Source organism: Saccostrea cucullata, unplaced genomic scaffold, assembly GCF_032062105.1.
Source record: "Saccostrea cucullata isolate Sc308-1 unplaced genomic scaffold, CSIRO_AGI_Scuc_v1 ctg1672, whole genome shotgun sequence".
NCBI lineage: Eukaryota > Metazoa > Mollusca > Bivalvia > Ostreida > Ostreidae > Saccostrea > Saccostrea cuccullata.
The window spans coordinates 1-120,411 of record NW_026940393.1 but is presented as its reverse complement, the minus strand read 5'-3'; the positions used below and the strand labels follow the sequence as shown (position 1 = coordinate 120,411).

Here is a 120,411-nt window from a genome sequence, read left to right as displayed (position 1 = left end):
AGAGCAAATTTCTAACCCCATCAAACATAGCCTATTTGGTCAAGGATTTATGTGGAGCGGAGCGGATCAGAAACTCTTGACTCGCATTCGTATGACCTACTTGTTTTTTTAAAAGACGGGTATAAACCAGAAGTCTCTGACGAGACTGACGCTCTACTGGGTTGTACTTATAACAAAGGAAGAGAAAAGTAGCAGTTGGGACTTGAGACTTTAAATCAGCAATAAATAGAAAAATGATTCTTGCCACTCATCAAAATAAAACCGATGCACAGAATTATGTATCTTAGTGTAGTCTACTTGTGTGCCAAGTTATATTGAAATCGAACCAAAACTGTAGGAGGAGTAGCATTTTGAAACAATTTCACAGAAATTTCTATTTTTAGTAACCATGGCAACACCATTCACCGAAATCAAAAACCGATGCACAGAATTATGTATCTTAGTGTAGTCTACTTGTGTGCCAAGTTATATTGAAATCGGACCAAAACTGTAGGAGGAGTAGCATTTTGAAAAATTGTTTACAGACAGACAGACAGACAGACGGACGGACGCATTACTATTGCATAAGCTCTTCTGGTCTCTGTCCAGTAGAGCTAAAAATTGTCAACTGTCGAGCAGAAGAATTCTAACAATATAACTATGACGGGGGTTTTATGAGAATTAAAAACAAACTAGGATTGCTTCTTTAAATTTTAAGAATTAAAGAAATGGTTTATTTTAGTTTTTGTGGGATCGTTTGAATATTAATTAGAAAGAAATCACGTGGTAGCAACCTCATGAATAGACTGCACACTGGCCGATTATTTAAATATGCTGCACGCAGACAAGGACGTTCGTAAATGTGGTAAGTACTGCTTATAATAACTGAATACACTCAATCGTTCGTATAGTATTAATTTTATTTTAACTTTTTCACATATTTTGACAGCTTTCTACACATATCCGTGTTTAATACTGATATGTATTGAAAGCCGATATATATATAACATTGCACATATTAATATAGACTTTAATCGTGTGAACCTGTTTATAGGAGAGAATCTAAAATATTGATACTGATTCTATTCTATCACTTGAAAATTACCTGTATGTATAGTTAGTTAAAAAAAAAACAGATACTATAATTTTCGAAGTAAATATTTCTTCTATGGTTACATTTGTTCTAAGATTACCAATTTACATTCAACACACACATGTTCAATTATAATATTTACATGTATGAATATTTCATTGAAAAATGACCAAATGATTTCTATGTGGTTGGTGGACAAAATTAACATTAGATTTCAACAAATCACTGAAATACCAGGCAAACAAAAAAAGATAAAATAATTTATTTTATTGACATGTTTTATAATAACAGCACCAGTAGATGTGATCACCTATATTAACAATATATATTGTTCATGATGATATTATATGTATTTCACGACAGTCATAATTAATATTCAATAAATATGAGGGACTATTACTATTTTTACGGTTAAAATTATTCTTTTATTTTTTTTATTGTGTAGTTGCAACATATATAACGTTTAAAGAATTGTTTTTTGTCATCCTTTATCCAGTGAATTACCTTCCTGACAATGATTTACCTTTGTTAGGGTTTCTGCCAAAAATTTGAAATGTCTTGATAACTTCCTTTTTCTTAAAAAGGTTAGTTTTATTACATGATTAAATCATGAATATCAATATTAACGCGAAAGCAATCCATCAAGTTCAGAAAAGGAACTGTTCAAAACCCTTCAAACAGCATTTTTTTCTCCTAAGACAATGAGATCAAAAATAAAAATAAACATTTTAAATAACTTTTATGTACAGTATATATAAAAACCAAAAAAAAAAACATTGTTTAGAAGGGCTGGGTAAAGAACTTTAAGAGAACCATTTATAATCAAAATGATGGTGAAAATTTTAATCTGTTCGTTGAACTAAACAGTCTAATATTATACTGTATTTCATGAACATTTCGAATAAGACAGCTGAATTATAATTGATGTAAATATGTATTTAGATGTAGCATGCGTGTAAATGTATTAGGGTACAGAGAAGAAGAAAAAATTATCGTGTGATTTTGTTGTTCTGAGCATGCGCTTTAAGAAGTCTTCTATTCATTTAAAAGCTTGTATTTTTAATAACACAAAGGAAAACATTCGCATAATCGTCTTGCTGTCTCTCATAATTCAATTCTCAAGTTTTTTAAACATTTAGATGAACCCGGTAGATATGACTGTTTGGCTCTTATGGCATTGTTGGTAGATACTACTTATTGTTTGGTTGTACTTTGATTCCCATATTTCATGCAATTTTTTAGAGCATCTAAAATAATGCTTATTTGACTACTAAGTATACTACGTCTGAGTGATCAATGGAAAGGATTCGCTGGTCGACAGGGAATGCTTCCTCTTCCTAGGCAATTGATCTCACCTTCTACTCCTGTTCCCGAATCATTTATATTTACTTTAATTATTATAACTCTTTATTATTTTCATATTTTCACCCTTTACAATGTAGCCCACTTTTTCCCAAGAATTAAAGCGCCTGTTCTTCTATGTGAGATTTTCTATATATATTTATGAAATGTATACTTGTATAAAATTTATTTCTTGCAATAAAAATGCAATCTTTCAAAGGGTAGGTGTCTGTCTAAAGAAATGAATAGATAATTCATGCTGTTCTTTAACACTTGGGTGAATGTTGTCTTTAAATGTGCAAGTAATTTTCTACAGATGAATAGTGCCTGTCCGACAGCCAAATTATTTAAAACCTTTTAACAAAGGGTTTTAAATGTTCTGTATTGAAAAATTCTAGCAAGAAATGACATATCATCTGGTAGAAATACAAGCACATTTGGTGTGTTTTCGGTGTATACCATTTAAATTGACACCTATCTGAGTTGTGATATCTAACTTGGCCATTGTCTCAAAATTCAATATAATGACGTTAAAACTTATTTCCTTCTCAACAAACAAACAAAAAACGAAAACCAAAGCACTCCTTTTATTATTTATTGAGCATATAGCAAATTTATTTTATACACATTGAACTGTAAAGGAGAAAGAAACGCTGTTAGACGCAGTTCGAATTGGCACAGCTAAAAGGCTGTTTAAATAAGCGAATGAACTTGAACAGTTGGTGTAAATACAAAAATCAATACAATCTAACAGGGGTGTACATGTACCAAGATGGGGGGGTTGGGAATTTCCCCGCCCATACAAATGTAATCTGTGGGTCTTTGGATTTCCTCGTAAACTTCCCCAAATATTCTGGAGAAGGACGTTAAACAGTATACAATCAATCAATCAATCAATCAATCCTCCAAGGGAAAAAGACCCCAGTCTAATCTTTAAATATGCCCTTCTGTTTAAATTCGTAGAGATAACCCTGTTACCTGAATGCCATTGCTGTAAATTAAACCATTGTTTATTTGAAAAGCAACTAACCTAAAATGGATTGATTACTTTTGTGTATTTGTACGCCGTGTCTGCAATATTTCAGCCATGTTTTGGTGGAAGAATGAAACACAAAGCATTGCAAAAGGGTTGAAACATGGTGTGACTATGAAAAATGTTTGCAAACTAATACTTCCATGACCATCAAGCACAAAGGAAGATATATCAACTTATACATTACAAGGAACCATTTTAAATGTACAATCGTTACAAACAAACACGTGTCTGTCCATCTGTCTGTTTTCCTATCTTTAACTCTTTCTTTTCCACGTGAAAACTTAAATACGAAATTCTACACACTTGCGCCTATGGTCTACTGAAGATATCCCTTCTGGTTTTTAGATCAATAGATCAAGATCATTAATTCAATAATTTTCTCTTGTTTAACCTTGACGCCTTACAATGTAGCAGTGACATTTTTACCACCATTTCATATTGTATAGGGATGATTCCTATTGATTTTGAGGTCAAAGGTCAAGGTCATTAAAAAAAAATTCGATATGTTTTCAATTCGCACGATATCCCGAGAAGCCTTTGAACTTTGGTGATGTTATTTTATTCCACAATACACTTTGGCTTAAGGATATCCGATCCTCAGCTAGGAAGGATAACTCCAAAAAATTAATATTTATTTGAAATGCATCAAAATGAAACTTGAAAATGATTTTTTTTTTTCATGCAACAATTTTCATTCTATTCATCTTTATAAGATTCAAGGTTTTTGGAAGTCTTCGAAAATGTCTTGTAAAAGTTGACATCTGTAAAATAATAAAAAAGAAAAAATAATACAGTTTTAGAGAAATGATTTTTTTAAATCAAGCCTTATATACCAATGCATATTGGCATGATATGAAATAAGATATTAAGATAATAATAAGATAAAAATGAAGAAGTGATTTATGGTGTCTTGCAATGATAGCAAAAGCTTTTTACACTATGTATTATAGAGTACATGACGGAAATAGAAGACCAAAAATTTCAAATAAGTATAAAAATCATGAAAATTTCTCTGAATACCTATATGCCTGGATACCTATCGTTCTTTAACCTAAAATATACTTTTTGATCAATTTGCAATTAGAAAATGCATTGCTGATATTCCAATTCGCTTTTTCTGCAAAAATATTGGAGATTTGACAATTTTCCTTACATCATATGATTAACTTTAAATAGTAACTTTACGAAATACTGTGGATAAATTTACATAACTTTGTGGATTCAGAGATACCTCTATGAGTATTTTTGATTACTTAACTGCTAATTTTATAAACCTGAGGATAGGACTATTCTAAGGAAGACCTCTTTTGATGTGAAAAAGTTATGGTCAAACGTCATACACTATGTGCTTTTGTGTAAAAATTTCATTTCCCGGCGATATCTGAAGAAACTTTTGAGTTGTTGCAATTAAAGTTTTTTTTACCATAAGTCCCTACACCCCTCCTGCCCCCCCCCCCGACACCCTTCCCGCCGCCCCTTCCAGGTTAGCACATTTGCTTTTTCAGTGGTAGACACAGATTCTCTGAATAAGCTTGTATTAAGATATACCACGTTTTAAAAATATTTAAAGATATGTTTGATTTTAATATTGAAAAAAAATGTAATATCTATCGTTTTTTCTTGACTTTTTTGAAGAGTATGATTAATATTATGCATTCGTTAATATGATATTTGAAACCAGAAAGCATCTTGTGTAAAAAAAAAAATTTCATCTGTTTAAAAAATGGGAAAAATTCTAAAATAACGAAGAGCTGATATCGGTCTTTCAAAGCTGAAAGCCATCACTTAACACGGCAACACCGTTCATCGAAATCAAAAACCGATGCACAGAATTTTGTATCTTAGTGTAGTCTACTTGTGTGCCAATTTATATTGAAATCAAACCAAAACTGTAGGATGAGTAGCATTTTGAAAGAATTTCACAGAAATTTCTATTTTTAGTAACCACGGCAACACCGTTCATTGAAATCAAAAACCGAGACACAGAATTAGGTATCTTAATGTAGTCTGCTTGTGTGCTACATGTAAGTTATATTGAAATCAGACCAATACTGTAGGAGGAGTAGCATTTTTGAAGAATTTCACAGCAATTTTTTATTTTTAGTACCCACGGCAACACCTTTCATTGAAATGAAAAACCGATACACAGAATTTTGTATCTTAGTGTAGTCTTCTTGTGTGCCAAGTTATAATGAAATCAGACTAAAACTGTAGGAAGAGTAGCATTTTGAAAAAAATTGTTTATAGACAGACAGACAGACGGATGGACGCCGGACGCATTAATGTCGCATAAGCTCTTCTGGTCTTTGACCAGTGTATCATTATCTGTTCGTGGATATATGTCATTAAATGTTGAACCACGTGTTGAGTGCTAAATCGAACGAGACAAGCTGGAAACACAATAGGTGGTACATAAAATTATTCGTATTTGATTAACTCGTACTTTAATACATATGTTACATCTCCCTTTCCTTAGCTGAAATTTATACATTAATCAAATCCATAAAACCAATCAAGTCTTTTCATTTCAATAAAGTCAATGGTATGATTTTGAATAATTTAGCACTCATTTCATACATGAACTAAACAATAATTGACTAGATATTTAAGAAAATTGACTAGAAATTGAACATGGAACACATTCTAAAGCTAATATATTTATATGAACCAGGTTTAACACACAGATAAGGGATTATTATCCCCTTAGACACAATCTGCGTGACCTAACAAAATCAAACACAGGAAGAAACAAGACCTTTCAGTTAAAACTGAAAGGCAGCTTTCAGTAACTTTTCAGTGGCCATTCAGCCACTGAATGGCACATACATTTCAGTGACCTTTCAGATGCCTTTCAGTCACATTTCAGATACCTTCAGTCACCATTCAGCGGACACGTTTCCGTCAACTTTCAGTGGCCTTTCCATCAATTTTCAGTGACCTTTCCATCAAATTTCAGTGACCTTTCCGTCGACTTTCAGTGACCTTTCTGTCGTCTTTCAGTGACCATTCCGTCGACTTTCAGTGACCTTTCTGTCGTCTTTCAGTGACCTTTCCGCCACCTTTCAGTGATATTTAAGTCTCAATTTAGCAATTTTTTCACTAGCGTATTATTTTATAAACAGGTATTTTTCCTTAACAAGGAAGCAATATTTTTTAATCAAAATTTATTATACAATCTTAATTGTGTTTTTTTTTTACTTAGCGTCATCAAATTCGAGTACCTTAAAATATGTCTAAGTAATTATTATTTTTAATTACAAGAATAAATAAATCGTTTATACATGCCTTTTGTAGAAAAAAAAATACATGGGAGATTTTAGCTTTCTAAATGATATTGCTTTAATAAAATCATTCTACTTAGTTTCTAGATAGAGAATTTACAACGATCGTAAATCTTTGACACAGGAACAGGTGCCCGTCTCTGATAATTGTCATCATCCCGATAGATGTGTAATTAATTAGTCTGTCCCCAAAATAAAATATGTGAGACTTATTCAAAATGATTTTTAATTTTCTAGTTACATTTGGAAAACAAAAATTCTTCAAGTGATAAAAATGATTATTCGATAACCGATTCAAAATTTAAATAAATGCACAACATTCTAAAGTGCTTATACGTGTATATTTTCATGAAAATATATAGGTTTGATTGATGAGACAGAATTTCTATTATTTAAACCATTTCTGGAATATCGCAAGTATTACTGGTCAATTTCGTTTCTTAATTATGTCATTGTCAAAGCTGCAGGATATCTATTTTTTGAAAGACATTATTTTAAATTCATTTTTTATTACAAAAATAAATAAATCGTTTATACATGCCTCTTGTAGAAAAAAAAAATACATGGGAGATTTTAGCTTTCTAAATGATATTGCTTTAATAAAATCATTCTACTTAGTTTCTAGATAGAGAATTTACAACGATCTTAAATCTTTGACACAGGAACAGGTGCCCGTCTCTGATAATTGTCATTATCCCGATAGGAGATTTGTAATTAATTAGTCTGTCCCCAAAATCCGCGCAACTAACATAGAATATACAAAAGATATACAAGATATATACACATCGCAGCTCATTGACACAACAGGTGAACTGATTTTTCCATCGTTTTCTTTAAATTAATTGATTTTAAAACCTCATTTTTCAACAAGAAGTCGTAGCGTAATTGATAAGGTCGCGGATACATAAGCAGGAGACCAGGGTTCGATTCTGTGCTTGGGAGAATTTTTTTTCTTGTATTAATTTTTTTCCTATTTTTTTTTATTCGAATTAGATACATTTAATGCTATTATACTAGAAAAAAGTGAAATAAAATTTTTAGGTAAAAAAATAAGCCGATTATTCAATAAAAAGATTCAACTGAATGATCACGGAAAGGTCACTGAAATGTATGTGCCATTCAGTCGACTGAATGGTAACTGAATGATCACGGAAAGGTCACGGGAAAGGGTCTTTTCAGTGACCTTTCAGTGACCATTCAGTGGCCATTCAGCCACCATTCAGTCGACTGAATGGTGGATTTTCATCCTGTGAAAACACTTCAGGATCATTCTTGGAGGCGCTTTGGTGTCTTCTCAACTCTACAACTCTACCACTTCTGGTTGTAACAACAGATGGATCAGCTTGAGTTAGCTTGGGTTTGTCACGAGTTGTATTTAGTCCATGAACAGGTCAAATCGGCTTCACAGGAGACTTCGGTAAAAGGTCGGGGTTAGCTGTTCTTTGTTTCTCAGGTTCCTTTATGTGTGACGAGTCAGTGTTCATGGTGTATGGATAAGGCTCTGAGTTAATCTCTAATCTTGGCATAGGAGACAACTCTCTAGCAAAAGTTTCTTTGCTTGTCCTCAAGTGTCGTCTGTTTCGGCGGTATTCTCGCCCATCTTCTGTCCTGATGTTATACGAACGAATGTCTACTTGTCCTTGAACAACAGCTTTCTTCCAAGATTTCTCGTTTCCTTCCGGTCGTACGCGAACTACATCTCCTTCATGTAACGGTGACATTTCTTTGGCTCCTTTGTTGTAATAATGCGTTTCTCTTCCCTTTCTATAACGAAGCTGGTCCTGGACTTTGTCAGCATACCTGGGTTTGAGCATGTTTTCTGACATAGGTAATAAAGTCTTTGTTCTCCTCCCAAAGATCCTCTGTACAGCAGAATATCCACTATCCTGGCAAGGTGTGTTTCTAAGGTCTAATAATGCTAGGTATATAACACATTGTGAATGTGATTTAAGACTGTGATTGTATTGTAGTTTTAATGCGTTTAATGTATTTTAATGGAAATATTTTAATGAAATTTTTCTGACATGTATTTTAATATATTTAACCATTTTTAGCTCACCTCAACGAAGTTGGGGGAGCTTATGTAATAACCTCGGCGTCGGCGTCGGTGTCGGCGTCCACGTCGGCGTCCCAGGTTAAGGTTAAGTTTTTTGGAGCAGTTTTCTTTTTAAGTACTTCTATGTCCTATATTGATTAGACATGCATGGAAGATGGTTCTAGTGTGTTTCATTGTATCAGTCAAAGTTTCAGATGCTGCAATTTCAGCAAAGGAATGACCAGGTTAATGTTTTTGGAGCAGGTTAACATTTTTGGTGCAGTTTTTGGTGTAGGTTTCATTTCCAAGTAACTATAATCCCTATGTTGACCAAACTTGCATGGATGATACATTTAAGGATGGATGCTACTGGGCTTGCTTCGGATGCTGAATCTGACCTACATTTTCCGGTTGATTGAACAGGTTAAAGTTTTTGGTGTAGGTTTCATTTCCAAGTAACTATAAGCTCTATGTTGACCAAACTTGCATGGATGATACATCTAATGATGCATACTACCGGGCTTGCTTCGGATGCTGAATCTGACCTACATTTTCCGGTTGAGTGAACAGATTAAAGTTTTTGATGCAGGTTTCAATTCCAAGTAACTATGAGCCCTGTGTTGACCAAACTTGCATGTATGATACATCTAAGGATGCATGCTACCGGGCTTGCTTCGGATGCTGAATCTGACCTACATTTTCTGGTTGAGTGAACAGGTTAAAGTATTTGGTGCATGTTTCATTTCCAAGTAACTATAAGCCCTATGTTGACCAAACTTGCATGGATGATACATCTAAGGATGCATACTACCGGGCTTGCTTCAAATGCTGAATCTGACCTACATTTTCCGGTTGAGTGAACAGATTAAAGTTTTTGGTGCAGGTTTCATTTCCAAGTAACTATAAGCCCTATGTTGACCAAACTTGCATGGATGATACATCTAAGGATGCACACTACCGGGCTTGCTTCGGATGCTGAATCTGACCTACATTTTCTGGTTGATTGAACAGGTTAAAGTTTTCATCAAAAGATGAAAATTCTCAAATTTGCTTCAGATGCTGGATTTTGATTACATTTTCATGAAGAAGAACTAGTTTAAATTTTTTATGTAAGTCTATTTCAAAGTATCAGATCAAAATTGCTTAAATATTTTCATTTTGTGTGAATTTGCCTTATTTAAAGACAACATTCGTTGAGGTGAGCTCTGTAATCTCTGATTACCTATGTTTAAAAAACTGTAATGTGTTTTATGTATTTTAATGTGAATATTTTTATGAAATTAAAAATTTTAAATTGCTTTGGTTTGCTAAAAAAAAAAGTAAAAATAGACTTTATTGTTTAAATGTTTAGTAATAAAATTTAATAAAGATAGACTTTATTGTCAAAGTGAAATCGCAAAAATTAAAATCGCAAAAAATAAATATACCTATTTCAGGATCGAATCGCAAAAATTTGCACCCGCATTAAAAACCAATTATACAGTATTCACCTCCCTGCCGAAGCTTTTCACCCGAGAGAACTGGGAAATCTTTTAGCAAATCAGACGCCCCGTCTATTAATGTGTACACTGATCTTTTTTGTACCTTTCCTCTTCTAAACGGCTCTAAACAGCGTTACTGTAGCATTTTATCTGCAATATCTTCAGTCTTTCGAAGCAACCCGAATTAGCGGATGTGAGTATTGTCAAATCGTCCTAAAAATTTAAGGGTTTGAAGGTAGTAAAAACAATATTTTAAGAAATATTTCAACGATAAATTTGAAAATGAAAAGGGTTTTTTTCTTACTTGTAAGTATGGGGAAGCTGAAAACTGATAATCAAAGTGGTTTTTCTTTCAATCTTGTCCACAACACAGACAGCATGACTACGTTGGTTAAAGGTTGTACGGTTGGCCGATAGTTGGCGTTGGGCAGAAAATGTTGGGCCAACGTATCTATGTGAATCGCCTCTTTAGTGCCCAACCATGTTGGGATTCTTACATTGGCCCGACGTTAGTCCAGTATCAGCTAATTGTGTTTTTTGATACTTTCTAAGGAAGTTAGGGGTTCAAAGTTGGTCCACCGTTGGTCCAACGATTGTAATGCAACTATGACGAAGTTGAAAATTAAAACTGGTAGTGCTAGCAGTATGTTGGCCCAATGTACGTGTAAACTAGAGTTTGTCTTAAGTTTTTTAGGTCACCTGAGTAAACTCAGGCTTATCCGTTTTCGTCCGTCGTCGTGCGTTGTGCGTCGTGCGTTAACATTTGAACATTTTCAGCTTCTTCTCTGCAACCACTGAACCAATTTCAACCACATTTAGCACAAAGCATCTATGGGTAAAGGGGAACAAAAATTGTGAATTTCATGATCCCTGCCCCCCTGGGGCCTAAGGGGTGGGGCCAAAACTACTTAAATTAATGCAATCTTTAAAAATCTTCTTCTTTACTCCTGGACATCAAGCAGTCAAACTGTTTGCATGATTGTAATCAGCAATGAGTCCTCTACCAAAATTGTGAAATTCATGGCCCCAGGGTCAGGGGTTCTAGTGCTAGGGCGGGGCTAAATAAGTAGGTGGTGAAAATGCAATATTTCTTTGAAAATCTTCTTCTCTGCTCCTGGGTATTAAATAAACCAACTAAGTACATACTTATGATGAGCAAGAGTGCCTCTACCAAAATTGTGAAATTCATTGCCCCAGGGTCAGGGGTTCTGGTGTTAGGGCGGGGCTCTATTGATTATATAGTGAAAATACATGAATTCTTTGAAAATCTTCTTCTCTGCTCCTGGGTATTAAATAAACTAACTAAGTATATAGTTATGATGTGCAAGAGTGCCTCTACCAAAATTGTGAATTTTCTGGCCCCAGGGTCAGGGGTTCTTGTTTTAAGGTGGGGCTCTAATGATTATATAGTGAAATGCTTGTATTCTTCGAACATCTTATCCTTTGCTCCTGGTTAATATAATGATCTTATTACATATTTAAGGCCAGGATTTCTATTATTTTCAGTTTTACAAAACCTCCGCTCAAGGTTTTGAATTTTCAGAAAAAAATAAAACAATTTTTTTCTTTCCGATGTAAAATTTGAGTCGGGATCGAGATTTCAAGTTTACGAACTCGCACTTCCGGTTTTAAGATGAAACGGCGGGTTATTAGCTAGATCTGAGAAGATAACTTGGTTTAGTGTAAAATTCATCGATACTAGTGCCATTCAAAACGTTTCACCCATTCAAAGGACAAATAAAATGCTGACGACTTTGTTGCACAATGACATGCTAGTGAGATAATTATGTATTCGTTTCAAAAGTATCTGTCTGTTAATTATTTTCGTCCCCCAGGCTTTAAACTGCCTGTGGTAGCTATTGCATATTGCCAGCGACATTGTTTAGGTCTCTGTTATAGCTTACAGTCTAAGCATCATTCTTCAGAAAAGGGTTGCTTATTCATCAGATGTAATTAATAAAACTATTGGGAGAAGTTAAGTCCATTTGAGGAAGAAATAAACAATAACCTGAAGAAATAAAACAAAAAATTCAACTATTAAAAGGCAAGAATATACAAATATATACAGGCATGTAGTATCATTTGTATAAGCCAGAAAAATTATTTTACACTTAACTTAATTGAAAAAATGTTCACCCTACTCCCCAATACTCCCTGTCTGTTTTATGATAGGAATTATAATTTTAGGCAACAAGTAAATTTTAGAACAATGTCTATACATTTACCTAACACATTTTTAAAAAATGAAGATATATTGAAAGACTTTTAAAGAATTGATTTTTTAAAATATATTTTGACAAACATCACAAAATTTATATAACTGGCCCAAACTGGCAGATGATGAAATAAGCAATTAAATGTTCTACTTTCCTATTTGTAAGCATTATGTGTCCAGTGGTAAGGAGCCTATTAGAATAGCATAAAAAAAGAATGTACAAATGTTAATAATTGATTTATCAAAAAAAAATTTTATTTCCTTCTCCTTCGGGACTTTTTTATTCTCATTTCATAACTAAACCTAAACATAAAAAAATGCTGGCCTTATAATGAAGAAAGGGGCCTCTTTCAAAATAGATAATTTCAGGGCCGCTGGGTCAGGGGTACCAGGGGGGTACTTTGACTAAAATAAATTAATGCTTTGAAATCTGCCCTTTGATAAGCAATGGTGCCTCCTTCAAAATTTGTGAATTTCATGGCTTTGGATTAAAACACGAACCAAATACAATTGCTGGAAAGTTGTTACATGATACTCAGGTGACCTATAAGGCCCGTGGGCCTCTTGTTTTTTATAGTTAGCGTGAGTACGTTGATCTAACATTGGCACTCCAGCTGAACAGCGATTTGCGTGAGTTGGGAGCGTTACGTTGGCCCGGTGTTTGTAATAGAAAATATCCTTTAAGCTGGTAAGGCCATTGCAGTGGAACCATTTTATGTACGAACTGTCTATGATTTCATGTACGAGTTATTTGAAAGTATGTTTACAAACATGGCTGCAACCAAGCAATATTTCCTCTAAGATAAGCTCGATCCACTACAGAGTAAGTTTCATGATATGTATTAAAATGATAAAGATATATGTTTATTTACTATTTGAACTGGAAGTAGGCAATTTGACCTAATATTAGGTTATTTTTTATGATCGGCATATAATGTAAACAATCAACATCTTCAACATTTTCCCACCACTTTTGTCCATTGTCTATAAGTACTTTGTGTAGAATTTGTGTTTGTATCTCAAAGTAATGCTTTCTTTTTGTTTTGTTTATCGTAGTTTTTATACCTCTTCCGAGAGTGTACATAATAAAAGCAAAGCAAACATTGTAACCATGCCCCACGTTGGTCCTAGGGCGAGTGTTCTCTTCTATGTCGGGGTCCGTGCATTGGCCCTATGCTGACCAAAAAAATATTACGTTTTTATTACTTAAGCGTACTTAATTTAAGATTTATTTTTTAAGAGTTACTAGTAACCACTTATCCTAAATTGGGGATTTTCCTCTACGTTTTGTAGTGCCTGTTTTTTAATTTTAAAATCATATTTAATAAGTTCAAAATTTTAGTGGAATTGTAAGACTTGTTTCTTTCGTATAGAACTAGTGAGAATCCATTATCAAAGAAGACGGAATGGATAAGCCATTAAAAATCATTCTGAAGCATCATTATTATAATAACGAAAGGACTTAATAATTTTTTTTTGATGAGCATAATATAGAAATTAAAAGTTCCTAGGGACAGGATGTGAATGATAGTTAAATATACATAAATCAATATAACCAAGCCAGCTTTATATTAGTAAGGCGAGTTGCTAAAACTGAAATAGTCGCACAGCAATTTAAACAATCCGCAATCCTCGGCTGATTCCGCTACGCTCTATTCAGTGCGCGAGGTACGAGCCACCCGAAAAGATCCGAGTGCAATTTAATCATCAAAATGTGTGGAGAGCTGCCAAGTTTAATTACTCACATCTGGCCGATAAACTCAAAAACGCAGAGGAAGCTAGAGTAAAGGTTGGGATTTTTAAAAGTGTGGTACATACAATGGCTAACGGCTTATTTAAAAAAATTAAAGTATATTTATTAAGGTCTTCCGTCTTCAGCGGAAGACCTTCTTGTTATTCTTAGGTTTCTTTTCCACTATTTTTATTATTATTGTTTTTTTTCTTACCGATTTTGTGCACGCGATTTCTCAGAAACGTCTCGCTCGATTTTCATGAAACTTTCAGGACTGATAGAACATCAAACGAACCTGATATATAATTTTTTGTTTTAATGACGTCACTTCCGGTTTTGAGATTTTCGCGATTTTGTGATTTTCAGAGGGTCACTTTGTCCGGCAGTTTTCTCAAAAAGCACTTAACACAGAAGCATGAAATTTTCAGCGATGATAGAGCAACATGTGCTGATGTGACATACACCTCTCTTTTTCTCTGAAAGTGCAGCACGTCGGCGCTAGCTATGGCTCGAAAAATATCCTATCGGGGATTTAGAATTTTTTCACACCTTTTCTGCAATATCTTTTTACATGTTAATATTTTGTGAAAACATATAGAATAAAAATTGTAGAGAATATCACGATCTTTTGAAAGATATCAACGGAAAGGGGCTGGCCCCTATAATAAAGGGCCAAAAGGGGCTGAAAGTTTTTCTTTTACAACTCAAAAAGTATTGAGAATTTGTAATACGTCAAAGAAGCAAAGTTGTTCAAAATATTAAGCTTTATCCAATGGCGTCGTCAAATTATGTCCGACGACGTTACTTCCGGTCAAACCGGAAGTCATCATAAAATGCATATTTTTGCCGTTCTTGACATGTTTTAGGGTAACATATGTCATTGGAAGCATAAAACTTAATTTTCCGTCCGTCGGCATAACTTCCGGTCAAACCGGAAGTAGCCAAAAATAGTTAATTTTTAAGGTTCTGACACAAAATTGAAATAATGAAGTCAATGAAGACGACTTAACTCATTGCTTTCTTTTGTTGACGTCACTTCCGGTCAGAACACGATGGAAGACCTACTCGTTGCTTTGCAACGAGCTTTGCTCTAGTTATTATTATTATTGTTTTTTTCTTACCGATTTTGTGCACGCGAGTTCTCGAAAACGGCTCAGTCGATTTTCATGAAACTTTTAGGACTGATAGATCATGGAAAAAACTAGATATATATTTTTTTGTTTTGATGACGTCACTTCCGGTTTGAGATTTCCGCGTTTTAGTGATTTTCAGAGAGTCACTTTGTCCGGCAGTTTTCTCAAAAAGCACTTAACATAGAAGCATGAAATTTTCAGTGATGCTAGAGCAACCTTTGGAGAAGTGAATTTCGTATATCACAACCACCGGAAGTACGAAGCGCCGACGCTTGCTATGGCCCGAAAATAGTCCTATCAAGAATTTCAAAATTTTTAACACCTTTTCTACGATAACTTTTTACCTAGAAATATTTTGTTAGGACATGTAGAACAAAATAGGTGTAGAATTTGAAGATCTTTCAAATGAGATCTCGCAAAAAGGGCTGGCCCCTAAAATAAAGGGCCTACAGGGGCCGAAAGTTTTTCCTTTATATCTCAAAATGTATTGAGAATTTGCAATACGTCAAAAAAGCAAAGTTGTTCAAAATGTCAAGTTTTATCTAGTGAAGTCATCATATTACGTCCGGCGTCGTCACTTCCGGCCAAACCGGAAGTAGTCGGAAAACGCGTATTTTTGCCGTTCTTGAGAAGTTTTTGGATAAAATATGTCTCTGGGAGCATAAAAACTAATTTTCCGTCCGTTGTCGTCACTTCCGGTCAAACCGGAAGTAGCCAAAAATAGCTTATTTTTAGGGTTTTGATGCAAAATTTAAATTATAAAGTCACTAGAGACGACTTACCTCATTGCTTTCTTTTGTTCATGTCACTTCCGGTCAAAACTGGACGGAAGACCTACTCGTTGCTTTGCAACGAGCTTTGCTGTAGTTTATTATTACATTTTTAATTCATAGATAGTTCAGTTCTTGTATAAAATGATTCAGTAAGTATGAAAGTATCTTACAATGTATATCATAACGAGAACTAATTTCCAGATCAAACATTTAGTTTATGGTAAGTGTTAATGGTAAGATTTTATTGTATTTGAGCAGGGTTAAATGTATCGTGAAAGATAATCAGAATATCATTATAAAATATTGATAAATATTCAATAACTTAACTTTTTTTAACACCGAAACTTGACTAGACAAAATATATGCTGTGTGCATTTGCAGCAGATGTAGATATTGCAGCAATTATCAAAGACTGGTTCTGCTTTGCTGACAATGAAGATGAACGAAGAAAAATGGAAAAAACAAGTGAATTTGTGGAAAATAAGTACGAACATGATCAAAAAGCGATGTCATCTATTGTTCCTTGATTATACTATGGAACTTCGGCAAATGTTTTTTTATTATAATTTATTGGAGGCTAACAAATAAATTGTATAGTTTATCATTTTATCCTTTGCCTCTGTCAATTTTAGCTAGTTATTTCTTGTCAAGATGGATTAATTTTGAAAGGAAATCATTATTGATATAAGAAAGGTTGGGCCTCCGTTGGCCCTACATTGAAAAAAATCACCGTCCATAAAAACACGGGCCATTGTATAGCAAAGACATGTAAAGAATACTGGATTAAAATTGAGCCATCGATAATATGTTGATTAATGGATGTTGGGCCAACACAGAAAGTACATTGGGCCAGTGTTGGGCCTATGTTGATACAATCACTGATGGTAATGGAGGTTGGGCCATTGTTGGACAAACATTGACCAAATGCAGTTATAAAATATACAAACGTTGTGCCAACGTTGGTCCAACATGTTGGACCAACGTTGGGCGATGAGCGAAATTGCATTGGGCCAACGTTGGACCAACGCAGTCAGCAACTGTGCGTCAACGTTGGCCCAACGTAGTCATGCTATCTGGGAATCTGTAACGGACACACTAACATACACACACGTACGCACAATCGCGATGCTATATTCCCTCCGCAACTAGCTGCGCGAAGGAATAATAATGGGCTAACAGTATGAAAAACGTCAGTCAGCATTTAAGGTCATTGGATCGACCATAGAATGTACAAAATGATGCTTTTAACGATAACGCCTTATCAAAGTCTTGAGAAATCTTAGGAACAGTTTGTAACAGTTTTAAAACACGACAGTAGATCGCTTATTAGCCTGCTTCCCTGTCCCTGATATGCTTCGTATACTCCGCGTTACTGCCTTGGCAACGATGAGACAAGGGACCGGGCTAATCTCTTATTAGATGGTTCCCTTCAAATAAAATGCAGGTCAAACAGCTAAATATTAATAAGATGCGTTACGAGTGAGTACAATAAAAATAAAAAACATAAAATTTCATGATGGAAAAAAGTCTTATTTTACATGCTTTCCGATTTTTTTTATGTAATTGAATACAGATTAAACACGGATCTACATATGTACAATTTCCGAAATCACAGTTATAAAAAATTGATTGAGAACTTTACATACTTTAAAGTTACTGTATTTTTTAAGTGTTTGGTGGGCAATTCGCTACGTCTAGTATCTACACATAGTCCGGAGTGTCAGTGAATACAAGTTTCACGTGCATTTCTTGACCTAAAACCGTAAGCGCGGAGAATCCATGCTTATTACATATTATTAAGTATAAAAAGCCTTGGCTGACGATTAAAAGTTTGATGTGTAGAAGAGGGTACATGTACATGTAATGAGTAAATTGACCCAAACTACGTGCCTGTGATAAAATGTAAACATCTAGTAAACCAGCATGTTTTGTCGTTCTGTCATCGGATTGGGCAATAGCCATATAAGGTAGATTCCTCGGATGTTCTACTAAGATCCGCCTATTATCTTTCAATTATAGAACATTGTCACAAACCAGGCGCAGTTTTGACGCTATGGGGTCTAAAAATTCATAGATAATGCAGTATTCATTATGATTAAAATGTGTCCGAACTATTTTAAACTATTCAAAATCGGTAGTATTTATTCACTCATCTTTGAAAACTATCAAAATCGTTTTAGATTTAATGTAGTTTGTCAATGAAAAGGGGGTCCCTGATAGCAGTTCTGTCACACCATCCTTTAATTTCTACGCTATTTCTTCTTTTGAAGGTTTAATAGGAAGAGGATAAAAAGATAAGAATTATGTGGCCGGAAATGAAAAGGATTCTTTCGTCTTTTGACTGGACAGAGATAGCAAATTTCGATGGGACTTTAAGAGTAATCTTAGCAGTTTTGCTAATCCTGTTATCTGTACTCATTAAAAAGTATATTCTAATTCGTAAGTATGATTTTCATTCTCTACATAAAATAGGACCAGTGAACATTTCTTTGAAATGATTTTGAAAATTCAAAGCTTAGAATTGTAAGCAGATTATCATTTTATATTCAATAAAATCTGAACAGTTATCTCCATCGCGTTATGAATCCAACTTTGGACTATTTTATACATAGACCATCTGGAAGCTTACTTAAAACATCGACACAGATGCTTGTGAGAAGCATGTTTTCCTTTTTTTCTCAATATTGTCCCCGGCATTCATTAAGAGTGGGAGATATTATTTAAGCTCTGTGGGTCTGAATTTCTGTCTACTTCATGAATCCTTCGTGTCATGTAAGGTGCATGGTGAACTTCTACATGTAAGATTTTGTTTAGACTACAGAGCATAAAAGCATTCTCTAACCTGAGTTGTCGTTCCCGCTACGCTCCTACATACACCTCTGTCAACGCTCGTTGTACAAGATTCTTGTACAAAGTTTAAACGTAGGAAATTTGAAGTTTAAAAAGTAATTAATTATCGTAATTCTCGATAAAGATGATAATTCATCATTTATTTTAAATCTATAATCCCTCAAAACGACTTATTATCAAAGTTTTAAGGGAGCTATTTTATTTGCGGAGTAAAAATGAAAATCTAAATTAAAAACACTTTAAAGGTGTAATAAATTAAAATAAATAATGATTTTTGATAAGAAATATGATTAAAAACTATTATTGATACAACTTTTAATCTTTTGCAATTTTTCTAAGAATCTTGTAAAACAAGAGGTGTATGTAGCAGCGTAGCGGGAACGACGACTCGGATAGAGAATGACCCGAAAAGTGTTACTGGTCCACGTGCACAATACGATTCATTTCGTTTTGTGAACGGTACTGACATGTTGCAAAATTTACATTTTGACGGTACACTTTTCGAACGGTATATATCATTTTGTACACGGTTTGTTTCGTTTAGTATACAGAACGGTACACTTCTTGCACGGAACGGTTTGTTTCGTGTTTAGGGTTTAGGGTCTGTAGTAATAGTGATCAAAGTCTACGTTATTTTCTAAATATTATTAAAAAAAAATGCAGGTAAATGTAGAATAGTAAAGATAATCTGTGTTTCCCACTCATGGAAAAAGAGGAGGATGCTTAGATGAGGTGTCCGCTCCCTCCTCTCCCGGATTTTCAGAATTATTAAATGAACGTTCTGAATCATAAAAAATGTAAATATGGATACGTCAAATGTTTTCATTTCATATTCTAAATAAATGTACTATTTAGTAAATGAAGTAAGAAAATATCTATCTGCCAAAAATTAATGAAATGCCTTGAACTCCTTAAAAAAGACGAGAAATGTGATTGTTGAATCGAAGTAGGATAATTTTTATCCCAATCTTTTATATTAAAAACTTGTATTTCGAATGAATACCTGTTTATTCTCTAACAAAATCTCGGTTTTGTTTTACCGTGCGCCGCAAATCCGTATCCTGTTCACATTTAAGTATAATAAAATCTTTATTTTTAGCTCTACTGGTCAGAGACCAGAAGAGCTTATGCGATAGTAATGCGTCCGGCGTCCGTCCGTCTGTCTGTCTGTCTGTCTGTCTGTCCGTCTGTCTGTAAACAATTTTTCAAAACGCTACTCCTCCTACAATTTTAGTCTGATTTCAATATAACTTGGCACACAAGTAGACTACACTAAGATACATAGAATAGTGCATGGGTTTTTAATTTCGATGAACGGTGTTGCCATGGTTGCTAAAAATAGAATTTTCTGTGAAATTCCTTTAAAACGCTACTTCTTCCACAGTTTCGGTCTGATTTCAATATACTTTGGCACACAAGTAGACTACCCTAAGATACATAGAATAGTGCATCGGTTTTTGATTTCGATGAACGGTGTTGCCATGGTTACTAAAAATAGAATTTTCTGTGAAATTCCTTTAAAACGCTACTCCTTCTACAGTTTTGGTCTGATTTCAATATAACTTGGCACACAAGTAGGCTACACTAAGATACATAGAATAGTGCATGGGTTTTTAATTTCGATGAACGGTGTTGCCATGGTTACTATAAATAGAATTTTCTGTGAAATTCCTTAAAAACGCTACTCCTTCTACAGTTCTAGTTTGATTTCAATATAACTTGGCACACAAGTAGACTACACTAAGATACATAGAATAGTGCATCAGTTTTTAATTTCGATGAACGATGTTGCCATGGTTACTAAAAATAGAATTTTCTGTGAAATTCCTTAAAAACGCTACTTCTTCTACAGTTTTGGTCTGATTTCAATATAACTTGGCACACAAGTAAACTACACTTAGATACATAGAATAGTGCATCGGTTTTTAATTTCGATGAACGATGTTGCCATGGTTACTAAAAATAGAATTTTCTGGGAAATTCTTTAAAAACGCTACTCCTTCTACAGTTTTGGTCTGATTTCAGTATAACTTGGCACACAAGTAGACTACCCTAAGATACATAGAATAGTGCATCGGTTTCTGATTTCGATGAACGGTGTTACCATGGTTACTAAAAATAGAATTTTCTGTGAAATTCCTTAAAAACGCTACTCCTTCTACAGTTCTAGTTTGATTTCAAAATAAGTTGGCACACAAGTAGACTACACAAAGATACATAAAATAGTGCAATGGTTTTTGATAAGTACATACCAGTAGAGCTACAGTCTCGACTGAGACTTCTGGTTGTCTACGTACTGTCAAAAAATTATTATGCACTTAAATTTGATAGATAAACATTGACTGAAAATTTCAGCTTAGAGCGCCGATTACTTTTCGAGAAAAACGCTTTTTCCACGATTTTACCGGACAACCCTCGTTAATTAATATAAGGAATAACTGTCGGAATTTTTGGTTTCATGACAATGATCAATCGGTTGGCTTTCGTGATTATTCTGTTCATATATGTGTACGTTCATGCAAATTATCACGCACGCCACTCGACTGATCACATCATGAAACCATAAACAGTAGAGAGTATATCGTTAAATATAATTGACCCTCATTTTGATACTCTTACAAGACAATTCATTGGATTTTTGCTAAAATTTCCTCAGAAAGTAAATCTTACATTTGTATTACCTTAACAAGATCTCTAATGCATGTACCTTGGACCTGTGATCAGAGAGCATATCGGAAATAGTAAATCATGGATTTGATCATTTTTCTGTCGTTTTATGCTTGATTTATAAAATAACATATCTGCGATGTTTAACTATTACATGTATTGACGTCTTTTGACATGTTTGCTGACATTAACGCTATCATAAGATTTGAGAACAGTAGATGTCATTGATTTAAAAGAGAGTGGAAACATAATTCATGCATGTACTAAAATATAGGATTATCATATTTACCTCTTATTAGCCATTTTTGAAGCATTTATCGTTTTGACTTATAGCACCGACAGTAAAGATCACTAAGTCTTGTAAATCTAAAGTCAAGTGTGGTGAGCAAATTTCTCTTGTTGGAAACATTAAGAGCACGTTTTCTCCAATACTTTCGAAAGCCTGGAAAACGCCAAGTAAAAGACATAGCCCAGAGATTCTAAATACTGCAAAACTGATGATAATGCAATCAACTTTTGAGGATTCTGGAAATTACGAACTGAGGGTTTCTATTTTTTTTGGAAGCACATTTCAAAATGAATACCTACTTGTTGGTGGTGAGTAGTTTTCATTGTATTTGCACCTTTGTTCTGCGAAAGGTATAACAGTAAAATTTATAACCCATGTCAAATCTCCTAGATAAACCATTTATAAGGTGTGAAAAGAATGAATTGAGAGTTCTATACGGAGGATCTGCCAAATTAAAAGTATCGATAGATTCCAGGCCACCTACATTAAGCAGACGTTGGTACATTGAAAGGGATAGAAATAGGATACAAGTTGAATTTCCTTCAGAATTTCGTACTTTTAACTGGCAAAGAAAGAAAAAATACACAAACATGGTGAACAAAAACGATGATACCCTGTTGATTGCAGATTGCTGTGTGCTTGATGAAGGGATTTATTATTTTGAAGCTTCAAACGATTTTGGTGTTTCAAAAAGCGCAAACGTTAAGCTTTGTGTAGAAAAGGGTAAGATATTTTATATCTATTTATGCTTGAAAGATGTTAAGTTCAATAAGCAGCCTAGCTGCCCGTGTGGTACAATAGTTATTTTAAAGCGTCTAGAGTTGAGGAGTAAATCCTTATGTTGCTGGTTCGAATCCCCTGTGGGGCTTGGAGATGGGCAACTGATATCACTTCTGATGTTTTGGAGCCCCTACTGTAGATTCCTTATTTTTTGCGAGTACTTATTTTCGCGAGATGGCTCTATGTCGTCAAATCGCGAGAATAATGACTCGCAGTTGGACGCTTGATAAAGAGATTTTAAATTTATTTCAGCACTGTAAAAGTATAAAAGTGAATAATTTTATTTTGCGAGTGATTCCTTTTGAGAAATTACGTGGTAATTAATTCCTCGCTTGTAATTAGGAATCTACAGTATTTTGTATGGTTTTATGAATTTTTGATCTTGAATACTGTTTGTTATCTCCAAATAATTCCCTTGTGGCATTCAGTGTGATTCAGCAATAGTCCAAGTATATGAAAAAATCTGAGGCAAATGGTGGCGTCTCCATATGAGTGAAAAATTGTCGAGAGGGACGTTTAACAACATACAATCAATCAATTTATCGTACAATATCATTAAACTTGATATGATACACTGATAGTCGATCAAAAGAAGTCTTAGTAACCTTTTATCAAATGGAGATATCCTTACTATTCCCCATTTTCAAAAGTGAGTTATCTCCCCTCAAAATCGGAACTCTTCTACACTAGCCTAACTTCCGCGGACTACGCAATACAAAATAGTCATCAACTTACACGCTGTATTTAATAATTTTAAAAGAAGGAAACGGTCTGAATATTTTTTTAGATAATAAATTATTTTATAAAAGGTCTGTTAGCCCCCCCCCCTTTAAAGAAAGCTATACGAATTAACCAGGCACGTAGCATCGTCTTTAAAAGTGGGGGGGAGGTAGCCAAAGAAATATTTTTTCTTACCTGGGTAAGTTGACAAGCAAAGAAAAACCTTGCCCAAAGTTGAAAAAGCTACTTATTTCAGTACCACTTCCTTGGCATACAATACTACATTTCCCTTATATAACTTACCGTAGTATTAACTGTGTGTGTGTGGGGGGGCGGGGGTGTGGGGCAACCTATCTATTAATGTACATTTTCAATAGAAAAAGTAATATTGGGAAAAAAACTGGGGGTGGGGCTAAGCCCCTTGACCCCCCCCCCTTCCCGTGCGTACAGGTACAGAGAATGAATATGTAAATGGGTTGAACAGTTGAATATGAACCATAGTTGTGAAAATTAAAAATTATTAGAATTATTAATTGTGGATTCAATAAAATTACGATACATATATTTTTCACAGATGTACATGTATGTCAGTTACACGGGATTACATGACTCTCTCTCTCTCTCTCTCTGATATTGTTTTTTACACACTTTGCAAAAAAGAATAACTTATAAAAATAAATAAATGTACTTACACTGAAAGGATTTTAAAAAAAATAAATAACACTTGAGAAAAGAATGTTTTCCGTTAATTAACGAGAAATACGCAAGGAAATTATTGTATTAATTTCGTGTTTCTGCTCTCAATTATCTGATCTAAAACAAAATGTGTATTTTACTCGGGAATATACATGTACATATGCTTAGATCCTACACTAAAACTCTGATTAAATGCAGCTCAGACTTTATACGACATATGTAACACGAATTCAGGTCAATACTATTCAATTAGTCTTTCTTCGTTACATGAGGACATGAGATTAAATTATTCATTTAGAATTCCATTCAAAGTTTTAATACTATATAGTAAATCAATTTTTTTACAAATAAAAAAATCTAGAAACACTGTTAATTCAAATGAAATGGGCCTTTAATTGTCACCAAATGTGTTCTTGTAAGTAAAAGTTCTATGTTATGACATACAATCGAGCAAAAACACAGTTTCTTGGTATCGGTCGCGGAAGACGAACTACTGCTGTATATGCAGCAATTTCAGAGGTAAAACTGTAGATGGACATGTCATCAGTCTCCAAAAAATTCCTAGAGATTCAAAGAAAATACAGCTGCAGCAGGCTAGATTAATTCGTAAAAACTTTATAACTAAAAATTTGTTCCGCACATTTTGTAAATAATGATGATCCGTCTGCAGAACATCCACTACCGAAAATTAGCTTATTAGCTTTTTTTAAATAGGCCTATTCGAATATGTATCAGCATTTTATCAGTAATTTGTTTCGTTTTTTTTTTGTGTGTGTGGATTTTTTTTTTTTTTTTGTAAGGGGGGAGTGTCACACAGCACCTTATTATAGTACTACACAGATTAATACAAATCCAAAAAGAGACTATGAGTGGGCAATTTAAAAAAAATACGAATCAGTTAAGATTTCTTTTTATTCACAAACACAATAATATTTTCCATATGACAGAGGCATTACACCATGAACATGTTTACATCAAGAACGTCCGCGGAAGTGACTTTATTTACAGCGCATGCGTATTAAACACAGTAAAGAGTTCCCTTCAGGGGAAATAACTCACCTTTTGAAAATGGGGAATATAGTGTCTGTATATAATATGAATATCATTTTGTAGCTCCACCACACGTTACAATTGAAGATAAATCATGGTCAAGGAAAGGTTTGCATTTTGTCGGAACAGTCATTTCTAATTCGGCAATCAAATCAGTGTCATGGCAAAAAAAGACGTATGGTACCTTTGAGGAAATAGATATCTCCAACGAAAGGTACCAAGGTTCCAACACTCATTCATCTAATCCAACATTAATTGTTACAAACTTGACTGTAGAGGATGATGCAATCTACCGCTTATATGTGAAGAATGAAACAGGAGAAGCCACAAGTGATGAATATCGTTTCGAGGTAAAAAACGGTAAGGAGACTTTTATCTACTGTTCATGCTCCATTTCTAATATTTCATCAATCAATTTCAATCAAAACATTTTACAGCCAATCCAATCCTGACAATATCCGAGGAAGACGATAATAATGATATGTACACAAAATTTCAACTTCATATAAGGTCAAATAAACCTATCAAAACTATTAAATGGTTGAAAATTTCGGATGGAAATGATCAAAAAGTGATTCAGCAGTGGCGAAATACGAAAACAGGTTCCATAGCATCCCGTTTCCCTTGCAAAACAATTCAAGGAGAAGGGTGTTCTCTGGTTTTAAAGGATTTGTCGAAGGACAAGGCACGATATCAAGTCCATGTTTGTACCATTGATTATACAGAAACAAAAAGCAATTTATTTGAAATTGGTAAGTATTCATTGTTTTTAGCTCTACTGGTCAGAGACCAGAAGAGCTTATGCGATAGTAATGCGTCCGGCGTCCGTCTGTCTGTCTGTCCGTCTGTCTGTAAACAATTTTTCAAAACGCTACTCCTCCTACAGATTTTAGTCTGATTTCAATATAACTTGGCAAACAAGTAAACTACACTAAGATACATAGAATAGTGCATCGGTTTTTAATTTTGATGTTCAGTGTTGCCATGGTTACTAAAAATAGAATTTTCTGTGAAATTCCTTAAAAACGCTACTCCTTCTACAGTTTTGGTCTGATTTCAATATAACTTGGCACACAAGTAGACTACACTAAGATACATAGAATAGTGCATCGGTTTTTAATTTCTGTGAACGGTGTTGCCATGGTGACTAAAAATAGAATTTTCTGTGAAATTCCTTAAAAACGCTACCCCTTCTACAGTTTTGGTCTGATTTCAATATGACTTGACACACAAGTAGGCTACACTAAGATACATAGAATAGTGCATCGGTTTTTGATTTCAATGAACAGTGTTGCCATGGTTACTAAATATAGAATTTTCTGTGAAATTCCTTTAAAACACTACTCCTTCTACAGTTTTGGTCTGATTTCAATATAACTTGGCACACAAGTAGACTACACTAAGATACATAGAATAATGCATCGGTTTTTGATTTCGGTGAACGGTGTTACCATGGTTACTAAAAATAGAATTTTCTGTGAAATTCCTATAAAACGCTACTCCTTCTACAGTTTTAGTTTGATATCAAAATAAGTTGGCACACAAGTAGACTACACAAAGATACATAGAATAGTGCATCGGTTTTTGATTTCGATGAACGATGTTGCCATGGTTACTAAAATAGAATTCTCTGTGAAATTTCTTTAAAATGCTACTCCTTCTACAGTTTTGGTCTGATTTCAGTATAACTTGGCACACAAGTAGACTACACTAAGATACATAGAATATTCCATCGGTTTTTGATTGCGATGAACGGTGTTACCATGGTTACTAAAAATAGAATTTTCTGTAAAATTCCTTTAAAACTCTACTCCTTCTACAGTTTTAGTTTGTTTTCAAAATAAGTTGGCACACAAGTAGACTATACAAAGATACATAAAATAGTGCAATGGTTTTTGATAAGTACAAACCAGTAGAGCTACAGTCTCGACAGAGACTTCTGGTTCATCAGTTAAAAATGGAATATACTTGAACTCTATACAAGGTAGTATGAGTCAAAATAGTGACATGTATACGTACATGTACTCTCTGTTTTTGTTCTTCTTCACCCGAACGTCAAACACGGTGAAACTTTGTCATTTTATTCATTAATACATGAAACAAGTCAAAATTTTAGATAAAAGTGTGTGCGTAACATCTGTCCCTAAGCATAACTTCTCAGCGCATAAGCTGATTGGGAACATACACGAAACTTTGATGAATACGAATTAAAATGTTAATTTTATTAAAAGGCAAAACACATTTAAAAAAAAAAAGAAATTTAAGTTTTACTTTCCTTTGGTTTTGTTTTTTCTTAAATTCCAGTTCAAGTGTTTTAAGTAGTTCCTCTTTTGAAATACGCCACAAAAATCGATATAGAACAGTATTATATCTTGTTTGTCGGATTAGTAATCGCGACCGTTTTGGGTTTTTAACAAAGATTTTTCACAGCTAATGCTATTACCATTTAATAAATTCTGCGCATAAACCATGGCGAGGTTTAATCAAAGAATCTCGTCAATCGGAAGGATTGGCGACAGGAAGAGAGAAAAGAAAGACATGTAAGAGAAGTTTAATGATACATTTGAAGAACCTAGCGTGGAATTCGAAGGTGGTGATTTGCCCTGTCTCTAAAAAAAAGGTTTCAAGAGAAACCAAAGGCTCGTGAGCAGAACTGTGTATTTTAGGATTACTGCAGGCGGGTTAAGGAGTTGTCAACTGTGTAAACCAACAACTTAACTTGTCTGGTGTGCGTGTGGTGTGAAAGAAAATTCGGACTGGCACATCTTTAGATTGATTGATTGTATGTTGTTTAACGTCCCTCTCGAGAATTTTTCACTCATATGGAGACGCCACCACTTGCCGCTGGAGGGCTACAAATTTTGTCCTATGCTCGGCACTCAGGGCCAATGAGCAGTGAGGGATCTTTTTCGTGCCGTCACCTACTGCGACACGGGGCCTCGGTTTATACGGTCTCATCCGAAGGTCCGGTCTCCACGTCCCGCAGTGGGATTCGAACCCGCGACTTACTTACTTACCGTTTTACTTTGATTATAATATAATGTGGCATGCAAGTAGACTACACTAAGAACATTAAGAGACCTTATCAAGGATCATTTTTTTGCGCCCGTATCGATAGATCCGGGGCGTATATTGTTTTTGTCCTGTCTGTTTTTCTGTTTGTCTGTTTATCTGTTTGTCTGTTTGTCTGTCTGTCTAGCTGTTGTCAACTTTAACCTTTGCCAAAACTTTTGAACCATAAGAGATAGAGACTTCATATTTGGTATGCATACTCCACTAGTAAAGTTCTTTCAAATGACATCAAGGTCAATGACCTTGTGACCTTGACTGTGACCTATATGCTAAAAATAACTTTTTTCAACTTTTTGCCTTAACTTTTGAACCATAGGAGATAGGGACTTCATATTTAGTATGCATACTCTACTAATAAAGTTCTTTCAAATGACATCAAGGTCATTGACTTGTGACCTTGACTGTGACCTATATGCTAAAAATAGCTTTTTCGACTTTTTGCCATAACTTTTGAACCATAGGAAATAGGGACTTCGTATTTGGTATGCATACTCCACTAATAAAGTCCTTTCAAATGACATCAAGGTCGATGACCTTGTGACCTTGAGTGTTACCTATATCCTAAAAATATCTTTTTCCACTTTTTGCCATAACTTTTGAACCATAGGAGACAGGGACTTCATATTTAGAATGCATGCTTCACTTAAAAATTTCTTTTTCGAACTTTGTTGACGCCGGGCGCATAATGTTTCACAAACACATCTTGTTCTATTTATTGCTGTTGTAAAGTTTCAATTCCCAACTGCTTTCTCCTCCTTTCCTATAAGTACAAACCAGAAGAGCTTCAGTCTCGACAGAGACTTCTGGTTACATATTTTTCATAATACTGTTTACAAGAAATGTGCAATTTTTTTTATGTTGACATATACTTCTGTTTATTTATGTCTCCTTTCTTACATAATATGGCGTCCTGTACATTTTTTGCAAAAACCTTAAACGGATTTTTATGTTGCAAGTTTGGTTGAAATTGGTTACGGAGGTCTAAAATGTAAAAATATTACGGAGAAACAATACGAGGGCCGTTCAAAAATTACGCGGATTTGTTGCACAGAAAAAATATTTAACGACATAATCGGGCAAAATGTCACAAATAATATAAAAGAATCTTTACTTATATGGTCTTCAAAATTTCATATCAAAATGTTGTAAATTGATATCAATTTTGAGTGATTTTTCAGGACATATCATTAAGTCACGGAGCAGCAAAATCTTCGACGTCACTGGCATTATAATAAAAAAAAATATGTTATTGAGCTCTCATTTTCTCAACATTTTCCAAGAGTACCTGTACAGTTTGAGTAACCTTATCTACTCAACATCCAAACACCATTTCTTGTCAAGCTTAAAATCTTTTAAACAAGTAATATTCTTTTTTTGTTTTAAAACCAAAAACTTATATAATATCCTAGTTTACTACAGGTTTTAGAATGCATATTTTGGATCTATGTTGGAGATATCTCGAGCATTACACATAATTTAAGTTTGGTGCGCTGTCAATTGAGGAGACGTCATTTACAAGACGTTTTCACGGGAATTGCATCAGAGAAAAATCAATATATTTCTGTTAGTACTTCAAATATTACTTTAGAAATCTAAATACATAATAATAGAATTATTTAATGTGTAGGCCGATAGCAATCACGTGATATAAAGAATTCGCATATTTGCACGTGCCGTTTTTTTTCCGGAATCCGCAACGCCGTCAAATTAAAGTCCCCATTTACAAATTATTGTCTATGCTACAAGATAACCGACGAAGCAATCGAGAAATGTCCTCGATTTAAAAGACAAAGTTGCCATACATATTTAATCTTTACGGTTCTTGAAATTGAAGCATCTTCATAAGAATCAAAATAGAAGTGAGACTGAAACCGACCATGAACATAATTTTGGTGAAACTACTCCTTGTCCAGTGTTCACTGCAGCACCACGTGGTTACTCCGCTATCTGTGTCTGATGTTGTTTTCAATATAGACATTAAAGACCATGACCGGCCTGCAGATGTGAATTGGTATGACGGAAGAAGTAAAATTTTTGCAGAACAGATTTTTTTGTTTGCTGTGTCCATGTCAGATACATTATGTGAATATTTACGACTAAGTATCATGACTATGGTGCTTGTTTGTTTACGTCGGTCTAATTCAACCACTAGATTTAGCTTGAATTACATACATAATTTTTTTTTACCTTCCTAAAGTAGTTTTGTTTAACCAAAATTTAAAATTATATGACCATACTGTAACTTTAAGAATAGAAAAACAAAACCAGACATTTCTGGTGTCATATCATGATAATTTTCTCATTCTAATTTGCTAACAAAAAATAGGGGCTTGTAAGTATAAAGAAAACATGGACTCTTCGTACACATTTTTTATGCCCCCGTAAACGAAGTTTCGGGGGTATATAGTTTTTGTCGTGTCCGTCCGTCTGTCTGTCTGTCTCTCTGTCTATCTGTTTGTATGTTTGTCCGCAAAAACGTTAACCTTGCCCATAACTTTTGATTTAGTGGAGCTATGACTTGCATATTTCACACGTATATTCCTTGTAACAAGACCTTTCTTTGGGTACCACCAAATTTGACCCTTTGACCTTGGAGTTTAACCCACTTTTACACACAAATTTTAAACTTTTAGTTTGGCCATATCTTTTGAATAGTAGACACTAGGACATTTATACTTCAAATGTGTATTCTTTGTTGAAAGACCCTTCATTGGCTACCAGTAACATTGATCTTTAGACCTTGACCTTGGAGATTTCCATACTTGTGAAAAAAACTTTTAACCTTTGCCATAACTTTTAAACGGTAAGGGCTAGGGCTTTAATACTTCAAATGTAATCCTTGTGAAAAAAGCAAACCTTGACTATAACTTAAAAGGGGTTAGGGCTAGTGCTTTTATACTTTACATATTTAATTCTTGTGACAAGACCTTTCATTTGATAGCAAAGTTGAACGGTTTAAGCAAGGGCTTCCATACTTTACATAGGTATTCTATGTTGAAAGACCTTTCATTGGATACCAGCAACCTAATCCTTTTGACCTTAAACTTGGAGATTTCCATACTTGTGAAAAAACTTTAACCTTGGCCATAACTTTTGCACGGTCAGGGATAAAGATTTTATACTTCACATATATAGTCCTTGTGAGAAGGTCCTTTATTTATAACCAAGAACTTTGACCCTTTGACCCTGACCTTGGAATTTGACCTACTTTTAAAAAGCAAATCTTAACTTTAACTTTAAAAGGGTTAGAGCTAGTGCTTTTTTACTTTACATTTTAATCCTTGTGACAAGACCTTTCATTTGATAGCAAGACATTTGACCTTGACCTTTGACCTACTTTTAAAAAAGATTAACATTAGCCATAACTTCTGAACGGTTAGGGCTAGAGCTTCTATGCTTCACATATGTAATTTTTTGTGACAAGACCGTTCTTTGGATACCAGTGACCTTGACTTTGAAGATAACTTATAATGGAAAAACTTAAACCTTGGCCTACTTTCATATTTCACAATTGTATTTCCAGTGAACATACCCTACTTTTGGTACCAATATATTATATTTACATTTCAGAAAAGTTTAATCTTTGTTATGCTGCCATACCGGGGCATCAGTGTTTCACAAACACATCTTGTTCATCATGTTAATGCCAATATGAATATATTTTATTCTTTTCATCATGATCATCTTCATATTCTTTTAAATATTTAAAAAAGATTTTTGCTTTAAAAAATTAAATATTTATTGTTGATTAACAAATTATCAATTTAAAGATTAAATATTTTAATTTTTGTCAATTAACAAATTATCAAGTACACATATACGGCAGACGCCAAACAAAATGAGGTGGGGATACCAATAAATTGTGTATGCATGACTTTTCTTCAGCCTTTCCCCAAATACCTTTTAGTTTTACCAACAAATCCAAAATATCATAGAGATCGACCTTCCTAAAAAAATTGATTGTTCTTGAGATTTGCCATGTTCGACATAAAAATGGGTCACATCTGCAAAATCTATAAATTATTCTAATAAAAATCAAATTGTAAACAGTTGCATTGAAAAAAAGAAACAACTTTAGGATCAAGTGACAAAAAAAATAGGATCAGTCGGGTAGCAGGAAACTAGGGGGTGTGGGTTGGAGGTGGTAAAAAGGAGGTGTTTTATAATACATGTATTATAAATTTAAATTTATGATTTTCAGTCCCTGTATTTTTAAGTTACGCACCATAATGTGCAAATTATTGTATACATTTAGAAGCATTTTCTCAAGTCAATAATTTCTCAAAGATCATATTAATATTTCAGGAAAGTTCAAGCCAGATCTGCTTCAGCAAACTGAAAATAAAGTGGCATACTTGTGTGACAGGAAACGAGGAATATGTATGGCTGGACTGGGAATCTAACCGGGGACTCCTGTATCACTAGTCAGGTGCTCTATTGACTTAAATGCATGTACCAGTAAATGCTTTTTTATAGACATACAAAATTAAATATTGTTACTTGAATTCAAAACTGAATAACCAAAAAATTATAAAGTGTAAATTGTAAAGATGTCTTCTAACTTGAATGAGATTGTTTCAGCCAATGAACGCACCAGAGAATTGGTAACTATTATAATCTGAAGAAGTCAGTATTGCTAAAAAACATAGAAGTGACATATTTTTTTTAACAATGCTGACAAAATAATTAATAAATTCTACAAAAGTTTTTAAATAGATCAAGCTATCTACTTTATTTTTATTCTATTTTCATCATGTTACAGATCTTATGGGAAAAAAATTGATCCTTGGCTAATCAAGTGTCATCTGCAGTGTTACAAAAGAAAATTGGATTTATATCAATAAGGTAACAAGAAAACATTGATGTAACCATCAATTGTCGCCCGGAAAATATATAAAGTAAACTGGAAATGAGTCTTGATCATCAAACCGCTTGATATGTGTGAAGAGGCATGCGTCTAATTGATGGAGACGATAGTCGCGAATATTTTGAAAACTTATAGTCGGATAAATATCAAACAAAAAACGATACCATTTTAAACTTCAATTCCTCGAGTAAATGTTGGCTGCATAAAATATAAATTGAAGTTAGACACATGCATCACCTATATTCAAAAATGTATTTAATTTTTAATTTTAGAATACATGTATAAATCACGAACTGTGCAGAGTAAGTTTTTATGCGAGAAGTAAAATTCGATGTTCTAAAAAAAAGGGACCTGTCGTTTTTTGTATAGTAAATGCTAAACAACTTTATATATTAAATATGAAAAACATATATATTTTTAAAGATTCACTTTATGGAAGTAAATATATTATGTATCTCGTAATTTATAAAGGGAAAGAACATTCTGATTAACAATCTTTTCAATGTTTAGAAAACTTTTAATTCTGAATAACTACTCCCACCCCAATCCCCATATACCAACACTTAAACTTATATGTATAGAGCAGCCCGGTCCTCCGGGCTGCAATAAGGGACAAAACTGAACTAAAAACAATGGAATAAGATGTAAAAAAAAAAGTATTTTATTTCTTCCACATATATTGGTTATGTTGCTAGTTGTAGAAGCATTGATGTGTCACTGACAGGTACATGTAGTTTTTTTCCCCACAAAAACTTTATCCTTTGGTCTTATCTCTTGAACAGTTAGTGCTGATTCTTTGTATTTCACATGTTTCTTTCTTTACCTTTAACCCCATGATCTTTGCCTTAATGGAGTGTGGCGTACATTTAGAAACTAAGATATTTCATCTTTATTCATATATACCTAGTTTGTTTAATTTAGACAATTCATTAATCCAGATAATTTCCTTGGGAGCAAAAGTGTCCAGATAAATGAGGCAGACTGTATATGCATTTAATTTAAAAAATCCATGACGTTATATAAAAAAGGTATCTCAGAAGTGTCTTATATCCATACAGACATAGTTATACTATGTTTGCAGTGTAAGAAAGAAGTAAAACATGTATTTTCGTTTTTACTGTATTAAACTAATTTGTTCTATTCAGAAAAAGAACTACCAGCAGGAGACAGTAAAGAGGAACGGACATATCACACCATAAGACGTGCTTCAAAATCTGAATATACAGAATGAATTCTGCTCACTGCAACTCCTTTTGAAAGAATACCTTTGTTGTATTGACATAAAAACAACGGTATTGTCGGGATCCTTGAACATGAGGCAACTGGCTGCCTACGATGGCAATTAAAAATGCATATATGTTTACATTGATCTTTGTTAGCTAATAAGACAAAAAGCAAAATAGCAAGTTTATCCTATTACCGTACATGTACTGAATGTATTCACTTTATTTTGTTGAACTACATCATGAGTTTAAAAATTGTACAGTATCATATACAGTTTATGGTGGGATTCCTCTAACTTTTATAAATCTGTTTGCAAAATCTATACTTTAAAGTTAAATTACTACCTCTATTACATATGTTTTTATTGTGAATTATTACACTATTTTTGTATGTATGAAATGATAACCGAATCATTCTTCATTTTCCCGCACTTTTTAACCACGTGATGCTTTTGTGTATTAATATCTGACAACTGATGACAGGGCAGTCTTCATTTAACAGTGTCTGAATATCTCAATAATTTCATCAGTGACCCTATATATTATTAATATCATGCATGAGAATTAGGACAACAAAAGTAAAATGAGACTATAAATAATTTAGAGTTATCATTGAGATTTTTGTAATATTCGATTAAAAATTGGGAAAAAATATAAATATTATAGAGGAAATTCGGACTGTGATAGTTATCACATTTATTAATCTAATCATTTCTTTACATGAAGCGACTTTGGTTCAATGCTATAAAATTTCATTATTTAGTTAGGTTGCTTATTATATTTTGTGAGTGAAAAGAAAAAGGTCACTGTGTAAATCATTGAGGTATTTCCCGAGAAATACTCAAGGGTCACAAGCATGAAAAGTAGGTCATTGACCTAGTTATTTGAAATATAAATTCAATACAAGAATCAAAGGTGTATAATTTGCAATAGGTGGTTTTTCGTTCCCTTAATTTGTTTATTTTTCAAATGATTGAGTTAATTTTTTTTTTTTTTTACATTTTTGCTGCAATAATTCTCCAATTATAAAGCGACCCAAAAATATGCATGTCAGATAAAAAAAGTTATACTTTAAAGTATCTGAAAATGCTCAACAAACTAAATATAAAAATTGCATTTGCCTATGCATTTGTCATCATTGATATTGCTAGATAATTTTTGTTTATTTAATGTGTAGGAAGCAAAAGTCGGAAATAAGTGATGAAGAGCTGTGAATAAGACATTTTACGAATTTTTTTGTTGAAAATTGATCACGAATATGTCTTATGTCATTTCCACACTCTGTAGCTCCACCACTAGTTAGCACACATGTGTTAGCAACGCTCACAAGATTACATATTGTTGTAACTATCATTTCAAATTTGAGAATCGAGTCAATCCGTTGGCAGAAGGCATACGATTGTGAGTTTGAAGATATAGATATAAACATCTTCAAATACTATGGCAGTACAATTACAACCAAAATCCAACCTTAATGTAGACTATGTCACGGCAAAGGATGACGCAATCTAATGTTTATCAGCCAGAAACGCAGCTGGGGAAACGATAAGTAAAGAAAATCGTTTTGTGGTGATAAAGGTTGGGATGTTTCTATGCCCCTGTCATCGAATATTCGAGGAATCTTGTTTAGCCCTGTTTTCCGTTAGCCTATCTGTCTTCGACAGCAGGAATCAAAAACCTTGTCAATAATTTTATGGACTTTATATTTAACATGTGTATTTCTTTCACTTATATGTTTATGTTTATGTATTACCTGTGAAATGGCTTACCCTTGAAAATAATCAATTTTATCTCTGACATTTAATGTTTGACCAGTCTTCTTCTTTTAAAATACTAAAACCTCGAATAGATATGTAAACAATTAAAGCAATTAATGAGCTGCAACTTTGATGTCGGAATTTTTTGTTGCAAAATTGTAATTATCCTTTTCAATGACAGAAAAAAATAACGTTAATAAACTTCTGTTGTTCCTTTGAGATGAAAGAACTATTTACATGTATAAGCTTCAATTGAATAAAAATTACATTATTGTCGTCCCGTACAATACTGATTTCTTATACAAAACTGTATGTTGGATTGTATGTAGAAGTCTTTCTTTGGCTTTATTTTAGTCTAATTCATCATAAAGGTTTAAGTTACATACAAATTTATCACAACACATTTTAACAGGAAAATAAAATTTTCAAAATTGCATCTCATATTGCTTTAAACAATTGGAGCTATTTGTATTTCACATTTCTAATCCTAGTGACAAAGACTTACATTAGCCAACGTTAATTTAGCCTGTAGAACTTCGAAAGAATTTTTTTTTACTTTGGCTATAATTGTTAAACAATTAAAATTGGAGTTTTCAATATGACAAGGCAATTTATTAGGTACGATAATTCTGATCTCTACTTTGAAATCTCAAGTGCATTTAGAAACTTGCACCTTAACCAAAACCTAGCATAAAGGGCCTTCAGTATTGCAATCAAACTCCTCTATGTTTTGTCAATGATTTTTATCATATATGTACTTAAGGTTTATAAACCCTTTGCTCACTCATATCAAATGTTTCTTTAATCTTATGATTTTTCAAAGGAAATGGATATGCTAAGTAAAATACAAACAATTATAGCAATGACTTGCGGGGCAAAGTTAGGCAAAAGCACACTTCAACTTGACAAATGTATAAAGGAATAATAGACATTTATGTCATTAAGAGTTATCTCTATTATCAGAGTATCGATGTACCTTAATGTTATTGTCAATCATTATACTTTTTACAGCTCGTCCTCTCCTGACTATCTGTGGAGAAGAAAATGTCCAATATGGTGAAAACACAAAACTTCAACTCCATATAAGATCAAATAAACCCATTAAGGCTATTACTTGGTTCAAGATTATTGATGGAACCCAGCCAGAAGTTATTCGTCGATGGAAGGAACATACATCACGCAATACAGTTAAGGATGTATGTTCTAAATAAAGACAAAGAAAACGTTTAGTTTTTAAAGCATCCGGCCATTGTCTTCTTTTTAATCAGTCGCAAAGTGTTCGGTTTATTTTATTTCTTTGCTCGTTGTGTTGGAATTTCACTCAAACCAAAATATGAATATAAAATATCTGCTACACTGTAAAATCAGTTACAGTTTTAACAGGTCGAGACCACTACCTTATACGGAAGACAATTTTCAACACGTTACGATTGTTTCGTCATACCCGTTCTCCAATCAAGTGAAGGAGTCCCAAAGCATGATAGCCTACTGCGCGTTTACGATTCATTGGCGATACGCGGTTTTCTCGGTTTACTGCATGATATTTACTTCGTCACCGGAAAACCCGTAGTGCTTCTTCATTACTTTTTTAGTCCAAAATTGAAATACTGTATTATATACAGCAAAACTCGGTCATAACGAAGTCACTGGGACCTATGAAATTACTTCTCTATATCCGTTATTCGTTATAACCGTATATGAAATTCATGAAATTATTTAGCTGGAGATCCAAGATGACTTCGCTATATCCGTAAATTCGAAATATCCGTGTTCGTACTAAACGAGTCTTACTGTAAATACTGTAATACTTAAGTGCAGTATTATATTCCAAAGACATTGCTCACTGCTCACATATAATATTGAGTTGTTTTAGATGATAAATAATAGCTTAGAATACGGTGCAAAAGCTTTCATGTTTGCATGTACATTAAACACTTTTTGATAATATTTAGGGGTTAAATAATAATTGCGCACCTTGAACTGCTGTCTTAAATTTTGGACACGTATATCACGTGAAAAAAACTACGATAGCACCTTCATGTACGTTTCTTCGAACAATTGTTTACGCCTATGTATTTTAAGTTGATATAAGGCTTCATAAAAGCAAATTTTGTTAATATGAGCAGAGCAGAGAAATGAAAGATTATAAATCAATTTAAAGATTTCTTCCATAAATATAAAAAAAATAATTGAAAATAATTTCCCAATGGACAATTCAGACTGGCCTTTATTTTCAACACAGCTGAGTACTTGTAGCCCACAATGCATTGCGACTCATTCATCGGCGGGTAAAGTAAACAGATAGCTCATTTACATGCAAATTTATGCTTACGTCAGAAAATCTAGTAAACTCGACCTGTTTAAGATTTGTTTGAACATCTATATTATATATTGCTCAAATTGGTTATTAATTCGGTAAAATGAGATATTTGGTGATGTAACATTTCGCTGCGAACGAACCTCAATAATCATAATGGATGTTGTATTCTCATGTTTTACCTAGCTCATGTGTTAAGAAAGTTGTGAATCATTGTAGAAATTGAGTATTTCGAATATGAAACATATGGATATAACGAATAGTATTTAAGATCAAAAGTCCATTAAACAATAAAAAATACGAGCAGAGCAAACATGAACCTCCAAAACATCGGCTGCCGACCGATCACATCTACTGTGTGATCCTTGTCATGATAGGGAAATAATGAAAAAATCCGTCGTCAATTCAGGGTGTAAATAATCGCATTTACCAATTAAACAATTCACAATTATAACAATTAGTATGAAAAACTTCAATCGGCATTTGATTCCATGATAATTTGCATTTGCTGACAAGATCATTGTATCGACCATAGAACTTATAGCAATTATCTACTAATTCAATACTAAAGGTGTTTTTCCATCTCCCCCGTCTTTGTTTTTCCACACTCGAATTAAAGGGATCGAAAGCCTGTGATTGAAAGACTGAAGTTTCGAGATTGTAACTCTCCTACGTTAGAGGCGCAAAAAGTATCCATTTCAGAATTGAAGTGGGACAGATTGTTTCTTTATACAAAAGTGCAAAAATAAATGAGCAATATTTATGGCTTTCAAAATTTATATTAAATGTTAAAGAAAGATAATAATCTTAAGCAGTGATTCATTTAATGATTTTATCAAGCTCAACTATGCATATATACAACTCTACCATCAATTATAGGGTGCTTGAAAACGAAAAAGTAGCCGATTTCTTGATTGCACAAACATTTTCTAAAAAGATGGGTTTTTTTTAAAGTAATAATAAGGAAAAGAATCAAGATGCATGTGTACTGTATTTATTAGGGGTCAATTTCTCTTCCCTCGTCTGAAAAGTCTCACATCCACTGATATTTTCTTTTTTGTAACGATTTTTTTTTGCTTTAAAAAAATATGCCATTACATTAATTCGGTTATTCTCGAGTTGTGGAGTGCAATCCGACAATCATATAGTTTAGATAGACCGGTATATCGATGATGCAATCTTTCCGATATATAAATATTTGTCGCATCTGTTTGTTTACGTGGCAACAAAACTCCACTCCTCAACGATAGAGTGCAACAAGTGAGATAATATCGAAACGTGCGTATTTTAAAATTAGTTCTTTATTAATATATTTTTTTTTGGGGGGGGGGGGGTTATGGGTGCATTGGTTAGCTGTATCACTACAACCTTTCCAGAGATAAACTAGGATTTAGTGTGGATTTTAAAAAATGTTTTTGGCCTTTTTTGGTATTAAAATTCATTATTTCTTTAGCAAAATAACACTGACTGAGTTTAATAGTGATTTTACGCAATACTGTTTTTTTTTCTATTTTAGATCCATCGGTATCGACCAACTTCCTTGACGTCATACTGCAATTCCTTGTTAGTTTCTCCTAATAGAGATTATAAGACGTCTATCATGGGTTCACCAGACTTACAAACTACTTTTCTTTGCAAAGCAAGTCAAGAGGAAGTATGTTCATTGGAATTAAATCAAGTGTCAATGAATGATCAGGCAGGATACAAAGTCCATGTTGAAACCTTTAATACGGAATCAGAGAGTAAAGTCTTTTATCTTCAGATATTGAATGGCAAGTGAAAAAACTTTTTTATTTAGGGTCACATAATCATACAGTTGTATATAGTCCATAGAACTTAAATGCGCATTAATATCACATAAAAATTGACGTGAAATCTTAATTAAGGTACATATGTATGGAACTCTTTGGCTCACCTTAATTTCGCCAATATACAAGTAAAATATGAAAAAATCTATTACTTTACTCTCTATATTAATATTCCGTAACATTTAATATTTTTCGAGATCACATGAATAAACAAATTGAAATATATATACATGTATCTGTTTTCGGCGATCGGTGTGCGCCGAGTGTTGCTAAACCGCGGAATGGAAAACGGAACACTTGTGTCAAATAGCCTAAATTCGATATAAAGTAGATATATAAGCAATATTCTTGATTCAAAGGTCACATCTAGCAATAAATTATCCTAAATAAACGATGACATATTCTTAAATCATGCACACCCTCAGAGCTGGCAGGTGTACTTGCACATGCAATGGTTCTATAAAATACCTACTGATAAGACTCAAATCCTGAGTATACATCTGAATGTATCATACACTTTTTTTTTTTTTTTTTTTTTAAAAAAAAAAGCTCATTCATCAAATAAATGTAATATGTTTATTTTCGTAGTTTTCATTGGCTGAAAGTACGTCACGTGATATTCCTCCTTTTGTGATATCGAAAGCACGTCCGTGGAAATTGATATCTCAGACACGACGTTTGGTTGCACAAAAGTTACGTAGTACGTGACGTCATAATATAAGAAGCGTGAATTTAACGATTGTGACGTAATGACAGCCAAAAGTCCGTTCAGTTAGGACTCTGTTAGTGCATTTAATTTGAGTGATTATATAATAAAACTGTTATGGACTTAGTGAACTGTCAATATGTGATTATAAGGACTCATGGCAATTGATATTGACCTCAGACACAGAAAAGGATAGCGATCTCGCAGGCTCGGTCGCTATCACTCTCTGTCTTCGGTCAATATCAATTGCCATGAGTCCTTATAACCACAGAAGTCCATAATTGTATAATATTGTCTTGTAATAGACAGAAGACTATATATGCACATACATGTACATAAAGCCCATCTGTAAAGACAAGAATAACTAGTTTTGACATTCAGATAATGCTAGCAGTGACTCGTAAAAGGGGGCAGTTTACCCTATTCAATTCACGCGTAAAGATATGTTCATTGAAATCCCCACGCTATTTGTAAATGTCAATAATAAGAGTTAAAAAAATTAATTGTTCTGAAAGATGTTGGAGTTTGAACTTATCCCCTTCCCGATTCAAACGACTAATTGTCTTCTTGTTTCGAATGTTTTGATTTTTTTGTTCCGTTCTGCGTTATAGCAACAGCCGGTGTGCGTAATATGCTAACATTTGAACAGTTTAAGCTTCCTTCCTCCGAAATTTGAAAATTAATGGCTGAATTTTCGAACTTAAGCTTTGTTATTATTGGCTTAGAATCATCAAAATTTGTCTGTTTGTGCATCTTGGGTCCGTTAATAATGTCAACTAAAAAGTAGGTCACTTTGACCTATTTGTTAAAAGTTCTGAGGCTATATTTCAATATTTCACGTACTAATTCAATTTTGTCAAATAAAACCTCTTAGGTCCTTTAAGAACATAAAAAAAAAATGGTTAGTTTGATTTACTTTAAAAATTATATGGTTATATCTTAGTACTTTAGGTACAAAGTGCCTTTAAATCGCCATGTCTTTCTCATTTGACGCATCTTGGGTTCTCGAAGTATTTTTCGGACAAGATTGTTGCATTGTATGTTTAACATCCCTCTAGAGAAGTTTCACCCCTATGGGCCCCAACGTGCCGGTGGAGAGCTACAAATGTTTGTCCTATACTCGACACTCAGGGCTGTTGAGAAGGGAGGGGTCTTTTTTCGTGCCAACACCTACTGGAGTCAGTTTATAAAGCATAATCCGAAGGACCGGTCTCCACGTCCTACAGAGGGATTGGAGCACACGACGTAAGGAATCCTTACTTCGCGACTCAAGGGCAGACTTTCTAACAGCTGCGCAACGCGGAAGACTGCATGTTACATTGACCCATATCTAGTTTTTTTTTTCCAAGACAAAATTCTAGATATTTCAATTGATAAAAGACTTTAAAGTATTCAAATTTGTCAGCTGAAGAATTTTTCATCCAAATTCGGGAAAACATCACTTCTGCATCCTCGCGGGCCTCTTTGTAGGCTTTGAATAATTTTAGTGCCGATTTTAGAACAAGCATAAGTTTTTAACTACAAATTTGAACAAGTTAAATGCGTTCTGGTTTTTGCATCAAACAAGGGGCCAGATTCGGCCGTTACCATACATGTATCTTGTCTTAAAATATATACTGTATGTACTCAGATACCCAAAATGCACCAGCTGACGTTTGATGACTAAAGCCCTTCAAATATCGAAAATATATATCAAGCATTTTAAAAAAGAATTGACACAAGTTTTAAAAAGTAGGTCAATGTCATCAACTTTTGAATAAAATTATATGAAGTTTTCAAATGAATTCACTTACAAGATTTAGGTATCGCTTATGTCCATTATATAATTATGTAGTAAGCAATCTATAGAAGTTTTAACAAAACGTAATCTACACCCTTTGCAATAAGGTGATGTCTTGAACGATTACCAAATAAATTTTTAAAAAGGAAAGGTGACATTTGCCTATTCCATACATATAGGTTGATCTTTCGAATAATTCGTGCACAAAGAAAGTAATATACAAGAGGAACTTGACAGGTCAAAAGAAAAAAATGCCCAACTCGAAAATTCTTTTATGTAGATGGAAGAAGGTTTAAAGTTCATTTTTCATCAAATTCAATTCATTAATATCTTAAAAATTACCCATATTTGACTTAACGGCGATAAAATTGGGGGAGGGATTATCTGTCTTTAAATCTTTTTCTATACTAAAAAAAAATATTGGAAAAAGGGGGACAGCCCCTTTCCCCGAGCATGATATTAACATTTTAAAAATTCCACATTCCTTACTTAAGCACGTACAGATAAGTGGAAATTTATTTTTTAATAGCTCCACCACTTGCTACCTTATCTGCGAGTCACATGCAGGGATATATCGAAGCAAATATTAGATCAAACAGTCCAGTGACCTCTTTGACTTGGCAAAGGATGTACGACGGATCATTTCAGGATATAGATATTGCAAATATAAGGTAGGTGCTTCAGCTACTGACGAAAAAAATCCAAAGTTACAAATCCAGGACTTGACCGCAGAGGATGACACGTTGTACCGGCTTATTGTAAAAAACACTTCAGGAGAATGTACAACTAATGAAGTTCACCTAGTACTTAAAGATGGTGAGTTTACTGATTTTCATCGAGACAATAATTATAATTGAAAATACAATTAAATATTGTTTCCTATGTTGGTATATTTCTGCCCTCTTTATACACGTAAGATACATGTATCTACGTACAAGAAAATTGTGAAAATATCTGTAACCAAACTGATATGTGCAATTTTAATTTCTTACGGCAGCATCTGACATGCAATATTAAACATTACTTTGTTGCCATGTTACTTATCTATGTTGACGTGCAAGATAATCATGTAAACATGCGATATATTTGTAACTCCCTTGTTTCCATCACTATTTTGCATGTTGACATTATCAAGTCTTTATACTTACCTAGCATATGTTTAAATAAATAAGTCCCATATGCATGGGTACATGATAAAATTAAAAAAAGTTGCAGGATCATGTTGCATCTTGCACGAAAGTAACTTTTCCTTTTAAAGAAGTGGATAGGCATCGCGTTCATCAACTTCTCTACGAAAGCCTTCATATTTTGATCCTGGAAATCCTGAAAAATGTAGACACGGTGATATACAATTCAATTAACATTTGGTCTGAAATTTGTCTTATTTTACGTAAATGTAACAGATGTATTTTAGCATTAATAAACTGAACTGCCACAAGAAAACCAAGCCTTTCATAACTTTTATCCATATTTACAAGTTTTTGTTCTCGGATTCAAACTATTGCTATTTTACTGCAATCGGCATTCCTTGCTGACTCTGCTACACTAGTACTCCATTCAGTATGCAAGGCACGAGCCAACCGAGGAGCTCCGAGTATCTATCTAGAGCTATTTGCTTAAAATTTAAATTCTGGATGGAAACTTTTGAAAACGGATTAGCAAAACGTAAAGGTTGATTTTCTTGTGACAGTTCAGGACTCGAGATTAACGCCTGTCCGGTAACATTGACAAACAAATGCGGACAAATGAATATTGCTGGACACTTATCCGATTGAACAAGACAGTGCATTTTAATGTAAAGGAGTCTCTAAATACATTTAGAACATAACCTACTTATTCAGCCAATCAAATTCTTCCATTTTTTTGGCGATGATTTGATTCTTCGTGGTGAAGAATTCTTCTTTCTGAAAAATTCAACGGTGTCTGATTGGTTCACTTGACAGTTATATGGGGGTGTTTTCATTGGTCTTTGTTCAGCACACAAAGAGAAATTTTTCAAAACCCACGTGCTGTTTACAATGATATCTAAACTTTCTAGGCCTTGCTACACTTTTTTTCCCACTGTAAACTTTTGTCACCTTTTTGAATATTATTTTTTTTCACATTCCGGTACATACAGGAAATACAACCATCGTCATGTATATCAGTGACGAACCTTGTCTTTGAAGACAGATTTAATCACAATTTTCATCTAATTTATTTTTGATATGAGACAGCGATACCCACTCCTGCTGACTAGGGCCTTGTCATCCTAAGACAATCATTTTTCAAAACTATAGATATTACGATTCTTGTTACATCGGTATTCATTTTTTCAATAACTTTAATATCTTCACCATACCATTTCCCCAGTAAATCAAGCTATTTCATATAATCCCGTGCTAACCTTAATGGGTTGTGAGTCCATTATAAAAACGCGTGTTTGATATTGATTGCGTGCTCGATATGTACAACGAGCGGTCAAGTTGAGCCTTATATATAACACAACCGTGGGAGGGGTTTATATTTAATCCATTTATTTGAATGGCTGAGGTTCTGTTCTAAGTCAGAAAGATCATATGAAAAGAAATCTCCGCCCATTCTTCATGACGAAGACTTCTCTTAATATGATCTTACTATTACGTAATAAAAGAACGACTGTTGAAAGTTAATCGGTAGTTTCAGAAGACGGAAACTACATAAAAGCCGGATTTTGATCCCGATAGGGATCGCTATCAATATTGAGCTCACAATTTTGATCGGCATCAAAGTTCACTAATATTGCATGCTACCAGAAAGGTTTGAGATTTACGAAGTTTGGATTCTGTTTGATGTTGATAAGTTCACTCGTGAACATTTATGTTGTTGTCAGGACGGAAAGCCTAGATTAAATTTTGTTTTATGTGTCTGTTATATCATGATCAATTAATCAAGCAATACCATGTGTAATGGGATATACTTCAGTTTTCAAGTTGGCAGCATTAATTAAACGATCTTTATTGAAATTTTTTAAAGACAAGTAAAGTTGAAGTTCGGACAAGTAAATGTCACTTGTTTGAATGGACAAGCAGGGAAAAAAGTTAATTTAGAGTCCTGCAGTTTTGTGTTGAAATTTTTAATTTACAATGTACGAGGGGTTATCAAAAAGTTCGTGGACTAGCGCCATAAAATTAAAACCGCTTGAGGTACATCAATGAATTTTTAAATATATATAGTTAGCATCATCTTTTCTATCCAAAGAATAAACCATAAATCATGATTTTTATATTTAAAAAAATTAGTAATGTTTTTGCAAGCAGCTATGGTATGTCCAGGCGGCGCAACCTCAAAAACGACGTTTTTTCGACCCATGTGTAACAGAGAAAAACTACTTTGATATGCTTTTTTGACATCCAAAAATCCCGTTATTTCAGGTATGTGTCGGGACATAATTGTTCTATAAAATAGGAAATTTTCACTTCATTCTGGAAATTGTATGAAATTTTATCGTAAATTTTACACGGAATGTCCAAACAAATGAGGCCTTGAAAATGACGTCAAAAGAGGGGAGGGGTTTCCGTTTCCAACATTCTATAAAGTTTTGCCCCTGAAAAAACTGGTATAGACTTAAAATATGTTGAAACTGGCTACAGAGAAATAATATGCATCCAGAGTACTTGTCTTTTATTGTCAAAACAGATTCAGAGAGTAAAGGGGTATACAGTTAATGTCGATTTGCAGTCAAGTTGTGAAAAATCAATCCTGTAAAAAATGACGTTGATCATGTTTGTAGATATTGAACTCCCAAAAGCAAAATATGCGGAACAATCATGCGCGGATCTCTCCCAATATGTTTATCCATCTGGAATATTATACATTCATTGACGGCCACTGTTCATGACATTGTAAAGTCATACAAACAAGGCGGGTTTAAGTCCTTACTCAGCTCCAGGGAATCTCATCAAAAAAAGTGTATGATGTAGAAGAAGAGGACATTGAAAAAGCAATTACGTTATCGGACGACATCAAAAAAATAAACGACGACAGCGCCGGGTGATCATATAATGTCGTTTTTATTTTATAATAATTTGGCAAATAATGAACGTATCAGGCTAAAAGTTTGAACATTTATTTTTTTTGTGTTGTTTTATGTTCCACATAAATTTTGAGAGCCCAGACTACATAGTACTAATTTTATTACCTCAGTTCACGAACTTTTTGACAACCCCTCGTACATGTAACACGTGTGATGTGTAAAATCGGACACATTTCAGACGAAACTTTAGTTGAAGTGTAGGGTGTCATAAGCTCTATATTTTACAAGTTTTCCAGAATCTAAAGTAAGTCGGCCCGCGACAAGAAGTTGATGTACATGTGGGCGATAGCCCGTCCACTTCTCTAAAGAGAATGCGTATGTATGATGTAAGAAACTGGCGTTAGTTAGTGGATTAACTCTTTTCAAAATTGTATTTTCTAATAATTTTGGTAAATTGCAAGTAAACATTATATATGTGCTAAGCATGTTTACACATATATATGTTGCATGCTTATTTTCATTATCTTATGCCACCATAGTTTCTTACGAAAACATCTCTTTTTTATTAGTGGAACCTTTGCTCGTAATTGTTGGACCACACAGGATCGATTTGGGTGAGGACGCAAAATTAAGACTCATCATCAGATCAAATAAACCAATTAAAAAAATTCATTGGATAAAAATACAGGATGAAGACAGAACGGAAATCAAGCTTTGGGAGAATCAGAAACCAGAACTCGACCCTGAATATACATTTCCCTGCAAAACTATCGAGGAAAACGGTTGCTATTTAGAACTGAAGGAAGTAACAATGAAAGATGATGCGAAGTATGAAGCTGTAGTTCAGACTGTTGTTGGCAAAACAACAAGCACGGAATGTAAGCTTATGATATTGAAAGGTACGATTTTAATGCATGCTTGTAAAAATGATTTACATACAAATAAGTAATGTAAACAAACACTTAATTACTATAATTTAGATAAAAAGAAATATAAAAAGTGGTGGGGGATCGCTCTGCAGAACATATGATGCTGAAGTATTCGTAGCCCTTATGAATTTAATAATATTAAATGATAACACTAATAACGTGGGTGTTAAGGTTTGTTAATCGAAATTCTTTGTCTCAGGATTTTACAAAAAATAAGATGAGTTAGATTGATTGATTGAATACTGTTCAACGTCCCTCTCCAGAATATTTCACTTATATGGAGATGTCACCATTGCCGGTGAAGGGCTGCAAATTTAGGCCTATGCTCGACACTTACGGCCTTTGAGCAGGGAGGGATCTTCACCCCTGCCACACTTGCTGTGTCACGGGGCCTCGGTTTATACGGTCTCATCCGAAGGACCGCCCCATTTAGTCGCCTTTTACGACAAGCAAGGGGGTACTGAGGACCTATTCTAACCCGGATCCCCACGGGGTAAGATGAGTTAGAAGATCTTGCTTTTATGTCAGTGAAATGTATAGAGCATGATTCCTTGTTGTTAGATGCTGCAAAATAGTTATTTTACACAGCGATCGTAATTTTAAGTCATTCTAATGAGTTCTTGGTTATGAGTAGTAGAATTAAGAGATTCATAAAAATACATGATAAAAATATTTTTATTATTGGACGATATTCAGAAATATTTAAAATGAAGAACTTTTTTTCAAATGACACAAATGATTAAATCCACTTTTCAACAAAAATAAAGTTAAAAGTTATGATCAATTTTTGAAATACCGATTTCTGCCAACCCTAATTCTGTACTATTTCAAAAAATTCCTGGTGACAGTATTTTCAATTTTGAGTCTGATGGACATACCAAAGTGATTTGAATTTACCTTTCCCCCCAAACTAAGAGGTGTATAATTTATCAGTAACAGATTCTGTAGGTCCAGAGTTCAACCCCGGGCTAGGGCTGAAGTGGGTATCCTTATAAAAGTGAATTTCTCAGTGATTTCCATATTAATATTTCTTCACTTAAGGCAGTTATGATAGTTTAAGAGTTGTTGTAAATTGTGCCTTATAAATAAAAATTAATTTCATTATAACATGTATTGTTAACGATCCTCTAATAAACCAAATGTCCAAAAAACCGTATCTCACTTCTATTCTCAATGACTGTGTAGTGTAGGGCTGCGCTGTAAGAATTCCATCGGCATCGAAGGCAAGTTTTTTGACTTGCCTAGATAGCCGAGCGGTCTAATGCGATGTTCCTGTACTGCTAGGAGACAGTTTCCGTAGGTCTAGAGTTCAACCCCGGGCTGGGGCGGAAATTATAAAATTGAATTTCCCTGTGCTCTCTATAAATATGGAAACGGGTTTCGGGAATTTAAGAATATTAAAGGTTTAACTTTTCAATATATTGAGCATATAAAGCGAACATGCAATGTAATTATTTATTTTTAGCGCCTCCACGTGTTAAAGTATTTACCGATGGATCAAAGAGAACCATTAAAGCAAACATCAAGTCCAATGAGGAGGTTCAATTGTTGACTTGGCAAAGGATGTACCATGGATCATTTCAGGATATTGATATCGTGCACAGAAAATATATTGGTTCAACTTTCGACAAAGAGAATCCAAAGCTAGAGATCCGGGACTTGACTGCAGAGGATGATACGTTGTATCGCCTAATAGTAAAAAATACTGCAGGAGAATGTACAAGTAATGAAGTACATCTGGTACTTAAAGACGGTAATTAACTTACATTCAATTCAACAAGAAACAATCAAACATTAATCGAGTTTGAGTTCCAATTTTCTCACCTACGATTTTATTTATCATTAGCTGTACCTCTTCTCACAATAAATGGGCCATATCAAGTAGATTCCGGGGATAACGTTACGCTGACACTCATCATTAGATCAAATAAACCAATTAAAAAAATTCAATGGCTAAAACTGCAAGATGAAAACAAGACAGAAATGAAGCTTTGGGAGAATCAGAAACCAGAACTCGACCCTGAATATACATTTCCCTGCAAAACTATTGAGGAAAACGGTTGCTATTTAAAACTACAGAAAGTAACAATGAAAGATGATGCGAAGTATGAATCTGTCGTTCAGACTGCTGATGACAAAACAACAAGCACAAAATTTATGCTAAAGATTCTAAAAGGTAAGATTTCATCAACTGTTAAGGTCACCTTGGTTGTTTGGGATATCCATGGATGCAGTGACAAAAATTATGCATTGCGTGATTTTTGCGCTGTGTTATTCTCGCTTTCAGAAATAGAGTTAAATGTTCTATTTAATTATACTTTAAGTTAATTATAAGTATTGATTTCAAAAATGTTTCCACAGCTATTGCAGAAATCATTCTGCCGGAGGATGGAGAAGTGTGTTATGGAGGGAAGGCCAGCATTTCTGTCACTTTTAGAACAAATTCTCCAGTACAGCGCATTGAATGGATGAAAGCTTTTCAGGATAATTTTACCACCATCAATATATTGCGTGATAAATACAATCAATCGGGCTATGATTCAAGTGGTGCAGTTCTGTTAGTACATGATTGTGATGTGCTGGATGACGCATATTACAGAATAACAGTATACAATGGATTTGGAAAATCAACAAGCAGAAACATGCATTTGCGTGTTCTAGACGGTATGGTGTCTATAGATCTCAAATATTATAAACCTCTTAAAGCATACCATTTTAGTGATTTATATCCTCTTATTTTAGCCCCTCCAAGTGTGATATTGTCTATATCAGAGACCCCTATTCTTCAAGAAACAGCAAGAATTTTTGCCAGAATTCATGCCAATAGGCCATTGAGTAAAATCACTTGGCACAAATATCTTCAGGGTGTATGCAAAATAACTGAAAGCATGTCTCGTGATTGCCAAACATATTACAGCACTACGGAAGAATATGAAGAGTACCTGTTAATACGAAAAGTAAACATCAATGACCAAGGCCTTTTCCATGTGGAAGTGTCACATTATACAGGCAAAGTACAAAGCAATACCATTCGTTTCGTTTTGGAAAATGGTAAGTTTATAAAATATGTCATAAATATCAATGTTTGTCGTTTGATGACCTCTCAAGAATTTTTCACTCACACGAAGATGCAACCACGAGTTGGAGGCCTGCGAATTTGACGTATACTCGGCAATCACCTTCTGTTTTGTCTGTATCATCAGAAAGACCGCAATGGAATCGAACCTGTAACCTAAGAATAGCTCCATACTCTGCAGAAGACCCTATATTTACTGCGCCGCAAATTAATTTTGTGAAGACTACAGGGAAACATTCTTATGATCATGCGGAATTTGGCAATGATTGTATATATCTTCAATTAACCTTAATTCTACTACGATTATTGCAGAGAACAAAGAAATGCCGCGGACATTATTCTTAAATGAATCACGAAAATAATGATCAGATCAGAGATACTTATAAAATCTTTGCAGTTGAAATATACATTTGACTTAAGAATGAAATACTTATTCAGACCACATTGATTTGTTACATCTTTTGCAATTTGCACACTACAAAAAGAAGCTGATGAATGTAGGTTTCTTAAGCTAAGCGGGACTGTTTCACGGACCTCCCTACACCTTATTAGGTCTTTCCACCTTTCTGTGGAAAGACCTATTGAAATTGTTCTGTTTATTAGGTCTTTCCACCTTTCTGTGGAAAGACCTCTTGAAATGCTTCTGTTTTTTATTTTATTTCTTACCTTATGTTTTGACACCGTAAGACTTATCGAAAAACTTTATAGTTCATGATACTGGATATTCAAAGTTATTCCGAAAAATGACCCCCCATGTTTTAACTTAGATCCCTTATGCAGTTATTGCCCCTTTCACCGAAAAGCTTGTTATCGCTACTCCTCCGAAACCGTAAACCGTAGAGATATAAAACCTTCACCATTGTCTTCAACTAATTAAGGAGACTTTTCAATCTATTCATTGCGAAAGTTTTCTTTGACCCCTTCAATGAGTAACTGCCCCTGAAAGTTTATAAATTTTACTAAAAATTAAAAATTTTCAAAACGAAAAGTCTTAGAGACATGAAACCAACTGCATAACATTCAATGACCTTTTGCCTTCAAATTCATTTCAAGGTCAAAGGTCAAGGTCATTCCAATTATGAGAAATAAATTTCTCTTAATAGCTCTTATGTCCTTAAACATATGCGATCTATCTTATGTCTTTAATATGTACTTTTGAAACTCTTTAGAAGATATAAATCTTGGCCCCTAAGATTGAGCCTTTTAAAAGTTGTTGCCCCTTGTGCTAAAAACCCTTGTTATCGCTACTCCTCTAAAACCGTAAACCGTAAAGGTATGAAACCTTCACCAATGGCTTTGCCTAATTATGGAGACTCTTCAATCTATTCATTGCGAAAGCATTCGGTGACCCCTTCAATGAGTTATTGCCCCTGAAACGTTTTGAATATTACAAATAATTAAAAATTTTCAAAACGACAAGTCGTAGAGACATGGGACCAACTGCATAAGATTCATTGATCTTTGATCATGAAATTACTGCAAAGGTCAAAGGTCAAGGTCATTCCAAAATTGAGAAATTAAGCTCTTTTTATATCTTTTTTGTCTCTTAACATATACAAACTGTCTTAGCATCATTAATATGTATTCTTAAAACTATTTAAAAGGTTAAATTCGTATTCCGTAATATTGACCCCATTAAAAGTTATCACCCTTTGTGCGAAAAACCTTGTTATCGCTACTCCTTCAAAACCGTAAACCGTAGAAATATGAAACCTTCACTAAAGTCTTTGACTAATTCAGAGGACTCTGGAATCTATTCATTGTGAAAGTCTTCGGTGACCCCTTCAATGAGTTATTGCCCCTGAAACTTTTTGAATTTTACTAATAATTAAAAATTTTCAAAACGAGAAGGTGTAGAGACATGCACCCAACTGCATAAGATTAATTGACCTTTGAGCTTAAAATTCATGTAAAGGTCAAAGGTCAAGGTCATTCCAAAACTGAGAAATTTAGTTCTTTTTATATCTCTTTTGTCTTTCAACATATGCTTAATGTCTATGCATCATTAATATGTACTCTTAAAACTGTTTCAAAGATTTCATTCTTGTCCCTTAAGATTGACCCTATTAAAAGTTATTGCCCCTTGTGCAAAAAACATTTTATTTGCTATTGCTCCAAAACTGTAAACCGAAAAGACATGAAAACTTCTCTAATGTCTTAAGGGTTCTTAGGCACAACTTCAATCTGATCAGTGCGAAAGGATCTGATGACCCATTATATAAGTTATTGCCCTTTAACAACTTTGCACTTATTACTAAGCCTCATAACTTAAAAAGTATAAGTAGTAGAGGCTTGGCGTCAATTGCATTGTAACCTGTGACCTATATTGACCTTTGACCTTTAAATTAATTTCAGGGTCAAAGGTCAAGGTCATTCCAAATATAAGGAATAAATTTCTTTTAATAGATCTTTTATCCTTAAACATATATACTATCTATCTTCTGTCTGTAATATGCATTCTTAAAACTCTGTCAAAGATTTCAGTCTTGTCCTTTATGATTGACCCTTGTAAAAGTTATTGCCCCTTGTGCGAAAAACCTTGTTATTGCTACTCCTCCGAAATCGTAGATTGTAGAGACACCAAACCTTCACTAATGTCTTGAGGGTCTTTTGCCAAAACTTCATCGCATAAGTGCAAAAGGATCTGATGACCCCTTATATGAGTTATTGCCCTTTAATGTCTTCGTACTTACTATTAAACCTTATATTTTCGAACTATAAGATGCAAAGACATGGTGTTAATTGCAATTTTATCCTTGACCTTTGAACTTGAATATTTTTCAAGGTCAAAGGTCAAGGTCATTCTCAAATTAATTTTTTTAAGCCATCTCTGGTTTTCTTTTTCATGAAATTGAAATTCAAAGAAGATGAATAATTTTCAATAAGAATCTGAGCGTTTTTCTTTTAATTATTTTATTTCTTATCTTATGTTTTGAAAATGCAAGACTTATCGAAAAACTTTTTGAATTTTAGATTTTAAAAAAAATTAGAAATTTTCATAACGAGAAGTCATAGAGACATGAAACAAACTGCATGTGATGCATTTACCTTTGACCTTAAAATTTCTGCATTGGTCAAAGGTCAAGGTTATTCAAAAAAAGAGAAATTAGGCTCTTTTTGTACCTCATTTTTCATTGGACATACATGTATACTATCTGTCTTTGCATCATTAATATGTACTTTTAAAACTATTTTCAACATTTCATTCTTGTCTGCTAAGATTGACCCTTAAAAAAGTTATAGCCCCTTGTGTGAAAAACCTTGCTACCGCTACTCCTCCGAAACCGTTAAATGTTAAGGCACGAAATATTCACTTATGCCCTCAGGATCTTTAGACAAACAGTTTTACTTCAATTCATCAGTGTACATCTGAAAGGAACTGATGGCCCCTTAGGCTTATATGAGTTATTTATACCCTTTAACTTCTTTACACTAGTCATTAAACTTTAAAACTAAAAGTCATAAACGCATGGGCTTTATCGCAATGCAATTCATAACATTTGACCTTGAAAATTTATTGAAGGTCAAAGGTCAAGATGATTTCATCATTTTTAATTTTTAATTTTTTTCCTATCTTTCAAGCAATCTCTGGTTTCTTTTTCATTGAATTTAATTGTATCAACTAAAAATAGACAATTTAAAAAAAATTTAAAAAATGGACTTCATTTCAAAGGTCAAATGTCATTTTATCGAATGCAATAAAATATTGTTTACTTTTATTAACAATTTCCATGTTACCTGCGTAATATTTATTCAATGTCAAGCTGTGCAGATGCATTGTAAGTACTGCATGATGTTATGTATATTTAAAATTATTTAATTAAAGAAATTTTTCTATATATGTTCTTACTTGATTAATTGCCAGATGTAATGCCTATATTTCCTCAAAATGACTGATAGCAAAAAGAGGGGATGTTTTAAGAGTTATGTTACTTTCTAAAGTTTGATGATAACATTAAAAATATTTTAGTAAAAAAAAATTAAAAAAAAAACGTTTGCTTCATTTAAACGTATAATGTTTTTTTAGAACTTAGAAAGAAACAAATGCTGGGTAACTCTTTAAACATTCCCCTTTCCGACATTTAAATTAAAATGTGCTAGTCCGCAATATACAACAAATGCAGTCCGAATTCTACCATGCATTAAGCTCTTTTTAGGTCTTTGCATCTATAATATGTACTCTAAAAACTGAAAAGACATGAAAATTTCTCTAATGTCTGATGGGATTTTAGGCAAAACTTTTATGTTCAAGCGCAATAGGATCTGGTGACTCCTTGAATGAGTTATTTCCCTATAATGCTTTTGTGCTTACTATTAAACCTTATAACTTTAATACTATAAGTCATAGAGATAGGAGGTTAATTACAATGTGACCCTTGACCTTTGACCTTGAATATGATTTGAAGGTCAAAGGTCAAGGTCACCTGAAAATTTTTAAATTTTCATATTTTTTCTTCTTTAAAGCCATTCCTGGTTTCTTTTTTTATGAAATTTAATCTTAAAGAGATAAATTATAAATGAAATTGAAATTCAAAAGGTGGAAAGACCTCTTATTGTTCTTTGAACAATAAGTCTCCTAGTTCTTCTTATTTTTCCGCCGTGTGATTTTGAGTTTCAAGATTTATCGAAAAGATTTATAGAGCATAAGAATGTACTTCGTAAATGATTTTCGCAATTGACCCTACGTATATGAACTCTGACCCCTCAAGGAGTTACAACCCCTTTCGCAATAAATGTTTGTTATCGCTACTCCTCCAAAACCGTAAAAGGTAGAGTTACAAAACCTTAACTAATGTCTACGACTTATTTAGTAGATGCTTCAATCTGTCTTTTCGAAAGAATACGTAAACTCCTATAATGAATTATTGCCCCTGAATGTTTGCGATGTTTATGAATGTTAAAATTTTTTCTTAAACGACAAGTCGTAGAGACATGGGACCAACTGCAAAAGATTCATTGACCTTTGACCTTAATATTTAGGTCAAGGTCAAAGGTCAAGGTCATTCAGAATATGTCAAATTAAGCAATTTTTATAGCTCTTTTGTTCTTCACCAAATTCAACACATCTTTGCATCTTTGGTATGTACTCTTAAAACCATTTCAGAGATTTCATGCTTGTCCCCTATGATTGATTCCTCTAAAAGTTAGTGGCCCTTTCAGTGTAAACCCTTGTTATCGCTACTCCTCCGAAACCGTAAACCGTAGAGGTACGAAACCTTCAACAATGTCTGCGACTAATTTAGTACACTTTTCATACTACAAGCACAAAAGAATACGTAAACCAATTTTCAGCAGTTTTTGATCCTGACAGTTTCTCATGTTTACGAAGAACTGAAAACTTCTTAAGGACAAGTCGTAAAGAAATGTGGACAATGCAGGAGATCTTTCAACCTTTGACCTTGAGGACAGGTCAAGGTCAAAGGTCAAGGTTATTAAAAGAGTATTAAAATTACTTATATACAGGTGTTTCTTTTTTTGGGGGGGGGGGTAAAATGACCTTGACCTTTGACCTTGATCCTAACTCAAATTTCTTTCAAAATTTTATTTAGATTTATTTTTAATCGAATGAATCTGGAAAATAGCGAATTTTTCCTATCAAATAAATTTCCACGCTCTTTCCTCATGAAATGCATCTTTCAAGTTTAATTTACGCTGATAACAATTAATTCAATCCAAATAGAGATGATTATTTAATCTTACCTATGAGTTCACCATATGTGTCAAAACGAACGCGCCTATATTTTTATAAATTGTAAACACAGTGCCGACACGGAAGTTCGAACGTATAATAAGCTCTGTATGATTAAATCAATCTATTCAAAGTATAAACAAACTCAAATGAATTGTTTTTACAGGAAATCGGCATTACCATTATCCACCAATCGTGTTTCTCAGAACTATTCATTATTCTTCTCTATGTTCCATCACAAACAAATAAATACACGTGTTTCTGTACTATTTAAAAACGCACGTGTGCCTATTTTTGTTATTATCCATGTGCTTTCATTTTGCCTGTCAATCTGAAGGTCCCGAGTTCGAATCTTGCTGGGGGCACATTTCATTTGGAAATCGTTTTTTTTTCCCCAAGCCAAAGGACACAGAAACACTTAAAAAGGTGGAAAGACGTCTCATTGTTCTCTGAACAATTAGTTTACTAGTTTTAACTGTGATTGTAGTGATAAAGTGTAAAATAGGAAACTGATTTTGTTATTGTATATTCAAAAAGATTAATCTATATAAACTAGTTAAAGCTACAAATAAATTTATTATTGATATAATGCTAATTTTAATGCGGTGAAAGCAGAAATCGTCTGCGTTCTATTCAGATAAACAAATTTACACTCTGGTGCTAAATGGAACAGCGTATCGCAGCATAGTGACCTAATTCGTTTCTCTATAGATCAGATTTAGAGCTGCTATGTACAGCTGTATGTATTATGTAGAATAGAAATAAAGTCCTTGTTGTCGTGATTGATGCAGAATAACCTTCTCGGTCTCGAAATGTTGTTTGTAATATAAAAGCATCGGCAAACGCCTCAACTTTTATGTTTCAAACAACATTTCGAGACTGGGGAGGTTATTCTGCAACATTCACAAAAACGCGGACTTTATTTCTTCAACCAATATTTATTTTATTCTCAATAAATACATTAATGCATAATTATTCTTTTATGTTTTAGTTCCCCCTTTTATAGCTGGTATTACTGGCCCAACTCTGTTGGACGAAAGAAACTCGGAATGCGCTGTGTATTTTGTTTCCTTTCATCCACTCACAAGTATAACATGGAAATATATTGGAAAACATGAAGAAAAGGAGATTTGTCCTTTGGATAAACGTTATAAAATCTCGACGGACTATTCCACATATTCAAAATTAATAGTGAGCGAGGAGTGTTACGTTGATAACGCTCAGTACCTTTGTGAGGTAGCTAACTCAGTTGGGACAACAAAAAGCGATACAGTACATATTAGTTACGAAACATGTGAGTACACTTTTTAATCAGCAATAAATAAAATATAAATGTAAAGATGTTTGCATACTAGAATATTCCACTTTTTTCTTAGATTTACAGCTAGAAATTGAGGACCCGTCAAAAAACTTCAAAGCCGGAGAAACTGCAGTGCTCATTGCAACTATGAACAGTGCGCCTAATACAACTAAATTATGGACAAAAAGCTCTAAAGACAACAAAACAGAGAAAAAACTTCCTGTTCTTTCTGGATATTCTGGAAAATATAAGGGATCAACATCAGATGATAAGATGAGTGCGCTATGCATCAATTTCCTAAACAGTGATGACGAAGGCTTCTATCAGTTAACTGTGTCCAAGAAGTCAGGACATTGCGCAAAAAGTAAAAAAGTTTGGTTGGGAATTGAAAAAAAAGTCAGTGTTGGTGCGTAACTTCAAAATGATTATTACATATAAACCGTCCTTAAAAAATATTTAGTTTGCCCCTTCCCGACCGACTGCCCACACGTAAATGACACGACTCAAAACTCTTTAAAAACATTCCTGGACACTATAATACATGTATACTAAGTCTTATATTTTTCTGTTCCCAAACGAACATATATGTTGTTGTTGCTTTCTTGTTCCTTTGTGATCTCATAAGTGATCTCGTAAACACCTCATCCGACTTAGGTGAAACCTTTTAATGGTCAGTAGGCATGTTATGTAGATTTGCGAAACGAAGGTCATTTTTGCGCGCTTGCTTGCATGTGCACGAACGTGTAACACGTGATATGACCAATATTATATGCCCGCAACTTTCTATTTTTTTATGAAATGCTTTGAAACTCAATATAAGGATATATATTAGTAGTGTATACATGATTACTTGGCCAAAATAGAATAAACTCAAGCGCATGCACGTGCGCTTCGTTCTAATTGGCTGAAATCAATTGAGATTCGTTAAAGGTTTCTTTGTTTCAGATTTTATAAACCCCAAACAAGTAGATAAATTCCCTTATATTGTTGACAAATTTGCAAAGCATTACAAAAGTCAGCAGAATTTTTTGCGGGAACCGACTCTTTTTATCATAAACAGAGTAAAACATAAAACATACTCTTATGGCAACAGTAATGGTTAGAATTAGGTATCTTTGATAAAATTTCGTTTCAAGAGGTTGTGAAACATAATTAATATTGCAAAACTAGAATGAAAACAATGTTTCACGAATGCTGTGCCTGATTATTTTTACTAAACTCAACTTACTAAATCAGACTAAAATTGTAGGGGAGTAGCATTTTGAAAGTATTTCACAGTAATTTCTATTTTAGTAACCGAGGCAACACCTTTCAGAAAGAAAAACCGATATAAAGATTTATGTACTTTAGTGTAGTCTACTTGTTTGCCAAGTTATATTGAACACAAACCAAAACTGTAAGAGGAGTAGCAATTAAAAGTGTTTACAGACGAATGGACACCTTACAATTGCATAAGCTTTTCTTGTCTTTGAACAGTGGGCTAAAATACCACACTTTAATCTTCATTATAACTATTGAACAGTTGGAGCAGGAATGAAGGGCTTTCATCCTTCACAAGTATATTCATTGTGATAAGACCTTCAAGCTGGTGTAAATATTGTTGACCTTGACCTAAGAGTTTGACCCACTTTTTAATAAAAAAATAAACTTGGTCATAACTTTTGAACAATTAAAAGTAGGCTTTGCATATTTCACAGGTGTATCTCTTAGCTTGTAACAAAACCTTCCGTTTGGGTACCAACTTTTTTTACCTTGACTTGTGGAATTTAACATATATTTTAGAGAATTCAACCCTCGTCATAAGCTGCCATACGGGGACATCAGTGTTTCACAAACACATTTTCAATGTTTCTATTAACATGATACTATTTTGCAGATGAGGTGAAGATGAAGAAAGGGAATACCTTCGGCGATTGTCAGATTTGTTTTGACAAAGAAAATGAAGTTGTCTTAAATCCCTGTGGTCATATGTGCTGTCAAAATTGTGCATCAAATCTGAATCTATGCCCTTTCTGTCGTGAAGGATTGAAAGGACGCATTAAAGTGTACAAATCTTAAAAAGAAACATTAATGTTCATTTTAAAGTGAACCGTGATTCAAATTTTATTGTTAATTTTTAATTTTGTTTTCTGATAAAAGAAGCAAGACAGCATTCTCCCTTTCACTTCATAATTTACATTCTTGTCTACGGAACGTACTTGTTTCGACATTTATAGAATAAAAAGACATCTCTGAATTGTTAACATACGAGTATTGTGGAAAGTTTTGATTTGAGAGGTGATATTGATATGTGATATGTTTGGACTGTATGTGAAGAAAAGATAAGATCATAGATAAGTTGATTGTAATGTAAAAGCCAAATAAATAAATATTTTTTGTAACCTGTTTTGTATGAATATTATCATATTAGTCTTAGTTCTATTTCAAATTTCTTATTAATTTATACGAAAGAAATCGCTTTAGAAATAATGTGAATGGTTTTGACAAGATAACTACTAGTATGAAGTTTATATATTCAATCAATAAAGAAATGTGATTTACTGCATTCTTCCAATAAATTTTAAAAGAGTATAGTGTATGCCTTCTTCTTATTTTTAGGATGCGGCACACGAATACCCTAGTAATTTTTTTTAGCTTACCTGAGCTGAAAGCTCTAGTGAGCTTTTCTGATCACCCGTTGTCTGTCCGTCCGTCTGTAAACTTTTCACATTTTTAACTCCTCAACAACCACGGGGAAAATTTTAATCAAACTTCGTACAAAGCATCCTTGCGTGATTGGTAGTTGAATTAAGGGCCAAGTCCCCTTCCAAGGGGAGATAGTCAAGAAAAGACAAAAGTAAGGTGGGGTTCCTTAAAAAATCTTCTTTTCAAGAACCACTGGGCCGGAAAAGCTGAAACTTATGTGGAAGCATTCTAGGGTAGAGTAGTGAAGATTCTAAAATGTCAAAATTATTACTCCTAAGGGTAGGGCGGGGACACTAAGGGAATCCAAGTTTTACATAGGAATATATAGGAAAAATCTTTAAAAATATTCTTGTCAAGAACCACTGGGCGAGGAAAGCTGAAACTTATGTGGCAGCACCCTTGGTTTGTGTAGATCCTAAAATTTTAAAATCATGACTCCTGGGGGTAGGACGAGGCCACAATGAGAATCCAAGTTTTACGTAGAAATACATGTATATAGGAAAAAAATCTTTAAAAATCGGGGGGGGGGGGAGGGCCACAATATATATAAGAGGGGGAATTTGTTAAAGAAATGCTCAGCCAAAATTACTTAGGTGAGCGATGTGGGGCCTTAAGTTAAAAAATATTTATGCATTTTATTTTCAAAAATATGTCATGTTTAATTTTAACATGAACTGAATAGTTTACAAAAACGCAACACGGTTTTTATGTGGTTAAACTTCATAGTAAAATGTGTCTTTCATTTTAAGTCATTTAATAGCCCTTATGTGTGCAAACATATCCGCTATATAGCAAAGACTGATCGTATCATTCTCTCTTTTCTTTAGCCTACTTAAGATGAATTTTCCTTGACGATATCCTTACCAAGAACAGATAATTGTTTTACCACTGACGACAGCATAATATATATACATGACTTGTATACTAGTGTACATGTTCACTTAAAAACAAGCATTATATCGAAGGGTGATATTGATATTTAAAACTGGGTGCAGATTAAGGTACATATAGACGTTGCGCACAATGTTGGGGATTTTTTTTTACGTCAAAACGTCATTTTTTGACGTTACAAAATGCCATTTAAAAGGGCTCAACATCGACTTAGAAATCTGCAGTGTTTTATGAATTAAACCAGAAGTCTCTGTCGAGACTGTAGCTCTACTGGTTTGTACTTATAACAAAGGATGAGAAAAGAAGCCATTGCCATCAGACCAAAACTGTAGGATGACTAGCGTTTTAAAGGAATTTCAAAGAAAATTCAATTTTGAGTAACCATGGCAACATCGTTCATCGAAAGTAAAATCCAATGCACTATTTTATATATCTTAGTATAGTCTACTTGTGTGCCAAGTAATATTGAAATCAAATCAAAACTGTAGGAGGAGTAGCGTTTTAAAGAAATTTCAAAGAAAATTCTATTTTCAGCAACCATGGCAACACCGTTCATCAAAATAAAAAACAAATGCACTTTTTTATGTATCTTAGTGTAGTCTACTTGTGTGTTACGTAATATTGAAATCAGACCAAAACTGTAAAAGGAGGAGCATTTTAAAGGAATTTCAAAGAAAATTCTATTTTTAGTAACCATGGCAACACCGTTCAACGAAATCAAAAACCGATGCACCATTTAATGTATCTTAGTATAGTCTAATTGTGTGCCAGGTAATATTGAAATCAAATCAAAACTGTAGGAGGAGTAGCATTTTAAAGGAATTTCAAAGAAAATTATATTATTAGTAACCATGGCAACACTGTTCATCGAAATCAAAAACCAATGCACTATTTAATGTATCTTAGTATAGTCTACTTGTGTGCCAAGTAATATTGAAATCAAATCAAAACTGTAGGAGGAGTAGCATTTTAAAGGAATTTCAAAGAAAATTCTATTTTTAGTAACCATGGCAACACCGTTCATCGAAATCAAAAACCGATGCACTATTTTATGTATCTTAGTGTAGTCTACTTGTGTGCCAAGTAATATGGAAATCAAATCAAAACTGTAGGAGGAGTAGCGTTTTAAAGAAATTTCAAAGAAAATTCTATTTTTAGTAACTATGGCAACACCCTTCATCGAAATCAAAAACCGATGCACTATTTTATGTATCTTAGTGTAGTCTACTTGTGTGCCAAGTAATATTGAAATCAGACCAAAACTGTAGGAGGAGTAGCGTTTTAAAGGGAATTTCAAAGAAAATTCTATTTTTAGTAACCATAGCAACACCGTTCATCGAAATCAAAAACCGATGCACTATTTTATGTATCTTAGTGTAGTCTACTTGTGTGCCAAGTTATATTGAAATCAGACCAAAACTGTAGGAGGAGTAGCGTTTTGAAAAATTGTTTACAGACGGACAGACAGACAGACGGACGGACGACGGACACCTTACTATCGCATAAGCTCTTCTGGTCTCTGACCAGTAGAGCTAATAAAAAAAAAACAAATGAATAAGATCAGTTTCTTGTGTTTAAATTTTTTTACTAAAAAAAACTTGTTTCATAACTTTTATATACGTATTGCCATCTATTTGTATAAAAAAAATCAGAAACAGACGCAAAATAATTTTATTTTAGTTTTTTTTCCTAACTCTTGTTAAGGGATTTTTTTTTCAATATTTATAACGTGATCATTCGAGTTCAAGATTAGTTCAAAACATTTGTGTTCATGAATGACTGACTTTACAGGTACTATATAGCTGTTATTCTTTTTATAAGTTTCTGTTCTGAAAGATTTTCAGTGTAAACACTGAAATAGTACTTCTTCCTTCAGAAAACAACATTCCCCGTTTGTCGTCTACAAATTTTCGCAAGACAAGTACAACTGGTTTTTTTTTTTGCTCTTAACACATAATATGGGTAATCTTTGTCATGTTTACTCGGCAAACATCGTATCGGTATAAATCAATTCGACATCCTAGTCATTAAGTCTCATCGGTTTCGATTTCATCATTTTCATGATCTGTTTGTTCAGTTTTTATGCGCCCGAATCCACAGATTCGGGGCGTATATTGTTTTTGTCCTGTCTGTCTGTCTAGGAACTTGACAAATCGCTGTGCAAATCGGATTGCAGTAGGCAGAACTAGTAACTGCACATCTTCACATCGCTAGGGAGATTTTGATGGGGTAAAATAAGTTTTGGATATATGCCGAATACAGTTCTGTATTCAACAAGAGGCCCAGGGGCCACATCGCTCACCTGAGCAAATCGGCTAGGAAAAAAGCACAAATCAGATCAGAACTGAAAAGTTTACAGAAGGGGGGGGGGGGGGCTTGAATTTAATACTACTTGAAAATATCTTCATATTAATACAGCATATTACTTTGCTGTTCTTGATAAAAAGATTTTTAAAAAAACATTTTCTTCCTATATATAACTTCATAAAAATTTGAATTTGGTTCCCCATTGTTTCCCTCCCTATCCATGATTTTAATAAAGAAGATGGAGTCATTTGGCGTGTGATCTGCAGGAATCATTTGTACGAAACATTTATGGTTTAAATGTCCATGATTTGGTTGGCTTAACATAGCTGGTCAGATTTTACAAACAGTCCATAGGGTTTTTTTTATTTAGTTTGAAAGACCTTGAGAGATTGTAACATTTATGTCCGTTTTTCCTAGGGGTTACTATAACATAGTAATGTTTCACAAAAATAAACACTTAAATATTTAATGCATATATGCATGATACATGTACATGTACATTATAGAATAGTTGATTGGAAATGATTTCGCTCGAGAACCAAACTGAACCAAAATTTATCTGATTCAAAATTTTAATACATCAGTACATAAAACGAAACTGACAATATAAATGGTTGTTTGCATGAAGAAAAATTAACGCCACATGCAAGGCTCGAACCAAAAACTTTTCGCTTTGAATGCACTCAACAGGTAACCCAACTTACTGAGCTATCACCCCTACACATATACAATTGATTTTAAAAGGACAAAAAACCACCACATTCACACATTTGGATTTTGGGGGGAAAAGTTCATTTTCCTTGGTCTCTGGGTCTTCTCTCCATTTTTAAAAAAATCTGTGTTCGTTTCTTTGAATTATAATACACACAAATAACGTCTAAAAATCATGTAGAGAAAACCCAGAGATAGAAAAATTTTAGAAAAACGTTTAAAAATGTACCATTTTGTACCAAATGTCAGATCTGGTCAATTTTCAAGTTATTTTTTAGCAGATCAAAGCTCAATTTCGTGAAAATATTCTCCTTTCCTGTTGCACAAGAACCCGATAAATAAAAAAAAATGTTTTAATTTCATGTGACATGTCGATAAATTTTTCACTTTTCAATTACACCCAGATTCCTGCCGCCGAATGCCAATCAAAAGCGCCCTCGTTCTTTAAATCAGGATTTGAACAAACTTAATTCTACACTACCCGAAAATGCTTCCAAATAAATACTAGTATCACTATTCATGGCTTTGCTATTCTTGAGAAGAAGATTTTTTAAAATATATTTAAATGTAAAACTTGGATCCCTCATTTGACCCCAACCTATCCCTGGAGGTCATAATTTGAGCAAACTAGAATCTACACTACCTGAGAATGATTCCCTATAAATATCACTAATCATGGCTTTGAAGTAATTGAGAAGACGATTTCTAAAGTTTTCGCTATCTAATCCTATGTAAAACATTGATCGGCCATTTTGGCCCCATCCTACCCCCGGGGGTCATGATTTGAACAAATTTGAATGTACACTACCTGAGGATGCTTCCACATGAGTTTCATCTTTCCTGGCCCAGTGGTTCTTGGGAAGAAGCTTTTTAAAGATTTCCCCTATACAGCTGAACGCACTTTTTACGCTCACATTGTTTTTCGCACAAATTAACGTCACATTGCTTTTATGCAAAATTGTGAAACTAGACAACAAAATATATTTTAAAAGTGATATTAACTTACTTTTAAGTTTATTTAACTAACTCAAACATAATTCACATATAATTATCAGTAGGAATTTGATATACTCTTGCCTGATGGATTGTGATAGTTCCAAATGGTTTTTTCGTTGTTTTTCGTCAAATGTAGCCATCTATGTACCCCTTCTTTTTAAAGCAGTTTTTTGGCTTGCATTGACTCAAAAACAGTGCAAATCACGTAACTTTTGCTTTTCTGTACAATAACATAACTGTATAAAGCGCAAGATGATAATAGTATTTCTCATTTGTTCGACTGCTTTCTTGTTAAAAGGCTGGTATTCTTTTAGGGTTACTCGCTGAATCCAGCATCACGAAAGATACGTTCGACCACAAGATTATAAAGTTTAAGGCCGTAAATGTAAAGGAGTATTCTTTTCAATGGTAACAATTTACTATTTTTAAAGATGAACAATACTTTTTTTATCCCGTCTTTTGGCATAATTTCTTTATGCCGTATTGTCATTTTTCGGCGCTACATTTCGAAAAAACCATGACGAGTATGGAAAATGTGCGAAGTACTTCGAAAAAAACCTCATCTTTAAGATGTCAATTTGAAAAAAGTATCAAAGAAAGATGGATTATTTTAATTTGTAAATACCAATGGTATAATCATACAAGTAGAACATCCTGTCATCTATAAATGAAGTCCAATTTAAAACATCGACTTTAAAACTTTAAGATAATTAATCTAAAGAATATGTACCTTTAACATGAGATATTAATTATATATTAGAGCAATGTCTCGTATTAAAGGTCGGTAATGTTCATTTTATTGCAAAAAGAATGTGACCTTAATTTGTGCAAAAAGCCATGTGAGCTTAAAAAGTATGTTGAGCTGTATACTCCTATGTAAAATTTTGATCGGCCATTGTGGCCCCATCCTCCCCCCGGGGGTCATGATTTGACCAAACTTGAATCTACACTACCTGAGAATGATTTCACATGAGTTTCATCTTTCCTAACCCAGTGATTCTTGAGAAGAAGATTTTTAAAGATTTTCCCTATATACTCCTACCTAAAACTTTGATCGGTCATTATGGCCCCACCCTATGCCCCGGGATCATGATTTAAAAAAAAAACTTGAATCGACACTACCTGAGGTTGATTTCACATGAGTTTCATCTTTCCTGGCCCAGTGATTATTGAGAAAAAAATTTTTTAACATTTCCTTATCTAGTCCTATGTAAAACTTTGATCGGTCATTGTGGCCCACCCTACCCCCGGGGGGTCATGATTTGAACAAAATTGAATTGACACTACATGAGGATGCTTATACATGAGTTTCATCTTTCCTGGCCCATTGATTCTTGAGAAGAGGATTTTTAAATATTTTCCCTATATACTCCTATGTAAAACTTTGATCGGCCATTGTGGCCCCACCTACCCCCGGGGGGTCATGATTTGAACAAACTTGAATCTACACCACCTGAGGATGCTTCCACATGAGTTTCATCTTTCCTATCCCAATGGTTCTTGAGAAGAAGATTTTCAAAAGATGCCATTAATTTTTCACTAATTCATAATTATCTCCCCTTGGAAGAGAGCGTGGCCCTTCATTTGAACAAACTTGAATCCCCTTCACCTAAGGATACTTTGTTGCAAGTGTGGTTGAAATTGGCCCAGTGGTTCTTGAGAAGAAGATAAAATTGTGAAAAGATTAGGAAGACGAGGCCGAGGAAGACAGACAACGGACAAATTTTGATCAGAAAAGCTCACTTGAGCCTTCGGCTCAGGTGAGCTAAGAATATCAGACATCAGACAGTTTAAGGCCCGTTAGGGCCGAAAACTGTCTGATATTTTTTAATACAGATCCAGAATTGTATGAGGCATACATTGCTTTTGATATACCTGAGACAGTCTGATATTAGAACAAAGACAAAGGTGTTAATGACCACTGAAGCAATTCTTTCAAGAATATAGGTTTAAATGAAAAGTACTCAGTAATTAGGGATTTGGCTACACTGAAGGTGTTTGAAAGAATTTGATAAGGAGAGTGGAGACAAAATATAAAAAGAATTCACACAAACATACAACGTCACTCCAGTAAAGAATGTTCAAATTTCACTCGAGGCATGAAGCAGTGCTTGTTTGTGGCGAGACATTTTGTCTTTCTGTACACATTATAAGCATTAATCCGCAAATTTTTTGCCTAATGGCACACGTTGTCACTCGCTGCCCCCACCCCAAAAAATAAGTATGTTCATATTCTGCCGGCTCGATATGTGGGTACCTTCGAAGTTCATGATAAAAGTAAAATTTTGAATTAAGAAGCATTTCTCTCTTTCTTGGAACAAATTTACGATTGTTTCCTTGTTGAATACAAATACAAATGTCATATTTTGAAATGAAATATTGTCGCAGATAACGATCCATGATAAAGCTCAAGTCACTTGATAGGGTACAAAATGGAAAACGGAACAATCACGGAACTCTAAAAAGAGGCCCATGAGATACATCGCTCATCTGAGCACATAAGATAGGAAAAAAGGACAAATCAAGCCATGTTAAAAACAAAGTTAGGTTGCCCTCTCCCGACCGACTGGCTAAACATTATCCGACGCAAAACATCTTTGGGCCTCCAGGTAGTCCGAAAAATCTGACGTTTTCTGGCTTTTTTACGATTTTGATATTTTACATGCCAGGCATGTAAAATATTGATATTTTACATGCCAGGCATGTAAAATATCAAAATCGTAAAAAAAAGCCAGAAAAACGTCAGATTTTTCGGACTAGCCTCCAGGCAGCATTTTTTTTTTATTTACTCTGGATAATATGATTTTTGAAATTGCCATTAAATTGATTTTTAATTTATACCTTCCTACCAAAAGGGCAACCAAATTCTTTTAAACTTGAGTTTTTAAAAGGGGCTCCATATCGATATAGTAAATAACTTTGCTGTTCTTGAGAAGATTAAGAAATAAAGATTTTTTTCTTACTGTATACTGCTTTGTTAAAATTTGACCCTCAATTGTGGACCCTCCCCAGCACCACGCTTCATTAATTAAACAGATTTGAAGATTCATTTCAGGAGGATGCTTACATGTCTACATGAATAAACATAGCTTTTCCGTTCTTGAGATTTTTTTCTCTGTATTCTTATTTGGCCCCGCCCTGACATCGGGGGTTATAATTTGAACTAAAATCCACACTACCTTAGAATGCTTCCAAATAAATATCACCAATCACAAACAAAACACCTCTTAAGAGGATGTACTGGCCAAATATACATCTGATCATACCCCCCCCCCCCACCACACACACACTCCAGGGGATTTACTCCTATAAAAAAAAAAACAGAGTATAGACTTATGAAAGTGTCCTATCACATTTCAGGATTGAGAAAGTTTATTTCTTTTTTGCTCCTACAAATATTTTTGATGTGGACCCCTCATCCCTGGGAAAAACTTGTTGAATCCGCGCCTGTCGCCATTCATATATCGCCTTCAAGTTTGTTCGGTCATTTAAGCATATAAGACTTCATTTATCCCACGTTTCCAACAATCGTTGATGCTCTGGAATACCCAAGAAACTATGAAACATATTCTGCATGTCAGTCATAACCGTTACGATTCTCAATTTCTTGTAGTTATATTTTCAGCTGTCTTCATCAAAGCCTATGCTGCATGCAGTTGAATCTAATTTATGTAACCTTTACATATATAGCAATGCTTTCCAGCATTAACCAGTTACATTAGTTTCTTCCCTTATTTACTTCATCCTCTAAAACCATTTTAGACTTGCGGAGTGAGGTGTTCATCTTTACGTCGCGGGTTCGAATCCACAGCGGGGACATGTACATTCCATTATTTATTTGAGATACAAACAATATATACGTTTTATCACGCATTCTCTGTAAGCACCAAAAAATCGAAACGACATGTCTCGGATTTTGATGAAATTTTCACCATAGGTGTGTCTTGGTACAAAACTAGTAAATATGGCGTCGGAAGTTCCACACGTGCACTTGGTTGCCATGGAGACGGATCCATTGAATTCGGCCATTTTTGGCCCATTTTGACTAAATGAAAACGTGGAAATTGAGGAAATGTAAATGAATATTTCTCGGTATCTAATACACTCTAACAAAAATCATTGGATCATATGATAACATGACCTTTTAAGGTACACAGAGCATATAATCGTTTATTCTAGAAATATTCCTCCTGTAAGAAAAAGGTCATGCAAAATTACATGGTTTCTTAAAATTTGAAAAATGGGGAGATTGGATTTTTTTGAGATCTTTGAGGCTAAATAAGAAAAATTGTCCGCGGAAATTTCCCAAATCTTATATGCGTTATTATACTTGGGAATAAGTAATGTCATTTCATGAAAAAACATAAGTGGGCTTTTGCTCCTATTTTTAGTAACATGTATCTATAAATAGATATATTTTAGAAAAATGTGAAAAATCTTATTTTGGCAAAGTTTAAATTGTCATTACTGCATAATTAGAACGTATGTTGTAAAATTTGAAATTTTAATGACAAGAGCTGGACACCACTAGCTGGTATGGACAACGGTTGAGGGGAATTCCCATTTCTATTTTTAGTATCAGGTGGCTAAATATAGAGATGTCTGAATACTAGGAAAAATGACATTTTTCTTCTAATTGGAAGTTTCATATAAAAAGTCCTTACAAATATAAAGCTTTCGACAATATACTTTCAGAATGCACATGTTTGTACAATAATGCTACAATATTGAGGATGGACTATTGCTTCATTTTATAGCAACAATGGTCTGAACATAGATTACTCGAATAATTGAGAAAATGTAGATTATTGTGCCTTTTTTAGGCACTTTATAGATGCCATTGCTGCTTAATTAGGAAGTATATTGTAAAATTTGAGATGTTAATGACAAAAGCTGGACACCATTAGTCGGTGTGGACAATGGTTGAGGGGGTTTCCCAATTCTATTTTTAGTATCAAATGGCGAAATATAGATTTTCTCTAAATATTAGGAAAAAATGGCAGTTTTTTGCTAATTTGAATCTTCCTAGAAAATGTCTTAAATATAAAGCTTTCTACAATATGCCTTCGAAATGAACACTTGTTTGTACAGGAATTGCTACAATATTTAGGACTGACCCTTTTTTTTATACCAACAATGGTCTAAAAAGATTCCTACAATAATCGAGAAAATATGGGTTATTGTACCTTTTCAGGCTATGTGGAAAAGAAAAATCGAAATTTTTGCTGTAGATAATTTTTTAGCAAATCTGCGAGGTCATTGCATTCGCAAAAATATTTTTCTTAAAAATAAATTACAAATAAGAAAATGTTAACAAAGCAGTGGTTATTCACAAAATTTTGATTTAGTCAAATGCACATTATCTGAACATGGGGCTCTCTTTTCTATTTATAGCACATCCACTTATATGTAGCAACTTCTCAGCAGAAGAAGTAAAATGACAAAGGATCAAAGGAGCTTCATTGATAACATATTTACGAAATATACTGCTGTACTCAACATGTTCAATATGTCATGAGTATAATAAAGTTTTCCTAGTAAAATAATCATGTGACTGATAAGTATAAACTATATGTAATATCGGTAGTTACCGTTAACTAACAAGCATAAAAACAATGATGATATACAGTTCTACTTATATTTGAAATATGCGAAATCAATGAGGACTTCCAGTTCTATTTATAGAAACAAAGAACAAGGTACAGTTTCAATACAAAATATTTAAGGCTCTATATTTTTCTAATATATGAAAGTGATATAGGAAATCAAAATTCACTTTCTGAATCATAAGAATTCCCTGCAGTAAAAATACACAAATCGTTTTTCTTATTTGACCTCCTAAATGCTAATTGTGACGTCCTTAACTTGTGTATTTTCTCGTATTTTCTTAAAATGTTGCATAAGACATCAATTTTCAGTGGAATATTTTCTTTCAGAAGACATACTCTGCCACTCTCGCCCAGAGAAATTTTTAGATAACCGATATGTAATTTTTCATAGCAGTTTACATATTAATCCAAAAATTAAAGAGGGCGACGGTGGCTAAAGGAAAATCAGCACAGAAATGAGTCTTTTGAGGCTTTTCTGCATTAAACTTAAAAGTGTACCAGATATATATCCTGAACGACCCCCCTTCGTGTCATATTCTTTAATGATCTATCATATTCATCTACTCAATGATTGTTAAAGCCAATTTAACAACTTTTTAAGAACATTAAATTTTTAGGGCACAATAAAGCTAAAACCGTACCTTCTTATAAAAGAGACCAGAGGGCATCAACAGTCATGAGAGTAACCCTGTAACAGATCAGTGAAATGGCATTTTAACAAGGTCTTGTTATTTGAGATTAGATCGATTCCCTAGTTTCTTCTCTTGTTTAAAGAGAAAATCCCTATGTTTGGTACATGTATTAACAAAAATCCTTAGATACTCTGAGACAATTTTGACAAAAAATGACAAAAGGTTCTTGAAATATGGTGACTTTCAAATAAAATGCAGACCACAGAAACTGCCATATAGAATCTTCGTCTAATAAAATTGAAAGTCTTTGGACAAAATAAACTTGAAGATGAAAATACAGGTACATTGTCAAAGACTAGATTAGGACAATCAGGAATTATTTTACAGAACAATTAAAAAGATTTTTCCTATAAATGGCCGAAATATCTATATTTCGCCACGTGATACTAAAAATAGTAATAGGAACCCCCCTCAACTTTTGTCCACACTAGCAAGTTGTGGTCAGCTACTGTCATTAACATCTCAAATTTTACAATATACTTCCTAATTATGCAGCTATGACATCTAAAATGTGCCAGAAAAAGTGCAATAATGTACATTTTCTCAATTATTCCAAGAGTCTATTTTTTGACCATTGTTGCTTTAAAAAGAAACAAAAGTTCATCCTCAATATTGTAGCAATTATTGTACAAATTGTACAAGTGTTCATTCTGTTGGCATATTGTAAAAAGCATCATATTTATAAAGACATTTTGTACGAAGATTCAAATTAGCAGAAAACTGCAATTTTCCCTAATATTAAGAGTAATTCATATCTATATTACGCCACGTGATACTAAAAATAGAAATGGGAAATCCCCTCAACAATTGTCCACACCTGCTAAATGTTGTCATTAACATCTAAAATTTTACAATATACTTCCTAGGTAATCAGCAATGACATCTATAAAGTGCTTAAAAAGGTTCAGTAATCTACATTTTCTCCATTATTTGAATAATCTATTTTTAGACCATTGTTGATATGAAATGAAATAAGAGTTCATTCTCAATATTGTGGAAATTATTGTACAAACACATGTACATTCTGAAAACATATTGTAGAAAGCTTTATATTTGTTAGGACTTTTTATATGAAGCTTCCAATGAGAACAAAAATGCCATTTTTCCTAATATTCAGAGACATATCTATACTTAGCCACCTGATACTAAAAATAGAAAAAGAGGAATTCCCCTCAACAATTATCCAAACCAGCTAGTGGTATCCAGATCTTGACATTACCATCTAAAATTTTACAAAATAATTCCTAATTATGCAGCAACCATATCTAAAAATGCCTGAAATGGTGCAATAATCTAAATTTTCTCAAATTATTCGAGTAATCTATTTTTAGACCATTGTTGCCATAAAATGAAACAAGAATCCATCCTCAATATTGTAGCAATTTTAGTGCAAACACATGTACATTCTGAAAGCATATTGTAGAAAGCTTTATATTTGTTAGGACTTTTTATATGAAGCTTCCAATGAGAACAAAAATGCCATTTTTCCTAATATTCAGAGACATATCTATACTTAGCCACCTGATACTAAAAATAAAAAATGAGGAATTCCCCTCAACAATTATCCAAACCAGCTAGTGGTATCCAGATCTTGACATTACCATCTAAAATTTTACAAAATAATTCCTAATTATGCAGAAACCATATCTATAAATGCCTGAAAGGGTGCAATAATCTACATTTTCTCAAATTATTCGAGTAATCTATTTTTAGACCATTGTTGCCATAAAATGAAACAAGAGTCCATCCTCAATATTGTAGCAATTTTAGTGCAAACACATGTACATTCTGAAAACATATTGTAGAAAGCTTTATATTTGTTAGGACTTTTTATATGAAGCTTCCAATGAGAACAAAAATGCCATTTTTTCCTAATATTCAGAGACATATCTATACTTAGCCACCTGATACTAAAAATAGAAAAAGAGGAATTCCCCTCAACAATTATCCAAACCAGCTAGTGGTATCCAGATCTTGACATTACCATCTAAAATTTTACAAAATAATTCCTAATTATGCAGCAACCATAATCTATATTTTCTCAAATTATTCGAGTAATCTATTTTTAGACCATTGTTGCCATAAAATGAAACAAGAGTCCATCCTCAATATTGTAGCAATTTTTGTGCAAACACATGTACATTCTGAAAGCATATTGTAGAAAGCTTTATATTTGTTAGGACTTTTTATATGAAGCTTCCAATGAGAACAAAAATGCCATTTTTCCTAATATTCAGAGACATATCTATACTTAGCCACCTGATACTAAAAATAGAAAGAGGAATTCCCCTCAACAATTATCCAAACCAGCTAGTGGTATCCAGATCTTGACATTACCATCTAAAATTTTACAAAATAATTCCTAATTATGCAGAAACCATATCTATAAATGCCTGAAAGGGTGCAATAATCTACATTTTCTCAAATTATTCGAGTAATCTATTTTTAGACCATTGTTGCCATAAAATGAAACAAGAGTCCATCCTCAATATTGTAGCAATTTTAGTGCAAACACATGTACATTCTGAAAGCATATTGTAGAAAGCTTTATATTTGTTAGGACTTTTTATATGAAGCTTCCAATTAGAACAAAAATGCCATTTATCCTAATATTCAGAGACATCTCTATATATAGCCACCTGTTACTAAAAATAGAAATGGGAATTCCCCTAAACCGTTGTCCATACCAGCTAGTGGTGTCCAGCTCTTGTCATTAGAATCTCAATTTTTACAACATACGTTCTAATTATGCAGTAATGACAATTAAAACTTTGCCAAAATTTGATTTTTCACATTTTTCTAAAATATATCTATTTATAGATACATGTTACTAAAAATAGGAGCAAAAGCCCACTTATGTTTTTTCATGAAATGACACTACTTATTCCCAAGTATAATAACGCATATCAGATTTGGGAAATTTCCGCGGACAATTTTTAGCTCTACTGGTCAGATACCAGAAGAGCTTATGCGATAGTAATGCGTCCGGCGTCCGTCCGTCCGTCTGTCTGTCTGTCTGTAAACAATTTTTCAAAATGCTACTCCTCCTACAGTTTTGATCTGATTTCAATATAACTTGGCATATAAGTAGACTACACTAAGATACATAATTCTGTGTATCGGTTTTTGATTTCGACGAACGGTGTTGGCGTTGTTACTAAAAATAGAAATTTCTGTAAAATTCTTTCAAAATGCTAGTCCTCCTACAGTTTTGGTCTGATTTCAATATAACTTGGCACACAAGTAGACTACACTAAGATACATAATTCTGTGTATGGGTTTTTGATTTCGACGAACGGTGTTGGCGTTGTTACTAAAAATAGAAATTTCTTTGAAATTCTTTCGAAATGCTACTCCTCCTACAGTTTTGATCTGATTTCAATATAACTTGGCACACAAGTAGACTACACTAAGATACATAATTCTGTATATGGGTTTTTAATTTCGACGAACGGTGTTGGCGTTGTTACTAAAAATAGAAATTTCTTTGAAATTCTTTCGAAATGCTACTCCTCCTACAGTTTTGATCTGATTTCAATATAACTTGGCACACAAGTAGACTACACTAAGATACATAATTCTGTGTATGGGTTTTTGATTTCGACGAACGGTGTTGGCGTTGTTACTAAAAATAGAAATTTCTGTAAAATTCATTCAAAATGCTACTCCTCCTACAGTTTTGGTCTGATTTCAATATAACTTGGCACACAAGTAGACTACACTAAGATACATAATTCTGTGTATGGGTTTTTGATTTCGACGAACGGTGTTGGCGTCGTTACTAAAAATAGAAATTTCTGTAAAATTCTTTCAAAATGCTACTCCTCCTACAGTTTTGATCTGATTTCAATATAACTTGGCACACAAGTAGACTACACTAAGATACATAATTCTGTATATCGGTTTTAGATTTCGATGAACGGTGTTGGCGTTGTTACTAAAAATAAAATTTTTGTAAAATTCTTTCAAAATGCTAGTCCTCCTACAGTTTTGGTCTGATTTCAATATAACTTGGCACACAAGTAGACTACACTAAGATACATAATTCTATGTATCGGTTTTTGACTTCAATGAACATTATTACCTTGGTTAATAAAGATATCAATTTCTGTTACTCTCAAAATGCTACTTCAAATACAGTTTTAGTCTGATTATAATATAATGTGGCATGCAAGAAGACTAAACTAAGAACATAAAGAGACTTATTCAAGGATCATTATTCTCCTTTTTGCTAGTGTAAATTTTCAATTCCCAACTGCTTAAGTACTTTCCTCTTCCTTTGCCATAAGTACAAACCAGTAGAGCTTCAGTCTCGACAGAGACTTCTGGTTCTTATTATGCCTCAAAGATCTCAAAAAAATCCAATTTCCCCATTTTTCAAATTTTTAGAAACCATGTAATTTTGCATGACCTTTTACTTACAGGAGGAATATTTCTAGAATAAACGATTATATGCTCTGTGTACCTTAAAAGGTCATGATATCATATGAGCCAATGATTTTTGTTAGAGTGTATTAGATACCGAGAAATATTTATTTACATTTCCTCAATTTTCACGTTTTCATTTAGTCAAAATGGGCCAAAAATGGCCGAATTCAATGGATCCGTCTCCATGGCAACCAAGTGCACGTGTGGAACTTCCGACACCATATTTACTAGTTTTGTACCAAGACACACCTATGGTGCAAATTTCATCAAAATCCGAGACATGTCATTTCCAAGCCCTATAGTAAATTCGTTGGTGCTTACAGAGAATGCGTGTTATATAATACGTGTTCTTTTTTCCATTGCTCTGATGAGTATCTTACAATTAAGCATTGAATTTAGCGCGGTATGATAATTTGTCGGCCCGGCCAAGTGTGTTATATAACCGAAGACATCCAAAAATATGAATTCAATGCTTATATTTACATTCTCCAATTTTCCTTCTTCATAATTGCTTATTTCGTTAATCTTAAATGTGAATTTAGCGCCCTTCAAAACTAAGATGTAAGAGTTGTTTGTGACGTCAAATGACGTAAAATGACGTTGCAAAGTTAAATAACGCAAACAAAAATTGCGATGAAAAAAGTGACAAATTAATTTTTATCGCACATTACGTTAATTTTTCAGGGTTGTAGTTTTTCAAATTGAAATAAAACATTTTACATTTTGGTGTTCCTAGAGTATTGAAAATGCATATATTTCCTACTGTGTATTCTAACTTATTCCCAAGTATGGTGACAAGGTTTCGCGTGTGTTATAGAAATTTGAACGTCGCAGATTTCTAATGGATTTCATAAGGAAAATTACACTGAATGTAATTATCTTAAAATGAATGCATAATGCTTTGTGTAACATCTTCATAATTTACTCTAGTGAAATAATTTAACATCCCTCTCCCTCCAATGTAAATGTCTATAACTTATCATTCTTATAGGTTCTATAGAAATTGGTGGCATTCGTCAGGCAAGCTTATTGAAAAGCTGTTACTTGTATATATGTAATTGATTATCTAGTAACCATAAGTAGAGAAATCCATGAAATTTTGACTTAACTACTGTATACGTCTGAAAAAATCACAACAAAATGAAGCCGAATTCTGGTTATGATCGATAAGTAAACATTGATTATATAATAATGTTGTGTGAAATGTTTTTGTCATCTAAATTTAAATGCATTTTACTCAAAGTGCAGGCCATGGATTTCAATAGCGGTATTTCTTTGTTGAATATTTAAAACCCTTCAAGGACGAACATTTCGATTTAGTTCTCAAATTCAAACCTCAAACAAGTGTAATCATCTGCAACAGCTCTTCTTTTCGAATTTTAAATTCGTTGACGCAATACTGTTAGTTTTTCAAGACAATTTCTAAAGAGTAGATCGTTTTAAATCTCCCTAAAAGTTCATTTTAATTGTGTGAATTATTGCTAGGTCGTGTAATTGAAATAGTCTGCATTAAAGGTAAGGGGAAATAATTTACTGTATAGAAGGATTAAATATTTATAAAGATTTCTTTGAACTAAGTATTAACCGTTTGATTATTCACATTATTGAAGAAACATTAACGTGTAGATGTCAGACAATTTTTAGCCGGGCTTATTGCTCAAAGAGCAATTGCCGGCTTATGTCATCCTGTTCAAGGCAGGAAGTCAACCCCATAGTCGCCATTTTAAAGTTTCGTGCAAAAATATAGTTCTTACTCTCAACTGCTTTTGAGATTATACAAACGCTAAATAAAGCAACAAAAATAAAACGAAGTTTTATCTATATATAAACATTAGTAGTAATGACTTTGAAAACTTCAGTCCTAAGTCAAAGAACATAGTTCATTAGCGTAAGGATTTTTGATAATCAGTGTTATCGTAGTTCTCGACACATACGAGGTAAAGCAGGAGAGGGAACCAGACTGGCCTGTTTGATTACATTCAGCTGCGGTACCAGATTAATTCTGATTCTGACAAAATCGGACCGTTGTATTAGGATTAAAAACTCACTGTCAGTGTCTCTTATCATTTATATTGATAGTTTTAAAATAATTTTGTCATCAGAATATCAACGTGATTCATGTAAGAAATTCATTCTACTCTGTAAATGAGCCCGGCTCTCTGTACTTCTGAGTACTTTGATACACAATACGTTTACTAGTATTTATTTTTTATCGCGATGGTATTTATTTCTGCAGTTATTCCATAAGTATGTAAGTATCACTCCAAATTAAAGCTAGATTTCAATTTTGATTTGTTAAACCGTTTTCAATTGTTAACGGTTCGACCATTAGGGTGAGAGCAGATACTCTTCAATTTTTATTTAGATCGGGCTCGTCAAACTGCCCGTGAAATTTGCTAGGTCTTGATTCTGACGTCATTTGATATTGTTGATTCCCTGCATTACCAAAACGAAGTCTTAACATGCCAATTTTAATCAACTTTTGATTTACTACATGTGTATTTATCTACTTGATTTCCACAGTAAAAAAGAGTTTCACGAAAATTATTATGTCATCTCTCTTTGATTCCTCGAACACGTTATGTTTTATGAAAATTAAAATAAATATCTTAATGAAGATAAAAATAATTCAAATATGTTTTTATTTGAAAATTGGCTTGGAGATAGTCCAATCCACACTTTGCAATAGTTATGTACCTTTGCGGGGTCGTTCAAAAGGGAAAGAAGTGACATTTCTCCTGTATTTGCTACTAAACATTTGGACGTGATCCGAATAATCCACAGTGTTTAATATTTTAACTTTCTATATGGGTAACCCCATCCTGGGGCAACCATTATCTACAAGATGCAAATAATTTTTCCAGTCAGATGACAAAATTACTGACCGGAAAACTATAAAGGCTACTTTGAGGATTCTATGAGTGTTTCCCTTAAAGTGGCGGCCGAGAGACATAACTTTTGAAAAGTAAGGATTCAACTATGGGCTGGAGTAAATTGCCGTTTTTTTCTCGATGTATTCTCGGCACTAACGGCCATTGAACATAGAGGGGTCTTTTTCGTGCCAGCTTGAATCTACTGCAAAACAGGACCATGGCTTATATGGCCTCAATTGAAGGACCGTTCTCCACGTCCCGTTGCGAGATTCGAGCCCGCGACCTAGGGATCAACTCCTTACCACCCAACTCTAGAGCAGACGCTCAAACCACTGCGTCACGCGGGCGACGGGACCACAGGGAAAAAAATAGATGAATGTTTAAAGTCCGAATTTTCTCTGGGCTCAAGCTTTATTTGTATTGCTCGCAGTGAGGAGCTGTACATACACTGTAATCGATGTATATATCATATAACTCTTTGTTAATATAACTTGAATAATGATTAATAATTTGTCATTCAACTTCTTTCACGCCAACAACACCATTATTTACAATATGCAGAATGTTCTAAAATTTGAAAATGGATGAACGTGACATAGAAGACACATCTCTGATTAAGGAGTTCGGAACTCCTAAATTGGTTTTGTCCGTTATCGGTGATTCGGACAGCTTCGTCCCCAGGGCCTGGCCCAAGTCAGTTTTCCAGACCGCGGTGATTGAGACGCACAAGAGTAGTGGAGGAGGTTAGTGTCAGATTTCCTTTGCATAAGGATTGGGGGGGGGGTGTTCGTTGATTTTGTAGGCCACCCTTATTCATGGACAACTTGTTTATACTTTAAACCAAGTTTTGCTTGTTCGCAACAAAAAATTCTCCCCCACGAACCACTGAAATTTTTATTGTCCCCAAATGAATCAAAATAAGTCCACCGTACATCTATATAGTGCAAAAGTATCACAGTGAGTTCTACTTTATGTCGCGGCAGTTAAATACAGTTTTTATAGTGAAATATCATTGAATTCATGAGCAATTTTCATTGAACGGGGCCTCGGCTTATACGGTCTCATCCAAAGGACATGTTTCAACGTCCCAAAGTGGGATTCGAACCCGCGACGTATAAGGATCAACTCTTTACTCCGTGGCACTCCAATCCTACAGCAACATCCATCTTTAGCTTTTAATCCTGACCTGGAAAACAGAGATATCTGTAGAGAAATCAATTTCGTATTGCTGGCAGATCCTTTTGAGATCAATCACTTGTATTTTAACCATTAAATAGAAAATGTTTACCTAAGGTTGTGTTTTACCGCCTTTGAAAATTCGATTTAACAGCAGATCTACATGCTAACAATGTTTATATCGAAAAATTCAAACCATTGAGCGTTGAACCCAAGTTTTCAATTCAGGTTTTGCTAATAAAATTAATTGAAACAAACGTAAACATACAAAATATTCGATTTTCAAAGTCTATCTATATTCAAAATAATTACTATAACGCGCAAGAACAATTTGTCATTACATGCATTTCTCGAGATTCTCTAATTTTAACTACATTATGTTATTGGCGGCAAATAATGATTGGGCTTCTCTCGAAGTTGTAATCGTTTTCGCACAAGATTTAATCCTGTTTACATTATTCTGCTACTAAATCATAAAATTATACGTTTTGAATTCAAAAGATAAGTTTTGGGAAAAGTTGTACTGATCGAACTAATATTGTTTCTTGAACATGATGAAAGCACAGAAGTTTGGGTATTTTAAGATGTGCCAAAAAGGATGTGACATTTAATGTACACAAATACATGTAAGTGGACATTGTAGAAAATCGTGAAAAAGGGTGATATTTTTCTCTCAAGTTCTTTTGCCATTTAACCAGCTATTTATCTCTTTAGTAAAACAAAAGGATTTGATAAGTCACAAAACCGGACTTTATTTTTTGTATGTTTAGATACATGGATTCTATACGGGAATAAAAATGTGGGTGTGTCAAATATTGTGAGAGACGCAAAAGATGTGTACACTACGATGGAGAAGTCAAAGACTAAAAACGGAAACGATATTATATTGATTGGAACCTCATCAACAGAGTCTACTGAAAAAGACCAAATTCAAATTGAAGATCAAGAAAGGATCAGTGTACGAATGTTTAAATACATAAATCTACACATTAAGAAAAGAATGTGTTTTATTCAATTTATTAAGAACACAGAATAAAAATTCTAATATTGAAAATATATCCCCAGTTTCTTTTTCTCAGAAGTGAAAAAAAATAATTGAATGCTTAACGATTCTGTACTAGGAATAATTAATTTTTTTTCAGCAAAATAGTGCCGTTATTAACCTGTCAAATTTACTAGGACAAGAAGAGTTTGTTCAGAAACAAATGGTGTCAATCTTCACAAGCTTAACAACTGAGGAACATATTCCTGGTTTTGGTAATAATACATATTTTATGACTGTGACAGTCTATTAAAATACAGTTTCATATTAGATATCATTTATTTATTGTAAGGGGTGGTAAGAAAGTTCGTTCCAGGACGAAATATGTTCAAAAATTTTAAAGTAGTGCTTAACTAAAAAGATGAATTTTCAAGTCTTACAAAATCACAAGAGTGTGCTTTAGATTTATAGCAATTAATTTCTAGCAGGAAATAATAGGATTTTTTCCATATGAAAATATATATAACATTTTCAAAACACCTGATAGAAATACTGGTCTATTTGAGTGAAAATAAAGGATATTTTACTTTTGTTTCTTCATAGCTTATTTTAAATCAGACAAGCTGATAAGCTTAGGTATAGGAAGGATAGATCACTTTTTAAAGAATAGGTTTGTCATTTTGAAATTTTTCACAGATTTGATAATTTTTTGCTTAGTTTTTGAAAGCATGTTTTGACCTATGTGCTTAATATATGTAACAAATATGCATCATCCCTAATTTTTCTGAACAGACATCATCTGTTTCAGTACCTGCCCTCCCCCTACTGTTTCAACAAAAAGACAGTTAAAACCTTATCAGTAGCAAAAATGGACTCTGTAAATATGAAATATCACAAACTCTAAAAATCTTCTCATCGTATTTCTTTTTGAAAATAAAAGAAAAATGTGGAACGAACTTTCTTAACACCCTTTACATGTTCAGAACAAAAATAAAGTAGTTGTAATTCAATCGAAGCTCATAGTTTTCCCACCGCAGCTCGATATTACTTTAAGGAATGTTACGTATACACTCTTATCATGTTAAAAAATTTAATTGTCTTCATCACTTAAGTTTTCCTTGTTTTTGCAATAGAAGAGTATTCTGTTATTATGAAGTAACTGAGTCAAATAGCTTTAGCCAAATATACGTCAGTTAAACACATTAATAACAGAATGCCAAGGCGTAATGAGCCTCCTTAATTGAGAATATTTACTTCATATTTGAAAAGTCGAAGTCACTCGAAGGATACGACTATAATTTTATTTTAATTACAAAGAAATGTCAGTCTTATGAAAATTTGAAACCATTAACATTGATATTTGCATAATATAAGAAAAAGTTTTGCAGTTACATTTTTTACCGATAGTCATGCACATACCGATTGTGATTATCCTTCTGGAGGGGGATGTTGACGACATTAAACACGTGGCGGAAGCTGTCCATAAAAATGTACCAGTCATCGTCATCAAGGGGTCAGGTAAAGCAGCCGACATCATCCTGGATTTTCTAAAAAGGTAAAAAAAAAGTTTATACAATGAAATATACGGAGATAAAGAAGAGTATTCAAGCTCAAAAGTCCATTAAAGAATTCAAAAGTAAAGCAAAGTAAACAAAGACCTCCTAAACATGAGAGATGAATCAGGTGCCATAAAGGAGTGAGCATTCCCGGCCGACAATTGTTTTTGAGATATTTCTTTCATTTTTTTGTTTCTCTTTTCTCTGGCTGAGCTTTCTGTAATCTATGTAAGAGATGGATTGAATGCTATAATTTCCACCAATACAACAACAGATTTTAGCTCTACTGGTCAGAGACCAGAAGAGCTTATGCGATAGTAATGCGTCCGGCGTCCGTCCGTCTGTCTGTCTGTCCGTCTGTCTGTAAACAATTTTTCAAAATGCTACTCCTCCTACAGTTTTGGTCTAATTTCAATATAACATGGCACACAAGTAGACTACACTAAGATGCATAATTCTGTGTATCGGTTTTTGATTTCGATGAACGGTGTTGCCGTGGTTACTAAAAATAGAAATTTCTGTGAAATTCTTTCAAAACGCTACTCCTCCTACAGTTTTGGTCTGATTTCAGTATAACTTGGCACACAAGTAGACTACACTAAGATACACAATTCTGTATATCGGTTTTTGATTTTGATGAACGGTGTTGCCGTGGTTACTAAAAATAGAAATTTCTTTGAAATTCTTTCAAAATGTTACTCCTCGTACAGTTTTGGTTTGATTTCATTATAACTTGGCACACAAGTAGACTACACTAAGATACCTAATTCTGTGTATCGGTTTTTGATTTCGATGAACGGTGTTGCCGTGGTTACTAAAAATAGAAATTTCTGTGAAATTCTTTCAAAATGCTACTCCTCCTACAGTTTTGGTCTGATTTCAGTATTACTTGGCAAACAAGTAGAATACACTAAGATACATAATTCTGTGTATCGGTTTTTGATTTTGATGAATGGTGTTGCCGTGGTTACTAAAAATAGAAATTTCTGTGAAATTCTTTCAAAATGCTACCCCTCCTACAGTTTTGGTTTGATTTCATTATAACTTGGCACACAAGTAGAATATACTAAGATACATAATTCTCTATATCGAATTTTAATTTTGATGAACAGTGTTGCCGTGGTTACTAAAAATAGAAATGTCTGTAAATTGTTTCAAAATGCTACTCCTCCTACAGTTTTGGTCTGATTTCAGTATAACTTGGCACACAAGTAGACTACACTAAGAACATAAAGAGACTTTATCAACGATCATTATTCTATTTAGTTTCAAATCCCAGCTGCTTAAGTACTTTTCTCTTCCTTTGCTATAAGTTCAAACCAGTAGAGCTTCAGTCTCGACAGAGACTTCTGGTTTTCTAATTGATACTTCTCGTTTATTGTGAATTGGTGCAGCGAGGAAAATCTGCGTAGCCAGGCGGCGCTTCTATTTGGACTCAAGTTCAATGACGATCATTTTCAGGAGTTGGAAAAGAACTTACATAGACTGAAAGAAAGACCTTGGATGGTATGTGTATATAATAATATAAATTTTACGTTAGTGTCGGTATACTATGTTGAGGGCCTTATCCCCTTACCTAAGTAAAATAGGCTTATTCTTGCTCTCAAAACTATTTACCAGTCATCCGAAATCTCCTCTTGTTACTTTTGTATCGGTATATTAAAACAGTTACATGGTATATCTATGAGGGAGTTATAAAATTTAACATTTCGATGAAAGTCACCAGAACAAAATTCTTTATTTTAGGTGAGCGAGTTTGATACTGAAAATGACGACCCGTTGATGTTTCCCAAACTTGTTGGCGAAGCAGTGGTGAGAGGATGGGCGTTGGAAGAAGTTCACGGTACGGTTTGTATGGAGGTTTTATTCCAAATCAGTCTGTATACAGCGAAGGTGTTTTCGAACTTTCCATAGACAATTCTTAACTTACCAGTCACCTTTTCGGGTACAGGAATACAAATATGTTGGGTACAGGAATACAAATATGTTCAATTTAAGCGCCATACCAGCCAAAATCTGCCTAATAGTTATCGCAACATGTATTTTCCTGCTCTCCTAAGAGGCGCGATGGATAAGGTCTTTGGCTGTAGAATCGCGGATTGAGTTGATCCTTACGTCGCGGGTTCAAATCCAACCGGTCCTTGGCATGAGACACCATAAATAGAGGTCCCTTGTCGCAGTTGTTTCTTGGACGACAAAACAGCAACCCACCACTGCTCAAATACCGAGTTCAAATCTTAATTTGCGAAGCTCTATCATTATAGATAAATAGGGATTGAGTGCTATACATGTAATAAATCAAATATACATGCAAGAGAATTCATAAAAATATATCTCGTCCCTTCCTTCTGTAAAATAAGCGTTTTTGATCAGTGAACAAGAAAATATAAGCCAATTAATTTGAACATTGAAAAGGAATTGAAATTTGATACGTAAGCACTCTATTTTAATACGAGCAACAGAATATAGAATGAGTTATAAGCGATATATTTCGCACAAGAGAGAATCTGCTCGTCTATCATATATATACGATATGTATTTGGCAAGTTCTAAATAATTAATTCTTATAAACGATCCCAATTTTTTTTTATTCCAATCCGTACGCAAGTGTTTCAAACTAAACTACAATACAGGTAGTATACATGAAACATTTTACATGTTTGTCTGTGATTGAGCATGTCCTTCTTTATATAAAATATTTATTATATTTATTTTATATAGAATCACCCGCATTACCCGAAAAAAGCGAAATATACGACATCTCCTCGTACCAAAATCCGAATGTTCACAAAGAAGTTCCAAATGGTTCTCTAGTTAAAGAAAATGGTAATTTGGGCAGCGAAAATAAGCATGACAAACCGGTTGTATCTTGGAGTATGGAAACTCATAAAGACGAAGTCACCAAGGACAAAAAAGTCACCATTGCCGAAAAATTACTGACGTCTTTTGGTAACGAGGGTTATATCGTGGATTCCAAGTTTACATCTCCACCCTCACTTCCGCTTTATTTCTATGTGGGATATCAAGTGTTACAAGAACATAGCCTACTCATGGATTGTGGCCACGTAAGTGAAAAGGATAAAGTTTACTTTTTATGAAATGCGTTTTAATTGCTGATAAATATGCCTGAGCTGATATTTTATTGTATCGCAATAAACAATTATTATATCCCTTCTCCGAAGGAGAGAGGGGTATACTGTTTTACCAGTGTGTGTCTCTCTGTAAAAACATTTGGTCACAGTTTTCTCAGCAACTACTCATCGCAGATGCTTGAAATGTTAGCACACTCTTCGTTAAGGCATGCCATATGGTGGGATTCATTTCTGTTCAAATCTGATGTCAACTTTTTTTTGTCCGTGCGTCTGTCCGTTCCATACATGTTTCACACATGACAAATTTTCGTCACAGTTTTCTCAGCAACTCCCCCTTTGTCAGTGTATCTGTCCGTTTCATAAATTAACAAATTTTTGTCGCAGTTTTCTCAGCAACTACTCATAACAGATGCTTGAAGTTTTAGTACATACTTTGTTGAGGCATGCAGTATGATGGGATTTATCTTTATATGATCCCTGCATATACCCGTAACGTTTATTAACATGATTGTATATTCACATCAGAGAGGGGGTATTACTAGTGAGCATTGGCTCACCGATTTCTTGTCGACTTTTGATGAGGTCAACTCCTGGCTTTACGGGACTGGTACAGTATTGGTTGACAAAGGCCGACCACGGTTAAACAATTCCTTGCCAGGTTACCAGTAACGAATTCGAAAAGACCGCAAATTCAAAAGTCATTAAATGATTAATTTATTTCTTGATTAGGAATTTTACATTTCTTACATTTGATTCTTGTCGACCACAGATTGAGGCGTGCTATTAGACGATCAGCTTAACACATGTTTATACATGTATATGTATTTAAAAAAATACCATGGTGTCAGATACAATAAAATATCAACGGTGTGCTAAGAAAGAAGTTTCACATCTTAAGTACTGGCATCTGTCATGTTTAAATGCACACAATGACACGTGCTTTAAAATGTGCAATTAGATAGGTCGAAAAACTAGAGGTACTGTGAGCTATGAGCTCACTAAATGATACCCCTGCATCCCATAATGGCAAATTCATGTTTTGCTGTGGCCGGGAAACCCAAAATATGTGTCGGTTAAAAAAGTAAAATAGGAGGTGCACAATGGCATTATGTAATAAAGTTTCTGTGAAAGTTTCATTAAATTTCACTGAGTGGTATAAGAGGAGTTGCGGATAAGACAGGCACGTAGCAACAGAGGGGGGCCTGGCCCCCCACTTTTTTTGTCAAAAATACTTTTACTATTGAAAATGTTCATTTCCCCAGAGGGCCAATTATTAAACAATTTAGAATCTACTCTACCTAAGAAAGCTTAAATATAAGTGTTAGCTTTCCGAACACAGTGGTTCTTGAGAAGAAGACTTTTTAATGACCCCACCCTATATTTGTCTTTTCTTGATCATCTTCCATCGAGCTTGTAAGGGGACTTGCCCCCTCATTTTAACAACTTAAAGTCTCTTTCACCCAAGGATGCTTTGTACGAATTATGGTTAAAATAGGCGTTGTGTTTCTTGAGTAAAAGTTGAAAATTAGAAAAGTTCACAAACAGACGGACGGACCGCTAGACAGACGGACGGACAACGGGTGATTAACAAAGCTCACGTAAGCTTTGAGCTCACGTGACCCAAAAATGTAACCATTTTAATTGAAAATAATATAAATTGAAGGTTTGTCGAGGGGAAAACCCGAATAAGCCCTTCTGGAACTTGATTTGATGTGAACGTACTCTAAGGTACAGGGTGTTTCATAATACATGTTACATTTTGAATGGCTTGTAAGACAAAAACAGAGAATAAATAAAGCAAAATTTTTTCCGCATTTTATTATACGTATCCATAAGATTTAATGTTAATAATGATGAACATGAGTGTTAAATCTTAAAGGACACATGGGTCATAAATGCAGCTTTATCATTTTTCTAAGTTGCGTCATTTTAAGGTAAAATTTTACATTAAATGTTCTATATGACCACCGTCTCTTTCAACAACAAGGGAAAGTAGCTTTCTGAATTTTTTTACACAGTTGCCACACATGTCTACTGAAACATTCCTCATTTGAAGTTTAATATTCCTTTTGAGTTCATCAAGTGTCTGTGGTTTCGGGCTGTATACCCTCTTTCAGAAATCCCCACAGGAAAAAGTCCAAAGGGTTCAGATCTGGTGAATGTGGAGGCCATACTCTTTCCGTTCTGTAGGATATCAGTCTGTCGGCAAATGTTTCCTCCAACCAGATTAAAACGGCAGATGAGGTGTGGGGTGTTGCTCCATCCTGTTGAAACCAAACGGTTTGTAGGTTGTTTTATTTTCTACGCAAGGCAGGCAGAAATTTAGTTCTTGATAAGCGGAGGTAGCGCTCTGAGTTAACTGTGGCCGTTTCACCATTTTCTTCAAAAAAGAAGGGTCCAACAACACCTTTACAACTTAATGCAGCCCATACTGTCACCTTTTGTGGATGAAGAGGTTTTTCCTGGTGAAAATCAGGCTTTTCTGTCGACCAGTATCGCACATTTTTCTTATTAACTTCACATTCTAAGTAAAAATGTGCCTCATCTGAAAACCAAATGTTCTGGAAAACGTCATTTCCATGCTGAAGCATCCATCTTGCGAATTCAAGTCGGTGTTGGACATCTGATTCCTTAAGGTGTTGCATTATTGAAAGCTTGTAAGGTGCAGAGCTGCCAACATTCTTAAATGACAAATAGTAAGGCGGGGTCTAGGGACCACCTAAGCCCCCTGACGCTGAAGATGTTTAGTAAATGAACATGCGGTCTGAGACATAGTTGTTTCCATTTTGTTTACTTTAAAACATTGACATGAATGTGATTGGCCTTCTAAAACCGAAACGATGATACAAGCAAACGTTGTAAGAATTATGAATACATGATAATGTAGATACTATGGACTGCCAGCTATGAAAATACAGGTATTATATACTTTGAAAGAGAAAAACTGAAATCGGAAGAATATAGACAGAAATCGTAAGGCGTATTTTAGACGCTGATTTCGTACGTCTTACGCCAAAATCGTAAGGGTTGGCAGCTCTGAAGGTGTTAACTGCATGTCATATTTCAATGTCCTGTACACACTGGAAACACTGGTGTTGTCAGCATAAATTTCCGTAAACATCTCTCTGACAGTCTTACACTTTTCTGAGGAGTTTCAGTAACTAAAGCTTCCACTTTACTGATGAAATCATCAGTTCTCGAAGTCTTCGGTCTTCCCGGATTGTCATGTCTTTTATCGCATACTGTCCCTGTCTTCTCAAACTTTGTTATTAACCTCCTGATCAACATTCTAGAGAGCTTCTTTTCCTTTGGTAAATTTTCCTTCATTAACTTCTGAATGATCTTTGGTGATTTGTATTGGTAATAGAGTTTTACAATTTCAGCTTTTTGTCTATCAGTTAAATCCATTTTAAAAGGTAATGAAATTGTGACATCAGAGTGCATGTCACAATTAACCTTAATGACGTCACAATTTCGAGAACTTTTTAAAAAGTATTAAAATTTAAGATTTGATGTTTAAGGGGGCCGACTATAGTTTTATTGTGTGAAAACTACAATAGCGAAACTCTTCATTTTTATACCATATCTAACTTAAGTTTGGGGGAAATCTACCGTCCAGGTATTTTTGAGGGACCGTCTCAAAATACAGGTACCTTTACTATAGGATTACATAGGGAAATGCCAATTTTTAGCACTATAAAGCAAATTATACAAATACTACAATAGACATTTTGTTCAAACTATGATATTTGATAAGTAATATTATATAATACAGTATATCTAAGAATCACAAAATTCTACCGTCTTGTTACCAGAGGGGGCATCTCAAAATGCAAAAAATTAGCAAATCTTACTATTTTTTTTAGAGAATTACAAAATATGACGTACACAATGGATTCACATGAAAACATAATAAAAATATTGGAGATATTCTCAAATTTCTATGTTTTAAATTTCAAAAGCGTATGTTTATTACTTTTTCTTAAATAATATTTTTATTACCCCTTTCTTTAAGAGCTACAGATTATCATAACGTCAAAAACACACTGTAACGACGTCAACCTACCTTTCATTTGCAAAATCGGTTAAAAATCAGTTATATCAAATTGTAATTACATTTTTATACCTATAATTTCTTAATTTTCTTTAATTTTAATAATTAAGCAAAAAAAGTTGCATTAAAACAGTAAATACGCTTCATTTTACTATGATGTGCGAAATATTGCGCAATGGAAACTATAGTTGATATATAAATTGATATATAATTTGTGTAAAAAGAATGATAAATATCAAAGATATTTAAATTTTAAAATGTAACATATATTATGAAACACCCTGTATCTCAGAAAAAGCGTCGTGACCAATCGGAGAACTTTAAAATGCCAGGTCATACATGTATAATAAACTTAATACGTACAAAATAAATTGCGCAAAATGAATCAAGACCCCCCCCCCCCCGATATGTTCTTCAACCTTCACAAAACAAGGTTTGGTGCGCAAAATCTTCCTTGGAAAAAGAGGAAAAGAAGTCCTTTCAAGTTCGATTTCTAAAAGGGGCTTTAAATTAAAAATATATATATATATAGGGATTTTTCTGAATAAGTCATTTTATTACATGTACATATCTCTCTATTTCAGATTTTACTATTGGAGGCGCTGAAATCCAATAGAACCGATTACGTCAAAGTACTTATGGATCACGGTGTATCTGTTAAAATGAAGGACATACCAGTTTTGTACAAATCGGTACGTTTGTGCTTCATTGCTTTATACGAATATCGGCGGGTGAAGTGTGTTATAGACAAGATAATCCTTAATTTCTTACTTCATTATATATAACGAGGACCACAGACACATGTGTTGTATATAGGGTGCTCCGTACATATTCTTACCTCAAATAGCAATGTAAACTAATTACAGATACTCTAACTTCTACCTCATATGTTGTCGAAAACATCTGACGTTTCAAGCCTTTTTTTCAAAATATTTCTAATTATCGATATTCTACAATCGTCAAATTTAATTATTATAAAATATATTTTGATACCGATATCAATAATTATCCGTCTAAAACAATTTTAAGGAATCCATTTTTTATCAAGTTATTTCTGCGTTAACATCGTACAAGTAAATCTAAAAATACTTCAATCTTAGTATTTCTATTCTCGACAGATGTAGGGTTAGGTTGTTGTACTTGTTGTACGTGTGTAGTTGTGTGTATTTAACTGATTTAGACTTCTTGTAATTTCAAGTTTCAAAGTATTTCTTCTCAGACTATAAGCTGCCCGAAGCATGGACCAAAAGTTAAAGACTGCAACTGCTTAGGAATGATGTGGCTAATGAAGGTAAGGCGAAACTAGAAAACGCCTTTGAGACATGTTATAAAGAAAAAAAATGTATTAATAAAAGATGAGGTTCTTTGAAAATTTCTTTCGGCGTTTTTTTTTTAAATTAAATAGCCTCAAACAGGACTGTATCGTCAGAGTTACATGTAATATTCATATCTTATAGTCAATAAACAAAGAAGAGGCCGAGAGATGTTTCAAAAAGAGCGATGTAAAGAAGGGTCTTCTAGCACCACAGACCATATGCAGAGAACTTCTCGATTACCAAAGTAGACATGATTTATTATTTTCTTCCATAACTATATTATACACGTTGATTAGTTCGTATATGTAGCGAAGTGATTAGAGCGTCTGGTTTAGAGTCGCAGAGAATGGAACTGATCCTTACGTAGCGAGAGATCGAATCCACTTTGGGGCGCGGAGAACTGTCTTTCAATAAACCTTTATAAACCGAGTTCCGTGTCGCTGTACAAAAATGAAGATGTTAGCGCCAAAGATCCCCTCCCAGCTAATTGACCCCGATTGCCGATTTTATGTTAAATTTTGTAGTCGTTCACAGGCAAGTAGCGGTCACTCCATATCAGTGACAAATTCTTAAGAAGGACGATATTATATACATGTATAACAATATTTCGGAGAATTGTCTCAAAATCTACATGTTTTGCAAATTAGACTTTTATATCAATACGTCGTACAGCAGACCAGTTTAATCTTACGATTTCGCCTTTTTATCTAAAATACGTCTCACGTTTTGCTTTTATGAAAATACGAAAATCGGATTCACACGTGTCTTGAATTTAGCAACTCGTTTTCGTTCTGATCAGTCTCAGTTTCACGCTTTTTAATCGCTAGAAAAGAGAAAGATTTCAAACACAGAAGTGATGTCGGGTAGCCAAGGCACTATAGTATAAAATGACAAAAACCGTGCTACTTAATTATGTTTTAGTAATCAGAAAAGCAGTTGTTCTCCATACATATACTAGTATGTAAAATCGATGGAAAATGAACTCTTCACGGAAAAATCTCATCACAATACTGAGAAACGACAAGGATATGGGTAAACGGGTCTGGTACAGATCACAAGAAATGCAAGACTTCCTCGTTTGTATGATTCATTTAATCTAAACTTAAAGACGTACAACACACTGGGGGAGATAACTCTTGCAATTTCAATTGAACGTTTGACGTGACGTCAAATTTAACGTCAAAAATAAAGCGTCAAATTGATGAGTAAAACGATCCTGATATATATCAATCATAAAAGAACTGAATCCATAAGTTTTTTTTTTAATTAATCCAATTAAACCCCGTAAAAAGACATAAAATACCACCCCTTAATGTTTATTTCATTTCATATACAATAAATTGTAGTCTTGATCAAAGCGCAGCAATTTTTTTTATTCTGAAAATTTCATTTTACATTGCCGAGATTCTCATTATGCACAATTGCCAATACTAGTATAACATTCCGATTAATGGTCTTTATTATAATTTGTGCATTTACGATATAAATATTGTTTTTTCTTCTTTAATTAAATAAAACAACAATAATCAAACAAAAAACTTTTTACAATGTAAAATCGACTTTGTTCTCAGACCCTTACTGATCAAAGAGAAACAACTCTAAAAATGTAGGAGATGTTTGTTTTCCCCCTTTATTCACGTTTTTTCCGCATACACAGAATCAAATACATTTATAGCAAGACCTGATAAATCCGAGAATCAAATACTATAGACATCATACACACAATGTAAGTATAGAATTGAAAAGAATCGTTAACTAGTACTGAAATTATCTGAATTTATGAATATCCTATTGCAGCAAATCGTTTGACTTTCTGTCGCTGTCAACGATGTCGGTTCGCATTTCCTCGAATCAAAACAAAACGTAGCCTATAGGATATTTATTTAAAAATATCTATGTGCGTTTTGATATAAATTGAAATAGATGAAGAGTTTAATGTTTGATATTTTGAAGTTAATGTGGACGAATACGGAATTTTCATTTTAACTTTAGAAGCAACAACATTGAAAGAATGCGTACAATTATCGTGAGGGGTGTACATGTATGCAAATGTCGATGTATACCCACGGCCACATACTGTCTCGTTTGAAATAATTACATGAAAGAATTCCGAAACTATATAATTATTCCATTTATATTACAGGAGAGATGAACATACACCATTTTTTGATAAATAAAATTAAAAGGAATAAAATTAAAAATCAACATATACAACATAACTTGAATTCGTATTCAGGTTTCATGTGATATGGAATGCATAACGCATAAATATATGGGCTAAACACTAAAATCCTTCAGTAATTTTTTCCTGATATCTGTATGTAAAACCAGTAGTCAATATTTATTCTGCATTCATGAATTTAAAAACTAATGTATACCTCCGGGATTCAAATGACGAAATACTACTATATTTGCACTGCATGTAAACGACGTTCCGTCAAACTCTAGTGGTCTGCGACGCAAAAAAGGAAGGGGTGGGCGTGGTAGGGGTATTCAAAAATTGCCTAAAAATCTACATCTAAATACTCTTTAAATGTGAGAACTTTTAAATATGTAAGTTAATATATTTTTGAAGCAAACACAATATTCCAATTTGATTTTTTTTTAAATGTGTATTTGTAGATTCATAGCAAAGTGATCGACCCCCGTCTGAAAGACGCGCGGGAACGTGATTTAATAAGAAAGGGGGATGGGGTAATTTTCCGCTTTTAAATCAAAACTGGTCGTACAAAAATTATATAAAAAATTATGAAGATTATTTTCACTACCAGCTACCTAAAAAAAGTTTTTTACCAAAATTAAACGACAGGTATTTTCACAAAAAAATTTTGAATTTGAAAAACACACAATTTTCAAGGCTTAGATAATTCATAGTTTTTCAGTTTAAGGTCTTTAAAAAAAATTAATGATATGTATATCAAAAAGATAACTATGTTTTTGTGTTAAATGGTTAAAGGAATAAGTCAATGAAATTTGACAGTTATATCTATCCTGGCTTTTTTGAAAATCAAGGTTTAAGTAGTTCATTGATTAAAAAATTTCTCTCCTTGTAAACAAGTAAAGGGGGGTAACTTTTGGAATTTCTTATCCAAAAACCACTCGAACGATTTTGTCCAAAATGTGCATACATGCAGTAGATTTAGTCATGTACTAAATATACAAAAATAACGAAAATTAAACGACAGGAATTTTTTGGGGTAGGTGTGTTGTACATCCTCAAAAGAGTCTATCCTGGAATTATTGTAAAGTTGAGTAAGTAATACAAATTAGTAAGATTAGTAAGTGTATTTCTTTTTTTCAGAAAAAGGATATACATGTCAGAAAATACTACCAGAGGAAAACAGTGAAGAAGTACATTTCCAAGAAAGTAATCCAGCCAATTTGGAAGATATACTTCTATGGGCATTGTATGCGAACAGGCCTGAAATCGCGGAAACAGTTTGGCTACGGGGGAAAAACCAACTCAGTATGTTCTGTTTTCTTTTAGAAATATTATTAATTGTTTAAAGTCTTAATTTTTCGCATTAAACTTTTATCAAAGGAAAATGGTTAAGAACTTAGAAAAAGAAGAAATTTTGACTTTCGATCATGACAAAGTATTTGAGCTTTTAAAATAAATTTTAGATGCTAACCTATTACATGTATTACTTAAAGTGCTAACCCCTATCGAATGAAAAGTCATGATTAATGTAAAAACACTTTTTTTCATATAATTTGATAAAACTTCGAGCCCCAAAATGTTAATGATTACTAAATGTCGTAACCCAACAAGTCCCACAAACGTTGACCCTGGCATAACTTTCAACTTATCTTCTGAAAAAGGTTTAAAGGTGTATTAGCAATGGATATTGCGCATGCCCAATTACTTTCGTATTTGTCTGCATATGTACCTGTTTCGGATTAAGCGGCTTTCAGAAGCCCTTGTTTAATAATGAATTTATTATATTAATTGGGAGATTAGATTGGTTATTCACGTCAAATCAATGGTCGGAAAAACTACATAAATCACTTTTTGTTAGCATGAACTTTATTTTCGCGTAATAACACGAGTCAGCCCGCTCGCGAAACTGTTATACTCGCGTATTTTTGTATTATAGAAGATTGTATACAACAAAATCCACAGCTCGCGAAAATGTTGTCTTGCTTATAAATTTCCGATGGCTTAGTCGCGAAAATATGGTTTCGCGAAAAAAAATGATATACAGTAAAACTCGGTTATAACGAAGTCAATGGTACCTCTGAAATTACTTCGCTACATGTGTATATCTGTATAAGGAATTCGTTAAATTTATGTAGCTTCGGATCCAATATAACTTCGCTATATCCTTGTATTCGCAATTTCCGTGTTCGTACTAAACGAGTTTTACTGTACAGTTATTATTATTCGATGAGAAGTTCAATCAAACTGTTCCAAATATTCATTGCAGTGACAGGCCTGGTTTGCTACGAAACATTACGGAAATTATCAGAGGAAGCTGATAATGTTAAAGAACAGAATCTTTCAAAAGACCTGATGGAACATGCACAGTAAGAAGAAACGTGTTATATTATACATGTATTCATTATCTTTGAAGAAAAAATGAAGCATTGTATTGCTTGATTACGAAGGGTTTCCCTTTTATTTATTATAAAATTGCCAAATATATGGAAAACTGTTATTAAGCCCAAAGTCCATTCACTAATATAAATGATAATACAAACATCAGTTCAATTACCTATCATTTAAGCACGTTCGAGTGTCTCTGATGGATCGCATTTTCTCTGTAGACTGTAAATCTGTAATTTTGATTTAAAAATCCACATGTACTCCTCTAAAACCATTGTGCCGGAAAAGACGAAAATCATATGTGCCAACTGTTTTGAGGTAGTTAAGATTTATTTGTTAATTTTTTTCTTACTTGCATGTGAAATTCCTACTAAGTAAAGATTGAGTAAAATCAGAGAGGTATGTTTTAATGTTCCTTTTAGAATGTTTTACGAAAGAGCATTAGAAATACTTGATTCCATGTTCGAAACCGACTCCAAAAAGACTTTAAAGATTCTGGAGGACCCTGTCACAATCTGGGGAATAACCAGCAATCCTTTGACCTTTGCGTACGAAAATTTCATGTACGAGTTCGTGGCAAAGCCGGCAAGTCAGAAGAATCTTAACAAAACTTGGTACAGCGGTCAAGCACCACACCTTATCCCTTGTATTAAGGTAACCAACCAATAATTTGTATAAAATCTTTAAAAAACCAATTTAGATAAATTTATCGAGTTATTGATTAAACATTTTTACAGTCCTTTTAACGAATAGTCAATGTTTTGCTCATGAACTTTAATTTCTTTATTGTCATTAATTTTTTCATCAATTTTTATAATTTTTTCAGTCTGTATTCAATAAACCAGGCAAAGTATTGACATCTCCACTGTCAAAATATGTCTTCAACTATGTAAGTATAATTACCATGTAAACGGTTCAGAATTGATACTCTGTAACAGTGTCCTTCCGATACATTTCTCATCAAAATTTGTGTTATCATGAGGATTTGCAGCATATGGCAACTTGAGGATTTGCAGCATATGGCAACTTGGGCTTTGTAAATATCTTCCCTAACTGTACCAATTCAAAAAAGGTGCATTTGAAGGAGCACTGACCGACTACATGGACGATTAACTTGACATAAACCCAGATATGCATGTTTAGTAGGGTTTTCTTCCTTGCAGTTTCTGTTCTTGACAATGCTGATCAGCTACAGCGCCTTTGTAACGACAAGTATTGGTACAACTTATTACGTCCGAGACATGGCAAGAATATTTGAATATTACGTCTATTTTTGGGGCTTTGGCGATTTGCTGGAGGAATTTTTCAGTTGCTTTGTAAGTAAAAGCAGTGATTCAAAGTCTCAAAATCTAAGGTCATGCATGCATGCAAAACAGATGTATAAAAAAAAAAATGATGGCACATCGTGTATTAATTTTTTTTACATCTACTGAAACTATACCTTAATTAAACCAAGGATTAAATTCCCAAGGATTAAAGTTTTCAAATATGTTGATGCCCCCCATGGTTCGGGGGTATATAGTCTTTGTCGTGTCCGTCCGTCTGTCTCTCTCTGTCTGTCTATTTGTCCGCAAAACTTTAACCTTGCCCATAACTCTTGATTTGGTGGTTCTATGACTTTCATTTTTCACAGTGTATTTCTTGTGATAAGACTTTTCTTTGGGTACCAACAGATTTTACCTTGACCCCGCAGATTTACTTACTTATAAGAAAAAGAATTTAACCTTGGTCATAACTTTTAAATAGTAAGCGCTTGGGGTCTCATGCTTTACATATCTTATCCTTGTATGAAGACCTTTCATTGGATACCAAGAACTTTGACATATACCTTGGAGTTAACCAACTTTAATTTTAAAAAACAAACCTTAACTATAATTTTTAAAAGGCTAAGGCTTTCATACTTTACAATGTACATATTTAATCTTTGTGACAAGACCTTTCATTGGATATCAAGAACTTTGACCTTGACCTTGGAGTTTGACCCACTTTTTTAATACTTTAACCTTGACCTTAACTTTTAAATTGTTAGGGCTAGGGCTTTCATACTTCACATATGTATTACTTGTGAAAAGACCTTTCTTAAGATATCAACAACTTTGAACCTTTGACCTATACCTTTCAAAAAGTTATCCTTGACCTTAACTTTTGAACAGATGGTGCAAGGGCTTTCATATTTCACAATCGTATTTCTTGTGAGAAGACCCCAGTTTGGGTATTGATATATTCTATTTTCATTTTAAATTTGTCGTTTTTGTTACACATAATGTAATATTTTTAATCTTCGCTATGTTGCTATACGGGGGCATCAGTGTTTCACAAACACATCGTGTTTTTTTTTTTTATTTCAGGGAATATTTCACGAGACTGCCATTGAAGGAAAATCCTACCGCAGTTACAGAACTATTGTAAAGCGTTACTTAAACAATTTTTGGAATCAAGTTGACATTCTGTCTTATGAATTGTTGATCACTGCCCTGTTTGTACGACACTTTTACCCATCCGAAACCTTCACAATATCTCGAAGGATGTTTTCATTATCGTTACTCATCATGTATCTCCGTTTTCTAGAAGCATTTCTCATGATTAGATCACTGGGCCCTACTCTGATCATGATAAAAGAAATGGTAAGCAAAAATTTTTGTACTCTTTAAAAATTTGAACACACAATCATTTACACATATAATTAGGAAAATCATTCTGCAAAGTAATGCATGACTTGGATTTCATCCCATTCAATCACGGGTTTTGTTTCTCGAAATGAATATCAACTGCATTGAATTCGTTAAATTATTTTTTTAGTTCTATACGAACTTTTACCCTCCAGATGAAAGTTAACGGAACGAAAATTAAATTGACCTACTAAAACAACCGTTAGGACTACACTGCAGATAAACGCTCTCATTAAAGTGCTCTTTTATCACTGAAATATTACAAACCATTTTAATAACTAGTGCTAATTGTAACGGGAACCGTTACAGATGTTCCCCAAACGCTCCCCAACTTCCTTTTGGTGCCATATTCCATTAAGTCTCATTAAATAAGACAACATCTGTGCATTTTTGACTTTAACAACGTTTTCCCAGAAGGATACCAATTATATTCTAAGTTTAACATTGCAGGCGTGCGCATGTGAATGCACGTGCGTAATGATCATATCGTCTTATCTACACTTTCTATTTATTTAAATATACTCTATATTAAAGCATTTAGTCCAAAAGTATTAAAAATCACCCATTCAATTTCACTCATTCCAAATGCACGCACGTACGTGCACGTGCATGATGACCATACCTTGTTGTAGGAGGCCCTTATATCTATCTATGTTGTAAATCCCATCCTGTTTGGTTGAAAACCAACGGAGTTATAGCCATTTCAAGTTTCAGCCAATCAGATTGCAGCACAAGTGCATCCGCGTGATTTCATGAATTTTTTTTCTAAATCATATTGTAGGATATCCTAATGCATGACTATGTTTTAAATTTCAAAGCATTTCGTCCAAAAACAAAGGAGATATAGCCATTTCAAGTTTCAGCCAATCAGATTGCAGCACACGTGCATGCGCGTGATTTCTTGAAATTTTTTGTATATCATATTGCAGGATATCCTAATGCATAACTATGTTTTAAATTTCAAAGCATTTCGTCAAAAAACAAAGGAGATATAGCCATTTAAAGTTTCAGCCAATCAGATTGCAGCGCACGTGCATGCGCGTGTTTTCGTGAAAATTGTTATATATCATACTGTAGTATATCTTAATGCATGACTATGTTTAAAATTTCAAAGCATTTCCGCAAAAAACAAAAAAGATATTGAGATTTTTGTTTCAGCCAATCAGAAGGCAGCGCACGTGCATGCGCGTGAGTTCGTGATTAATTGACCATGTCATATTATCTACACCACTAATATATCCTTATATAATGAGTTTTATAGTATTTCATCGAAAAAATGTAAAAGTTATAGCTATATTAGGTATATCAGTCATTTCACTCATTTCACGCGCACGCACGTGCATGCGTATGCGCGCAAAATGACCTTCGTTGTGCACACCTACACTACACACCTATTAACCCTAAAAAGGTTTTAACTCAGTTGGGTGAACAGTTTCTGAGAACACTTCCGGACAAAAAAGTACCGGAGAACAAATAAGAAAAAAAAGAATAATAATAATAACTAGAAACTCTTGTTGCTACAGCAACAAAGAAGGTCTTCCGTTCTCCTCTATTAATCTGTATGCAGGATGTTTTTTTCTATTTTAAGAAAGACAGATATATAATAAAGAAATAATAGAAAAAATGCAAAAAATAAAAAAAAACTAGTAAACTAATTGTTCAGTGAACAATTATCGGCCTTTCCACCTTTTTAAACATTTCAATATCATTTGGGCTGAAGAAAATAGGAAAAAAGCAAGAAAATAATAAAAAAAAACAAAACAGCAAAATTCTCATTTCTCTACTAGGATTTTATTTTATTTTTTTTTTTTTTTTTTTTTTTTTTTATTTATTTACAGATTCTAATACATACTTATACAATACAAATATACATTTTCTGTAAATTTTTTATAAGGGAGAGAGAGAGAGAGAGAGAGAGAGAGAGAGAGAGAGAGAGAGAGAGAGAGAGTAGAGCAAGAGAGAGAGGAGGGCGAGAAGGGATAGTAAGGAAAAAATTACAAAAACAGATTCTTCCAGGGTTTCCAGGCTTCGTCAAAAGTCAACTGATTATTGTTTTTATATGCAATATACTTGTTTATTTCATACATATATTTGATGGAGGATATCAGTTCATTCAAGGAGAGGTATTTACCACTACATCTCATTCTGTAGATAAAATATTTAATCTGAAGAGCAATGAGATATTTTATTTTGTCTAATTTTGCAAAAGATCCCAATATGAATTCTTTTTTCAAATATACAACATTAATATGAATCTTTCTAAAACAATAACTATCAAAACTATTCAATAAGTCTTGTACTACTTCACATTCCCAGAAGATGTGTTCAATAGTTTCTGTCTCAGTTTCACAAAAAGAACACTTGTATGAATCTATTTTCTTAATTTTATGTAAAAAGGAATTTGTTGCTAATATTTTATGATTAATGCGGAACTGAAACCACTGAAGTTTTGTATCTTTTGTGAGCTTAAAAGGAAATGAAAAAACTTTTTCCCATTCACTATCATTCAAGTTAAAAATTCTATTCCAGCTAGTCTGACCTAAAGGCTTGATATCATTGCTTTTCAAAATTTCATATAAATTTCTTGATTTCTTCGCATTTAATAAACGGAATGTTTTTTGTGTAATATATGGCATATACACAGTTGGCATAGAAATTATATTTTTGGTTTTCATCCATTCTCTGATAGCAGCTATAAGTCCATTGTACTCAAGAAAGTTTGTATGGATTCCATATTTCAATTTAAACATATTAATGTCCATAAAGGAACCGTCCTCTCTTAAGAGATCATTTACGAAAAATACATTATTTTCAAACCATTTCTTATAAAAAATTGTTTTCTTGCCAATCAGTATATTTTTATTAAAAAATAGTGGTTCCATAGAGGCACTTGCTTCTGGTTCTGGTAATTTTTTAGAAAAAAATAGCCAGGCTTCTAAAACATTTTTCCAAAACATATTTTTTACATCTTTAATTTTCTTGAGAATGTATTCTTCTCCACAAAAAACTGTTTTTTTTAAATCTAAAGTTAGATATGAATATTTACCTTGCAGTATGACATTTTTCATCCATACAAGTTTCAGAGACATAATAAACTCTTTAATACTAATCATCTTGAAACCGCCATCTTTAAGATCTACTAAAATCTACTAGGATTTTAGATCGGGCTCGCAGTTGGTATAATTTTACCCTAAACAGACTTCCTGGATTGTTTGTAGTCGACTCGGGGATAACCACGATTTCATTGATCACGCAAAGAGAGCACGTTAAAAATATTGTAACACGCTCCTATGTGTACATATGAGCTTGAATTAGATTGTTTTCAAGTTAAGATGTAAGGGGTAGGGTCTGATTAAAATTATGATATACCTATTAATATGAATAACATGCATTTGATCTGCGCATCAAGACAGAAGCGTAAGTGAAAACGTTGTGAAATGTCCCATGTGTACCTGCATCATATGTGCATTATACATGTATTAAAGAGATGTTTGAAAAATATCCGATTTGAGTTGTTTTATGTTTGAAATGAATGGCGATAAATTATTTAAGAGCATGTGAGAAACATGAGCGAGAGATGCAAGGCAGTTTGTAATTATAGAAAAGGAAAACGGAGAATCGGATTCGGATTTTGAGGACAGGAAATCATGCGACCGGAAGTGAATTTTACTGAGATATTATACATTACTGTAGACGTTTGCAGTCTGCATAACATATCTAAAGGTCATTACAAATACTTTATCTATAAAAGGTATTTATGGGAAAGAAAAATACTCAAATCATGTAGTTTTTCTCTTATAACCGGAAGCTGTCGTTGTTGTTTCCGGTAAGACTGATATATTTTGAAACTACAAATTAAATGCTATAATGTGATGCAAAAAAAGTTTCGTTAAAGAAAAGTTGAAATTTTTGATTTCTTAGATCACTTCCTGTGACGACCGGAAGTGACGGCTGACGGTCTTATTCCAACTGAATTTGCCTACTTATCATGATCTACCACTTATTTAAGTTTGGTGTCTTAATCTCTAACCGTTTACGAGATCTAGCTATGATAACTTCTCATTTTGAGGACAGGAAATCACGCGACCGGAAGTGAATTTTACAAAGATATTTGACGCTACTGTAGTCATTTTCAGTTTGAATAACATATTTAAAAATCATAACAAATACTTTATCTATAAAAAATATTTATGGGAAAGAAAAATACTGAAAATATGCAGTTTTTCTCTCATAACCGGAAGTTGTCGTTTTTGTTTCCGGTGGGACTGATATATTTCGAAACTACAAATAAGATGCTATAATGTGATGCAAAAAAAGTTTCATTAAAGAAAAGTTGAAATTTTCGATTTCTTTGATCACTTCCTGTGACGACCGGAAGCGACGGCGGACGATCTTAACCCAAATGGACATGCCTACTAATCATGATCTATTACTCCTATAAGTTTGGTGTCTTCATCTCTAACCGTTTCTGAGATATGACCAGGACAAAATCTTTTTGAAAAAAGCGGAAACTGGACATATCTGACGACCGGAAGTGCATTAAAACAAAATGAAAGTTACATTTTAAAGATATTTTGACTCTCTATCATCCCTGAAAATTTCATGAGAATCTATCCAGTCATCTATGAGAAATTGTCAAAAATAGAAAAGGGAAAAAAAAAATAAGAAAAAGAAAAAGAAACAGTAGAATCACTATAAGGTCTTCCGTCTGAAACGGAAGACCTTAATAACTAGAAACTCTTGTTGCTACAGCAACAAATAAGGTCTTCCGTTCTCCTCTTTTATCTGTAAGAAGAATTTTTTTGTATTTAAAAAAAAACAAAATGCAAAAAAAAAAAAAAAAAAAATATCAATTCCTCCATCTGGTCTCGATCCCAAAACCATTAGTATGAAAGTCGGACACGCTAACCACTGAGCCACCAACTTCCACAACATTTCAGGTATTCTGTAAGCTTATTATTTTAAGGTTGAAGGAAATAGTTTCGAAGTGAAAGAAATAGTTTCGTAGTAAAGTACCGGTCAAATTTCTTAAAAAACTAAGATATTCCCTGTTTGATGTGATATTGTATGTAGGAAAATGATTAGAATAATTATGGGACACATTTGTAGTGAAGCAATGGCACTTAGCATAAACAGAGTTGTAAAGCGAAACTGATACACGTGGTCAGTTACAGAGGAAATTCAAAATCCCAGAAAAACAGTGAGTCATGGGCATTTTTTCAAAAGCATATCGTATCAAGCGGGGTAACTGCAATTGACCTATCTCAATTGCGCGGAAATTTAATTGATATGAAAAATCGTCATTTCCGAGTTTCAGCCGATTCATATTTAAATCTAAATAAAATTAAAATAAATTCCATACACCTAAGAAAGCAAGAATACTTGGTATTAAAATGTCGTAATGGAGCAGGAGAATCGAATGATATTAACAATAATTGCAGAAATAGCCAATACGAGTTTTAATTAATTTTTATGCCAAGCAATAACTTAATTTCAGACAGAAAAAAAATGCAGATTTTGCCGATATTCACTAGAATTTCAAAATACTTCAGAGACTCACCTTAAAACTCTCAGGACACCTTCTTTCAGGTCTCTTCTTTCTTTTATTACAAATCTTATGCCGATATTTCGTTTCGTTTGACTTGTAGACATTTTCTCTAAGTTGGTGTTGATTGTTTTGGTTTTTTTTTTAGAGAAAGGAGGGGATATTTTATAAGCATTTGTTAGAGTAAGAGTTGCAAATACCTCCACGACCGTCAGCTTGATTGTGACCTTTGGGTCAATGGGGCCAAAGAACAAGGTCATTTATCAAGGTCAAAGGTCAAGGTCATCAGAGAGAGAGAGAGAGAGAGAGAGAGAGAGAGAGAGAGAGAGAGAGAGAGAGAGAGAGGTAAATTTGAGATAAACACTTGAAGCTGAATCTAGATAAAGGTAATGAATATTCCTTAATTACTTTTTGAGTAAGGGTCAAAGGTCTCATTTTGAGGTTTCTCTATACATTTGCAGTCTGAATAACATGTCCCAAAATCATTTCAAATACTCTTTTTACAAAAGATATTTATGGGATAGAAAGAAACTCAATTTATGCAGTTTTTCTCTCATAACCGGAAGTCGTCGTTTTTGTTTCCAATGGGACTGACATATTTCGAAACTACTTGTAAGATGCTATAAGGTAATACTTAGAAAAAATCCTTAAAGAAAAGTTTAAATTTTTTATTTATTTGATCACTTCCTGTGACAACCGGAAGTGACGGCGGACAATCTTAAACTCAAAGGATTTGTCTACTCGTCAAGTTCTACCATCCCTATTAGTTTGGTGTCTTAATCTCTTACCGTTAACGAGATCTAGCAATGATAACTTCTGATTTTGAGGACATGAAGTCACGCGACCGGAAGTGAATTTTACTGAGATATTAGACATTACTGTAGACATTTGCAGTCTGAATAACATATCCAAAAATCATTACAAATACTTTAACTATAAGAAATATTTATGGGAAAGAAAAATACTCAAATTATGTAGTTTTTCTCTTATAACCGGAAGTTGTCGTTTCAGTTTCCGGTGGGACTGATATATTTCAAAAATACAAATAAGATGTTATAATGTGATGCAAAATATGTTTCATGAAAGAAAAGTTAAAAATTTAGATTTTTTGGATCACTTCCTGTGACGACCGGAAGTGACTGCTGACAATCTTATCCCAAATGATTTTGCGTACTTTTCATGATCTACCATTTATATAAGTTTGGTGTCTTAATCTCTTACCGTTTACGAGATCTAGCTATGATAACTTTTCATTTTGAGGACAGGAAATCACGCGACCGGAAGTGAATTTTACAAAGATATTTGACGTTACTGTAGTCATTTGCAGTCTGAATAACATATCCAAAAATCATTACAAATACTTTATCTATAAAAAATATTTATGGGAAAGAAAAATACTGAAAATATGCAGTTTTTCTCTCATAACCGGAAGTTGTCGTTTTTGTTTCCGGTGAGACTGATATATTTCGAAACTACAAACAAGATGCTATAATGTGATGCAAAAAAGTTTCAAAAAATAAAAAGTTGAAATTTTCGATTTTTTTGATCACTTCCTGTGACGACCGGAAGTGACGGCGCACGATGTTAACCCGATTGGTTTTGCCTACTTATCAAGATCTATTACTCATATAAGTTTGGTGTCTTCATCTTTTACCGTTTCTGAGATATGACTCGGACAAAACTTTTTTGAAAAAAGCGGAAATCGGACATAACTGACGACCGGAAGTGAATTTTGAAAAAATGAAAAAAACGCCTGAGCGTATTTTCATTCTCTATCATCCCTGAAAATTTCAGGAAAATCCGTCCAGCCATCTCTGAGAAATCCGATTTACAAGAAAAGGGGAAAAAAAAAATAATAAAAAGAAACAGTAGAATCACTATAAGGTCTTCCGTCTGAAACGGAAGACCTTAATAATAATAATAATAAGAAACCGAGTAAAATCAATATGTTCCCAAACTCCGTTTGGGGAACATAACTAGTAAGCTAATTGAATGGTAAAGGTTTTCTGAATTTTTTTTACTCCTTCAGCTTAAGGACCTATTTGGATTTATCATCCTGCTTTTTATTGTGATTCTTGGTGTTGGGTTTTACTACCACGCCAACCTTTGGCCGGACCATGTGTATTTCTGGGAAGGAAGGTGGACCGACTGGAGGATTTGGAAGGTCATCTACTATCCTTATTGGCAGCTCTACGGAGAAACCTTCAACGATTTCCTAGAAGGTAAGTTTAAGGACAGATGATGCAAACACACTTTTTGTCAAAAATATATAAATAATAATTTGAGTTACGTTTTAATGAGTAAAATGAATAACTTTCACTGCGTAGTTTTTAAAGTTTAAATTAAATTTTCACAAAAAATGGGATTTGAAATGTAAAAAAATTGTATAGATAGATAAGGATAGTTTCAGAGGGGCAGAATTTTGAACATCACAGAAAGCTTACAAATTCTTTATAATCTAGAAATTTTCTTTTTGCATCATTTTCAATGAAATTAGGCCAAATATAGAGCGATCCAATCATCCATTTTTTGTTTGTATCATCTGTCCTTGACAAATTCATAGTGGAAAATCACAGTAATAATGTACGATCCTCGTCTATTCGTCGCCGTAAATCACGGCCAAAATGTATTATACATTGTATGTAGATTCTTACTATGTACACTGTATTTGAAAGAAGAAAAATGAGTACAATTCCTTCTAGTCTGTAACTTGAATTTACATCTTATGCTCTTCTGGTTGAAGAATAGTAGATACAAGTCTGTTGTCATCTTTAACTCTTTCTTGATTCAACACCTTCGTTTTAACAAATAATCAGCTTCACCTTTGGCAGTATTTTTAGGCGCTGTGAATTTAAAACAAAAATGTTTGTCATGGGACATACGGACGTGATCAATTTATATTGGTATACACAAAGGGATATTTTATTGATAAGGTTAACATCTACTTATTTTGTGAAGTGATGCTTTTTATGTCAATCTTTTATTTTATTTTTTCGTAAAACACTTTATTTCTGTGAATTCTTAGCTCTTCCAAAGATGAAATTGCAATTCAGTGAAAAAGAAAGCACCGTAAGGTTTGAAACGGTGCTAATCGCCAGAGTTCCGCAATTCAGTCATCTTTCTGAAATAATTCTATGAAAATCATCCTGTATTTAGAACTTACAGTGTACCATTTAATATATATATACATTTTCTTCCAATGCAGGAAATTCCGGACCCTGTGCCGAGGACTGTACAATAACTAACTTTACGGTGTCTTCCCACGGCTCCGGAGACAGATGTCCACAGGAGGACTGGACAGTGGGTGCCGTGTCTGCTCTGTACATGCTCTTCTCAAACCTGCTGCTTGTTAATCTGGTCATTGCTATGTTCAGGTAATGATCTGCTGCTTTGTACAGGCCATCATTAAAAAAATGCTTGATATCCCTGAACCGACCGACTGACACAAACGGCCCGCTCAAAACTCAGCCCTCAGGACAAACATATGCTATGCAATCCAGGAAGTAAATTTTGGAAACTCATTAAGGTCAAGATGTAGTAAATGAATTTAGACTAGTTTTGTGCTAGATCCAATATGACGTCATAATTACTTTCAACATTTTTTTCCGTACTTAACGGCTCTTATAGAATTATATAGAAAATAAATTATTTTCATGGAATAGAATTTGAATCACATGAAAAGTAGTCCCGTTACATATATTAGATTTGACATAATTTTAAAGAATAGGCTAAGAACATACAAATTATCGTTTTCTGAAAGATTGTATGCAATTTGGATACACTTTGTCTGATATGGAAAATAAATCCCATATTTACGACAAGTTTTTTTTTTAATTTTTTTTTCAATTCAGTTTAAAATATGATTTTTACTTCTGTTTACTTACAAATTATGCTCCGAAAGTAAAATAATCATCAAAAGAATTTATTTCTTAAATTTAATAAATTGTAAACACCGTTCAGTTACTAGATCTTGACCTAAATGTAGAAATTTTGTGGGGGCAATTTTCATACCTCCCTACCGGTGTTCAAGGTTGATGTTCAAGGTTCTAAGTTTTTCCATCATACCTAAGTTCCCAAAACTTTGGCATATAAATAGGGCTTATGATTTAAGCAGTGAGCCCCTTTAGCTCACCATGACAGACTAGAGGCCCTTGTTTTTCAAGGTATCATTAGAAAAACAGATGGTTTACACTTATGTATGTATAACATAAAATACACACCCTTGGATTTTCGCCGAACCGTGAATAACAAGAAATGTTTCTAAAACACGTATGCCCCCCTCCCCCAGATAATTAGAATTTTTCTACCTCAAAGGGTGAAACTCTATCCAAAATGGCTCGATCGTACCCAAAACAGACCTTAACCTAGATATTCTTAAAACTTTATACCAAATTTTATTTCAATGTGAAAAGAAAACAAACGGAAACTGCAAATAATTGGATTTTTTTAAGTCCAAGTACATGTATCAAAACTCTGTCCATTCACTTCATATAGAACATGTAGAATGCGTCTGGAAATTATCATTCCATGTTTACAGTATTTATAAAAAGTAAATTTATTTCGATTTATCTTAAAAGCAATAGTAAACAAAAATACTAACAACACTTGTTTTTTGCAGCTCTACCTACGAACGAGTGACGGCTAATGCTGAGAATCTATGGCGATTTGAACGCTACACCGTGATCATGAACTACAAATACAGAGTCCCCTCTCCGGTAAATTTGGTGTACACGGTGTACAGGATATACCGATGTATCAAGAGTGGATCCTGTAGGAAGTATCGTTTGTGCTGTTGTTGTGAGTACGGGGGACCTAACAAAAACAGTGAGTGAATCACCACTAATTTTTTTATTAAAGAAAAGGTTAATGATAATGTACGATTGATTGATTGTTTGTTGTTTGAAACCCCTCTTGATAACTGTTCACTCTTATGGAGACGCTACCTCTTGCCGGTGGAGAACTGAAACTTCTGTCTAATACTGGGCACTAACGGCCAATGAGCAGTTAGGGAACTTTTTTTGGCCGGCATTTTCAGCTACACGGGACCTCGGTTTATACAGTCTCATCCGAAGGGTCCGTCTCAAAGTTCTTCAGTGAGGATAATGTACAGTCGTGTGGCCAGTTGCGAATTTTGACCAGTTCCGAATAATTATTTATTTAAGAGCTGATAATTAATACATTCAAAGGTGTAAAAATAAATTGATACCTATGGTAAGAAGGCTTATTTATGAGTGTTCGAATTATGCAAAGTTTTGATTCTTTGCCGTCAGTTCGGTTTCGTTATCGTACTTGAAGGAGTCGACATAATTTTACAATGCAACAAATCTGAATCACCGCGACGCGTTAGTCTGCAGAAAGACCTCTGTAGAGACACCAATTTTTCACATAAAACACCATTCCAGGTATCAAAAGTAAGTTTGATATGTACTCTATCAAATAATATTAAAAACATATCTTAAATGAATGTTTAGAACACTGGAAAAAATCGAAATATTTTCGTGTTGTCATTTTACTTCTTCCGAATACCCATTTTGAACACTTATAAATTTATTCTTCATTGTTTTCTTCATTGTAACGTGACTTATTATACCCCCGCTTGAAAAGCAGGGGGAAGGGGCATATCGGGATGGGAAGTTTGTCCATTCATCCGTCTGTATGTCCGTCCGTCTGTCTGTACGTCCGTCCGTCTGATACACTTTGGAGTACCCATTTCTTATCCACAACTCCTCTTCTACCACTGAATGAAATTTAATGACGCTTCACAGAATTTAATTAGACTTTCACTGAATCTTTGTTAAATAGTACCAAAGTACACTTTCTATTTTATTATTTTGATCTGGAACATAATTTGAGCTCCCTTAGCATTACATGGATGCTGCCATTCTTTCTAATATTGAAGGGTATATCCTCACTTATCCGCAATTCCTCTATTTCTACTGTATAAGATTTTATGATGTTTTCATAGATTCTTTATTACATTGTGCCATTGTACATGTGACCTCTTATTTTACTTTTTGATCTGACACTTATTTCGGGTCTCCTAGAGCAAAACATGGACTTTGTCATAATAATCATATAGGAGGCGTGGGTATCATTAAAGTGAGCTCAGTGCTCAAAGTACCACTAGTTTCTCTCTACCCTTTGAAATACAAATAACTTCTTGGTAAGCAATTAATTTAACCTTTCTTAGGCATGCCAATGGATAATGTGTGGGATGTATATTCTTTAATTTAAGGTTGATTTGAACGGGTACCGCCAGGGTATTCGGAACTCGTCGGCTTATTCGTAATTGGTAATATGGACACCTATCTTAACTTGCGAAATATTTTTTTGGGTGGGGGAGAAGGCTGAACTTTTATGAAACAATATTTAATTCCACAAGTCATTGAACTACCTTGACAAAAACCTGAAATGTTGAAAATATGCCTGGTATATTTATAGCACCGCCGAATCCGTTTCTTATTCGTAACTGGTCAAATAACTGTGAGAAATTTAATATGAAATTCATACACTGTGGTAATGTTATTAATGGGGCTTTGAAACGAGTTTCTAAATGCTACGTATACGTAAATAAGGTCCTAAATGAGAAAAACTATTATGAAAATATTATCTTAATTTATAACAAGATGCCTACGGGCCTTATAGGTCATCTGAGTATTATGTAACAACTTGCCAATATTACAAATGAATTTGGTTCATGTTTTAAACCAAAACCCAACAAATTCACAATTTTGAAGGAGGCACCTGCATTGTTTATCATAATTATACACTTAGCATGCTTACTTTGGTTACTAAGTACCTAGAGGTAGATAGATAACAGTAACAAAGAGAATAAACATTTCCACTTTATAACCACCAGCTGTGCACCCTAACCCATAGGAACCACTGACCCTGGTACCACATATTCCAAAATTTGGAAATTTATCATAAATTTTATCTCATTATAAATGGATGATTTCTACCGAAGATCAGATTTCATAGCATTAATTTATTTTCAGACTATGTACCCTTCCCCTACCCCGGTACCCCTGAACTTTGGGCCCTGAAATTAACCATTTTTAAGAGGCTCATTTCTTCATCATAAATATGTACTAAGATCATTGGCATAATACCCAGGAGCAAGGAAAATAATTCCTAAGAATTCATGCATTTTCACTATATAATCAATCATTTGAGCTCCACCCTAACACAAGAACCCCTGATCCAGGGGCCCTGAAATTCACAAATTGGGAAGAAACATCCTTCTTCATCATTACTATGTACATATTTCATGGATTTTATATCCAGGAGCAGAAGAGAATTTTTTAAAAATAATTTATGCATTTTCACTGTATAATCAATAGAACCCCATCCTACATGTAACACCAGAACATCTAACCTTGAGGCCATGTAATTCACAATTTTGGAAGAGGCAGCCTTATTCAACATAAACTATTTACTTGGTTAGTTTATTTAATACTGAGGAGCAGAGAAGAAGATTGTTACAAAATTAATGTTTTTCAATATATAATCAGTAGAGCCCTGGCTTAATACCAGAACACCTGGGGCTGTAAAATTCCTAATTCTAGATTAATATAACAATGTACTTGGTTAGTTTGTTTAATACCCATGAGCACAGAACAAAATTTTCAAAGACTTTAGGCATTTTCACTATAGAATCAATAGAACCCCTCCCTAACACCAGACCCTCTGAACCTTTGGTAATGAAATTCACAATTTTGAAAGAGGCAGCCTTATTTAATATAGCTTCGTTGCACTTCGTTAGTTTATTAAATGTCAACGAGCAGAGAAGAAGCTTTTCAAAGAAACAATGCATTTTCTCTAAAAAAAAATCTATTCAGCCCCGCTCTAGCACTATAACCCCTGAGCTTGGGGCAATGAATTTCACAATTTTGGTAGAGCTAGGACTCAAAACTGTTTACAATCATGCCAACAGTTTGACTGCTTGATGTGCAGGAGTAAAGAAGAAAATTTCTAAATATTGCAGAAATTGTAGTGGTTTGACCCCACCCCTCAGGCCCCAGGGGGGACAGGTTTCATGAATTTCACATTTTCCCCCTTCATCGATTGATGTTATATACCAAAATTGGTTGAAATTGGCTCAGAGATTCTAGGGAATAAGCTGAAATTGTTCAAAAGTTTACGACCGATTGACGACGAACGGCGTACGACGGACGAAAACTAGTATATAAATACAAAGAAAATAATGACGTTGGACTCTTTCGCTAATTATGTTGCAGGAGTGTCCCATTAATAGAAAGATTTACTTAATACTTAGAAATAATATTTTCATTAAATTTATTCTGGTTGTTGACTTGTTGGTAATGCGTATTGATTTTCACAAACATATGTTTTGTGTAAAAGGTATCCTTTTTGTTCTTGAATAATATTAGGACACCGGTATGAAAAAAGAAATTAATTATTATAAACGATTGCCTTTTTAGAGAAAAAAGAGAAGAAAATAAAGAAACAGGAGCTTCGACAAAAATTTCAGAGAATAATGGCGCATAGAGTGTGTGATCAACTTAACTTGACGAACTAAAAACAAATCAAACATCAGCTGTCAAATTTTTCATGTCATTGTAAACTTTATTGAGATTCATTCTCACTATAGTTTTTGGTATATAAATATGTCTGAAAATGCTGCGATATTTTGATGTACAAACATTTTATGTAATTCATACCTTATGCTTGTATATTTATAGTGACTGCAGTGTTTTACTTTGTAAATCATAGTATTATGTTTTTCATCTTTTAAAACTATAATATTAGTAGACGAAGAGAAATAATTGATAAACAAAAAAAGTAAATAAAGTTTTTAAGAATTTGAATGTGACATTTTTTTAAAAACAGATTTATATACATACTACGTAATTAATGTATGATCTAAGCGAAGCGACCTCAATAGACTAACGTGTTAGAACAGAGTAAATTCGGAATGAAATCTTCACATCCGCTGAAAAATGCTGCATGTGATTGTAAACTTCTTGAATTTCATTTACACTGTGGTTTTTGTTTATAAACATTTCTGGCAATGTTGTGATGTTTGATAAAATAAATAATTTTTTTTTATCCATTCCTTTTACATATAGAGCTACTACAGTGTTTTACGTTGTTTATTGAGGTATTTTGTTTTTACAGAATGTTGTACTTCAAGAAAATTTAATTTGACATAGTTTAAAAAGAATAATAGCGAGCGTCGCTCGCGAAGCGACCTCAATAGACTAACGTGTTAGAACAGAGTAAATTCGGAATGAAATCTTCACATACGTCAGGCATATTTCTCTGTGAAACATTCTTAGAATTCATTTACTCCCCAGTGTCCTTTGCCCGAATAAATAAATAAATAAATAATAACGTAAAGCATAAAAGGCTTTCAGTTTGTAGAAGTCTTTCAAAGAAACAAAAAAAAACTCTGCAATGTTTTTAAACCAGACGCTGTCTCCGTAAGCTCTGACGAGCTCCGTGACGTCAAAGCTAGTCGAGATGTCTCGTGCGGTTTGCTGTTTGAAGTGGCTGATCAAGTTTTCAAGTGTTTCTGATAGTACAACTGCGCTCGCTCAAACGGTCACACCGAAAATATATTAAAATATGTATTGTGATCTAGGGCACGTTATTAGACAACAGCAGTAAAAATTTTTACACTCAGTCTGTATTAATCGGATAACTATGCCTCAAAATCGGATAGAGCGAGCAATTTGATAATTATATATGCAAGATTTTTCTTTTTTTTTCTTATTTTAAAATAACTACCTGAGAGCATACTAAAATCTTTATAAAACCGTTCGTATGCTTTATTTTCAAGATTTTGCCAAATGGAAATTAAAAAGAAACACACGATATGAATGTTTTACTAATCAAATATAAACCGGAAATGCTTGTCATGTACATTTGTCAATGTCAATACATTTCTTTCATTAACTTCTAGGACTTGACGTCCTTTTCTTCATAACTATATCTCCTTGGTATTAAAGTCGTGCACTTTTACCTTTTAAAAGTACCGAGTATCCCTGGTGTCCTTATATTAATAGCTAAATCAGGTACAAGAAAGAAATATTTTTAGAACTATCTGAAAATATGACTTAAGTTTCCAAATCTTCAACCGTTGTGTATGACTCATGACCGAGAAGCAATAAGGGAACTATCTGATTCTATAAGGGGAGGGGGGCCGGCAGATTTTGGAAATAAATCATCAAAATATTGTATCCTTGTATGACATGATAATCTATAACCTATACTTTCCTAGTTTTTGGCGATTCCTCTTTTCGGGGAGTGGGAGTAGGACTTGTCTTGTCAAACTTCAAAGTTAATACATTGTAACCTATCTGTTATATTTCTGGAAATAAATACATACGTCGTATAAGATCCATTGCAGATTACGTATATGATGTTATGGGATTAAAGGCAATATAAAGGACTAGTTTAATAAAAAGTTCCTGAAAGCATGAGGTAGGTAAACCATCGACTTTAAGAAAGGTACTGTCTACGGACTGAGTGTCTAACTTAATATTTATATTCTTAGACATTAAATTATTATGAAGGCTGATCTTAATGACAAAAAAAAGAAAGAAACAATTTAACATGAAACTCTACCAAAAATTATCCATGATAATAATAAGATACAACTCTAAGTAGAGGTGCTTCCGGGCTACATTGCTATGTTCATCTAAGGTCAAGACCTTGTCCCTATTAACTGAGGCATTGGTACTCATCAATTGCTCTAGATAGAAGGTCATGACCTCGTACCTTTAGACCGAGGCACAAGTACTTTTCAATCGAACATAGTACATTCTACCCAAAGCTTCAGTGTCCTTTTTCTTTTGCTTCTTTCTCTGGTATTGCCTTCCCCCACCACAGTCGTTTCTTCAATTTCGGCGGTAAATAAACATAAGGGTCTAAAACTTTTGGGTCAGTAAGTTAAATCATAACCAGCAGACAATCCATCTGTTCTGCCTGATGGGCATTAGCGATGTATCGTCTGGTCCGTGGCACCCTCTACTATTGTTATTATGATTTAAATTTAAGACACGTCGTTTAGGTTGACCTATTCAAAGGTTATAGCCTTAGAGTAGAAAAATAAATAAAATTGGCAGTAAAAAGGAAATTGCTATAGTTTCTTTTGAAAACATGTCCTTTGAAAAATATGTTTGCAGACTCTTCTGAAAGACTTTCATGAATTTCAAAAAAAGATGGCTGAAGGGGGGAAGGGTGAAATAAAAATATATCTATCATAATGTACAGCGAAAAGTAGAGATCACTTGCTCAGTAATAATGTGCAATTAATGTCATGCACTTGTTACTCAGTAACTTAACATACTGGGCATTTCTTAAGTATGGTCAAGTAAACATATACCATGGGCCATTAAACACATACAAATATTAAGAACTCAAGTGAAATACGTCTCTAAATACACGGAAACAATACATTCGTTACTAAGGCTGGGTTAATACACCAGAAGTAAGGCAGATGTAAACCATTTGAACTTAAAAGGCGTGTATTCTCAATTACTTGGATTTATTGCACATTGTATTCAGTTAATAAATGATCACTGAAACTTATATTAAATCATATGTTTGTCAATTTTTTGCAGCATGTAGTTGTCGCGATGTGTGATACCTACGTAACAACATTATATAACTGAACTCAGATATTTTATTCATGCAAATGAATTTTAATTTTTACTCAAAACAGACAGTAGGCAACTTATAGACCTTTTAAAACGGATTTGATATTTGATTTCATCGAATTAATTTCAAACAAGGAATATGCATTTAAAAATACTCAATTGGTTGTATTTTCGAAATTAAATACGTTTTACGTCTTACTATAAGTATATAAACGTGTCAGACTCTGTTAATTATGCTTACATGCTTGCCGATAACACACAGTTTTATTGTTAAATAATTGCAGCTCACTCACAATATTTATATGTAAAAACTACACATCCTATTAAACAGCCAGGACATACTTAATTTACTTATACGTACGTTACCAATTGCAAAGATGGATAAATACTAGTATAGAATAATTGACAATATATTGTGTATCACATGTTTGTAACACGATGCGCCAAATGCGTGATGATTACCGGAAGTTTACAGGAGGGAAAATTCAGAGACAAACAAGGTCGACAGTAAACACGATGGAAGCATAAACCTTGGGATTTAAATTCAGCCTAAGGTGAGAGCTATTTACACTTCAAAGTCAAACAAATTGAAATAAAGATTGGAATCTATTGCAGACTATATATACTCGTAATCACGTGTTTTGGCCAAGGAATCCACCTGACAATTGTATTCACCGATAGTGCAGCAAAGGAATGAATACAGACGCAGAAAGTTTTGCAGTATGACTTTGAGAAACCTAGACTTCCACGTATTTAACAAATGAATTGTTTGTCATTGTAAGCATGAAAATAATAGAATTTTTTACAAATGCTATTCCTTCACGAAATGGATGGAAAAATGGTCTTTGTGCCTTTCCGATTGCCGTAATATTTTCTTTAGTTTTCAAGCGTAAAATTCCAGTAGTACATGTATTCTTAGTAGCCCATAATGCAACTCTCAGCCAGCTGATTTGTCAGTTAAAGTCATGTCGGTGCCTCCTTTGCTAATCTGACGCCAAAAATATAGTCCCGGTTCCCATGCAAAATATTTGTCCGAAAAGAAATCTTTATTTATGACTACAGAAAATTGTATCATAGAAAATACTTATTTAAGTTTGAATGAATTCGAGGTAGATCGATTGAAGTACAGTAGTGTGACATGAATGAGTTCGCAAAATGGCGTCGTCGTCACAGCTTCCGGTCCCGCTTCGATTTTCAGTGATGTATTTCTGCGTCGATAATTTAACATTCACGATCCAATTTTATCCGAAATAAATAATTTTTTTTCCTTTTAACCGTATCTCATGATTTTTTTTCGTTATTCCCCTTTGGTAAACAATTTTATCGTCTGGACACAGACTACCAATTATTTTGCTATACATTCCTTTATAATATAAAAAATAATTAAAAAAATTACACCGGCTCAACTTACCTGAAACTTGGCACAGAGTAAGACCATTTCAAGTCCAAAAATTTATCAAGTTCTCAGGAACATTCATAGTCTGCAAGTCTTTTTATGGCATCGCAAATAACCCCTACCCTGCTTTTTTCACTTTCTCTTCGAGGTAAGGGTAAATATGGGCCTCTTTACACCCTTCCTACTACGCACCTAAAAGCAAAATTTCCCATTATTATCATTTTTATAATTTTTTTCAGACCCTCTCCTTTCCATTTTTGCCCCAAAATAACCCCATTCTACTCCATAAACACCCCCAAGAATTTTTAAGAAAAAACCTCTATTTTTAAACTGGAACTACTTGAGTGGTCAATGAAATAGGGGTAAAATTAGTAGTCTGTAACCTAATAAGGACACAAACCTTGTCTGATTTTGCTGCAATTTGACATGCTGGAGTCTTTTGCATATACAAAGTGGCCGGTGAAGTTTCATTGAAATTGATCATTCCTAAGCAGAGTTATGGCCCTTTAATTAATGTGTTGCAACACCTTAAATCAGAGGGTAAAATGAGCATTAGGCACACAGTTCTCAAATTTGAAATGCTCACAGCTCACATACATGACAGTTATTTTATTTCCTTATATTTTTCTATACTAGATGAATATATCCTACACAAATTTCAAGAACAAAACTTAACCTATTGCATAAGTAAATATTTTAAACAATTTTTCAAAAAAATACCTTAAAAAAGCATAAATTTCTTAGAAATGTTAAAAATAAAAATATTTAGCACATTTCAATTTTAGTAAAACAAATATTAAAAAATTCTACAATATATAGGCTATAAAAAATTAGTATAAAAGTTACGGGAAAGAGATTAATACCTTTGTTATAAGCAGATTATCCAACCTGGTCAATTCAGCCTCTGTCAGGAAGTGGTACTTACTACTCTAATTGGATTATCCCTGGTCATATTTAGACTTCTTTGATGGGTATTTCTTGTAACAATATGCATTATTAGATAATAAATACCAAAAATTCTGTGAAAATTTGGATTTTATAATTCTGAATTTACAAGAAAAGGAATTTATATATGCATTTTACCTACATACATTCTTCAGGCTGCTGTAGAAAAAGGGGAGGCAACTCTGCACTGTAAGGGTACCATAAAACAAAATGATTAAAAAGCATGTCTATATACTTTCAATGGTTCAGTATAGAAAATACATACCATGTCTGTATCACTTATAATCACTCCTGGAGTTGCTTGGAAGCTGACTTTTAAGAACAGGGAGGGGGGGGGGGTGTAGAGAAGGTTCTATTAAAATGGAGTACATAAATTCTGTCTGTATTGTGGAGCATATTTTTGCACATTGTTTATCCAAAATCTTAAAAACACATGTCCTTGTCCAAAAAATGATGATTTTGTCTGATATGCGACCACCGACAATGATGTCCAAGATGCCACAACAGTAGAAGAAGTCAGTAGGACCAAACATCCCATATGAAATGTTGAGCACCTTACTGACCTCCCCTGTCTTGGACAATCACAGATCAGTGCCAGCAATCAGACAGCAGATATTCAATTCCAAAAGAAGAAGGAAAAAGAGAAAGTTTAAGAGAGTACACATTGATTAGCAAGAGTTGGTGATGACAGATGAAAACTGTGTAAAAAAGAAATAAAACACAAAAAAATAATACAAACTTCAGAGTCAGTTGACTATATACCTTTAATTTTGCTGTTGTGGACTGTAATATTGTTGACAGCTGTATCTTGTTTTCTGAATGATCATTATCTCTGCTACAGGTACAATATTGTTCACTTCTGACTGGCAACTGGCCTGATTTTTTATGAAGCCACCAATCCAGGCTATAACTGCTTGCAATCCCACATCAGTCAGCCAGAAATGAGCCACTGAAAAAAAAAATGTAAGAATTTTAACTTTAATTCACATTCATAATTAATAAGTAATTGTGTCAAATTATTAAATAACTGTGTCAACTATTATTACAGACACTAAGTAGCCAAAGTTTTGAGCAATTAGGCATTTCTTTCCAATTAACAACAGTGTAATCTGAACAATCAAATGTTTATAACATACCTTGGTTTTTTAACTCCATTTGGCATTTAATATAGCAAGATAGGTGAGGAATGGGTTTTATGTCACCTACAACATTATATATAGAATCAAAATTCATATTGCATAAATTCTTGGCACACATCAATTGCACACATTACGTCATACCCCTTGACAAGCTGAGCAGGTGCCCCCTCCCCCTTTTCAATTATTTAAATCCATTTAACTTCTCCAAAATACAATTTTTTCCATAAAATTGGTCAACAATTTGCATAATTAGTTCCAAATTATCCAAAAAGTGCCAATAAATTGATTAACGTGAGATTTGACCTTTGACCTGATAGGACACAGACTACCAATTATTTTGCTATACATTCCTTTATAATATAAAAAATAATTAAAAAAATTACACCGGCTCAACTTACCTGAAACTTGGCACAGAGTAAGACCATTTCAAGTCCAAAAATTTATCGAGTTCTCAGGAACATTCATAGTCTGCAAGTCTTTTTATGGCATCGCAAATAACCCCTACCCTGCTTTTTTCACTTTCTCTTCGAGGTAAGGGTAAATATGGGCCTCTTTACACCCTTCCTACTACGCGCTTAAAAGCAAAATTTCCCATTATTATCAATTTTATATTTTTTTTCAGACCCTCTCCTTTCCATTGATGCCCCAAAATAACCCCATTCCACCCCATAAACACCCCAAAGAATTTTCAAGAAAAAACCTCTATTTTTAAACTGGAACTACTTGAGTGGTCAATGAAATAGGGGTAAAATTAGTAGTCTGTAACCGTCTGCCTGGAAACACGGAAAGGAAATGACATCCGATCAGAAAGAAATCATAATTAATTTATTTTCTGCGGGTAATTCAAGCTATAAAATTCAGAATTTGACTGGAATTAATTGCCGAACAATACAGAAATTTTTGAAGAGGGTACGAGAGCGAAGGAATGCAGAAAACATGACGAGAAGTCGGGGTGCTAGAAAAACAACTGCGCGGGATGACAGGGTGCTTCTTCAAAGTGTGAAAGGGAATAATAGACAGACTCTGAAGGATCTGACGAGTAGATTTAATGAAAGAACACGATGCCAAGTATCTTCATGAACAATAAGTTGAAGATTGTTTGAGCATGGTTACAAACGTCACCCCATTTCGAAAAACATTACGATTTCTCGAGTTAACTGAGCGAAAAGGATTACATTTTGTAGAAGAAAATTACACTGGACTGTTGAGAACCACTGGTCATCAGATATATTTAGTGACGAGACAAAAACTGTACTTGGAAACAACACTAAAATTCATGTTTGGAGACGATCCGACGAGAGAATGCCTCCGAATTGCTTGGGTATAATGGGTGACAGGGAGACAACATGCAAGGCATCAGTGATGTTTTGGGGTTGTATTACGTACTTTGGAGTTGGGACACTTGTACCATTTTAACACCCTTAAGTGGCCAGCACAAAGCCCTGACATTAATATAATAAAAAACGTATGGAAAGTTCTAAAATACAAGATTAATCAACGTTTAATT

At 33.7% G+C, this 120,411-nt stretch overlaps 4 protein-coding genes across 4 annotated transcripts; all 4 read left to right on the top strand.

Moving 5' to 3' along the window:
• Nucleotides 1-803: 803 nt before the first annotated feature.
• LOC134255332 (uncharacterized) lies at nt 804-37,281 on the top strand. The gene is made up of 7 exons (XM_062737854.1): nt 804-844; nt 18,370-18,538; nt 21,950-22,213; nt 22,296-22,628; nt 25,215-25,511; nt 25,589-25,903; nt 37,082-37,281. Exons 2-7 carry the CDS (start codon nt 18,403-18,405, stop codon nt 37,279-37,281), a joined length of 1,545 nt encoding a protein of 514 aa, XP_062593838.1. The 5' UTR covers nt 804-844; nt 18,370-18,402.
• Nucleotides 37,282-47,046: 9,765 nt separating this feature from the next.
• LOC134255335 (uncharacterized) lies at nt 47,047-49,365 on the top strand. The gene is made up of 3 exons (XM_062737858.1): nt 47,047-47,074; nt 47,245-47,574; nt 49,070-49,365. The coding sequence occupies exons 1-3, from the start codon at nt 47,047-47,049 to the stop codon at nt 49,363-49,365; spliced, it is 654 nt and encodes a 217-aa protein (XP_062593842.1).
• A 90-nt stretch (nt 49,366-49,455) lies between these two features.
• Nucleotides 49,456-60,141, top strand: LOC134255334 (uncharacterized). The gene is made up of 6 exons (XM_062737856.1): nt 49,456-49,780; nt 49,966-50,268; nt 50,347-50,655; nt 57,361-57,663; nt 57,746-58,075; nt 59,546-60,141. The coding sequence occupies exons 1-6, from the start codon at nt 49,588-49,590 to the stop codon at nt 59,725-59,727; spliced, it is 1,620 nt and encodes a 539-aa protein (XP_062593840.1). The 5' UTR covers nt 49,456-49,587; the 3' UTR covers nt 59,728-60,141.
• Nucleotides 60,142-81,187: 21,046 nt separating this feature from the next.
• LOC134255333 (transient receptor potential cation channel subfamily M member 1-like) lies at nt 81,188-112,392 on the top strand. The gene is made up of 18 exons (XM_062737855.1): nt 81,188-81,294; nt 82,427-82,574; nt 83,970-84,081; nt 84,322-84,418; nt 85,297-85,640; nt 90,306-90,413; nt 90,941-91,012; nt 91,179-91,281; nt 94,339-94,503; nt 95,465-95,564; nt 96,006-96,237; nt 96,410-96,472; nt 96,747-96,899; nt 97,932-98,207; nt 105,827-106,019; nt 107,003-107,171; nt 108,416-108,621; nt 112,242-112,392. The coding sequence occupies exons 1-18, from the start codon at nt 81,243-81,245 to the stop codon at nt 112,337-112,339; spliced, it is 2,691 nt and encodes an 896-aa protein (XP_062593839.1). The 5' UTR covers nt 81,188-81,242; the 3' UTR covers nt 112,340-112,392.
• The last annotated feature ends 8,019 nt before the right edge of the window (nt 112,393-120,411 follow it).

Bases quoted from the DNA above. Each gene is read 5' to 3' on its own strand.
- LOC134255332 (XM_062737854.1), top strand. From the start codon at position 18,403: ATGTGGCCGGAAATGAAAAGGATTCTTTCGTCTTTTGACTGGACAGAG. The intron at 18,539-21,949 runs GTAAGTATGATT...TTTGACTTATAG, and splicing joins TAAAAAGTATATTCTAATTC to CACCGACAGTAAAGATCACT. The intron at 22,214-22,295 runs GTGAGTAGTTTT...CAAATCTCCTAG, and splicing joins TGAATACCTACTTGTTGGTG to ATAAACCATTTATAAGGTGT.
- LOC134255335 (XM_062737858.1), top strand. From the start codon at position 47,047: ATGCGTATGTATGATGTAAGAAACTGGC. The intron at 47,075-47,244 runs GTTAGTTAGTGG...CTTTTTTATTAG, and splicing joins GTATGATGTAAGAAACTGGC to TGGAACCTTTGCTCGTAATT. The intron at 47,575-49,069 runs GTACGATTTTAA...ATTTATTTTTAG, and splicing joins TAAGCTTATGATATTGAAAG to CGCCTCCACGTGTTAAAGTA.
- LOC134255334 (XM_062737856.1), top strand. From the start codon at position 49,588: ATGAAGCTTTGGGAGAATCAGAAACCAGAACTCGACCCTGAATATACA. The intron at 50,269-50,346 runs GTATGGTGTCTA...CTCTTATTTTAG, and splicing joins GCATTTGCGTGTTCTAGACG to CCCCTCCAAGTGTGATATTG. The intron at 57,664-57,745 runs GTGAGTACACTT...CTTTTTTCTTAG, and splicing joins ACATATTAGTTACGAAACAT to ATTTACAGCTAGAAATTGAG.
- LOC134255333 (XM_062737855.1), top strand. From the start codon at position 81,243: ATGGTGTCAATCTTCACAAGCTTAACAACTGAGGAACATATTCCTGGT. The intron at 85,641-90,305 runs GTAAGTGAAAAG...TCTCTATTTCAG, and splicing joins TACTCATGGATTGTGGCCAC to ATTTTACTATTGGAGGCGCT. The intron at 95,565-96,005 runs GTAAGAAGAAAC...TGTTCCTTTTAG, and splicing joins GACCTGATGGAACATGCACA to AATGTTTTACGAAAGAGCAT.